The following is a 144179-nucleotide window of genomic DNA, read 5'->3' as shown; positions in this document are numbered from 1 at the left end:
CTCATGGCATGCTTAATTAGCTAGGAGTGGATAATGGTTTATCTTGTGTGCCAACATGCTTTTTAAAATGAATATGATGTAGTATGGTAGGATGGTATCCTCCTTTGAATGATTCAAGTGGCTTGACTTGGCACATGTTCATGCATGTACTTGAAACAAAAGAACATAGCCTCGACAATATTTATGTTCATGGTGATTTATATCCTACTCATGCTTGCGCTCAATGTTGGTTAACCTCTATGCATGTTTATGACCGTTGTCACTCTCTAGTTGGTCGCTCCTCAATTTCTTGCTAGCCTTCACTTGTACTAAGCGGGAATGCTGCTTGTGCATCCTTCCTTAAACCCAAAGTTGTTCCATATGAGTCCACCATACCTACCTATATGCGGTATTTACCTGCCGTTCCAAAGTAAATTTGCATGCGCCAAACTCTAAACCTTCAAATAATAATCTGTTTTGTATGCCTGAATTGCTCATGTGGCGACTTGGGGCTGTCAGTATATTCCATGCTAGGTGGCTTATTCTCACGATCAGTGTTTATTCACTTTTCATTCGCGAGAAAGTGGCGGGTAATTGGGATGCCAGTTCCATGCTCAAAATCAAATCAAAATATAATAATAATAACTTCCTAGGACTATTGTTGGTATGGACGGTACCCATGGATTCGACTAGCCGTGGAGTGTGATTGTTAGTAGAGGGGGAGTAAAACCTTTACCATTCTGTTTGGGAACCCCCTTAATGTATCTAGCATGGAAGATAGTGATATCTCTTGGTTTTTATGTTGACAACGAAAGCATACCACTCAAAATTATATTCATGTCTGTTTTAAAAGCTCCGAGCTTTGGAACCTCTGCAAATCCCTATACCAAGGAGGGATTGACAACCCCTCTTATGCGTTGGGTAGCAAGTATTTGTTATTTGTGTGTAGGTACTATTTACATAGTGTTGCTTGGTTCTCCTACTTGATTGATAACCTTGGTTTCATAACTTTGGGAAATACCAACAGAGATACAAGCAATTAGGAAGAATTTCTGGCGCCATTGTTGGGGAGACATCATGAACATCTATCAAGTACCCTATCACAAATCTCATCTCCTTGCAAGTTACATTATTTGCCATTTGCATCTCATTTTCATCTCCCCCACTTCTAAAACTTTTTTGGGGAAAAACACAAAAAAATATTTGCCTTCTTTTGGTTTTCCTTTTTCCCGTTCAATGTTTTGTTTGCTTGTGATCTTGCCTACTTTATCGTTATGGCTAGTTCTTCCTCTATTACGTGTACTGCCAAGAATGAAGTTCTCAATTTTAAGCAAAGGGGAGGAGAGAATTTAAAATATGCTTGGTATTAGGATTTGGAGTGCTCATAATAGATCTGCTTGTAAGCAATCCATTACAATTATTCTTCGCAATTTTTACATGGGCATCACTACTTGGTATAGATTTTTTTCTTGATACTATTTTTACGTGCCCTACCATGGATGCTTTTAATGCTATGGGAAATTTAGTGGGAACACCACCTATTATTATCAATGAAATGATTTTAACTCTTGAGCATGTTATGCAAAGGATTGATGCTATTGAAAAGTAAAAGCTCAATGAATAACATATTGAAAATTTGGGTAAAAGGATGCATAATCTTGCTAATAAAATTGGGTCAAAAGCGGCAGATGCTCTTAACCTATTAAAATAAAAAGTTCTCATAGTTGACAAAAGGGTAGAAGAGAGCCTTGCTCGGATTGATAAAGTGGAAGAAATTTTTAGTAACTAGATCTCAGCTTTTTCTTCCTTTAAAACTATTGAAAAAACTCCTACTAGTAAGAGTTGCAAGTTTACACATATTCCTAAGAACAAGGGTGCCACTTCTAGTAGCAACAATGAAGATCTTAAAGTGATTAATATTCACTCCAACTTTGTTGAAGTACTAAAAACCGCTACTTATAAGAGTGAATTCATAAATTTTATTCCTAGGAGCGTGATTATTGAAAATATGTGTCGGCATTCTGGGAACGGGGGTCCCCAGACTTGCCTACCTGCGGCCCGCAGCGTGGCTCCACCAGCGGCGCTGTACGGCCCATCTTCACCAGCAAACACTCAAGACCCTCGCGAGGGGCCAATCTTCACGACGCAAGTGACGTAAGACCTCCTCAGGGGCGGCCTCACTAGGATAGCTCGCGAGGGGCGGAGAGATCAAGCCAAGGGGCACCTCATGAGGTTTCTGTGATGCAAGCCATGACGACTGGAACCAGGCGGGCGCCAGCGCGTGCAATGTCCTCGTTTCCTCTTTGGTGCTAAAGGGGCAAGCGCAGGCGAGGAGTCCCGAGGCATCAGGCAAAGGTTTCCAGATCTTTGCAACAAGACCAAGACCAGCAGGGCGGCAGGACGGAGGTCACCATGGAGCCCAAGATGGCGTCACCAATAGAGCCTTTGGTAGATGAAGACTACTTTTGTCAGGATAGCTTGTACTAGTTGTCTCCCTTCGTATTTGGCTGTTGTGGGATCCCTTCCCACTCAATATTTGGGAAGAGGACCAGGCCCTCTATAAATAGGACCATCCACCACCGTAGGAGGTGAATCTGATCGGAGGGGCATCTGATTCGGATCTATACCGAATCCGGATCATCCCCCAACCACTCGAGTTCACCAAGCACAAGAACACCTCTCCTCGCGAGGCTATTCTTCCCTTGTACTGTTCATCCTCAGCACAAGAGGAAATCCACCACACCACACTGGAGTAGGGTATTACACCGCAACGGTGGCCCGAACCAGTATAAATCTTGTGTATCATGTTCTTTGGGTTCGTCGAGCTAGGCCGTGAGATCGTAGAGTGTGCGAGCTAGAGAGGGGGAGAGATCTTTGTGCGCACCCCAGTGTTTGAACCTCAAGGGTGTTGCCGAAACCCGAAATCCGACAATATGCATGCTAGATTTCTGAAGAATTATGGTTGTGTCATTCAGGAGTTGCGAACTATAGATGACAATACTTGAATCTATGCATTATGCCTAGCTAGGGGAATTAAACCGATAGCGCTTGTTGGGAGGAAACCCAATGAATAAAATATGTTTTCCTCTTTTTCTTTCTGTTTTTGTGTGCTCACACAATTATTCTACTTTTATGATTGTGTTTTTATGTTTTAGTTAGTGTTTGTGCCAAGTAAAGCCTTTAGGATCATGTTGGGTGATAGTTCATTTGATCTTGTTGGAAAATAGAAACTTTTGCGCCCAGTAGAAGATTTGTTAAAAATCACATAAGTGTGATATAATTATGAATTGTTTGCACAAGATTTATATACAAATTTCCTACGTTGCCCTATTTTTTCAGAATTTTCGGAGTTATAGAAGTAGGAACAAAGTCCAAATAACCACAGACTATTCTGTTTTGGACAGCTCCTGTTTTTGTTGAATTGTGTGCTTATTTTGATGAATCTATGGATTGTATCGGGGGGAATAAGCCATGGTAAAGTTAGAGTACAGTAGGTATAATGCAATAATAAAATATGAATGGGTTTGCAATAGTACTTAAAGTGGTGATTTGCTTTACATACTAACAGATCTAACGAAGGTTTTGTTGAGTTTTGTGTCATTGAAGTTTTCATGTTTTGGGTGAGATCATGATGGATGCAGGAATAAGGAGTGAAAAGAGCCTAAGATTGGGGATGCCCATGGCACTCCAAGGTAATATTCAAGGATAACCAAGCAACTAAGCTTGGGGATACCCTAGAAGGCATCCCCTCTTTCTTCTAACGACCATCAGTAATTTTACTTGCAGCTATATTTTTATTCGTCACATATGATGAGTTTTGCTTGTAGAGTCTTGTATTGTATGAATCTTTTCTTGTTTTGCATTTCAGTTTGTCACAATAATCCTTGCTGGACAGACCTATTTGAGAAAGACATAATGATGCTATGATTTGTTAGAATTGCTCTATGTGCTTCGCTTAATTTTTTTGAGCTATGGAATTGCTCTAGTGCTTCACGTATATCTTTTTTTAGCATGGTGGCACTTTAATTTTTGAAGAAATTCTCTCATGCTTCACTAATATTTTTTTGAGAGATGATTTTTTATTTATGCTCATCTTCTTCACTTAAATTTATTTGAGAGCTTGCTATAAGCAATGGTAATATATTAAACTAGTCCTAAAGTGATAGATATCCAGGACGGATATAATAAAAACTTTGATGAAGATCATTGGATATTATAAACTTGATTCCATGTAATAGTTTTGAGATACGGAGGTTCTCGGCCGAAGAAGAGGAGGTCCCATCATCACGAGATGCTCGTGAGGCCGGTGGTGTCGCGGTAGTGGTACGAGAGGCCACCTCCTGGTTACCCATTGCACTTGTACGCTCACGCCGAGGGTTCCGGAGGGAGGGGCAACGAGCGTAGCTGCCCGCGCCAGGGTCGTGGCCGCCATGCCGGGGAGGTGCACGCCGTCGCCCCAGGGGTCCATGTTGCAGACTCCTCGCACGAGTTTGTGTTGTGGGCTGTGATGCCTCCGAGCACTTGGATTCGCCTTCCGCGGTTCTTCATCGTCGAGATGCTGCCGAGGGGCCCTCTCGAGCATTGGCTGCAGCACGCCGACTGCGACTAGAGCGAAGGTTGAAGCCGTCGCCTCCGAGAGGATCTCCATGACTCGAGGCTAGCGCGAGGTCGCCCGAGTCTGCTGCGCGGAAGGCGCTCTCGCCATCCACTTCGAGTATGATGGCGCCTCCACGCTTTTCTTCAAGGTCTTCGACGAGGAAAGCCAGCGCTTGGAGTTCTTCCCTGAAGGGGGTCGCCAGGACGACGCAGAGGCTGGCGCCGTGCCTACCGCTGGCCTCGCCCGTAGCTCCTCCAGCGACAACGGTGACTCCTGGTGGTCCAGTGACTCTCCCGAGCTTGCCGAGTCTCCAGAGACGAGCGACGACAGCTACGTGCCCCCAAGCTCTCGTCGGGCCTAGAGCAAAGCCACCGCGTCTGGCCACCACCGTCGTTGATCTAGATGGGGTTGGCGCCGGCCTCCCGTGGCCCACTGTTTATGATGGTGTCGGCGATGCCCGGCCCGTGTAGATAGAGCTCCTAGGAATTCCCTTCCTTTTGTTCCCTGCGAGGAATCGAAACGGACCCGCGGGGGTGTGTAAAGCGTCTGTAAGGCCTTTTGTTGATATTATCCTTATTGTGAAAGTTTGTGAGCACATGTCCTGCTGAGGCTCGGTCTCCCCTTTCCAATCCCGTGGCAGCTTGGTGCTCTACGCTGACAGGTCCCGGTCCCCAGGCATGCTACAGCCGTCGCTGGTATGCCAGGTCACGTGCCATGGTCATGGCCAGGAGGTGAGCGGCTTGAGATCCAGTAAGAGCTCCTGAGGAGCGATGCTCTAGAGGTCCCCTCTAGCGCGCAAGCATCTACCTGAGGATGGAAAAGGGAGGCGACATTGCCGCAGTAGGGCAGCGAAAAGGCGAGGATCTTAGGCCGTAGCGCTGGGTCGGTCTGGGTACGAGACTTATCTTTGGCATTCCGAAGCCAGTTTCTCGCGTTGCGCTAGAGTTGGGTGTCGGCCGCTGCCAGGTAGTTAGGTTTGGCCCGAGCTGGCCTCCCCCTCTTCTCCATGCTCTTTACGTCCTCAGGCCGCGGCCCTCGAGAGAGCCCAGCCGCCGCTGGTATGCCAAGTCGCGATGTCGTGGTCAAGGCTAGGGGTGAGGGCTAGAGAGCCAATAATTGCTCCTGAGTCGCGATGCTCAGGAGCCCCCCTTTCAACGCGCAGGAGAATTGCACGAGAGAAGAGAGAGAGAGTCCGTGGTACCACCTACTGTAGTCCTTAGGAAGTTCTTGCAGGTTTCCACGAGGAGGGGCGCAAACCGCCGTGGTGATTGCTGGTCCGTCGCTGGCACGTAGGGGAGGACTCCCTACTGCGAAGAGCTCCCCAAGGTATGTATAGCCCCGCCCTGACACGTGGCTTGCACGGCAGGGCTATACGAGGTGTACCTAGGCTCTCATGAGCTAGCGCGGGACTCACGAGGCCCTACCTCAAGGCGGGTTGTGCCTGGTCTTGGTTCTTGATGGTTGCAGCGTTCCTGCGAGATGGTTAGACAACCTGCGCCGAGTGGTTTTCTTGAGGCTATTGCACGAGAAGGCCAAGCACCAATGACCCCAGGAGGTGACGTGAACGGGGTCGATCCGCCAGACAGAGCTCAGCCATTCGATTTATCGACGCTGTAGGGACGAGCCCGAGCACAGACGCCGTGCCTATCCTTCTTATGCGATGGATCCTGAAGAAAGACCATCGGCGCGCGGCTCCCTTCATGGGTGACAATCAAGCAGGTGATAACCATAGATAGATTGTGCGTGAAAAGCAACTAGCTCAGCTAAATGCGAGGATGATACATGCCACTGGGTTGGACCCGAGCGGCCTGGGGTCGATGCAGCCCGAGGGGCGCTCCCAGCAGAGTGAACAAAAGATGCAAGCAGATACATGCCGCAGGGACGGACCCATACAGCCTGGGGATGATGCAGCCCAGGGGGAGCTCCCAGCTAAATGAACTTGGAAAGATGTCACCTCGTTTGGTTGCCGAAGGAGTGTCGGGGAAGCTGAAGACACGTAGCGAAGAAGTTGCCCCTCACGATCCATCTCCACCAGGACCGCGTGGTGCATGGCCTCCTGACCTGCCAGGATGCTCCGCAAATTGCGCTGGAAGGCGGCGGCCACGCTCGGCAGGCCGAACGGCATGCGAACATAGCTGTGAGGCGGGCCCTCACACCGGCCAGCACGTGAAGGCCAGAAGCGATCCTGAGATGCGGCCCTGTTGAGCCATGGGATGTCGACGCATACGCGCAACTCTCCACCCTCGCCTGGGTGGGGAGCAATGCTAGGTGGGTGATGTCTACTACACAACCTTCTTCTTGTAGACATTGTTGGCCCTCCAAGTGCAGAGGTTTGTAGGACAGTAGCAAATTTCCCTCAGGTGGATGACCTAAGGTTTATCAATCCGTAGGAGGCGTAGGATGAAGATGGTCTCTCTCAAGCAACCCTGCAACCAAATAACAAGGATTCTCTTGTGTCCCCAACACACCCAATACAATAGTAAATTGTATAGGTGCACTAGTTCAGCGAAGAGATGGTGATACAAGTGCAATATGGATGGTAGATATATGTTTTTGTAATCGGAAAATATAAAAACAGCAAGGTAACTAATGATAAAAGTGAGCACAAACGGTATTGCAATGCGTTGAAACAAGGCATAGGGTTCATACTTTCACTAGTGCAAGTCCTCTCAACAATAATAACATAATTGGATCATATAACGATCCCCCAACATGCAACAAAGAGTCACTCCAAAGCCACTAATAGCGGAGAACAAACGAAGAGATTATGGTAGGGTACGAAAGCACCTCAAAGTTATTCTTTCCAATCAATCCGTTGGGCTATTCCTATAAGTGTCACAAACAGCCCTAGAGTTCGTACTAGAATAACAACTTAAGACACAAATAAACCAAAACCTTAATGTCACCTAGATACTCCAATGTCACCTCGAGTATCCGTGGGTATGATTATATGATATGAATCACACAATCTCAGATTCATCTATTCAAACCAACACAAAGTATTTCAAAGAGTGCCCCAAAGTTTCTACCAGAGAGTCAAGACGAATACGTGTGCCAACCCCTATGCATTGGTTCATGGGCGGAACCCGCAAGTTGATCACCAAAACATACATCAAGTGGATCAATAGAATACCCCATTGTCACCACGGGTATCCCACGCAAGACATACAGCAGGTGTTCTCAAATCCTTAAAGACTCAATCCGATAAGATAACTTCAAAGGGAAAACCCAATTTATTACAAGAGAGTAGAGGGGGAGAAACTTCGTAAAATCCAACTATAATAGCAAAGCTCGCGATACATCAAGATCGTATCACCTCAAGAACAAGAGAGAGAGAGAGAGAGAGATCAAACACATAGCTACTGGTACATACCCTCAACCCCGAGGGAGAACTACTCCCTCCTTGTCATGGAGAGCACCGGGATGATGAAGATGGCCACCGGAGAAGGATTCCCCCTCCGTCAGGGTGCCGGAACTGGTCTAGATTGGCTTTCGGTGGCTACAGAGTCTTTTGGCGGCGGAACTCCCAATCTATTGTGCTCCCCGAAGTTTTTACGGTATATGGGTATATATGGGAGGAAGAAGTACGTCGGTGGACCTCCGGGCTGTCCACGAGGCAGGGGGGCATGCCTAGGGGGGTGGGCGCGCCCCCCACCCACGTGGGCAGCCCGGGACTCTCCTGGTCCATCTCCGATACTCTGTGGGCTTCTTCTGGTCCAAAAATAAGTTTCGTGAAGTTTTAGGTCAATTGGACTCCATTTGATTTTCCTTTTCTGCAGTACTCTAAAACAAGGAAAAAACAGAAACTGGCACTGGGCTCTGGGTTAATAGGTTAGTCCCAATAATAATAAAAGTGTATAATAAAGCCCATAAACATCCAAAACAGATAATATAATAGCATGGAACAATAAAAAATTATAGATACGTTGGAGACGTATCAACATCCCCAAGCTTAATTCCTGCTCGTCCTCGAGTAGGTAAATGATAGAAACAGAATTTTTGATGTGGAATGCTACCTAACATATTTATCCATGTAATTCTATTTATTGTGGCAAGAATATTCAGATCCATAAGATTCAAGATAAAAGTTTAATATTGACATAAAAATAATAATATTTCAAGCATACTAACAAAGTAATCATGTCTTCTCAAAATAACATGGCCAAAGAAAGCTACCCTTACAAAATCATATAGTCTGGCTATGCTCCATCTTCACCACACAACGTATTTAAATCATGCACAACCCTGATGACAAGCCAAGCAATTGTTTCATACTTTTGATGTTCTGAAACTTTTTTCAATCTTCACGCAATATGTGAGCGTGAGCCATGGACATAGTACTATATGTGGAATATAATGGTGGTTGTGGAGAAGACAAAAAGGAGAAGATAGTCTCACATCAACTAGGCGTATCAACGGGCTATGGAGATGCCCATCAATAGATATCAATGTGATTGAGTAGGGATTGCCATGCAACGGATGCACTAGAGCTATAAGTATATGAAATCTCAACAAAAGAACTAAGTGGGTGTGCATCCAACTTGCTTGCTCACGAAGACCTAGGGCATTTTGAGGAAGCCCATCATTGGAATATACAAGCCAAGTTCTATAATGAAAAATTCCCACTAGTATATGAAAGTGACAACATAGGAGACTCTCTATCATGAAGATCATGGTGCTACTTTGAAGCACAAGTGTGGTAAAAGGATAGTAGCATTGTCCCTTCTCTCTCTTTCTCTCATTTTTTTATTTTTTTAATTTTTTTATTTGGGCCTTCTCCTTTTTTGGCCTCTTTTCTCTTCTTTTTTTATTTGGGCTTCTATGGCCTCTTTATTTATTTATTTATTTATTTTCGTCCGGAGTCTCATCCCGACTTGTGGGGGAATCATAGTCTCCATCATCCTTTCCTCACTGGGACAATGCTCTAATAATGATGATCATCACACTTTTATTTACTTACAACTTGATTCTTAGAACAAAATATGACTCTATATGAATGCCTCCGGTGGTGTACCGAGATGTGCAATGACTCATGAGTGACATGTATGAAAGAATTATGAATGGTGGCTTTGCCACAAATACGATGTCAACTACATGATCATGCAAAGCAGTATGACAATGATGGAGCGTGTCATAATAAGCGGAATGGTGGAAAGTTGCATGGCAATATATCTTGGAATGGCTATGGAAACGCCATAATAGGTAGGTATGGTGGCTGTTTTGAGGAAGATATATGGTGGGTTTATGGTACCGGCGAAAGTTGCGCGGTACTAGAGAGGCTAGCAATGGTGGAAGGGTGAGAGTGCATATAATCCATGGACTCAACATTAGTCATAAAGAACTCACATACTTATTGCAAAAATCTATTAGTTATCAAAACGAAGTACTACGCGCATGCTCCTAGGGGGATAGATTGGTAGGAAAAGACCATCGCTCGTCCCCGACCGCCACTCATAAGGAAGACAATCAATAAATAAATCATGCTCCGACTTCATCACATAACGGTTCACCATACGTGCATACCCTCAGCCCCGAGGGAGAACTACTCCCTCCTCGTCATGGAGAGCACCGGGATGATGAAGATGGCCACCGGAGAGGGATTCCCCCTCCGGCAGGGTGCTGGAACTGGTCTAGATTGGCTTTCGGTGGCTACAGAGTCTTTTGGCGGCGGAACTCCCGATCTATTGTGCTCCCCGAAGTTTTTACGGTATATGGGTATATATGGGAGGAAGAAGTATGTCGGTGAACCTCCGGGCTGTCCACGAGGCAGGCGGGCGCGCCCAGGGGGTGGGCGTGCCCCCCACCCTCGTGGGCAGCCCGGGACTCTCCTGGTCCATCTCCGATACTCTGTGGGCTTCTTTTGGTCCAAAAATAAGTTTCGTGAAGTTTTAGGTCAATTGGACTTCGTTTGATTTTCCTTTTCTGCAATACTCTAAAACAAGGAAAAAACAGAAACTGGCACTGGGCTCTGGGTTAATAGGTTAGTCCCAATAATAATAAAAGTGTATAATAAATCCCATAAACATCCAAAACAGATAATATAATAGCATGGAACAATCAAAAATTATAGATACAATGGAGACGTATCAACATCCCCAAGCTTAATTCCTGCTCGTCCTCGAGTAGGTAAATGATAGAAACAGAATTTTTGATGTGGAATGCTACCTAACATATTTATCCATGTAATTCTCTTTATTGTGGCAAGAATATTCAGATCCATAAGATTCAAGATAAAAGTTTAATATTGACATAAAAATAATAATATTTCAAGCATAGTAACAAAGTAATCATGTCTTCTCAAAATAACATGGCCAAAGAAAGCTACCCCTACAAAATCATATAGTCTGGCTATGCTCCATCTTCACCACACAACGTATTTAAATCATGCACAACCCCGATGACAAGCCAAGCAATTGTTTCATATTTTTGATGTTCTGAAACTTTTTCAATCTTCACACAATATGTGAGCGTGAGCCATGGACATAGTACTATATGTGGAATATAATGGTGGTTGTGGAGAAGACAAAAAGGAGAATATAGTCTCACATCAACTAGGTGTATCAACGGGCTATGGAGATGCCCATCAATAGATATCAATGTGATTGAGTAGGGATTGCCATGCAACGGATGCACCAGAGCTATAAGTATATGAAATCTCAACAAAAGAACTAAGTGGGTGCGCATCCAACTTGCTTGCTCACGAAGACCTAGGGCATTTTGAGGAAGCCCATCATTGGAATATACAAGCCAAGTTCTATTATGAAAAATTCCCACTAGTATATGAAAGTGACAACATAGGAGACTCTCTATCATGAAGATCATGGTGCTACTTTGAAGCACAAGTGTGGTAAAAGGATAGTAGCATTGTCCCTTCTCTCTTTTTCTCTCATTTTTTTATATTTTTTCATTTTTTTATTTGGGCCTTCTCCTTTTTTGGCCTCTTTTCTCTTCTTTTTTTATTTGGGCTTCTATGGCCTCTTTATTTATTTATTTATTTATTTTCGTCCGGAGTCTCATCCCGACTTGTGGGGGAATCATAGTCTCCATCATCCTTTCCTCACTGGGACAATGCTCTAATAATGATGATCATCACACTTTTATTTACTTACAACTTGATTCTTAGAGCAAGATATGACTCTATATGAATGCCTCCGGTGGTGTGCCGAGATGTGCAATGACTCATGAGTGACATGTATGAAAGAATTATGAATGGTGGCTTTGCCACAAATACGATGTCAACTACATGATCATGCAAAGCAGTATGACAATGATGGAGCGTGTCATAATAAGCGGAATGGTGGAAAGTTGCATGGCAATATATCTCGGAATGGCTATGGAAATGCCATAATAGGTAGGTATGGTGGCTGTTTTGAGGAAGATATATGGTGGGTTTATGGTGCCGGCGAAAGTTGCGCGGTACTAGAGAGGCTAGCAATGGTGGAAGGTTGAGAGTGCGTATAATCCATGGACTCAACATTAGTCATAAATAACTCACATACTTATTGCAAAAATCTATTAGTTATCGAAACGAAGTACTACACGCATGCTCCTAGGGGGATATATTGGTAGGAAAAGACCATCACTCGTCCCCGACCGCCACTCATAAGGAAGACAATCAATAAATAAATCATGCTCCGACTTCATCACATAACGGTTCACCATACGTGCATGCTACGGGAATCACAAACTTTAACACAAGTATCTCTCAAATTCACAACTACTCACTAGCATGACTCTAATATTACCATCTCCATATCTCAAAACAATCATCAAGTATCAAACTTCTCTTAGTATTCAATGCACTTTATATGAAAGTTTTTATTATATCCCTCTTGGATGCCCATCATATTAGGACTAGTTTCATAACCAAAGCAAACTACCATGATGTTCTAAAGACTCTCAAAATAATATAAGTGAAGCACGAGAGTTCATCTATTTCTTCAAAATAAAACCACCACCGTGCTCTAAAAAGATATAAGTGAAGCGCTAGAGCAAATGACAAACTACTCCGAAAGATATAAGTGAAGATCAATGATTAGTCAAATAATTATGCAACTATGTGAAGACTCTCTAACATTTAAGAATTTAAGATCTTGGTATTTTATTCAAACATCAAGAAAAAGAAAAGAAAATAAAATGACGCTCCAAGCAAAACACATATCATGTGGCGAATAAAAATATAGCTCCAAGTAAAGTTACCGATGAACGAAGACGAAAGAGGGGATGCCTTCCGGGGCATCCCCAAGATTAGGCTTTTTGTTGTCCTTGAATATTACCTTGGGGTGCCTTGGGAATCTCCAAGCTTAGTCTCTTGCCACTCCTTATTCCATAGTCCATCGAATCTTTACTCAAAACTTGAAAACTTCACAACACAAAACTTAACAGAAAACTCATAAGCTCTGTTAGCGAAAGAAAACAAAACACCACTTCAAGGTACTGTAATGAACTCATTCTTTATTTATATTGGTGTTAAACCTAATGTATTCCAACTTCTCTATGGTTTACAAACTCTTTTACTAGCCATAGATACATTAAAATAAGCAAACAACACACAAAAAACAGAATCTGTCAAAAACAGAACAGTCTGTAGTAATCTATAACTAACACAAACTTCTGGAACCCCAAAAATTCTAAAATAAATTGCTGGAAGTGAGGAATTTATCTATTAATCATCTGCAAAAATAATTAACTAAATATCACTCTCCAATAAAAAATGGCAGCAATTCTCGTGAGCGCTAAAGTTTCTGTTTTTTACAGCATGATCGCAAAGACTTTCCCCAAGTATTCCCAAAGGTTCTACTTGGCACAAACACTAATTAAAAGCATAAAATCACATCTAAAAAGAGGATAGATGAATTATTTATTACTAAACAGGAACAAAAAATAAAGTTGAGTTGCCTCCCAACAACCGCTATCGTTTAACACCCCTAGCTAGGCATGATGATTTCAAAAATTTAAGCACATAGAGAGGAAACTTGATATTATTGCAATTCCTATGATCATATATTCCTCCATCATAGTAATTTTTAGTAGCATCATTAATGAATTCAACAATATAACCATCACATAAAGCATTCTTTTCATGATCTACAAGCATAGACAATTTACTACTCACCACATAGGCAAATTTCTTCTCATTCATAATAGTGCGAGCAAACTCAACAAAATAACTATCATGTGAGGCATAATCCAATTGAAAATTAAAATCTTGATGACAAGTTTCATGGATATCATTATTCTTTGTAGCATACAAGTCATCACAATAATCATCATAGATAGAAACTTTGTTCTCATAATCAATTGGAACCTCTTCCGAAATAGCGGATTCATCACAAAATAAAGACATGACCTCTCCAAATCCACTTTCATCAATATAATCATCATAAATAGGAGGCATGATTTCATCGTAATAAATTTTCTCATCAAAACTTGGGGGACAAAAAATATCATCTTCATCAAACATAGCTTCCCCAAGCTCGTGGCTTTGCATATAATTAGCATCATAGATATTCAAGGAATTCATACTAACAACATTGCAATCATGATCATCATACAAAGATTTAGTGCCAAACATTCTAATTCATTCTTCTTCTAGCATTTTGGCACAATTATCGGAATGCTTATTTTCATGAAAGATGTTAAAAAGATGAAGCATATGAGGTACTCCCAATTCCATTTTTTTGTAGTTTTCTTTTATAAACTAAACTAGTGATAAAACAAGAAACAAAAAGATTCGATTGCAAGATCTAAAGATATACCTTCAAGCGCTAACCTCCCCGGCAATGGCGCCAGAAAAGAGCTTGATGTCTACTACACAATCTTATTCTTGTAGACGTTGTTGGGCCTCCAAGTGTAGAGGTTTGTAGGACAGTAGCAAATTTCCCTCAAGTGGATGACCTAAGGTTATCAATCCGTAGGAGGCGTAGGATGAAGATGGTCTCTCTCAAACAACCCTGCAACCAAATAACAAAGAGTCTCTTGTGTCCCCAACACAACCAATACAATGGTAAATTGTATAGGTGCACTAGTTCGGCGAAGATATGGTGATACAAGTGCAATATGGATGGTAGATATATGTTTTTGTAATATGAAAATATAAAAACAGCAAGGTAACTAATTATAAAAGTGAGCACAAACGGTATTGCAATGCGTTGAAACAAGGCCTAGGGTTCATTCTTTCACTAGTGCAAGTCCTCTCAACAATAGTAACATAATTGGATCATATAACTATCCCTCAATATGCAACAAAGAGTCACTCCAAAGCCACTAATAGCGGAGAACAAACGAAGAGATTATGGTAGGGTACGAAAGCACCTCAAAGTTATTCTTTCCAATCATTCCGTTGGGCTATTCCTATAAGTGTCACAAACAGCCCTAGAGTTCGTACTAGAATAACACCTTAAAACACAAATCAACCAAAACCCTAATGTCACCTAGATACTCCAATGTCACCTCAAGTATCCGTGGGTATGATTATACAATATGCATCACACAATCTCGGATTCATCTATTCAAACCAACACAAAGTAATTCAAAGAGTGCCCAAAAGTTTCTACCGGAGAGTCAAGATGAAAACGTGTGCCAACCCCTATGCATAGGTTCATGGGCGGAACCCGCAAGTTGATCACCAAAACATACATCAAGTGGATCAATAGATACCCCATTGTCACCACGGGTATCCCACGCAAGATATACATCAAGTGTTCTCAAATCCTTAAAGACTCAACCCGATAAGATAACTTCAAAGGGAAAACTCAATTCATTACAAGAGAGTAGAGGGGGAGAAACTTCATAAGATCCAACTATAATAGAAAAGCTCGCGACACATCAAGATCGTATCACCTCAAGAACACGAGAGAGAGAGAGATCAAACACATAGCTACTGGTACATACTCTCAGCCCCGAGGTAGAACTACTCCCTCCTCGTCATGGAGAGCACCGGGATGATGAAGATGGCCACCGGAGAGGGATTCCCCCTCCGGCAGGGTGCCGAAACGGGTCTAGATTGGCTTTCGGTGGCTTCGGAGGCTTCTGGCAGCGAAACTCCCGATCTATTGTGCTCCACGAAGTTTTATGGTATATGGGTATATATGGGAGGAAGAAGTACGTCGGTGGACCTCCAGGCTATCCACGAGGTAGGGGGGCGCGCCCAGGGGGGTGGGCGCGCCCCCCACCCTCGTGGGCAGCCCGGGACTCTCCTGGTCCATCTCCGATACCCCATAGGCTTCTTCTGGTCCAAAAATAAGTTCCGTGAAGTTTTAGGTCAATTGGACTCCATTTGATTTTCCTTTTCTACGATACTCTAAAACAAGGAAAAACAGAAACTGGCACTAGGCTCTGGGTTAATAGTTTAGTCCCAAAAATAATATAAAAGTGTATAATAACGCCCATAAACATCCAAAACAGGTAATATAATAGCATGGAACAATAAAAAATTATAGATACATTGAAGACGTATCTGTGGGCGGCGGTCGCCGCGTATTGCTCTTGCTTCCTGAAGCTCCTGAGATGCCTTGGTGGTGAACTCTTGAGCGCTGGGCGCTCCTCGCTCTGTGTCCTCCTGAGGGAAACATGTCGTGAAGCACGCCTTCACGTGGTGCCCGAGCGCCTCCCTCGTGACGTTGGCCAGGTCCGAGGCCCTCCAGAAAAGAGCCCTCCTGCCCGAGGAGGGCGCCGGGCGCGCCTTCCTATGCGAAGGAAGGAAGCGCCCCAGGTGCTAGCGCGGATCCTGAAGTGGCGCCGCTGGAGGTGGCACTCCCTTGAGGCCCGGTGCGGGGTAGCTGCTTCTTCTTGGGGTTGGCCTCAGGAGGGTATTGCACACCCGCGCTGTGAGGGTCTTCGATTGATGCATCTTGGAAGGCACGCTCGAGGGAGCACACCATGTCTCTTTCTTCACAGGGGACCATGATGATTCTGCTGCTTCCGGGCATCTTGAGGACATTGTAGCCATGGTGGGTGACTGCCATGAATTTGGCCAGTGCTGGGTACCCGAAGATAGCATTGTACGACAGACTGATGTGGGCGACATCGAAGTCGACTAGCTCGGTGTGGTAGTTGTCGCGCTGACCGATGGTGACAGGGAGGCGAACTTGCCCTATCGGGGGAGTGGAGCCGTCTGTCACTCCTGAGAAAGGCTTCGTGGGCTGGAGCCGATCGTATGGCACTTGTAGGCCGTTGAACGTTTCGACGGACAGGACACTGAGTCATGCGCCGCCATCGATGAGGGTCTTGTTGACTTGGACATTGCTGATGATGGGTGAACAAAGCATCAGGAGGACGCCGTCGGTTGCCGCGCATTTGAGCTGGTCCGCCGAGCTAAAGGTGATGGCGTACTTGGACCACCTGAGCGGGCGCGTACCCTCGAGCTTGGGGAGGGCTGCATTCACTTCGCGCGAGAACTACTTGAAGATGCGCTGGGAGGCTGGGGCCTGAGCACCACCCAAGATGCAGGCGATGGCGCGCGGCTCCTAGAAGCCCCCAGCCCCATCGTCCGGTTGATGCTCGTCGTTCCTTCTTGGCGGCGGCAGCGGAGGGAGACCAGGGTTGCCCTAAGGACGATCCTCACGAGGCTGGTCCCTCCAAGCAGCCAAACGAGGCTGGTCCTGCCAACGGTCCTTGCGAGGCTAGTCGCGCCACTCTTGGAGGCGCCCACGGTCATCCCAACGTCCTCCGCCTTGTCAAACCTCCTCAGCCGTAGCCCCCGTCGTTGCACTTGGGGCGTCGACCGAAGCGTCCATCTCGAATGGCCCTGAGCTCTTGACAATCATAGGTGTTGTGTGTGCGCACGTTGTGGATTGCGCATAACATACGGCTTCCCTTGGATGACTCGGGAAGATCTCACCCGCTCTTGGTGTTCGGTTCTGCTGCGAGCACGGCCACCCCCTTGCGCTTCACGTCCTTGACCTTGGCCTTTTAGGGAATCCTGGATTAGGGGGTATCCGGACAACCGAACTATATCCTTTGGCCGGACTGTTGGACTATGAAGATACAAGATTGAAGACTTCGTTCCGTGTCCGGATAGGACTCTACTTGGCGTGGAAGGCAAGCTAGGCAGTACGGATATGGATATCTCCTCCTTTGTAACCGACCTTGTTTAACCGTAGCCCCCTCCGGTGTCTATATAAACCGGAGGGTTTTAGTCCGTAGGACAACATACAATCATACCATAGGCTAGCTTCTAGGGTTTAGCCTCTCCGATCTCGTGGTAGATCAACTCTTGTAATACTCATATCATCAAGAATAAATCAAGCAGGACATAGGGTTTTACCTCCATCAAGAGGGCCCAAACCTGGGTAAAACATCGTGTCCCTTGCCTCCTGTAACCATCCACCTTAGACTCACAGTTCGGGACCCCCTACCCGAGATCCGCCGGTTTTGACACCGACATTGGTGCTTTCATTGAGAGTTCCTCCCTGTCGTCGCCAATAGGCTTGATGGCTCCTACAATCATCGATAGTGATGTAGTCCAGGGTGAGACTTTTCTCCCCAGACAGATCTTTGTGTTCGGCGGCTTCGCACTACGGGCCAACTCGCTCGGCCATCTGGAGCAGATCGAAAGTTATGCCCCTGGCCACCAGGTTAGGTTCGGAAGCTTAAACTACACGGCGATATCGGCGGACACTTGATCTTCGACGGATTTGAGCCCCTGCCTTGTGCGCCACGCGGTCATGATGGGTACGATTTAGCTCTACCATCAGACGATGTTTAGGAGATCGCACCGGTAGCCACTCTGAGCCTCAATTCGGAGCCAGTTGCGCCGTCCATGGACGGGTGGGTAGACCCCGTCATGGAGGCCATATCCTCAGAGGCGATCGAGCCGAATATCGACCTTACCCTTCACAAGAGCCGTGTTGCTAAACTGCCGGATCCTTCTCTGGCCACGGACTCCGAACCGCCTACGCCTGTTCCTATCGAATCCGATTGGGCGTCGATCATGGAGTTTACCTCCTCGGATATTTTTTAGCACTCGCTCTTTGGCGACATACTGAACTCATTAAGGTCTCTCTCCTTGTCAGGAGAGTCCTGGCCGAACTACGTCCGGCAGGATTGGGATGCGGATGACACAGAAATTCGCCGCCCACCCACCACCCACTTAGTAGCCACTGTCGATGCCTTAACTGACATGCTCGACTTCGACTCCGAAAACATCGACGGTATGGACGATTATGCGGGAGTCGAAGAGGAACCACTGCCCACAGGGCACTGGACAGCCACCTCATCATACGATATATACATGGTGGACAGACCCAAAGAAGGCAATGGCAACGAGACAACGGAGGATGACCCCTCCAAGAAGCAACCCAAGCGCCGGCGTTAGCGGCGCCGCTCTAAGTCCCGCCATGGCAAAAGTGGTGATACCAGCACAGGAGATAATACCACTCCGGACAGTGCCGAAGACGGCGACAATCCCCTCGAGCAAGATTTAGGGCAGGAGGATGGAGAGGCCAGCCCTCCTGAGAGAGCGGCAGATGGAGAGGCGGAGGATGATAATTGCATGCCTCCCTCTAAAGACGAGGCAAGCCTCGACGACGACGAATTCGTCGTGCCAGAGGATCCCGTCGAACAAGAGCGCTTCAAGCGCAGGCCCGTTGCCACGGCAAATAGCCTTAAGAAAAAGCAGCAGCGGCTTCAAGTTGATCAAGATTTGCTAGCTAATAGATGGACTGAAGTCCTGGCAGCCGAGGAATATAAACTCGAACGCCCCTCCAAGAGTTACCCAAAGTGCAGGTTGCTACCCCGACTAGAGGAGGAAGCACCGAAACCTACATCCTCGGTGTATGACGCGGCTGATCGGCCATCTCGTGGCTGCGACAGAGAGGCATTCTAGCCAAAAACCCAGCCCGCACCCCGATGCCATTCAAACAAAAAGGCATGGGGAAATACGCCAGACCTGCGAGATGTATTGGAGGACAAAGAAAAACACGCAAGATCGATCTACGGATCACGAGGGCGCGCCACTATGCGAGACGATAATCGTCACGCCGGATATAGTAAAAGTAAGTCCGGCCGGCTAAACACAGCGGGCAAGACTCATTTGAGCTACGTCGCGATATAGCCCAGTACAGAGGCGCCGCACACCCCCTATGCTTCACAGACGAAGTAATGGATCATCAAATCCTAGAGGGTTTCAAACCCGTAAATATTGAATCATACGACGGCACAACAAATCCTGCGGTATGGATCGAGGATTTCCTCCTACACATCCACATGGCCCGCGGTGATGACCTACACGCCATCAAATACCTCCCACTAAAACTCAAAGGACCAGCTCGGCATTGGCTCAATAGCTTGCCAGCAGAGTCCATTGGCTGTTGGGAAGATCTGGAAGCCACATTCCTCGACAACTTTTAGGGCACTTATGTGCAACCACTAGATGCCGATGACTTGAGCCACATAATTCAGCAGCCAGAGGAATCGGCCAGGCAATTCTGGACACGGTTCCTAAGAAAGAAAAATCAAATCGTCGACTGTCCGGATGCAGAGGCCCTAGCAGCTTTCAAGCACAACATCCGCGACGAGTGGCTAGCCCGGCACCTTAGTCAAGAAAAGCCGAAATCTATGGCAGCCCTCATGACACTCATGACCTGCTTTTGTGCAGGAGAAGACAGCTGGCTGGCTCGTAGTAATAACATATCAAAGAACCATGGTACTTCGGATACCAAGGACGGCAATGGTAGGTCATGTCGCAACAAACATAAGCGCCACAGTAACAGCGACAATACCGAGGATATGATAGTCAATGCCGGATTCAAAGGCTCTAAACCCGGTCAGCGGAAAAAGCCATTCAAAAGAAGCACTCTGGGCCCGTCCAGTTTGGACCGTATACTCGATCGCTTGTGTCAAATACACGGCACCCCCGACAAGCCAGCCAACCACACCAACAGGGATTGGTGGGTGTTGAAGCACGCCGGCAAGTTAAATGCCAGAAACAAAGATAAGGGGTCACGTAGCGATGACGAGGAGGAGCCCCGGCAGCCGAACACCGTAGGACAGAAGAGGTTCCCCCCACAAGTGCGGACGGTGAACATGATATACGCAACCCACATCCCCAAGAGGGAGCAGAAGCGTGCACTCAGGGACGTATATGCGTTTGAGCCAGTCGCCCCAAAGTTCAACCCATGGTCCTCCTGTCCGATCACCTTCGATCGCAGGGACCACCCCACTAGTATCCGTCATGGAGGATTCACCGCACTGGTCCTAGACCCAATCATTGACGGATTTCACCTCACTCGAGTCCTAATGGACGGCGGCAGCAGCCTGAACCTGCTTTTATCAGGACATAGTGTGCAAAATGGGTATAGACCCCTCAAGGATCAAACCCACAAAAGGACCTTTAAAGGTGTCATACCAGGTGTAGAGGCCCATTGCACAGGCTCAGTCACACTGGAAGTGTACTTCAGATCCCCGGATAACTTCCGAAGCGAAGAGTTAATCTTCGACATAGTCCCGTTCCGCAGTGGCTACCATGCACTGCTCGGGTGAACCGCATTCGCGAGATTCAATGCGGTACCACATTATGCATATCTCAACCTCAAGATGCCAGGACCTCGGGGGGTCATCACAGTCAATGGAAACATAGAGCGCTCTCTCAGCACGGAGGAGCACATTGCGGCCCTTGCAGCAGAAGCGCAAAGCAGCCTCTTAAGGCAATCCACTAGTTCGGCGATTAAGGACCCGTACACATTCAAGCGCGCCCGGAGTAATCGGCAATAGGACCGCCTGGCAACTTCCGAGCTCGCATAGCCATGCAGCCCCCACCCCAGTCCCAGCCAAACGGCGAAATCCGTGCCACGCGTACATAATTACACATTAAAAAACACCATGGGCACAGGCAGGGAGGGGGCACGACTACGACACGCTCCAAGATGTGGCTTAAACCGCACTAGGGTCTTCCCGCTTTGTTATTTTTCTCTTTCAGGACTTTAATCTCTGCAAACCCTGTCCGGCAGCATGATTGCCGAACACATGATGCAGCAACCAAGGAGGCAGAAAGCTACGTCACACCATAGAACTCCCAGGTGGATTACGATAATGAGTGAAATACTTGCTTTAATACTATTCCCCGGCTTGCCCTTGGAAGGGACATGTCAAATAGTCCTACTCTTTGCTTATCACACTACTTGTATCATTCTGCTTTAATGCACCTTTTTGAATAAACAATGCATAGCATTAAGACTATTATTGCCTTCTTCCTTTATATATATATATATGTTCATTCACGACATCTAGCACCCGTACACTCTCGTACGGCCAATACGCTAGGGGCTTAAGCATACCCCATAATACGGTGTGAGAAGTCCGAACACTTTCGACAGTGCGGCACCCCGAACTTATAGCATTATATGCATCAGCTCTGAATCATGTCTTGGGTTAATAGTTGGGTTTGCCCGGCTCCCATGTTTTGGTACCTTACGTTCTGCTATATCGGCTAAGGTAGCACTGGGAGAACTACTGCGACTGTGCCCCGGTTCTGCTGGGCTAAGCACCTCAGTAGAGAAAGCTAAAACTGACTGTCATGATAAGGCGAGAGACTGGTCGCTGTTCGAGAGGTTTCGAGTCCCTAAAGACTTATGCTTCTTAGAGTGAGGAGTCGGCCCTGTCCGGCTTAAGGCGTGTATTGCGCCCCAAATTCGGCCTTCCGAATACTAGGGGCTTTGCCAAAATTTAAAATTATAGAATTCTATGGCTAAGTGAGAGTGATAATGCATTATAGTCCGGTTGCCTTGTTCGTTGTGCTGAGCACCTCCCTTGAAGGACCCAAAAATTGGAACAAGAGTGCTCAGGTTTATCCCAAACACCCCAGCACTCGTGGCATGGGGGCAGAAGCCGACGACTAGCCATCTCTCAGATTTGATAAACAGCCGAACAGAAGGTAATAGTTTAAATTCAAACAAGCGTTGCATAGCGCATATGAACAAGTTTTCATAATACAGGATTACACGAGCAAGTTTACTCAAATATTACATCTTTCGTACACTCGTCCGCTACGAGACGGGCACCCTTCAGGACACCCTCATAGTACATCTCGGGGTGGCGATGCTCCTTGCCCGCCGGCGGCCCTTCCTTCACCAGCTTCACGGCGTCCATCTTGGCCCATTGCACCTTGACACGGGCGAAAGCACGACGTGCACCTTCGGTGCAGATGGACTGCTTAATGACTTCCATCCGTGGGCAGGCATCCACAAGCCGCCTCACCAGGCCGAAGTAGCTGTTGGGAAGGGCGTCGCCAGGCCACATACGAACTATAAAGCCCTTCATGGCCTGCTCGGCCGCCTTGTGCAGCTCGACCAGTTGCTTCAACTGGTCGCTCAGAGGCATAGGGTGTTCGGTCCCAGTATACTGAGACCAGAACAGCTTCTCCGTTGAGCTTCCCTCCTCGGCCTGGTAAAATTGTGTGGCATCCAACACGCTGCAGGGCAAATCTGGGAATGTTCCTAGAGAGCTCCGGATTCGGGTAAGTAACAAGTAATTTCCTTTCACATGCTTGCTTTGCATATAGAATGTCTTACCCGCTGCTATCTTCTTCATCGCATCAATCTCCTGGAGGGCCTTTTGGGCTTCTGCCTTGGCACCCTTTGCACTCTCAAGGGCCGCGGCAAGCTCGAACTCTCGCGTTTTCAAGTCAAGCTCCAACGCCTCGTGCTTCGTCACGATAGCGTGGAGCTCTTGCTGCACCTCGCCCACCCGTGCCTCTTGTTTTTCCCGCTCGGTCCGCTCCTGGGCTACCTTGTTTTCTGCCTCATATAGCGCTTGCTTCAGGGTTGCCACTTCGGTCGTGGCCCTTGGCAGATTAAAGATGATCCTGTCATTTTGCAATCGCATCCCTTTTATATATATACATATCTATAGGCTAGGTATTACTTACCTTTGTTCTCCTCGAGCTGCCTCTTGGCAAGGCCGAGCACTTTCTTGGACCCTCCGAGGTCCTGCTTCAGTACGGCGACCTCCGCAGTCAGTGCGGCAGAGGCCAGCAGTGAAGCCTGCATACACATATAGACATACTTATATTAGACTCCTGCAGATATTAGTCGATCCTCTATTCGGCTTTTCTTTTTGAACACCAAACAGAGCATCAGGGGCTACTATCTATGCGGTAATATTTTTCCTATATTTCAAATACTTACCTCAAAGCCTATTAGAAGGCTGGCACAGGCTTCAGTCAGTACGCTCTTGGCGGACTGAACCTTCTGGATCACCGCACTCATAATAGTGTGGTGCTCTTCGTCGATGGAAGCACTGCGAAGCGCTCCCAGCAGATTGTCCGGTGCCTCTGAATGGACAGAGGTCACCGGCACAGCCGTCTTGCCCCTTTTGGAAGGAGGCCGCCTGCCTGAGTCCGGAACCACTGGAGGTTCCAGCGCGGTGTTCGGCTGAGGGCCAAACTCGGAGCCCTCAGGAGCCTTGCTCCCTCTGCTCTCGGATTCTGGAAGGTCGCCTTGAGGCGCCTCGGGACTGTCTCCCCTCGACCTGGTGCCTCTTGAGACAATACCTCGGCATTGTCCGTAGGGCAAGGGGAGGTGGCGGTCGAAAGTGGATCGCTATCCATATCCGACGAGCCCAGGGAGCCGTCCGATGAGGATACGTCGATACAGGCTCGTGGCGGTCTGCATAATCATAATTCGGCGTTAGGAGGAGCAGTGCGACAAAGGTATGCTATGAGTTACTCTAGTATCCGAATACTTACGACTTCGCCAGGGGCTTCGCCCTGAGCAGCCACTCGTCTTCGCCTTCAGCAGCGGTGGTGGAGTAGTCCGGAAGGAGAGTCCTTCCCTTCTTGGACCCTTCGTCCCCCCCAGTTGGGGCGGCCTTCCTTTTCATGTCTCCCCCGACTGGAGGGGGAGCATCTTCATCTTCCTCCTCATCTTCGGGGGAGGAGTGCGTCGCAGAGTCATCGGATGATGAGTCCGATACCACCTGGCGCCGGGAACTCTTTAGGGTTCCCTTGGCCTTCTTGGTCTTCTCCAGCACCTTGTAAGGAGCCGGAGTCAGCATCTCCGTCAGGAGAGTGTCCGCAGTGTCTTCGGGCAAAGGGGCCGGACAGTTAATCTGCCCCGACGTCTCAGACCCCGCACATGGTTAAGCTAGGGGAAATAAATATCCTACCGGATGTACAGAACTCACTGGATGTGCTAGGCGCTTCGCTCTTAGCCTGCAGTCCTCGGTAAGAGAAGGAGGGACCTCGGCGCCCTTGAACATCACCCTCCAGACGTCCTTGTGCGTCGTGTCGAAGAGCTCGCTTAGAGTCTGGTGCCGGGCCGGGTCGAACTCCCATAAGTTAAAATCCCGTTGTTGACACGGGTGGATCCGGCGGATGAGCATGACCTGGACTATGTTGACAAGTTTGAGCTTCTTGCTTGCCATATTCCACATACATTTCTGGAGTCCGTCCAGTTCCATCGATGAACCCCAGGATAGGCCCTTCTCTTCCCAGGAGGTGAGCCGCGTGGGGATTCCGGATCGAAACTCAGGGGCCGCCACCCAGTTGGTGTCGCATGGGTCGGTGATGTAGAACCACACCGATTGCCACCCCTTTATGGTCTCCATGAAGGAGCCTTCAAGCCATATAACATTGGGCATCTTGCCCACCATGGCTCTGCCGCATTCTGCTTGTTGGCCTGCCACCACCTTCGGCTTGATATTGAAGGTCTTCAGCCATAGGCCGAAGTGGGGCCGGATGCGGAGGAAAGCCTCACACACGACGATGAACGCCGAAATGTTGAGGATGAAATTCGGGGCTAGATCATGAAAGTCCAGCCCGTAGTAGAACATAAGACCCCAGACGAATGGATGGAGGGGAAACCCCAGTCCGCGGAGGAAGTGTTGGAGGAAGACTACCCTCTCGTGAGGTTCCGGGGCGGGGACGATCTACCCCGCAGCGGGCAGCCGATGTGCGATATTCGCGGCTAAGTATCCGGCTCCGAGCAGCTTTTTGATATGGCCCTCCGTGACAGAGGAGGCCATCCACTTGCCGCCCGCTGTGGACTTGGGCGTTGGAGCTCGAGTGCGCATTAATGGATGAGCAAGGAGGAAGGAGGCGTGGGTGGAAAAGGTTGAACCTTGTCCCCTTATAAGGGCGGCCAAAACTATGCGCCCCGACTAGCCTGGTAAAATTCGCTTATCCCCCAAGCGCCGTAATTGATGGCGCGGTTGGGTTACCCACGCACGTATTGATGAGAATCTCGTAATAACGGGACACGATCTCTGCTTTGACAAGACGTGTCAAGAAACTGCCTCATGTTATGTGCGGGGATGGTTAAAGAAAAACGGTTCGAATAATCACCGGGCCATGGCATGATGTCATGTTGCCAAAACGTGTCAGCAGATTATATTTGTGGTATGTGGAAGTTATTTTGTAGGGTCGGACACTATCCTGTTATTCAAACTCTTCTGCGGTGTATCCGGAGGAGGAACCCGCCTTGCAATGTCGAAGACAACACTGCGCGCCAGAATCATCGCCATTGAAGCTGGTTCAGGGGCTGCTGAGGGAGTCCTGGATTAGGGGGTATCCGGACAGCCGGACTATATTCTTTGGCCGGACTGTTGGACTATGAAGATACAAGATTGAAGACTTCGTCCCGTGTCCGGATAGGACTCTACTTGGCATGGAAGGCAAGCTAGGCAGTACGGATATGGATATCTCCTCCTTTGTAACTGACCTTGTGTAACCCTAGCCCCCTCCGGTGTCTATATAAACCGGAGGGTTTTAGTCCGTAGGACAACATACAATCATACGATAGGCTAGCTTCTAGGGTTTAGCCTCTTCGATCTCGTGGTAGATCAACTCTTGTAATACTCATATCATCAAGAATAAATCAAGCAGGACGTTGGGTTTTACCTCCATCAAGAGGGCCCGAACCTGGGTAAAACATCATGTCCCCTGCCTACTGTTACCATCCACCTTAGACGCACAGTTCGGGACCCCCTACCCAAGATCCGCAGGTTTTGACACCGACAGCCTTCTTCTCCTCTGGATCCGCGGCGGGGAGGGAGAGACGCAACTCCTCGGCCCTCGCACAGTTGGTTGCTATGTTGAACAGTTCCAAGGTCGTGCACAACTCCTCATGGATGGCGAGATTGTCCTTCATCTTGATATCGCGGACGCCGTCGGAAAGCACCGAGATGATGGCCTCGCCCATCACCTTGGGGATCTTGATACGTGCACTGTTGAAGCGCTAGATGCACTTCTGCAAGGTGTCTCCTAGTGGTTGCTTGATGCGGCGCGGGTCACCCACGACCGGGGGCGATCGCGAGTGCCCTAGAAGTTGGCGATGAAGTGGCTGCGCATCTCATCCTAGGAGGAAATCAAACCTGGGGCCATGGGAAACCAGTTCCGATGACCTTTTCGTCGCCGTTGGCCGCTTCGATGCTCAGCTTGTAGAGCTACAGAAACTCCGCAGGGTCGGGGGTGCCGTCGTAGCGAGGAGGCAGATCCGTCTTGAACTTGGCCGGCCAGACGACGCTTCGCAGCTCAGGAGTGAAGGAACGACAGCCTGCCGTGGCCACCGGGGCCCGTCGTGGAGGCGGAGCTTGACCTGGGCGTCCCTGTGCTGCCACGGCAAGTGGTGCATGGCCCTGCCGCTGCAAGCGGTTCTGACGTGGTGGTGCTGGAAGCGTGGAGCATCTTCTTGCGGACGGGGGACCTCCTGGCAACTTCTTTCTTCGTGTGCAGGCACACGGCACGGAGGATCACGCCGTTGGGCCACGCATCTTGGAGCGAGGACGTCGTCTTGAAGTGGGGGATGCTGAGGCGCTCCCCGAGCCGCGCGCCTCGGCGCGAGGGCGCCATCTTGGTGCTGAGGGGGTGGAGGCGCTCCGTGACCCACATGGCCCGCAGTCAGGGGCGGGCGAGGCAGCGAGAGGGATAATGCTGGAGAGCCCCCTGCGGCGCTGACGAGCTCGGTGATACGGCGAGCGTGAGAGGATGAGACAGCCGGAGTCAGCGACGGGGTGGCGGTGCGACCATCTTGCCGCACAGAGGGGTGCAGTGAAGAGGCTTGCTGCTCGTTTGCTGCTGGGCCGGTGGCGGCGTTGGCACAGGTGAGAGAGAACGACGGGGGGGGGGGGGTCCGCCGACAGGGGAATTCTGAGCGACACGGGTGGCGAGAGCGGCCCGGCGCTCAGCGCGGGCCCGGCGAGCCTCGGCCATGAACTTGGCGAAGCGGTGAAGCGCGGATCGATGAAGGGGAAAGCTTTGGCGCACCCCTACCTGGCGCGCCAAATGTTGGATTTCGGGTTCCGGAGAAACCCTTGAGGTTCGAACACTGGGGTGCGCACGAAGATCTCTCACCCTCCCTAGCTCGCACGCTCTGCGATCTCACGACCTAGCTCGACAAACCCAAAGAACATGAGACACAAGATTTATACTGGTTCAGGCCACCATTGTGTTGTAATACCCTACTCCAGTGTGGTGTGGTGGATTGCCTCTTGGGCTAAGGATGAATAGCACAAGGGCAGAATAGCCTCGCGAGGAGAGGTGTTCTTGTGCTTGGTGTGCTTGTGTAGTTGAAGATCGGAATCCCCCTCCATGGTGGTGTCTAGTCCTATTTATAGAAGCCCTGGTCCTCTTCCAAAATATTGAGCGGGAAGGGATCCCACAATGGCCAAATTTGAAGGGAGACAACTAGTACAAGCTATCCTGACAAAAGTGGTCTTCGCCTGCCCAAGGCTCTGGTGTGATGTTGTCTTGGGCTTTAGGATGACCTCCGTCTTGTCGTCCTGCTGGTGTTGTTCTTATTGCACCGATATGGAAACCTTTGCCTGCTACCTTGGGACTCCTCGTCTGCGCTTGCCCCGTTTAGCACCAAAGAGGAAACGAGGACACTGCGCATTGGCGCCCGCCTGGTTCTAGTCGTCATGGCTTGCGTCACAGGAACCTCGTGAGGTGTCCCTTGCCTTGATCTCTCCGCCCCTCGCGAGCTAGTCTGGTGTGGCTGCCCCTGAGGAGGTCTTGCGTCGTCCGCTTCACGAGGCTTGGCCCCTCGCGAGGGTCTTGAATGCTTGCTGGTGAAGATGGGCCGTATGGGGCCGCTGGTGGAGCCACGCTGCGGGCCGTAGGCAGGCAAGTCTGGGGACCCCCGTTCCCAAAACGCCGACAGTCCTGTTGTATCCCTAGCTCTTACATCATACTCCCTCCATCCGGATTACATGTCATGGAAATGGATAAAACCGGATGTATCTAGAACTGAAATATGTCTAGACCCATCCATTTATTTCTGGTTGGAGGGAATACATGTCAATATGTCATGCCTTTCTATTCTTCATTACCTATTCCATCTTTGCTGTAGCACATTTTATAATTGAAGCACCATTCTTCTATATAAGGCATGCAAGGGGAAGACAACTATGTTAGAATCTGAAGGGTTACAAACTAGGTATTTGCAAAAGATCCAAATGCCAGGAGATAATAGACCAACTCCAGTTTTCATAGATACTGCTCCAGCACAGAGAAACCCAACTCCCACTAATAATAAGCAGATTCCAGTGGCCAAAGAACTAGTCCGGATCATGAAATATGTCAACTCCATTCTAAGAAGCGTGTGCATATCCTTGCATCATGAAATTTTATAGCATTCTGATCATATTTTCTACATGTTTCTTACCCATCTCTCTTTTAGAAAATAAGCTTAAAGGATAGAACACTTTCTGTACTGGGATCATATTCGAGGAAAGTATCTTGCGGGAATTCTCTGTGCTCCAATACTGATGTAAGTACCTATTGTATATCACTATATTTTTACATCAGCATGTACTTTGTTAATCGGTGTGAATCCAACATTTATCTGATATAAATTCAGTTGTAACAAAATGTTAAAGGCGACAATGTTGATTTTTGTAAGGAAAACTGCCTGGTAGTTTTGCATACTGAGCTGCATGAGTGTACTATCTCATATCATGCACATTACTGAATTGTAGTGCTGCTCTGGTTGCCCATTCATCATTGTGTCAATGTTGCTTTCGTATTACCTTACCTGGTTGATGATAGATGTGCCATATTATGTTAATTTGGTGTAGGCTGGTGTGGTCTAGTTTCCCAAACGTTCATTGTGTCAATGTTGCTTTCCTATTATCTGACCTGCCCAATGATGGCAATTCAAGTGTGTTAATTTGGTGCAGGCTCCTGAAGATAAGAAGACAATCTCTGAAAACAGCAAGGCAACCCCATTGTTTCTTTCCAATAAATCTAGGCCAGGTAATATGGAATAACTCATGATTGATCTGTTTGGTTCCCCTCCTAATTTATGTTATCATGCAGTGGTCGGGACACTCTCCACTATCAATAATACAAGCCTGCCAGAAACGCCATCTGAATCTTTTCAGTTTCCTCTGTCTCGAATGCAATGAAAAAAATGTATGTTTGTGAACCAATTAATGGCTGAAGCAATGATGGAAATGGTGGAGGAATCAGAGCTGCACATTTGTGCGCAACAACAACTGATCAATGTTTTCAGAGACAGTGTAGCAAAGCAGCAAGAACTTTCCCACATGCCTATGGGCGTCATCCGCGCTGAGGTTGCAGATTGTGACATTTTAGATCGTTAGGTTCTGTTCATTTATTTGCACTGGCATCAATATTTGATTGCCCAGTGGATGTAATTTCCTGTAATATATGATGGATGTGCAACGTTTTTCTTTATATGTGGTACCTTTGCTTGATCGGTTTTGTTCCTGTGCATAATTGCTCGTCGTAATGGGCTCAAATTATCTAATTGGGCCTAAAGACATGTAAGAACTTTAGTGGCCCATTAAGTTAATGGGCCGTTACCAGGCCGAAAGTTAATGGTCGGCCCTCTTACCTCCCGGGTCGTTAACAGGCTGACATCGAAGCGGGCAACAGGTGGGCCCATTTGATTTCACGGGCGGCTACTAAGGCCGGGCTACATATGGCCCAACTATACTGTGGGCCTTTAGCAGGGCGAAAGAGATAGCGGGCTCGTACTGGACCATGAATAGAATGGGCCGCTAAATGGCCCAACTGTGTTGTGGGTCTTTAGCAGGCCGAGAGAGAAACCGGGCTAGTATTGGACCATGAAGAGCATGGGCCGTTAAAAGGCCAAAACTCAGGTCCGACTACAAATGGCCCAAATCATTTATGGGCCGTCAACATGCTGAAAGACACACCGGGCCGGGAATTGGCCCAACACTTAAATGGGTCACTAAAAGGCCAAAACTAAGGTCCGACTACAAATGGCCCAACTCATTTATGGGTTGTCAACAGGCTGAAAGACACACCGGGCTGGAAATTGGCCCAACACTTAAATGGCTCGCTAAAAGGCCAAAAGATGTACATCCTGAAAATTGGCCCATCCCTTGAATGGGCCATTAACAGGCCGAAATCACATTGGGCCGATATTGAGCCTAAATATATAGCGGGCTGTTAACGGGCTCGAACTGACAATGGGCTGCAATGGTGTCAAATCTTTAGCAGGCCGTTGACGGCCGAATTGGCACATCTCGTATGGGCCATGGGCTAAAATGGATCTTACACAAGTATGCCTTATATGGGCCGGCCTACTAATTTTTACCGGGCCAGCCTTTTTCACCGGAATGGGCCACTGTTGGGCCGTCCACGTGTCGACCTATCATAGGCGCCTCCTGTCTAATGAATGGATGACATTTGTCCCAACGGTGAGCCAACACGTGTTTCCTCCGGCCAATGAAGATTTTACACGTGAAAAATCCTCATTGGTCCTAGCTGTTAGCGGGTTATCAGATCCAAAACCGGACCCGATAGCTTAACAACGTTCCATTACGGTGGATACCACGTATCGGTCACCCTTGACGAAAGCACTTCCATGACGCGTGATTTATCGTCATGGAAGTGGACACTTCCGTGATGATAATTTTGGTAATGTCATGGAACACTTCTACGACAGCACAGGTATGACTATCTTGATTTTGTCATAAAATCGTCATGGATGTACATGCATGAAAAAAAACGTGACCTACTGTGACAAACACGTATCATCACGGAAGTGTATTTTTTGTAGTGGTATTAGCTCGATATCGGCTCCACAGGCCATAATCGGATGCAAAGGTCCTTCATGGCCGGCTCCACCGTTCGGTGCAAATTCGTCAGCTGCTTCATTTGATTTCTTAGGAGGGGAGGGTGCTCGGGCTCTTGAAACTGCGCCCAGAATAACCTATGCTTGGCATCACCTCGTGAGACGCAAAGTGCTTGGCCGCATCCACCACACTCCTCAGAAGATCCGCAAATGCGCCCAAGGAACGCCACACTTGTGTGAGCAAAGCAAACTTGTGACCTCCAGACACTCTACAGTAAGTATGGCTTACCATCTGCAATTAGCTTCACTTGGCGGAGCTCTTCTTGGGCGCCTCGCCTTTTCGACCATGCCTCTGGATCTCTTGCTTTATCTTGGATAGCTTGGTGGCTTGACCCTTATTTTTCTGCTCAAGGTTCTCACATTTAGTGATGGCATCCTTGAGCTCCTTCTGCACTTCGGCCACTCTGGCCTCATGCTTGTCACTGACGGTCTTCACCGTCGACAGCTCAGCGGCCGCTCGATTGTCCTCCACTTCTGTTCAGCAGCCTCCTTCTTGGCCTTCTTTGGTTCGTCCTTGAGGTTCTTGACCTCTGCGGTGACAACTTCAGTCATAATCAAGAAATTCTTGCTTAGGGATAACCCCCGAATACCTTGAATGATAAGGAAATCCAAAATACTCTATCTCGACCAGACTAACCTTGCGCTTCGTCGAACCGCTTGTTGACACGGTCGAGCTCCTCATCGGAGCTCTCGAGCTTCCGATTCATTTCTCGAGCTCCGTAGCATTGGCAACCGCCGCCGAAGATGAGGCCTACAAAAAATGCTTATATCATTTAGATTCCCGATTCAATGATTTTTGATTCACCGCTAGGTTTTTTCAATCCTGACGAATTCTCGAGGGCTACGTCTAAACTTTGAGTATCACATGCATTCTCCGACTATTCGATCCCCGTTTGAGTTTTGTCAAACTCAACCAGGCCTCGAGGGCTGCTACATATACGAGGATTGCATAACCTTACTTAAAGAATTCGCTTTATGGAAAGAATATGTCGGTGCAACAAACCCTGGGTCTGTTGCCCAGACTATGCACGGGCACGGGAACAAGACCACAGCACCAAGATCAGATTGGAGCATGAGGGACCAGTCCTTTGTAGGATCCATGTACAAATTAGAAAGACCATGACTAGCCAGAGAAGCAAGACATTGCTAAGGGAAAGCCTCCCTTGCCGGGCAGGCGAGCCTGACAAGGACGGGGTTTCCCCCGGAAGAAGGCCTTCGGGTCTTCCCGGCAGGCCTACCGGGGCTTACGGAGGCAGAACCACCCCACCGCACCACCGCACCACCTCATCACGACCCAAGTCGTCAATCAGTGCGGTGTCAAGCTCCAAGATGACTAAGTGGCTATTATTCACCACATGGCAACCACTTTCTATAGAAAATGCCTCCAAGCCACACCCGTCATGTGAAGTGTCGAGCGAGCAGGTGCGAAGCTGGCACAATAGCCCGGCAGGGCCTGCCAGGCAAGCTACGATGTGACGTTGAGCGGTGAATTTAATGTGCTCTGTTAGCCTGCAGAGTTAGGTATGTGATACGTCCATTTGGCATCATGCTTTTATATCGATAATTATTGCATTATGGGTTGTTATTACACATTATGTCACAATACTTATGCCTATTCTCTCTTATTTTATAAGGTTTACATGAAGAGGGAGAATGCCAGCAGCTGGAATTCTGGGCTGGAAAAGGAGCAAATAGTAGAGACCTATTCTACACAACTACAAAAGTCCTGAAACTTCCCGGGAGCATGTTTTGGGATATATAAAAAATACTGGTGAAAGAATTTACCAGAGGAGGCCCACACCCTGGCCACGAGGGTGGGGGTGCGCCCTACCCCCCTAGGCGCGACCACCTGTCTCGTGGGCCCCCTATAAGATCTCCGGTACCCATCTTCTGCTATATGAAGTCTTTCGTCCGAGAAAATATCATAAGCAAGCTTATGGGATGAAACTCCGCTGCCACAAGGCGGAACCAATATAGGGCTCCGGCGGAGCTGTTCTGTCGGGAAAACATCCCTTTGGGAGGGGGAAATCATCACCATCAATCCTCTCATCGGGAGGGCGTCAATATCCATCAACATCTTCACCAGCACCATCTCATCTCCAACCCTAGTTCATCTCTTGTATCCAATCTTTGTCTCAAAACCTCAGATTGGTACATGTGGGTTGCTAGTAGTGTTGATTACTCCTTGTAGTTGATCCTAGTTGGTTTACTTGGTGGAAGATCATATGTTCAGATCCTTTATGCATATTAATACCCCTCTGATTATGAACATGAATATGATTTATGACTAGTTATGTTTGTTCCTGAGGACATGGGAGAAGTCTTGCTATAAGTAGTCATGTGAATTTGGTATTCGTTCGATATTTTGATGAGATGTATGTAACTTTCCTCTAGTGGTGTCATGTGAACGTCGGCTACATGACACTTCACCATTGTTTGGGCCTAGGGGAGGGTCTTGGGAAGTAATAAGTAGATGATGGGTTGCTAGAGTGACAGAAGCTTAAACCCTAGTTTACGAGTTGCTTCGTAAGGGCCTGACTTGGATCCATATGTTTCATGCTATGGTTAGGTTTACCTTAATACTTCTTTTATAGTTGCGGTTCATAAGGGCAGTACCCAAGCACCGGTTCACCCACATATCAAATTATCAAAGTACCGAACGCGAATCATATGAACGTGATGAAAACTAGCTTCACGATAATTCCCATGTGTCCTCGGGAGCGCTTTCCTTTATATAAGAGTTTGTTCAGGCTTGTCCTTTGTTACAAAAAGGATTGGGACATCTTGCTGCACCTTATTTACTTTTATTACTTGCTACCCGTTACAAATTACCTTGTCACAAAACTATCTATTGCCGATAATTTCAGTGCTTGCAGAGAATACCTTACTAAAAACTGCCTATCATTTCCATCTGCTCCTCGTTGGGTTCGACACTCTTACTTATCGAAAGGACTATGATAGATCCCCTATACTTGTGGGTCATCAGTATGATAGCACTATTTGCTATCTAATTAGTGCATAATGACTGACTTGGCACTTTGGTGACCCCTTTATCTATAAAAAGAGGCCCAATTCAACCGTAGAAAGGTGTTGCACCCACAATGCGGCTATATCTCCCACGTGCCAGGGCACGACTTAGAGGCATAGCCGAGGTTCGCAAGAGGGCTAATCTTCACACAATCCAATGTGATGAATAGAAAGGGATAAAGAGTTGGCTTACAATCGCCAGTTCACACAATACATCAATAATTAATTCAATATCCAAAGAACAATCAAAGGTTCGTCTACGGAACCAAAATAAAGGAAGACAACCCCAAATGCTAGATCCCCGATCGTCACAACTAGGCTCCACTAATGATCATTCGAAAAAGACTATTTGGAAGTATCCGTGAGTCACGAGGACTCAGCAATCTCACACCCGCGAGATCAAGACTATTTAAGCTTATGGGTAGGAAAGGGTAGTGAGGTGGAGCTGCAGGAAGCACTAAGCAATATGGTGGCTACCATGCACAAATGAGAGCGAGAAGAGAAGCAACGCAATGGTCGAGAAGCTAGAAGTGATCAAGAAGTGATCCTGAAAACTACTTACGTTCAAGCATAACATAAGACCGTGTTCTCTTCCCAGACTCCGCCGAAAAGAGACCATCACGGCTACACACGCGGTTGATTCATTTTAATAAAGTTAAGTGTCAAGTTCTCTACAACCAGATATTAACAAATTCCCATATGCCACATAACCGCGGGCACAGCTCTCCAAAGTTTATACCCTGCAGGGGTGTCCCAACTTAGCCCATCACAAGCTCTCATGGTCAACGAAGGATATTCCTTCTCCTAGGAAGACCCGATCAGTCTCGGAATCCCAGTTACAATACATTTCGACAATGGTAAAACAAGACCAGCGAAGCTACCTGATGTGCCGACAAATCCTAATAGGAGTTGCACATATCTCATTCTCAGGGCACACTGGATGGGCCATACGTCGGGTTGGCACAGACCCTGGTTTCCCAGGGGGCGCCGGACATCGCCCAGTTTGGACCAACACTCAGAGGAGCACTGGCCCGGGGGTTTAAAATAAAGATGACCCTTGAGTCTGCGGAACCCAAGGGAAAAAGGCTTAGGTGGCAAATGTTAAAACCAAGGTTGGGCCTTGCTGGAGGAGTTTTATTCGAGGCGAACTGTCAAGGGGTTCCCATAAAACCCAACCGCGCAAGGAATGCAAAATCAAGGAACATAACACCGGTATGACGGAAACTAGGGCGGCAAGAGTGGAACAAAACACCAGGCATAAGGCCGATCCTTCCACCCTTTCCCAATATATAGATGCATTAAAGTAAATAAGATACAATAATGATATCCCAACATATCCATGTTCCAACATGGAACAAACTTCAACTTCACCTGCAACTAGCAACGCTATAAGAGGGGCCGAGCAAAAGCAGTAACATAGCCAAACAATGGTTTGCTAGGAAATGTGGGTTAGAGGCCTGATATGGCAATATGGGAGGCATGATAAGCAAGTGGTAGGTAGCGCGACATAGCTGTAGAGCGAACAACTAGCAAGCAAAGATAGAAGTGATTTCGAGGGTATGGTCATCTTGCCTGCAAAGTTCTTAGTGTTGTCGAAAGCTTGATCCTCGAAAGCGTACTCAATAGGTTCCTCGGTCACGTACTCATCTCCCAGCTCTACGCAAAGAAAGAACACAAGCAATGGAACAACAATCAATCACTGTGCAATGCAAAAACAACATGATGCAATACATGGCATGATATGCAAGATATGATATGCAGTGCATATGTGTGCTCCGAAAGGGAAAGAAAGATCAAGGCATCAACTTGGCAACCCAAGTATGTCGCTGGAAAGATGAGATTGTTTCAGTTGAAATCGATATAAAGATCACCAGAAATGGATGCATGGTTTGCAAACGGCAAGCATCACAAGAATGACACAAAACTACAAATAACAACACGATGCTACATAGAATGCAACAAGAAACTAAGCTACTGCACTCCAACATAACAACAAAGAATATGTCAGTGATGTACGAGAGATACTTGACAAAACATGAACAGTCAGCTATGGCTAAAACACACTAGAACAGGTTCAAACAAGCATGGAAAAAGTGCAAAAGATATCAGCTTCACAGACTTAGTGAAAATACTAACATGTCAAAAACAACATCAGGAAGCACTGTTTAGAGCAAGCAAACAACATGCTACAGGAACCTATAATAGCAAACCAAGGCATAGCATGATTCCACTAAGAGCATAGACCGAAAGTCCCTTGCTGATCATGAGCCAAAAACGCATAGAAGATATGATGGCACCCATGTAAACATAGCAAGTTTTATTAACAGTTTCAGACTTAGCAGAAAAACATAGCATGTCATAAACAGATTCACGATAGCAACTTAGAGAGATCATGCCACTCACCACAAAGCATTTCATGACAATATAAGCATACCAATAACAAGATTACATGTTTATGAAGCTAACCATGGCAATATAAAGTTTATAGGATGCATGTATCACTAGCAACAACCATGGCAATATTGATTAACATGTTAGCATTCTGCCTGGAACATTTTATAGCAAAAGTAGAGCAAGCAAAAGACATGCTAGACAACTACATAATTGCAAACAGGGGCATGGATGGATAGAGTATAACCACGTATTCAAAACATCCTTACTGAAGTATCTCAAAATAAGCACGGATCTCACTGTAGCAGCAAGTTTACATGGCATCAAAATAACAGCAGAAAAAGACTTTGCAAAATCCTAAGTCCCTGAAAACAGCAACATTGTGAAGCCTAGTTTGCATGATTGTGATAGTCACCACATATATCAGAAAAATACAAGACAAGCACCTCTGTAAAGATGGCATGAAGTAGTTCAAAACACATGTAGACCTCAAGCTCATACGATGCACACATCAAATGCAAAAAAATAAAAAAACCTCATGATCTAATAAGTACCAGCAGTTAACATTTTATAGCACTCTTGCATCAATGAAAAAGGCATCATAATGGGCAGTATTACGCATGGAAATGCTACTGGCATGAAGAGCTCAACGAGACGAACAATTAGAAATATCATATGCAAGATTTGGAGCCATGGTCAGAACATGGCATAAAAATAACAAGGGAACCGGGGACTTGGTGGAAATCACCTCGCGGACTAGGATTGACCATGGCACGGATTCCGAGGCGGCAGCAGATCTGGCTGGATCCTCGCCGGAGAAGAGGGAGACGGTGGCTGGAGCATGGAGAGGGAGGTGCTCCGGCGAGGGGGGGCACCGGATCTCGCCGAAGGAGGCCGGTGGAGGGCGGCGGTGCACCGGGCGGCGAGGCGGCGCTGGTGCGCTCCGGCGATGGCGGGCGGAGCAGAGAAGCGGCGGAGGCAAGCAGCGTGCGTGGTAGGCGGCGGCGGACGCAGGCGCCAGGTGGCGGGGATGGATGGGCAGCGCTGGCGCGCATGGGAGGAGGCGCGGGCCTGGAGCGGCGGGGGAGCGGGCCGGCCGCGGGCTGTGCAGGCCGCGGCGGCGGCGGGTGGCGGCGTGCAATACGCCGAGGGGACGGCGGCGGACGTGTCCGGCAACGGGCGGACGTGTCCGGCGCACGGAGGAAGGGGACGACTAGGGTTTTGCCCGAATTTTCGGAGGAGGCCTTTGCGGTTATCCGGTTAACCGTTGGAGCATCAAATGGCCTCCACATGGAACATAATTTGACAGGCAGTCTACCGCTGGTGTTCCAAGACCACTTGACAAATCTCGGTCCATTATGAGATCATTTAACACCCGCTCACAAAAAGAGACAAGAGGGGTGCGACGGTCCATGTGGGAGTGTCGGATTGCGAAAGGGACATCGGGGAAAATGCTCGGATGCATGAGACGAACACGAATGCAAATGCGATGCACATGATGACTTGATATGAAATGCATGACATGAACAAAATGCAAAACGAAGACAAAAACCCAACCACGAAGGGAATCTCATAACTTAAAGCCGAAAATGGCAAGAGTTGGAGTTACAAATATGGCAAGTTACATCCGGGGTGTTACAACACTCCACCACTACGAGAGGATCTTGTCTGGAGATCTAGGACTGAAAGAACTCTGGATATTCAGAACGGAGGTGGTCCTCGCGCTCCCAGGTGGCTTCTCGGTCAGAATGGTGTGACCACTTCACTTTCAGGAATTTGATAGACTTGTTGCGAGTCTTGCGCTCGGTTTCTTCAAGAATAGCAACGGGACTCTCATGATAAGACATATCTTCTTGGAGATGAATCTCTTCGAAGTTGATGGTGTGCTCATGAGTCTTGAAGCACTTGTGAAGCTGTGACACGTGAAACACATCGTGCACATTTGCGAAGTTGGATGGAAGCTCAAGTTGATAGGCAAGGTCGCCTCTTTTTCCAATTATCTTGAAAGGACCCACGTATCTAGGGGCAAGCTTCCCTTTGATACCGAAGCGACGAGTGCCTTTCATTGGAGAGGCGCGGAGGTAGACTTGGTCTTCGATCTCGAAAGCCAAGTCACGGTGCTTGCTATCATAGTAAGTCCTCTGGCGCGATTGCGCGGCTTTGAGATTTTCACGGATGACTTTACAAATTTTTCAGCCTCTGCGATTAAGTCATTGCCAATAAGTTGGTGTTCACCAGTCTCTGACCAATTAAGAGCAGTACGGCACTTTCTGCCATAGAGAATCTCGAATGGGGCCTTTCCCGAACTCGCTTGGAAGGTGTTGTTGTAGGAGAACTCTACATATGGAAGACAATCTTCCCACTTCATACCGAAGGAAATGACACAAGCCCTGAGCATATCTTCAAGGATTTGATTGACTCGCTCAACTTGGCCACTAGTTTGAGGATGGAAAGTTGTGCTGAAGCGAATGTTGGTGCCCATGGCCTTCTGGAAGGAGTCCCAGAACTTGGAGGTGAAAATGCTTCCACGATATGAAGATATCAGTTGCGGAATGCCATGCAAGGAGACAATCCTGGAGGTGTATAGCTCTGCCAGCTGAGCTGCTGTGATAGATTCTTTGATTGGAAGGAAATGAGCCACCTTCGTAAGCTTGTCGATGACCACGAAGATAGCATCATTCCCACGCTTGGACTTGGGAAATCCAGTCACGAAGACCATTCCAATATGGTCAAACTTCTATTCTGGAATAGCAAGAGGTTGGAGGAGACCAGTTGGCCGTTGGTGTTCTGCTTCCACCCTTCTGCAGACATCACATTCATTCACGAATTGAGCAATTTCTCGCTTCATTTGAGTCCACCAATACAACTGCTTGAGGTCATGGTACATCTTCGTACTTCGAGGATGAATGGATAGAAGGTAATTGTGCGCCTCGTTCATAATGACTTTCCTTAGATCACCTTTAGGAACCACAATCCGGTCCTCAAAGAATAGAGTGTCTTTGTCATCAATGCGATAGCACTTATATTTGGGTTGGCTCTTGGCAATCCCATGTTTCACCTTCTTCACCATGGAATCCAGGAGTTGTGCCTCATGAATTTGATCTTACAAAGTAGGAGAGACTTGGAGGTTGGCAAGAAAGCCTTGAGGAACAACTTGGAGATTCAATTTGCGGAAAGCTTCACAAAGGTCCGGTTGGAACGGCTTGAGAATTAAGCTGTTGCAGTAAGCCTTCCTGCTCAAAGCATCTGCAATGACATTGGCCTTGCCTAGAGTACATTCAATACTCGCATTGTATTCTTGAATCATTTCGACCCAACGAGTCTGCCTGAGGTTGAGGTTGCGTTGAGTGAAGATGTACTTGAGGCTCTTATGACGTAACAGCCCCAAAATTGGGTTATCAATTTTTGTACTGTTATTCTCTCCTGGCACTCATTTTCAAATTTTTCTCCTGAGTTTGTTGGGTGACTCTGAGAAATTTTGTCATTTTCAACCTTTCAAAATCTTGCTCATGTCTTTTTCAGTGGGCAAGACCTCATTTGGACCATCCCAAACCTTTCAAACCCTAATTCCAAATTTTTGGAATTTGGATATGCCCTTTGTGCTTACAAAGGATCCATCATTTTCCTTGATCTGTTGATCCTCCCAATTGTTCCAAGAGATCCTCCTAACTTTCTGAACCTTGGATATGCAAAAATATTGCTAAGTCCAATGCAATATTTTTGAATTATGATTTATTCCTTTTCTTGCCTTTCCGAGGAATAAAATCCAAAGGCATAGCTAGCCATCTCCTAAATTGATGAGAATTGGTGGAGTTGATACTTATGCCTAATCCAAGCTCTGGCAAGTATATTGGCCATAATTAAATAAGGAAAATTGCCTTTTCCTATTTAATGCCAATATTGCATTTCTGCCATTTTCCAAAGGAACTATTATTTCTATAGGAGGGAAAATTCCCACATAAATTGTGGAGCTTGTCCTTGCTATATATTAACTAGTTCCATCCTACTCTCATGTTCCTCAGTTCAAAAATTTGGCACATGATCCAATGCAAGTTTCTGCCTTCTCTGAAATTTTTCAAAGGAAGTACTTTATTCCTAACTCCAATGGAGCTATAATTTGTCAGGGTGATTAACAATGACAAATCCCCTCTAGATACCAAAAATAAGCTCAATCCATCTATCCAATCTTCCTTGGCAATTTTTCAAGTTTCTGTTCAAATTTTCTTGTCTGTGAAGGAAGTACCCTCATGGATGATCAAAATGAGCTGAAACTTTTCCATCGGTCCCTAATGGTCATATTATCACACTTATCCAAGATTCATCTCATTCCATTGAACTATGTGAGCATAGGAGCAATTCTTTGTTTCTGTCCACATTTTCAGTTTCTGAAGCAAGTGTATCTTATCTTACTCCATTATGGCGGATAATTTTTCTAGGACTTCTCCTATCTATATGACCTATCTCCACAAGATTTGGGCTCATTTCATCTAGCCAATTGCCCTGAGGATTTTTCTGAAGTTTTTGGACAGAAATGATAGCTGTGAAGGAAGTACCATTTTGATGAGTCCATTTGGTATGGACTTTTTACAGAATCATGGTATGTTCAAATCATCAGGCTTTGCCAAGATTTAGCCTAATCCATCACTCCTAGTGAGTGCTTCATCATGACTCACTTTCTGGGTCAGTTTTGGTGGTTGTACAGCAACTATGGTAAATAGTTGTCCATTTTACCTCAAAACTCCCAGGACCGTAGTTCTTTCTACCCCAAGCCTCCCAAACATCAAGTTTACCATTTACCCTCTCTGGTTTACTCTCTAGAGTGTGGTAAAATTTGCAGCAGTAAACTTCGGGAGCCTAATTTAATCATCTCCATTTGTCTCTGCCCGATATTTAACCATGGTAATACTCCACGCTGGAAGGACTAAGAGGTAGACATGGACTTACAGCAGTAAAAACCCCAGAGCGCGCCATGCCAGTGGTGACCACGAGTCTAACCAGCCAAAACGGTGGTCTAGCCACTATTGTCTTCGGCATCGCTGCCCCGACCGTCTCTGGCCTCCCCATTAATGTCCAACAGCTCCCCCTCGTCTTCGTCTTCCCTCTGGACCGCTGCCCCCCGTTGTTTTCTTCTCTGGCGAGCCGTGCCAAGGACCGGAATAGTTTGCCCGTGTGTATCGTCATCTTCCTCCCCGGTGTCTTCTTCCTCCGTTCGTCCGCACGCCTTCCTCGTCTCCATGACTCTCTGGCACTCGTCTTGATCCTCCTCGTCGCCTTCCCGCCGTTCCCCGTGAGCTTTGGCCGCGCCTGCCGACGATGTGCCCTCGCTGGTGCGCGGACACGTCGCCTGCCGCGTGCCACCTCCTCCCCTCTTTGCCCTGGCTATATATAGCCCGCCCTCGAGCCTCTGGAGATCATTTGCAACCCTCCCCAACCTCTCGCAGCTCTCCCCCTCGCCTCGGAGCCTTTCTGGCCTCCTCCCCATCGCCATGGCCGCTGCCTCGGCCTGCTCAAATTCGAGCAATGGCGGGCGCACCTCTCCCTCTCTCCTCCACCAGAAGCCTCCCCGGAGCCCGTAGACCGCCCCCATCCCCCCCCCTTGCCGCCGGAGTGCCCTGTGGCCGCGCCCCTAGAGCCACTGTCGCCGCTGCGGAGCTCTCTGTCGCCCTGCTCGCCGTGGCCAGACCCCTCCCTGGTGCTCTCTTCGTTGCGGGATGGATGCGACACCTCCTCCCGAGCCCACCGGTGGTCCCAGCTCCATCGGGGACGGCCGGTCACTACAAAAAAAAGACACATTCGTGACATTTTGGGCTGAACGAATTTTTTTTCTGTCATACATATGACACTTCTATGACGATAATTGTGACAAAACCCAGTATCGTCATAGATGTGGTGGGATCCTACTTCTATGACAAAGAATCATGACAGAAAATGTGCTTTTCGTCCTGGGCGGGCTAGAGACGCAGCTGCATGACATTCTTTGGGCCGTCCATGACGGAAAAAACCGTGGTAGAAGCGGCGGGGAGGAAAATTTCGGGGAGTTCCCGGTTATGGTGGGAGGTCGGGGGCCGAGCAATGCGCGTTTCTCTCGTACACGTATGCGCGTGTGTGCGAGGCGGTGGCTCTAACTGAACCCGAGCGAGGCATTGGGCTCTAACTGAACCCGAGCGATTGCACTGCGGGCTACGCGTTACTGAACCCGAGCGATCGATCGATGGCTGTTAACTGAACCCTATTGAGCGATTCCTTCGCTACTGCTGCTAACTGAAGCCGATCGATGGGATGAACAGTGAACGTTGCGGGGGGGGGGGGGGGTGGATGAATAGTGAGCGGTGGCGTTGCCTCTGGATGAACAGGACCCCGTGGTGTGGTGGAGGGCTGGATAAACAGTAGACGGTGGAGGGGTGCCCGTGGAGGGGTGGATGAACAGGACCCCGTGGTGTGGAGGGCTGGATGAACTATAGACGGTGGAGGGGTGGTTGAACAGGACCCCGTGGTGTGGAGGGCTGGATGAACAGTATACGGTGGAGGGGTGCCCGTGGAGGGCTGGATGAACAGGAGTCCGTGGAGGCTGGATGAACAGGAGCCCGTGGAGGCTGGAGGAGGTCAACGGTGGAGATGAACAGTATCCCGTGGAGTCCCATTTTGCGCTACGGCACACCCCTCCCGATGAACAGGACCCCTGTTTCGACCGTAGCGCTCCAACACAAGTCTGTTTCATCCGTTTTGCGGTACGCCACACCCCTCCCGATCAACAGGACTCCTGTTTCGACCGTAGGAGGTCCGTTTCCTCCATTTTGCGGTACGCCAGACCCCTCCCAATGAACAGGATCCCGTTTCGAACATGGCCGGTCGAACACAAGGCCGTTTCCTCCGTTATGCGGTACGCCAGGCCTCGTTTCCATCGCTTGTTCCGTCCAAGCCCTCCCGATGAACACGACAAATTCCGTTGCCTCCCCATGAACACGATGCATTCCGTTGCCTCCCCATGAACACGACGCATTCCGTTGCCTCCCCATGAACACGATGACGACGCTGTTTCTCCGTTCCGACCCAGCCATGTACACGAGCCATGGCCGTATGTATGCGCGAGTAGGCGTTCGAGACCCCGCCCGTATGTACACATACGTGGCCGTATTTTCTTTCTTGCACCCTGCCCGTTGTACGTACGTGTAAATGCTACGTGCGCGCCTATACTACGTCACGTGCGCGCCTCTACTACGATACATGCGCGCCTCTACATCGACCAGTATGTACGTACACGTTCGTGACCAGAATGACAACGCTACGTACGCTTCGACCAGGTGGGTCCCAACTGTCAGGCACTTCCTTGCCTGCGAAGATGTAGCTGGTCGGTCCCAGCAGTTAGGGGGCGAATCGTTTTTTTGCCCGGATGCACTTCCTTGCGTGCGAAGATGTAGCTGGTGTGTCCCAGCAGTCAGGGGGAAACGTTTTTTCGCGAAATACAGTGGCCCGTCCGGTGGGTCCTAGCTGTCAGGTGGAGGAATCATTATTGTCCGCGTAATAAGGAGGCACTTCCTTGCTGCGGCCGTTGACCCAGCTGTCAGCCTCTCCACGTACAGTCCATGTCCGATGGAAGTTATTCCTTGACCACGTTGACCACGCCGCGCCAAGAGCACCAGGGCGGTGGACGACGGTGATGCCTAGGAAGGGGATGACACAGAGGCAGGGAAGACTCGGCAGTTGTTTCCCAAGCGGAGGGGAGTACGACTATATGAGTGTTTACTGGTTCGTCGGCCGTCGCTGGAGAATAACAACAGGTGTGGGTGAGTAGAGGGATGGCTAGGCCAGCGATGGGAGTACGGTCGGGCGGTGAGGCCTGCGCGGCAGCATAGCCGGCCGCGAGGAGGAGGGAGCAGGCAGTCCCACCAGCGCTTTTTTGAGCGGCTGGAGCAGGAAGAGCAAAGATTGAAGAAGCACGACGGCCGTTGGATGGACATCCAACAATCAGTGCTTGTGCGTCAACCTTTTTTTAGGAAAGCCTCAAATCTGTGGAAAACAGCATACAACCCATCTGCCATTATTTCTAATAATTTACAGCCCATTTACTAATTCCTAAGGTTTTTTGGAGCCCATATTATTTTTGTTAGCATTACAGCCCATATTGTGGCAACGGTTAAAAAATTATACGAAATTTTGCATATTTCGGTGCGGTCCGAACTGTTTTTAATCCCGAAATTTCGACACACATTCAAACTAATTTTAAAAATAAATGTATATCAATATAAAATCCAACAAATTCTCCATGCATAAAAATTAATGTAATTTAAAATCTTGAAATGAAAAAAAAGATATTTGAAACTAATTGCCGGTTTGATGTGTTTTAAAAATGTACAACCCATTTCTCATTACTGATGGGCCATTTTCTCGGCCAGCCGAATGAAAGCTCTCCTCGTCTTGAAAGATTTGCAGCCCAACAGGCCTGACAAAGCGACTTACTTGGCAAATCACAAAAATACTGCGCTGTGGCCGTGGACCCAGCTGTCGGCCTCTCCACGTACAGTACTCTTCGCGACATGTCAGCGGGGGGCATGTCAGCAGGGGGCACTTTATTTCGCGAAATACAGAGGCCCTCCCGGTGGGTTCCAGATGTCAGGTGGAGGAATCATTATTTTGCGCGTAATAAGGAGGCATTTCCTTGTGTGCAGCCAATGGTGGAGTAGCGCTTCATAGCGAAGCATGCTAAGCAGAGCTGCTAGCAGCAGGAGGCGGGAGGTGGTCCCGGTGGCGCTGGAGGAAGAAGATGAGAGATTGAAGATGGATGCCGGTCGTTGGATGTAAATCCAACGGCTAACATGGCAGAATCATTTGTTGACTAAATTGACAACGACTTGCATTGGCACGTATTCAACCCATTTTTCAGAATTTACATTCTTTTTTTTGCGCGGTAGAATTTACAGTCAATTTGATCTTTTTTTGAATTACAGCCATTAGCTGGGCTGGGTGAACAAATAATGTAGTGTCCATGCGGCCCGTTTATTTTATTTCCTAAAAAATTACAGGCCATTTGCACTTTCTCGAAATACACGATTTTGCTGGGCTGATTCTAATTATAATGTTGGGTTGGGCCAGCAATGTTATCAAAAAATAAAAAGGGGCTGAGCATTTTGTTATAAATATATTTAAATAATAAGTGATATTATTACATTCGTCCTTAAATCTTACCAAGGTTTTGTACACAATCACTAGGATTTTCGTGCCAAAACAATCCAGGATTTTATTTGTTAAGAAATTATTTTTATAAGTTAATAAAATGTGGGATATTGTTTTCTTACATATGTAAGTATCTGTTAAATATATGATGACAATAAAAATAATATATAATAACATATAAAATAATTTTTTTTAGAAAAACAGGGAGCATCTCCCCGGTTCCATTGCTGAGAACGAAACCACAACATATTCTGATATAGCAGTTCGAAAGCAAAGGTAGAAAAGCTACAAACTAGGGGGGTGGATGAACAAGTTCTCTAAATAACACAAATCACCCGAGCGGTGCCAAAGGCAGAGCGGATAGAGCACTCAAATGACACAAGGAGGGTCCAGCGAAGCCTTCATGGTCTTCAGCCGAGGGGCCGTGTCAGCCTGCGGCGACCAGTAAGCAAGCGGAGACACCGGGCTGGAAGGCGTAGCATGGTGGATGTCCCTCTTTTTCGGCGCCAGGTGCCCATCATCTTCATCAGAGATCTTGAGACGAGCCCACGGGTCCAGCCCCAGAGCAGGTCGTGCCTTGTTCAGCCACAAGTGATCGCCAACAGTTTCTGGAGGGATCTTGTTAGGGTTTCCACGAAGCTCATCAACTTGTCCTTGTCCGATGCAGAGGAGAGAATCGCCCAGTTCCTCACCATGTTCCTGATCAACCTCAAGACCTATGGAATGGAAATCCAGGAGGTGTTACTGAATATCATAGCATTTCTATATTTCCAGAGGCACCAAAGGACAGCTGAGCTAACAGTGTTTAAAACTGAGCACTTTTTGGTAGCAATCCAGAATCTGGCGACAGATTCGAAGGATGAGCCAATCTGACTAGAGAAATATTCCTCAATGTGGGACCAGAGATGTTTAGCAACTATACATTCAAAAAATAGGTGAGAACAAGACTCTTGTTCCAAGCAGTAAACACAATCAAGGGGTTTGATGATGTGTCTCTTCCTAAGGTTATCCCTAGTCATCAATTTCTTTTTGGAGAGAAGCTAGAGAAGTACATGAATTTTAGGGGAGAACCCCTCTAAAGTTGATAACATGATAAAGGGAGCTGGAGGAATACTTCCCCTTATTGTCCAGCTACCAAATCAGGGCATCCGGCTCGGCAGTAAAGCTAATGCTTTTGGCAATTTCCTCCAACTGGAACCATTGTTCCATGAGACTATCACTAAAGTTCCTTCTAAACGAGAGTTTTAGGCATTGACCGTCCCAAACTTCATTGACACTTTTGTTAAGCTCACCGCGGACAGAGTAAATAGGCCAAAATTGGACTGCTAGGGGGGATGTGCCAAACCAAGTACCTTCCCAGAACATGGTTCTGCTCCCATCCCCTATGTTCCATCTGTAGCCAAATTTCACAGCATGCATAATAGATTTTAATCCTTTCCAAAATCTAGAGGTCTTAGGGTTGGAGGAAGGGACAAAAATATTAGGTTTATTTCCTAGGTATTTATGGGCAATAAGAAGCTTCCAGGGTTTCAGGTCTTCCTCATAGAATCTTTTAATCCAAGACCCTAGAAGACAGATGTTAATTTCTTGGAGGTTAGGTATGCCTAGGCCTCCAAAATCTTTTTTCATAGAGACTAGGGCCCAATTAGCAAGGTGTAGCTTCCTTTTTCCCTCCAAATCATTCCACAAGCAATGAGACATCTGAGAATTGATGAGGTTCACTGGCCATTTAGGGAACTTGAAGAAGGAGAGGAGATACACTGGAATGCTAGCCAAACAATCTTGTATGAGGATCAATCTACCTCTGTAAGAGAGAAGTTTGCCCCTCCACCCAGCAATCCTTTTAATGATTTTATCCAGAAGGGGTTGGATATCCTCTATCCTCAGTTTATCATAGTGGAGAGGGATACCTAGGTACTTAATGGGGAAGTTACCTTTATTATAGACTAGAATAGAGAGGAAGTCAGCTAACTCCTGATCATCCATGTTGATAGGGATGAGTTCACTTTTAGAGTAGTTGATTCTCATGCCTGAGACTTGTTCAAACCAGGTTAGAACAGTTTTCAGATTGCTAGCATGTGTGGATTCATTGTCTAAGAAAAGGATGGTATCATCTGCATATTGAAGGCAGATGATGCCACCAGGGCAGACCTCGGGACAGAGCCCTGCAATCAGACTATGATCAGTAGCTTTGCTCAGCATTTTAGTAAGAACATCCAATACTAAATTAAACAAAAGCGGGGAGATGGGGTCACCTTGCCTAAGGCCTTTACCAGCAAGGAAAAACTCACTTTCATAGTTATTTAAGTTGACCGCAACAGACCCCCCATGAGTAAGTTGCTGGATCCAACTTCCTCTCTGGAGGCTTGGAAAATAGCTAAGAGATCATTTTTCACCAAGTCCCAAAAATGCTGGTAAAACAAGAAGGGAATCCCATTAGGACCAGGAGCCCCATCAGGATAAGAGCTAAAAATGGCTTCCTTCACCTCTGTCTTTGAAAAAGGGGCTTCTAGCAGCTCATTTTCAGCAGGAGAGACTTTTTTAGAAGCAGAGAAAAAATTATTTTGTACAGAGAACCCAGAAGGGTTTTCTTTCTTAGACAGGTCTTTGTAGAAGTCACTAGCCACTTTCAGCATCTCATCTACCTCAGTAACAGGGCCATTAGGGCCATCAAGGGAGTGAATGAGGGTTTTCCTCCTCCTCTGGTTAGCTACTGCATGGAAGTAAGCAGTATTTCTATCACCCTCCTTAATGTTCCTATCTCTAGACCTTTGTTTGGCTTTGATTTCTTCTTGAAGCCAAATTTTCTTGAGCTCTCCATGGACAAAGTTTAATCTATTAGTCTCAGCCTCAGAGAGGTCAGTGATTTCTGCCTTAATATCTAGAGAATCAAACTCAAGGAGGAGAAGCCTTTTGTATCTTCTAAGATTAGCTTCCTCACTGGAGTTCCGCCCTTTGGTAGTTCTTCTAAATCTCCTGCTTTTGATCTGCCAATTTTCTAGGGGGCAGCTGCTCCCAGTAGGCTCATTCCATATTTTCCTGACTAGCTCAGTAAAATCTTCTCTAGCAACCACCACTTTTCAAATTTAAAACTATTGCTCTTTGGAGTTTGGTTAAGACCAGAGTCCCAGAGCAAAGGAGTGTGATCACTACCACATCTGGGCAGAGCTCTACAACTAGAAAGGGGAAAGAAAACTATCTAATTCTGTGTCACAGAAAATTCTGTCAATGGTGGACATAATCCTGGAGTAGCACTTCCAAATTATCTAGCAGAACTGTGGGTTTTCCTTTTGACAGGGCAATTCTCAACTTTATGGGTAACCATTTTGCAGATAAAACAACTCTTGGGCTTGTCACATTTATCCAAATGATTCCCTGGTTCCCCACAGTTGTAGCAGATCAACTCAGAGTATGCCATAAGGCCCAAAGCAGGGGCAGGAGCAGTTTTCTGTATATCCTATCTCTTCTTTTGCTGATTCTTGCCTTGAGATTTCCCAGTAATCTGAGAGTCAGAACCACCAGCAGATTGATCTTGGGCAATTACAGGAGCTTGCCCAGATTGTGCCCCCATTTGGGGCGGAGGTGGGCCGTACCACTGCCCAACCGGCGCTCCCTCCCATTGTGATAGGGGAAATTCATCGGAGTTCCTGGTTCCTTCTCATCCTCCAGCCAGATGTTGTCTCTCAGGAAGCAGAAATACCACCAGACAGCGCAATTGAAGCAGATTGCAAGCCTACTTTCAATCTTCTGCAGGTTTGGGGGAGAGGTAAGGTAGGGGATCCACCTACTCCGGCTCCGGTGGCGTGCTGGTGGGCAGGAGTCCAGTCAAGCATTCCCATCTCGTAGCACGGCGCGGATCTCCTGAATTCACTCTCCTTTCGCCCATCGAACGAACGCAATCGGCGGCTTACTGGGGTGGGGCATCCTGTGCTTCTCTGAGAAATCTTCTTCGAAGTAGATCCGCAGGGCTAGATTCAGCAGCTCCCAATCCACATGATCCTTGCACATCCGAGCATACCTGCGCGAGTGAGAGAACGGATTCGGTGCCTCCTCGGCTTCCTCCCTCGCAGCTTCCTCCTCTGCTTCCCTCCATTCGCGCGTGCACTGGGACCAAGAGAGAGCGTCATCGCGGATCCGCATCGCCCGCTCCCTCCATCTCCTCCCTCGAGTCTCCCGCAGCACCGCCGGCGCGACAGATTCGAGCGGATGGAGCATCCGCGGGAAGGCTTTGTAGACATGTGGGAGATGCATCTTCTACATCTGCCTGTCTTCCAGCCATTCCCCCATGGATATGGCCGGCGACTCCATGGGGCGCGCGAGCGGACTTGCTGAGGGGGGCAGGCGCGCCCGGAGTTAGGAGGCGGGGGGTGGCGGCGAGATCTATTTGCCAATTAATCCCTCCTTTTCGGTTTATAGGGCTCAATTCAAAAATCTCACCAACCAAGGTAGGTGATGAATGGTGGAATACTTTTTGTAGTTTGCAAAAGCACCTAATTAATGCACTTGTTTTCCTCAAAAAATTATGTTTATCAATGCATAAATTGCAATGCATGCATGCGTAAAGTACATGCATTGGTCAATTTTCTCTTAATACTTGCATGCAATGATTTAATGCACCTTGGAATATGAACATGTGATGGAAAACAACCAAATTGAGCCTTATAAAATGGAAAAACTAAAATTTTGACATAAGCCCCATAAACCTAAAAGGAGGGAGTATGTGAACTAAACAGTCAACAGATAAAATAATTTAAATATATATAATATAGTTAGAAGGGAAACATAAGTTGGACCTGGCGTTCCTATTCTTATATAGAAAAATAGAACAGACCTTTGCGTTTTCTTCAAAAAATACATAAATTGGGCTGCCAAAAATAAAACCTCAGATGGGAGGTCCATAGGACGGTCGATACATGACGGCCCTAAGAAAATACAAACAGGCCTATGGACCTCCCATCCGAGGTCGTGGGTTGCGCATGTTAAAAATGAAAGCCTAGACGGGGCAGCCCAAAACCACTTCCAACACTTGCCAATACTTCGTCCCTCGTTTTCTCTATGTTTTGCACACTCGACATTGTGTGGGCTTTTTGACTGTGCATCATATGAAGATGTGCTATGCATGAATGTTGATCAGCATGATGTTAATTGGATGGTAGTTCCATTTTCGACCATGAATAAAATTTCCAACATGATGTTAACCATGTTTGAAAAGGCCGTGTTAATATAAATGCTCTTCCTCTGAAAGTTGCAGTTTCTTATGTGAAACCGAACTTGCAGTTTCTTATCTGAAACTGAAACTTAACGTTTCTTCTCTGAGAATCACATTGTCTGCACTTTTATACTCCTATGAAACTACATTTTTTAAGTGCTAAAAATAGATCTCTAGAATTCATAAAATACTTTATATGCTCAATACTGCAAATCTGAAATTCAAAAGACATTCATATCTGAAAGTACTCTCAAAATACACAACACAAAACACAATTCACAACCTGCAAATACTGACAACCCTAAGCTCCTCCTGACAATTCAGAACCTGCCCGACTATTGGGCTAGGGGGGGCAGCCCCCTCCTATTCCTCGGCGGCAGACAACCGCCCCGTGAGACGTTGTGAACGGCGAGGTAGACGATTGCGGGGAAGCGTTGTCAGGCCAACTGCTTTTCTCCTCTTGCAGTTGGGTTCGGTCGACGAAGACTCCACCGGCTCGCTCTGGCAGGACACCCTCACAAACGGCACCCTATAGATGCTCGATCCTTCAATCTCTGGTGGATGCTCCAACTGGGATCGATACTCCCACCACCGCTCCCTCACGATCGGATTCGGTTAATCTGTTTGCTCGATGGCCTAGAGGAGCAGCTCTATGTACTCCGGCGCGAAGTATCGCCGCCTTTTCGCTCTGTTGCAGATATTTGGCCATGGATGCCGCTATCGCCGCTAGTTGGTCCTTGTTGTCAAACCAAGACTGTATCTCCAACATCCTAGCTAGCTTCACAGGGTCGCCGTCTGTGATCCTCATGTATCGGTTGTACTCCTCCATCGATCTACTTCTCCACAGCACCTTCACTCGCCGGCGATGGTTTTTGAATGGAAGAGGAGAGGAGCAGCGCTGGTTTTGGATTAGAATGGGAGAGGAGCGATGCTGGTTTTGGACTGGAACAAGAGAGGAGGGGTGGTGGTTTTGAAATGGAAGAGGAGAGGAGCAGCGCTGCATTTAGATTGGAATAGGAGAGGAGCGGCGGTGGTTTAAGAGGAGAAGAGCGGAAGATCGGCGCTGGTCTTGGAAGTATTTTTTTGTTGTTTCGCGTATTTTGGGTCAAAGTTTGACCACGTACTGTATTTGACAAGCAAAATGTGAATGCATGTCACCAAAAATTGTATCGTTTGGTTTGTATCTGAATGTAATTTCAAATTATACTCCCTCCATTTTTGTATACAAGGCCACAAACTCATATTACAGGTACCAAGGTAAAAATCAATGCTATGTTTAAGTCAATATTGCAAGCTAGCTTGTCACCTTGATTGTCGTGTTAATTAATGTGGTTTTTCTCTCCCAAGCACAACAAGCCAACCCTCTTACTCCTCATTGGTTGATTAATGTTGGGAATGCAAGCTAACATTCTCACTCCCGCATGCACACAAGGGATATTAATGTCCTCGGGTGCTAGTACGAGGCAAACGCCATCAATTTTGCCTCGATTATTGTTAGTGGCCTTGTATAGTTGCAAATTGTAATTTTGATAGTGCCCTTGTATACAACGTATAACATATATTTTATGTGCGAAAATCATGGTCAATTATGACCCAGAATAAAAGGGAGACTAGTTAATGTGGGGTCACTTTCTTAATTGAAGGGTAAATTGATTTTGATTTTGATCCAATTAGAGCGTGCTGGCCCTCTCGTCCAATCCTAAATCGCTGCCGCACGCTCCTCTCCCTCTTCTCCATTGCAAAACCACCTCCTCTCCTCTCCATCATCTCCATTCCAAAACCACTGTCTCGCCTCTCCCTCTTCTCTATTGCAAGACCACCGTCCCTCCTCCGTTTTCTAGACGCTTTGCTCCATGGCGCGGGCGCAATCCATGGATACAAAATTAGTATACTGTATACTATTTAAAAGTCGAGGGCGGGGCTTTTCATGCGCGGTAGGCGGCGGGGCAGTTCCTCTTAGTCGGTTAGACAGAGACGCGAGAAGACGAGGGAGTAGGCTGCTGCAAACGTAGGGCTGTGTGATGTGACATCGAGTTACTGCTGGACAGGTGGGGCCCCATGATTTGACTTGCCATTATCATTTTAACTGCGATGCTATGACCGGCGCGAGTCTCCCAGATTCCTGACCACCTCCATACAGGTGCCTCTCCCAATGCTCCACCATGTAGTAGAGGCTGGCACTTGCATAAGTGCCCACTTCTCCACTTTTTCCTTGCCTCTCATTCCTCCACATATGCAAAAATGCCATGTAAAGCGCACTATTGTACTTACTTTTACTTGCTCCTACAGGTGCTTAAGCTTGCCACATAGGCATAAAGTCTGATGTGGCAAGTTAATCAAGAAACGGTGCTAAGCGCGTGTACCTAGGTTAAAAGACAATTTTGAGTCTATAGCTAATTAAATGAAGCAAACTTAGCAACACCATTTCATTGGAAGAGGTCACTCCTTGGCAAATGCAATAAATACATGCGCTTAGCACCGTTTCTTCCTTGAGTACGAAGAAAGAGATAGAGAGGAGTAAAAAATACACTTATAGCCAACCTTGTTGTAGTATGAGTGACTAAGTGATGACTATGTATGACATGCCAACATCAGATAGCCTAACACACCGTGTTAAATCTCCAAGGGCGCGACTGCACGAGCAACGTGACGGTCGTGGTAGGCGCGACCATGATACGGGCTGCTGGCAGCCCTTGGATCTGAGATCAAATGGTATCATGCTAAGTTGCTGAAAATTTGCAGAATAACCCTCCAGGATAGGATATTCACCCATAGGTCTAGAATTACGCCATGCAACCATTCGATCTCAGATCCAAGGGCTCTCGGAAGCCCGTATCATGGGAGAATGGAAAGCCACTACCCTGCCGTTCGCACGCTGGCAGTTCGTTCCTACTCGTCCCCACACGTCCTTCAATACTATGGCGGTTCGCTCCTAGTCGTCCCGTCCATTCACATTACGGCAGTTCCACTAATCCTAACCCTCCTCCCAAATCCATGGCGTCCCAAATCTCCACGATCGTCGGTGAGTACTAGGTTAGAACCATCATCGGCGATGAGTTCGACGTCATCTACACCCGTTCTTCCGCGACGGTGAAAGGATGCCTTTCTCGCTTCAGACGCATGTTCGAAAACTCAGATGATGAGTGGGTCACTGGGCTAGATGTTGAGTACACCACAGTCCTGGAAGGAGAAAAGGATCTAAAGGACGAAGAGAGGAAGAAGCCCGCCGTGATCCAGGTTTGCGTACATAACGTTTGCTTGGTCTACCACATATGCCATGCCGACGTTGAGTGCCAGGATTTTAAGAACTTCCTCAAGAGCAACCTACTCAAATTCGTTACTGTAGACGTTGGTAACGACAAAGAAGTCCTCCGTCGGATAGGCCTCGTTGTAGGCAACACCTTCGACCTCCAGAAGATTCGGCTGGTGTCCTCTCGTCAGCCTTCAATGCTGACCATGGCAGGAGCCATGGTTCATCCTTCGTACGGTAAATTGGAGAAACCTCATTACATGTTTCATCGTCATGCATGGCAGCGGGATGTACTAGATATAGACCACATCCACTACGCTGCAATGGATGCCTACCTTTGCTTCAATATCTACAAGGGTTGGATGAAGAGCAACAGCCAAGTGTGCGGTTCAAGCAAAGAAGTATCGGCCAAGAGGAAGAGGGACAAGGACGAAGTCGAGGACGTGGACGAGGACTCCGAGTAAGGTGGCAGTGTCGTTGCTCATGGTGGTTCTAATGAGTGTCTACCGGAATAGTTGCAAAGTTTAATTTCAGGTGTGCTTAATTTAATTTGAGGGGTGTGTTGTGCTGAGCCCCCAGCAGAACTATGTTATGTTTCTTCTCATTGCTTTAACTCTTCAGTACGTACATACTAGTATTTCTTACATTTCATCTTTTAGTTGGTATAGTACTACCACTCGTTTCTTCACATTATATACGTACAATATATATGGCTAACATCATATAGCCAGCAGTTTAGTTGTCAAAGAATTTCAGGGTGCTTAGTTTTGTCAAAGAATTCCAGGATGCTTAGAGGGTGCTTGGATCCAAGGGACTTATTTTAGTTTGACTAAAAATAGTCTCTTTAAGAGGCTAAAGTTCCAAGCACCCCTGACTAAAGAGGGGCTAAAACTAGTCTTGAGACTAAAATATTTTAGTCAGGGGTACCCCAACTAAAATGTGGATTAGTCCTCTCTCTACTCATTTAACTCCTCTCCTTTAACACAGGCGAGTTCTGGATTGGAGGGTTTGGAGGATAATAAATGCCCATTAACTTGATTTTAGCCTTTTTAGTATTTGGATCCAAGCATGGGACTGAAACGTATCCAAGCACCCTCTTAGTTTTATTTGAGGGGTGGGTTGTGCTGGACACCATTATTGTGACTAGCCTTTTTAATAGTACTATATGCATAATTTGGCGACGAGCGCTCTCTATATGTACCACCTTTTTTTTAATTTCAAGTTTTGCTCCATGGCGCAATCCATCGATACTACTGTTGTACAAAAGTATACATTTTTTAAAAGGCTAGAGGGCGGGGTAGTCTAGCTTGGTCGGTTTCATGAGAGGCGAGGGCCTTTGTGATTTGACGGCTCATTACTGCTGGAAGGCGGGGCCTTGTGATTTGACTGCTCGTATAAATGCGCCGACGACCTGATCAAGGAGGACCAAAGAACCGTGCGGTATACTCAAGTTTTCCACTGGAGTAGTACTGCGATGGAGGAGCACGAAACACGGCAGCCCAGTGCCATATGGCGATAAAAAATGATCTAATTTGCTAGTCATCTCATTGTTAGCATTGTTCTATTCATTCCCTCACAAAAAACATTGTTCTATTCATGCCTCGCAGAGAACGTGACATGTGCGGCGAAACACCCGAAGCAAAAGATGAAACACAGGAGCAAAAGAAGAAGGAAGATTATCACCCCAAATGATCTAATTCGCTGCGGAGTCGTAACTGCTTCTTCATTGCCTCCACGACCTCCATCTGCTTGCGCGTCTCCTCCGCCATCTTCATCATTGTGTCCATGACGCGGCATTTCTCGACGCGAGCCTTCATCATCTGTTCCACGGCCATATTACGTACCTTGACAGCAACCGGGTGCTCGATGCGGAGCTTCACCAACCCTTCCTTCTGTTCCATGGCGAGGGCCTGCAGCATCTTCATCGAGGAACTACTATTCTCATGCAGCTTCTTCTAGCCTGCGTTCTTCTCCTTCAACAGGTCGATCTCGTGGCAGAGCTTCGCATTGTCCTCCCGAAGTCTCAGGATTTTGCCGGTCGCCTTCTTCTCCGAGGCAATGCTCTTCTTCAGCAGCATCACCAAGCCAGTGGTCAACTCCCCCTGCTGATTGAGCTCAGCGGGCATGTAATTGAGGCTCTCCTTCAGCAACTCCATCAAGCCTTGGATGAACTCCTTCTGCTTATTGAGCTGATCGGGCATGCCGTCGAGGGATAACGACTCTAGCTCCGTCGGCTCGGCATGTTCGCCTCCGCGGCTAGGGCGCTCCTAGGAGCCATCGCCTGCCCGTGAGAGATCTTTCGAGGTCTCTGCGTGGCGGCGAGCCCTCTCTTTTTTCTCCGCAGCCTTGGTTGCCGCTCCCTTGTTACGAGTAGTTGTCGACCTAGAGCTCTGCTCACCGGCCATGGCAACAACAGACGAAGAAAAAGCACTTATGAGGAGGAAAGGTAGAGTGATTTTCGGTTAGGTAGTTCCCCTTTTTATAACCTAAGTACTAGCACTAGTACTAATACTTGCATAGTGGGAACACGTTCAAGTTTGGTACGTACTACTAGTAGGTGTGAGCAGGCTTTCGAATGTGATGGGAACAAGGTAAAGATTAATTGATGGTTTTGGTTTCGAGGCCCGAAACGGCTCCCGATGAGTTTAGCGGAACATAAATTTCTAGTACTACACTGCTCAAATGCGTAAATATTATGTTAGTGTCAAAAATTGGCACAAAATACGAAGGAGACCAATGGAAGTACTACTAGCAACCCACGATTTAACTACTCGCATGCGCGCAGTGGAGTAATAATGTCTTTCTTCCGCCCTCACGTCCACTCAATTTGCATGCGCTGTATTAATTGACCATCAATGAAGTGAACGACTTTACACGTGTCAAATTATCACATGGGGTGGATCTTGGTACAAAATTGCATCCGCCTGTGTACCCGCGTGTGCGTGCGAGGAATGAGTGCGTGCATGCACATCTTCGCTTCGTGCATGTATCGCCAGTATGGCTCAGGGAGGACGAGCACATTCTTCTGGAACTAGCTGCACGTCACCGTGATCAATCCACGCAAGGAGGTCGCGACAATGCCTACACATTTTCCACGTGGCTTCATGAACTGTAAGAGAGACACTGTGTAGCGTGCCATTGGTATTCTAATTTACGTGTTCTGCACATACTCGAAGTACTAGTAAGGTACACGTGCATTGCACGCATCAGATTTTGCAACCAAATTATGAATAAATACCACACTATAGCATGTAAGCTCTGAGTCATATATGCCTGATGTAGCCCTTCGTTCAATTCTTATAGTTCATCTCATTCAATATCAATTAGTTTTTATAAAAAAGCTAAGAACGCGGGAATAGGAAAAACATGGGATTATAGTGGAATGTCGTCTTGAATCCTACAGGATTGCACGAGTGTTTGATTGTGCATAGAAAAAACACGGAATTCTTAATGATTTACAATCCTACGAATCAAACAACCATGATAGGAAAAATTCCTAATGATTAGAATCCTCTAAAATTCCATTGAGAATCCTTTGAATCAAAGAAGCCCTTAATCTATCTTATGATTCATGGAAATGTGCATTGTAAAGCATAAAGTAAAAAACAAATAATGGCAATTCAACTAGAAAAAAGTTTGGGCAGTTATGATACGTCAGATTCTAGAACAAAAGAGAAGCACTGTTGTTTTGAGGTTTGTGCATTATGCTTAAGTTCAACCATGGGGTCCGCTAGATTGTACATGTGGCAAAATCCGGTGGGGGGCTAGAAGATGGTGCGAGGGGCCGAGTGGAGGGAGACTATGAAGGAATGCACAAGTGCGAGATCGATATTTAGAGAGAGGGGCGAACACGTGCGCTGATGAGCGCAGTGGCGGAGCCATGAAAAATAAATGAGCTAGGGGGCCAAGCATTGCTAATCCTCTACAAGGAGGGTCAATTCATGAACTTAAACCATTTTTAGCAGCAATTGTCTAATGATCACATTCACATTAGCCTTGATATATAGTGATGTTAGGGGGGAGGGGGGCAGGGCCCTTACTGCCCCCTATCTTTGCCATTGTGCACGCGTTTGAGAGATGAAGCGGAAGGCATGGATGATGAGAGGGGGAAGTTGGATACATAATTAATGTGGGTGTATTAGCTATATATGTTAATCCTATATAGAGAGGTATAGATTGATCGATGTGGACGTGAGAAAGAGGGTGAGACCTCACTGGATATATCGATTGATCGGTTTGTGTGGACAACTATAAAAGACCTAGCTATGTACACACATACATAGAGGAACATCCATCGTTGCGCATGCACGCGTGAGAGATAAAGAATGCCCGATATGGAGGAGAGGGGGATGTGTGTTGATGTGTGCCTTCATGGGAGACCGACCTGAAGAAAAAGATTGCATGCGTGCGATGGATAATGCCGACTGGTAGTGTGTGTGCATGCATGCACGAGAGAAAGTTAGTGGTACAATTATAAAGAACAGACTACTGTGTGGGTGTAAAAGAATAGCTGAATAGGTGAGGTCACAATCAATGTAAAGTTGAATTCAAATATTTGAATAAGAGATCTTGATGTTTGAAACCCATGCATGCATGAACATAACGGAGATCTGCGTGGTGTGGTTTGGAAACGAGCATGTTGTAATGTATACACATTGAACAAGGTCAGACTGATTTGAATTTGAGATACCCATGGCAGACATCATTTGGCCACGTCGCATCCGTGCATGGACACACTATTCTAATTGGAGATGATGGGCGGCTTTTGCATCACATATTTATATCTATACCCCTATATATATATATTATATTTTATATTTTTTTATATTGTGTGCGGGTAACTTTAACTTTGAAAGATGGTCGTTGGATGAGGCGAATCCGATGGTCCAAAGATGGCAAATTTGAGCACTACTGGCTGTTGGATATCATCTAGATTCCACCAGATTTCGCCACACGTATAATCTAGAAGACTCCATGGTTGAACTTAAGCATAATGCACAAACATCAAAACACAAGCACTTCTTATTTGTTCTAGAATCTTCCGTATCAGAATTTCCCAAATGTTTCTCTACATGATTTGCCATTATTTGTTTTTACTTTATGTCTTACGACGCACAATTCCATGAATCTTAAAATAGATTAGCTTTCTTATAAAAACTAGATGATTTTGAATGAAATGAACTATAAGAATTAAACGAACATCTACATCATACATATATGACTCAAAGCTTGCATGCTATAGTGTGGTATTTATTCATAATTTGGTTGCCAAATCTCATGCGTGCAATGCATGTGTACCTTACTCTAGTCTAAATGGTGTTTGTGTGTGTGTTGTCCGTGTTGAGGTGCAAATTGTCTTTTTTGGGGTACACGTTAAGCTTGTTCTTCTAAAATTTCAAGCCGCGCCTTGTTATGCCGAAAATTCAAGCTAGCGTCTTTGTCTATCATGCTGTGAAACTCCCGCCTCTTTAACCCCCGCCTTGTTAGCCCGAAATATTTAAGATATATCTTTGTCTCATTGTGATCCGACAACTCCCTCCATCTCAACCCGTGCCTCGCTATTCCGAAATTACAACGCGCGCGAAAACTCCCACCTCCTGTGAAATCCCGACATGCGAAATGCCCGTGGTACCCCTGAACCAAAAGAACCGCCTCAAATTGGTGGGGGTACTTTTGTAACTTACCCCACATTTCGGACAAGCGCGTCTCTAAGCCATGGTTCCCCACTACCATCCCATCCGCCCACCCATTCGTACACCGAGGCCGCGAAAACCCGCAACGAAACCCCACACCCTGCTCCGTCCGCCACCCAGCCGGAGCCTCTTCCCCGACGACGTCGTCCACAGCAACACCTCGACGTCCCTCATCCACCGTACCGGATGAGGATCCGTCATCGATATCATCGTCCTGTCGGTTCAGCCACCCCGTCCTCCACCTCCAAGGAGTTGCCCCGACGTTCCCCTCGTCTTTCGTGCCACCTCCATTCCCACACCACCGTCTTCACCTGCACCACCGGAAGAGCATCATCATCACCGTTTCCTTGGATGAAGCTGCGGCCTAATCGGCGCCACCAAAGAGGTTGTACACTAATCGCCGCATTTTCTTCTTGATTCAATCTCACGGTGCTGCCGGCGCTTGGTCCCGAGCCGACACAGCGCGGCTCCATCCACGGCAGCATCGCCAGCCACTTCCCCCATGGCGTCGCTCTCTCGGCGGCGACGTCCACATCAGTAGGACCTGCTGCTGCTTCTCTGCTCTTGCTCTCGGTCCCCTTCCTGGTCTGCTCTTGCTATTGCTCTTGCTCGCGTCGCTGCTCTCGCTCTTGCTCTTGCTTGCGATGCTGCTCCGATGTAGCTACACTTCACTCCGATGCCGCCGGGGTGAAGGAAGAACCAGCCGCGGTGGGGAGGGGGATCGCCGGAGAGGTACCCCACTATCTATCTTAGGGTTCAGGATGGGGGCGGTGGTCGCCGGCGGTGTCGGGGCGTTGGCGGGGTGGTGGCGTGGGGATCGCCGGAGAAAAAGCTCGATACAGGGGGGGCTAGAGGGACGGCCGGGGCGGCGGCGGACCGGCGATGGGGAGTGTTTTCGGGGCGGGCGGGGCGGCGCACCGCCGGCTGCTGGCGGCGGGGGGCTGCTGTTTGGCCGGCTCAGGGGGGTGGAGGTTGAAGATGAACCGCAGGCCCTTGATTTCGTATCCAACGGCTGCAAAATCGACTGACCAGAGATGAAAAAGTCATTCAACCGATGTGTAGCCTCACCTTGCTAGTGCGTTCAGCTTCAACAGCAAAATTTAGTTTCGACAGCAAAATTCAGTTTCGACAGTTAAGTTGAGTTTCGACAGTTAAGTTCAGTTTCGACAGTTAAATTCAGTTTCGATAGTTAAATTCAGTTTCGACAGTTAAGTTCAGAGTTGAGCGGCTGATGTATTTTACATCTAGCACTTTGTGGTTATGTATTTTACGTCATATTTTGGAGATGCTATTAGAATTCCACTCAGTTTAACGTTGTTCGTTGTCTCTCTTGTCCTGCTTCAGCCTCGGTGTCGTACAACTCACCGGAGTTGCTCCAACAACGAAACCCTCCATCACAGTGGAGGAGTACCTCGGGCTCCATCTCCAGATGCCTAAGATCTTCTTCCCCTCCTCCGACAGCCAAGTCAGCCAGAGCATCCTCACCGGCCAACCCAATCACGCTGAGATCGACATGGATTCACCAAAGAGGTTGTACACTTTTTGCATCTCTTTTTTACTCTACATGTTATATATATTGTCCACTAGGCACTCGTAGTAATGGGAAATACGATTATTTTATCCTACTATATGACAAGCAGTGAGGTACCAGGCAACTTAGCTATCCGTGATGGACTCTCTTGAACGCCATCGTTATTTATCTCTACGCGTTTGAGCTGTGCTTTGTCGATGGGCCTGGGAGTTGAGCTAGTGTGGTAGTGGCCTAGGTCCAAAGTAATAGAAGTAGCACAAAAAAAAAATTTAGTGTAGGATTTTCCTTGCTCAAGCCTGCCTACTAGAATCACCAGTGCTTGAAAGGAAAAGTGAATGAAAAACATCGGAATTGGAAAGTTTCCTATGGTACTACTTTTCATGAATTTGTTGCAAAGGAATGGAGCAAAGGAAAACTGTAGTATTTGTTCCTTTACTGTCTCCTTGAAAGAAAAACCGTAGGAATTCTAATTTCCACTTCTCCTCCTTTTCATATTCCTATTCATCAAGCACAAGACTAAGAGATAGTAGCATAATAGCATTACAAACGTACATTTTCTTGTGGTTTGACTTAATCTCACCATGCTTTTTTGCATCCTGTGATCTTCCAATTGTTGTGAATCAAACACCCAAATTGGCAGAAATCCTGTGTTTTTAAATTCTATGTTTTGCACGTGCATTCCTATCCTATTCCTGTCTATTTCCTATCTCTGCATTGTTAGAATCCTCAAACTCAAACAAGCCCTTACTCAATTACTTCTGTTACAGATATGTGTCAAAGAAAACATTGTGTGGTTTGTCCCGCTCCTGTGGCGTTGTGTTCCACCCCAGCTCAGCTGCTCCAACGACGGAAGGGTACACCATAGCAGGGATCCGCTCTCCAGACTATCTTTTGCCGCCTCAGATCTTCTTCCCCGCCGCCGGCAGCCATGGCAACTGCATTACCATCATCAACTGAGCAGATGACCTTGAGGACTACACGGGTCCGCAAGAGAGGTTGCACTCTTCCGTGTCTGCTTACGTTATGCATCGCTTAATATGATGACATGCTACACTATCGTCGTGTTCACCTATTAGACTCCGAGTCAGGTCCAAACTAATGCTGAAACTTGAGTTTTTAAATTGTGGTGGGGTACATATTGGGGCAGCAATCAGTACTATATGTCTACTATCTGGTTAATCTCTTGTGTCTACTATGAGTTTCATGTTGGGTGCAAACAAACATTAAAGTAGCCATTATCTTTCTTTTTTAACTAAAGCTATTATCTGCCTGCTATCATTGGTTTTGGGTCTATCCACAGTTTGCTACCATCATTTCGGATTTGTGCATGCACTCCTTACACACTCTCACTATGTTTCATTCCTATGCATGCCAGTTATTGTACACAATGGAACTGATCATGTAGAGCAAAAGAGATGAGCCTTGCGTGGCAATAAAATTTCATGCAGATGTCGTTCCATGGTGGGCGCAAAGGCAGCCCCCCTTCACCCATTTCGGATCGTAATCAAGAGGAAGATAACTGTTATGAGTGGGATTCAGAAGGAGAAGACCACTCCTATTTACCCCATGAGGTCTTCGCTCTAACTTGGCATGCTGATGTTGGTAATATCATGCATATGGTGCCTTGCATTGCTTACTGTATACATTAAGATGTCATCTGCTTAGTTTAGACATGCTTTGTGTCAATGCCATCTGTTTAGTTTCTTTATCGAATATGTGAATCATGCAATGCCATCTTGTCTAGCCAGGCATCATATATGTGAATTTTGCAATGCCACCCTAGTTAGCCAGTCATCTTATATGTGAATTATATCATGCCATCATTTTTTTATTATGTGTTCAATTTGTCAACAATTTTAGTACATTCAATTGCTCTTCCTGTGCATCAGCCATTTGGCACGGTCATGGAAAAATCTAGAGTGGAAACAAGGTCTTCAGAGCAGACAATGATATCTGACAAAGCGCATGTCTTGCTGGTTACCGATAGCTCCTCAGAGGAGGATTCAGAGACAGATGACCAGTCATATCCCCCCCCCCCCCGAGGTGCATACCCTAACTTGGCAGGGTTATATTGCTCATATCGTGCGTATGGTATCTTGCATTGCTATGTCATTTGCTTAGTTTAGACATGCTTTGTGTGAATGCCACCTGTTTAGTGTCTAATTACCATATATGTGAATTATGCAATGCCATCTTGTTGCAAGACATTATATATGTGAATTATGCAATGTTATGTTGTTGCAAGACATTATGTATGTGAATTATGCAATGCCATGCTGTTTAGGCAAGCGTCATATATGTGAATTATATCATGCCGTCCTTTTTTGTATTTCTCATTGCTTTTGTCGACAATGTTTGTATATTCAACTACTATTCCTGTGCATCAGCAATTTGAATTGGTGATGGAGAAATCTGGAGTGAAAACAAGGTCTTCAGAGCAGACAATGCTACCTGCTGAAGCACATATCTTGCTGGTTACAGATAGCTCTTCAAAGGAGGATTCAGAGGCAGATGACCAGTCCTGTTATCCCCCTGAGGTGTATGCTCAAACTTGGTAGGGTTATATTACTCATATAATGCATATGTTGTATTGCAATGCTTAGTTTTTACATCATATACACAATATTGAATGTCATCTCCTTAGTTGACACATCATATATGTGATTGCCCTCTGCTCACTTCCTTGGTATATAAATCATATATTTGAATTATGTCATGCCATGATGTTTACATAGACAACATGTATCTGAATTATGGCATGCCAACCCATTTTCTGAAGACATAATATAGTTATATCATCTCATCCTGTTTACATAGTCATCATATTTAAATTATGTCATTCTATCTGTGAATTATATCATGCCATCATGTTTCCATCGACGGCATGTTTGTGATTTATGGCATGCCAACCACTTTAATAGACACATTGTATAGTTATATCATGTCATCCTGTTTACATAGTCATCATATTTTGAAGTATGTCATTCTATCCTGTTTAGTTAGCCATCATACATGTGAAATTGTGTCATGCTATCCTGTTTAATTAGCCATCATATATGTGAAATTATGTCCTGCTATTCTGTTTGCTGAGACAACATAAATGTGAATTATTTCATGCCCTGTTTTCTTCCCTACTATCCATTGCACCTGTCTATCTTACAATGTCTGTACATTCAATTAATTTTCTTGTTTATCAGCCATTTCAATTGGAGGGAGTGATGGAAGTATCTGTGGGAGTAAAAACACGGTCTTCAGAAAAGATCGTGCTACCTGTCGATGCAGATAGAGCCACAGTTGTATTTGCCCAAGAACCAGCCCCACCACACATAACCCACACTCATGCAGATTGTACCCCTACCCAGTTGGATAGAGAACCAGCTACACCCCTTCTAACCCCAACCCCAGTAGATAGACACCCAGTTCCCGTTGACACAGCACCGTCTACACCACAGAGCACCCAAACACGAGTAGTTAGTAAGGCAACTGCAGTGCCCATATCACGAGGACCACCACTCCGAACCCGAAGTCAACGCCTAAAGCAGAAGAAGAATTGTTCTCAGGTCAGGTTCCGTAGCTATGATTCATACTACTTTGCTCTTGCATCATTGTATTTACTGATACCAACTAATTTCAAATTTGAAGGATGCAATTGAAACTCCAATGGCGCAACAGGTATGTTTTAAACCTGTTTCTTCAACGTGTTTGGCTGTTTGCTGTTGTAACTTGCTCTATGTTGATTTCAGTTTCAATTGAATAAACAGTTATGTTCTCATGCCATGCACATTACAAGTGTTGTTATTGCTGTGTAGTTTCCCACACTTATATTCTATCTATGCTGCTTTGTCTTAAATAGATATGTTTCGAACTATATCTATCTTGATTTGGCAACATAAACTAGAATGATATAGACCATACAATGACCATACTACATAGATATATGTTTGTTTCATGCTGTTATCCTGTCCACCTTACTACTGAACTGGTTTACCCAAATGAGTTTCATATACTACATTGTAAACCCAAGATGTGTTTGTTTGTTTCTCTTTTAGAACGCGGATAAAATATTGGAGAAGAGTACCCTGTTATGCAATGGTAAAGGAAGTAATGCAGATAAGGTTGAAGATAGTAAGACATCCCTGTTGGTCTCCAAGAAAGTTGATAAAAACTATATTGAAGACACTGAGACAACCCCAATGTCCTGTCTTGATGTACTGTTTGAGTTACTGGCTACCACTGCTGGCCCCAGCTCTTCGAACTCATTGCCTGAATCAGTTCGGCTTCTTGAGTCTCAACTTCAAGTTGAAAGACATCGATCAGATGTTATGCGACAGGAAGCCGAAGTACTGAGGAAGTCCCTGCAGAATTCAGATGCATACTTTTTGATGCAACAGCAAGCGCTGGAGGACTTAAGCACCAAACAAGAGAAAGTTAATAAGCTTGCTAAGCATCTTGCCAGCATTATGGGTACCCAGGATATTGTTTCTTGAGCTCTTCTGAAGTGGTTTCAGTTCTGGACTTGTTTTGCTGTGGTGTTTATATGATGGTGCGTTCCCTATATTTGCACTGGTGGCGAACTTTGATGCCCAGTGGATGTAATATGTGTAGTAGCCGTGATAGCCTAGTGTAAGTTGCTTGCTTATTTATTTCCTTGTCTTCTTGTTTATTTGTTTGCTTGTAGTCAGTGCAGTTCTTTTTCTGCGGTTTGCTAGTCGCTGCAATAACCTATTTTTTAAAACTAGGCCACAATAACCATGGGCTAATATTTACTGTAGTGACATAGGGCCTCCTATGGGCCGTAGAAACAGTGGGCCTTCTACGGGCCGTATAAACAGTGGGCCTTCTACGGGCCATAGAAACAATGGGTGTTCTACGGGCCGTAGAAACAATGGGCCTTCTACGGGCCATATCATCAATGGGCCTTCTACAGGCCGTATCATCAATGGGCCTTATATGGGCCGTATGATAGATTGGCCAAACATGGGCCAAACAGACCGCATTCTGGCCGTAAACGGGCTAGAGTTGGAATCGTCCGTTCATGGGCCAACCATAACGGGCCATCGTTAATAGGCCGTATTTGATGATGCTATGAAAACGGCCCAACGTATTAAAGGACCACAAACCGGCCGACTGTAACCACGGGCTGAATTTGGCCCACAAGCAGAAAATGACAGTAACGGGCCGTAAGTAAATGAATGCTGGAAATGAGCCCAAGTATAAATGGGCTCTGAGAAGGCCAAAAGATAACATGGGCTGGAGACGGCCCAACGGAATAACTGGCCGTTAATGGGTATAAAGTGATAAACTGTTCATTACGGCCAGTTTCACCACGGGCCGTTAATGGGTGTAAAGTGATACACTGTTCATTACGGGCCAGTTTCACCACGGGCTGTTAATAGGCCAATTGTTACATAGGGCCTCATATGGGCCGAAAGATGTCATGGGCCATACATGGGCCAGAAGTGAAAACGGGCTGGAATCATATTGGATGGCCCAGATGACGCTACTGGGCCTAATTTGGATAGGGCGTAACGGGCCTTGGGTTAGCGGGCTGTAAATGGGCTATATGCGAACAGGTCGTTAACAGGCTTTCCATGGGCCGGCCCGCCACCTTTTGACCAAGTCAAACTGGCCAGCCTTTTCACAGGAATGGGCCTTTGTTGGGCCGTGCCACGTGTCAATGTATCATAGGCGCCTTTTGTCCAATGACTGGATGACATCTGTCCCGACGATGAGCCGACATGTGTTTCCTCCAGCCAATGATGATTTTACACGTGGAAAATTCCCATTGGTCGGGGCTGTTAACGGGTTATCGGATCCAAAACCCGACCCGATAGCTTAACGGCATTCCGTTACGGTGGATGCCATGTGTCGGTCACCCTTGACGAAAGCACTTCTGTGACGCGCGATTTATCATCATGGAAGTGGACACTTCCGTGATGATAATTTTGGTAATGTCATGGAACACTTCTACGACAGCACAGGTATGACTATCTTGATTCTGTCATAAATTTGTCATGGATGTACATGCATGACAAAAAACGCGACCAACTATGACAAACACGTATCATCACGGAAGTGTATTTTTTTGTAGTCGGAGTTGGCCGAGAAAATCGCTGGAGCTCGCCTCTGTTCCGCCGCGGGCGCCCAAGCTAAGGCTGTTGTGACCTCTCCCCGATGCCCGTAGCACCTTGCTTGGGTGCGGTGCTCCCTTCCTCATCTGCCGGTGGCCGGAGCTCGGCCGGAGACGGCCTGAGTCGCCGGAGCATGCCGATGCTCACGCGGCCCTGGGATCCTCTACTCTTCGCGTCGGGAGCGGGAAGAAGAGAAGGAAGGAGGAGAGAGAAGCCCCGTGGGACCCACACATCATCAACCCAGAGGCCGGCCCCGCCCTTGCCACGTTGGATAAGTGGAGGCGTAATCCGATGGATTACGTCTTTGCTTAAGGAAAGCGTATTCTGCCTCTTCTTCGGCCGGGAATACGTTTCCCTTTCTGGAAACGTATTTTCAGAAAAGACACGTTCTGTTTAAACTACCAGGGACCTGTTCGTAGAAGTATTTTTACAGACTAGTCCCTGAACTTTAAACGTCCGTATCTTTTTACCCGTAACTCCGAATCAGGTGATTCCAACGCTCAGTTTCTCTGTTTGTTGAGCTCCTTCCGTTGGTTTCCTTTTCATTATGTTTTCACAACGTGAAAATGACCATTTTGCCATTGCCTGTAAACAGCCCACTCCGAGAGAGAAATGTTTCCGGCAAATCTTTCCGTGATCGTTTCCCATTTCTTCCTGGAGTATTTGTCGAACCGAGGCAACCAACCTCTTATCATGAGCCGCGAACTTGCATGTTGACTTTGCTTGCACCTTGTGCGTGTGTAGTTGTAGTTGTTTCATACCGTTTTCATCTGCAGTTATTCCGTTATGCTGTCTTGCATGCTTGTGTTTTCATGTTATCTTTTTCCATGCTAATTAGAATTTTATTATTAATAATGCCATGTTACTACTCTACTTTACTTACATGTCATCATTATAAAATGATATGAGGATTGTAATACACCGTTGATATGCTATTGTCATGTTTTTTATGCTTTGGTTGTGCACTTGAGAAGTTCAATATTTTTTTCATGCATTTGTATGCGGCATGTTGCACTCATGTTAAATATGTTCATGATGATGGAGAAGGAAAAAATCACTTAATAATAACAAACCTCCTCCGTCATCGATGGGATCGAGTCATAGTGCCGCCAAATCAAACTTTTTCAGTGCAGCCACATTTGCCTTTATGGGAAAGCCTTAATGCGAGCTATTGTCGTGCCTGTCGCCAGTGCCTCCCCCTAGGGAAGCTTATGGGCGTGCTTACCCTGATCAGGTAAGCGGACATAACCTTGTGTGCTCATTTTTGAGATTTTTGGTACCAGTCCCCGAGTGGGAGTGTCCCGAGTGGGAGTTGACCACGACGGTGGTCGGGGTGTCTTTAGTAGACATGGGGCCACCCAGGACCAGCCCGTTCGGGATTGGGTCGAAGTGGCCGGGAGAGTGTCATGGCAGTAGGTCGGTTTCGTCAGAATGCCGTTGGTCCACCCGAATGGGATGACGAGGCCATGGGTTCCGTGGTGTGGGTACAGTGTGCTACCTCTGCAGAGTGTATAAAGTCTATCGATAGCAACAGTTCGTAGTGGGTCCCACTATCAGGTCTTGGTCGAAATGGAGGATAAACTGAAATAATTAAGTGGGTAAATAAATATGTGATAACAAAAATATGGTGACTTGGACTATGAGATAGTCGTGAGAAGTCACGACGATGTTTTGGTGGTGATCACCGTAAGAATCACGAGTTATTTTGGTGGTGATCGCCGTAAGGATCACGAGTTATTTTGGTGGTGATCTCCGTAAGGATCACAAGTTACTCTAGTCAGGACCACGATGGTGGTTCGGTTGTGATCACCGGAAAGATCACTGTTCGGTTGTGAGGCAACCTGTTGATAAGAGAGTCCGAGGGACTCGATGTACAAGTTTGGTTACATTGCATGTGTAATATATCATTATTTGCATTTAAAGAACCATGATAGAACAGAAGATGATTGCATAAAGTTAATGTGCTATGGCTGCATTGGATATTATTGGTAGTTTATTTTCAGCATAATTTCACGATGCTATGCCATGCTTTGATTGATATGTTAATTTATGCCATGATTGAGCTGATATGATATGTTTTACCTTTGCCATGTTAGAAGCATGATCTGATATGCCATGTTATTGCCATGTTAGCAGATGCTATGATTTCGTTCATGTTTAGTTGATCTTTATCATGCCATGCTTAGTAATTAATATGAGATAGGTTGTTGCATGCGCTCGGTTCTTGCTTTGTCTTCTGCTTGTTTGGATGCTATGTATTTGGTTGTCTTGCAAGTACATTCAATGTACTGACCTGGCATGTCATGCCAGTTTTGTAGGTCATACCCGTATTGTTCGCTTGATCTATCGTGCTAGGCCGTAACCTTGCCAGTCCTGTGAGTTGTGGAGCCCAGCTAGAGTTGTTATGCTGCCAAACCAAGACTTCCTCCGCCATTCAATTAGACTTCCGCTGTCATTTATTAGCCTTGGGGCTATGCCAGATAATTGTATTCATCAATGATGTAATCTCATATACATGTATTTGATGCATATTCTTGTACCTGGAATGCTGTATTATGGACCTGTCATGCGTCAGGTGTTATCCTAGGATGACGTACGAAGGCCCCCTGCTCCATGCGGATTGGGGTGCCACATATGATCTGTGAAGATGTCCATTTTCCTTCCCAACAAGAGATGTCTCTGCTACGTCTTGAGCTTGTGTTGGTTTTCCCCGAAGAGGAAGGGATGATGCAGCAGAGTAGCGTAAGTATTTCCCTCAGTTTTGAGAACCAAGGTATCAATCCAGTAGGATCCCACGCTCAAGTCCCTCGTACCTGCACAAATCGATAGCTACTCGCAACCAACGCGATTAGGGGTTGTCAAGCCCTTCACGGTCACTTACGAGAGTGAGATCTGATAGATATAATATTTTTGGTATTTTTGGTATAAAGATGCAAAGTAAAAAGTAAAAGCAAAGTAAAAGCAAAGCAAGATTAAAGTAATGGAGATTGATATGATGAGAATAGACCCGGGGGCCATAGGTTTCACTAGTGGCTTCTCTCAAGAGCATAAGTATTCTACGGTGGGTGAACAAATTACTGTTGAGCAATTGACATAATTGAGCATAGTTATGAGAATATCTAGGCATGATCATGTATATAGGCATCACGTCCGTGACAAGTAGATCGAAACGATTCTGCATCTACTACTATTACTCCACTCATCGACCGCTATCCAGCATGCATCTAGAGTATTAAGTTAAAAACAGAGTAACGCCTTGAGCAAGATGACATGATGTAGAGAGATAAATTCATGCAATATGAAATAAACCCCATCTTGTTATCCTCGATGGCAACGATACAATACGTGCCTTGCTGCCCCTTCTGTCACTGGGTAAGGACACCGCAATATCGAACCCAAAGCTAAGCACTTCTCCCATGGCAAGAACTACCAATCTAGTTGGCCAAACCAAACGGATAATTCGAAGAGACTTGCAAAGATAACCAATCATACATAAAAGAATTCAGAGAAGATTCAAATATTATTCATAGATAGAGTTGATCATAAACCCACAATTCATCGGTCTCAACAAACACACCGCAAAAAGAAGATTACATCGAATAGATCTCCACAAGAGAGGCGGAGAACTTTGTATTAAGATTCAAAGAGAGAGAAGAAGCCATCTAGCTACTAACTTTGGACCCAAAGGTCTGAGGTAAACTGGCGGAGCTCCGGAACAGGCCCCAAGATGGGATATCGTGGATACAGAAAGTTGCGGCGGTGGAATTAGGTTTTTTGGCTCCTTTTCTGATTTTTTGGGGGTACGTGTGTATATATAGGAGGAAGAAGTACGCCGGAGGAGCAACGAGGGGCCCACGAGGCAGGGGGCGCGCCCTAGGGGGGCGCCCCCCACCCTCGTGACCGCCTCTTTTGTTCCTTGGAGCACGGTCCAAGTCTCCTGGATCACGTTCGGTGAGAAAATCACGTTCCCGAAGATTTTATTCCGTTTGGACTCCGTTTGATATTCCGTTTATCCGAAACACTGAAATAGGCAAAAAAATAGCAATTCTGGGCTGGGCCTCCGGTTAATAGGTTAGTCCCAAAAATAATATAAAAGTGGAAAATAAAGCCCAATATAGTCCAAAATAGTAGATAATATAGCATGGAGCAATCAAAAATTATAGATACGTTGGAGACGTATCAGGCATCCCCAAGCTTAATTCCTGCTCGTCCTCGAGTAGGTAAATGATAAAAAGAGAATTTTTGATGCGGAGTGCTACTTGGCATAATTTCAATGTAAATCTTCTTAATTGTGGTATGAATATTCAGATTAGAAAGATTCAAGACAAAATTTTATATTGACATAAAAAATAATAATACTGCAAGCATATTAATAAAGCAATTTTGTCTTCTCAAAATAACATGGCCAAAGAAAGTTATCCCTACAAAATCATATAGCCTGGCTATGCTCCATCTTCACCACACAAAGTATTTAAATCTTGCACAACCCCGATGACAAGCCAAGCAATTGTTTCATACTCTAACTTTTTCAAAACTTTTTCAATCTTCATGCAATACATGAGCGTGGGCCATGGATATAGCACTATAGGTGGAATAGAATGGTGGTTGTGGAGAAGACAAAAAGGAGAAGATGGTCTCACATCAAGTAGCCGTATCAACGGGCTATGGAGATGCCCATCAATAGATATCAATGTGAGTGAGTAGGGATTGCCATGCAACGGATGCACTAGAGCTATAAGTATATGAAAGCTCAAAAAGAAACTAAGTGGGTGTGCATCCAACTTGCTTGCTCATGAAGACCTAGGGCAATTTTTGAGGAAGCCCATCATTGTAATATACAAGCCAAGTTCTATAATGAAAAATTCCCACTATTATATGAAAGTGATAACATGAGAGACTCTCTACTATGAAGATCGTGGTGCTACTTTGAAGCACAAGTGTGGTAAAAGGATAGTAACATTGTCCCTTCTCTCTTTTTCTCTCATTTTATTTTTTATTTGGGCCTTTCCCCTTTTTTTATGGCCTCTTTTTATTTGGGCTTCTTTGGCCTCTTTTTTTTATTTATTTTTCGTCCGGAGTCTCATCCCGACTTATGGGGGAATCATAGTCTCCATCATTCTTTCCTCACTGGGACAATGCTCTAATAAAAATGATCATCACACTTTTATTTTTCTTATAACTCAACAATTACAACTCGATACTTAGAACAAAATATGACTCTATGTGAATGCATCTGGCGGTGTACCGAGATATGCAATATGACAATGATGGAGTGTGTCATGAATGGAACAGTGGAAAGTTGCATGGTAATATATCTCAGAATGGCTATGGAAATGCCATAATAGGTAGGTATGGTGGCTGTTTTGAGGAAGGTATATGGTAGGTGTATGATACCGGCGAAAGGTGCGCGGTATTAAAGAGGCTAGCAAAGGTGGAAGGGTGAGAGTGCGTATAATCCATGGACTCAACATTAGTCATAAAGAACTCATATACTTATTGCAAAAATCTAGAAGTTATCAAAGCAAAGTATTACGCGCATGCTCCTAGGGGGATAGATTGGTAGGAAAAGACCATCGCTCGTCCCCGACCGCCACTCATAAGGAAGACAATCAATAAATAAATCATGCTCCGACTTCATCACATAACGGTTCACCATACGTGCATGCTACGGGAATCACAAACTTTAACACAAGTATTCTTTAAATTCATAACTACTCAACTAGCATGACTTTAATATTATCACCTCCATATCTCAAAACAATTATCATGCTTCAATCTTTTCTTAGTATTCAACACACACAAAAGAAAGTTTCACAAATCTTGAATACCAAGCATATTATTATTAAGCAAATTACCATGCTATTAAGGGACTCTCAAAATAATTTAAGTGAAGCATGAGAGATCGATAGTTTCTTTAAAACAAATCCACCACCGTGCTCTAAAAGATCTAAGTGAAGCACATAGAGAAAAATTATAACACTCAAAAGATATAAGTGAAGCACATAGAGAAAAACTACTTAGCTCAAAAGATATAAGTGAAGCACATAGAGCAAAACTACTTAGCTCAAAAGATATAAGTGAAGCACATAGAGTATTCTATCAAATTTTAATTCATGTATGGCTCTCTCAAAAGGTGTGTACATCAAGGATGATTGTGGCATACTAAGACACAAAGACACAAATAATACAAGACGCTCCAAGCAAAACACATATCATGTTGGTGAATAAAAATATAGTTCCAAGTAAATTACCGATGGAAGTGGACGAAAGAGGGGATGCCTCCTGGGGCATCCCCAAGCTTTGACTTCTTGGTGTCCTTGGATTATCTTGGGGGTGCCATGGGCATCCCCAAGCTTAGGCTCTTGCCACTCCTTGTTCCATGATCCATCAAAAGAATTCACCCAAAACTTCAAAACTTCACAACACAAAACTCAAAATAGAAAACTCGTGAGCTGCGTTAGCGAAAGAAAACAAAAGACCACTTCAAGGTACTGTAATGAACTCATTCTTTATTTATATTGGTATTAAGACTACTGTATTTCAACTTCTATATGGATTATAAACTATTTTACTAGCCATAGATTCATCAAAATAAGCAAACAACACACGAAAAACAGAATCTGTCAAAAACAGAACAGTCTGTAGTAATCTGTAGCTAGCGCAAGATCTGGAACCCAAAAAATTCTAAAATAAATTGCTGGACGTGAAGAATTTACCTATTAATCATCTGAGAAAATAATTAACTAAATAGCACTCTTAAAATAAAAATTACAGCAGTACTCGTGAGCGCTAAAGTTTCTGTTTTTTACAGCAAGTTCAACAAGACTTTCCCCAAGTCTTCCCAACGGTTCTACTTGGCGACACTAATTAAACAAAAAAACACAGCCAAAACAGAGGCTAAATAATTTATTTATTACTAAACAGGAGCAAAAAGCAAGGAATAAAAATAAAATTGGGTTGCCTCCCAACAAGCGCTATCGTTTAACGCCCCTAGCTAGGCATAAAAGCGAGGATAGATCTAGGTATTTGCCAAATTTGGTAGGCAATTCTTCAATTAGGCATCTACCATCTTTAGGAATTTCTTTCTTTTTAATTAATGATCAAACTTTTAGGAACAAGATCTAAAAATTCATTTGTAATAAATGGTTCCTTAATGATAGCAAAAAGATCGGGATGAACACTTATAGATTTAAGATCTGCAGTTTCCTTACTAGATGATTCACCCTTATTTTTAGGAACATACATAAGCTTGGAAATTTTAGTAGGAGGACTAGGAGTATTCTTTAGGGAAGAAAAAGCAGTTCCCAAATTTGTAATGATACCCTCAAGTTTATCAATTCTCGTAGAATCTAAGTTCATTCTCTCATTAACTATGGGTTCTTTTTCCTTAATATTTTTCAAAGTCATTCCTACCTTAGATCCATATTGAGTAATTTGATTGTGGATCTTTTTATCTAGATTTTCAATTGATTCAACAGTAGCAACTTTGTTTTCGATAATTTCAAGTCTTTGCATAACATGCTCCAAAGTTAACGTGGTTCCATTAACCAAAAGAGGTGGTGAGCCAAATAAATTTAGCATAGCATTATAAGAATCAAAAGTATGGCTACCCAAGAAATTCCCTCTGGTGATGGTATCGAGGATATATCTACACCAAGGATTAACACCTACATAAAAATTTCGGAGAAGAACTAAGGTAGATTGCTTCTTGGTAGATCTATTTTGAGCATTGCAAATTCTATACCAAGCATCTTTTAGATTTTCTCCCTCCCTTTGTTTAAAATTTAGAACTTCACTCTCGGGAGACAACAGAGAAGATATGAGACTAGTCATGACGACAAGCAAACAAGAGCGAACGGAAAAAAGAGGCAAATAGAGAGGGAGGATAGGGAGAGCGAGGGCAAATAAAACGGCAAGGGTGAATTGGGGGAGAGGAAAACGAGAGGCAAATGGCAAATAATGTAATGCGAGAGATAGGGATTGTGATGGGTACTTGGTATGTTGACTTTTTGCGTAGATTCCCTGGCAACGGCGCCAGAAATCCTTCTTTCTACGTCTTGAGCTTGCGTTGGTTTTCCCTGAAGAGGAAGGGATGATGTAGCAGAGTAGCATAAGTATTTCCCTCAGTTTTTCAGAACCAAGGTATCAATCCAGTAGGAGCCCACACTCAAGTCCCTCGTACCTGCACAAAGCGATAGCTACTCGCAACCAACGCGCTTAGGGGTTGTCAAGCCCTTCACGGTCACTTACGAGAGTGAGATCTGATAGATATAATATTTTTGGTATAAAGATGCAAAGTAAAAAGTAAAAGCAAAGTAAGAAAGCAAAGCAAGATTAAAGTAATGGAGATTGATATGATGAGAATAGACCCGGGGGCCATAGGTTTCACTAGTGGCTTCTCTCAAGAGCATAAGTATTCTACGATGGGTGAACAAATTACTGTTGAGCAATTGATAGAATTGAGCATAGTTATGAGAATATCTAGGCATGATCATTTATATAGGCATCACGTCCGTGACAAGTAGATAGAAACGATTCTGCATCTACTACTATTACTCCACTCATCGACCGCTATCCAGCATGCATCTAGAGTATTAAGTTAAAAACAGAGTAACGCCTTAAGCAAGATGACATGATGTAGAGAGATAAATTCATGCAATATGAAATAAACCCCGTCTTGTTATCCTCGACGGCAACGATACAATATGTGCCTTGCTGCCCCTTCTGTCACTGGGTAAGGACACCGCAAGATCGAACCCAAAGCTAAGCACTTCTCCCATGGCAAGAACTACCAATCTAGTTGGGCAAACCAAACGGATAATTCGAAGAGACTTGCAAAGATAACCAAACATACATAAAAGAATTCAGAGAAGATTCAAATATTATTCATAGATAGACTTGATCATAAACCCACAATTCATCGATCTCAACAAACACGCCGCAAAAAGAAGATTACATCGAATAGATCTCCACAAGAGAGGGGGAGAACTTTGTATTGAGATTCAAAGAGAGAGAAGAAGCCATCTAGCTACTAACTATAGACCCGAAGGTCTGAGGTAAACTACTCACACTTCATCGGAGAGGCTATGATGATTTAGAAGCCCTCCGTGATGACGGCCCTCTTCCGGCGGAGCTTCAGAACAGGCCCCAAGATGGGATCTCGTGGATACAGAAAGTTGCGGCGGCGGAATTAGGTTTTTTTTGCTCCTTTTCTGATCGTTTGGCGGTACGTGTGTATATATAGGAGGAAGAAGTACGCCGAAGGAGCAACGAGGGGCCCACGAGGCAGGGGGGCCCGCCCTAGGGGGGCGCCCCCCACCCTCGTGACTGCCTCTTTTGTTCCTTGGAGCACGGTCCAAGTCTCCTGGATCACGTTCAGTGAGAAAATCACGTTCCCGAAGATTTTATTCCATTTGGACTCCGTTTGATATTCCGTTTATCCAAAACACCGAAATAGGCAAAAAACAGTAATTCTGGGTTGGGCCTCCGGTTAATAGGTTAGTCCCAAAAATAATATAAAAGTGGAAAATAAAGCCCAATATAGTCCAAAATAGTAGATAATATAGCATGGAGCAATAAAAAATTATAGATACGTTGGAGACTTATCAGTCTCCACATTAATAATGCATGGACAACTGCCGCCAACTCAAGATCGTGAGTGGGGTAGTTCCTTTCGTTGGGTTTCAACTGACAAGAGGTATAAGCCACAACTTTCTTCTCTTGCATTAACACAGCACCGAGACCTTGTAAGGAGGCATCACAGAAAACTTCAAATGGCTTGGATTCGTTAGGAGGAGTCAAGACAGGAGCTGTGAATAGCTTGTCTTTGAGGGTGTTGAAATCAACATCACATTCAGGCGTCCAGACATACTTGGCATGCTTCTGGAGGAGGTTGGAAAGAGGCTTTGCAAACTTAGAGAAATTCTCAACGAATCTTCGATAATAGCTTGCAAGCCCAAGAAAACTGCGGAGCTGCTTGACATTTTGAGGAGGTTCCCAATTCACAATTGCGGACACCTTCTCGGGATTAACAGCGATGCCCTTGGCGGAGATGATATGACCAAGGTTGAAAGTGCATTATATCGACTAGAGGGGGGGGTGAATAGGCGATTTTTATGAAAGTCTTCAAAACATGGAAGTTATGAAGACAAACGATAGAAATTAACCTATTACCCTGCAGCGGAAGGTAGACTACACTAGGCAAGCCATAGTCAAGTATTCAATAGAGTGAAAGCACAATGACTAATAGCAGCAATGTAGTAAGGATCAGGTAGGAAGATATTGTGAAGCCACACAGAACATGCAGTCACTCAGTGAAGACAAAAGATAGTGCGAGCATACAATGACTTCACAAGGAGTAACAATAAGTAAAGGGAAGGGAAGATGAAACCAGTGACTCGCTGAAGACAATGATTTGTTGGACCAGTTCCAGTTGTTGTGACAACTGTACGTCTGGTTAGGGCGGCTAGGTATTTAAACCTTAGGACACACAGTCCCGGACACCCAGTCCTGAACACGCAGCTCAGGACACCCAGTCCTCACCGTATTCCCCTTGAGCTAAGGTCACACAGACCTCGCCCAATCACTCTGGTAAGTCTTCAAGGTAGACTCCCAAACCTTCACAGACTTCGTTCACCGGCAATCCACAATGTCTCTTGGATGCTCAGAACGCGACGCCTAACCGGCTGGAGGATGCACAGTCCTCAAGTGTAATAAGTCTTCAGATCACACAGACAAGAAGACTTAAGTGATGCCTAATTCTCTTTGGCTCTGGGTGGTTAGGGCTTTATCCTCGCAAGGAATTCTCTCTCAAAGGCTTCGAGGTGGGTTGCTCTTAAACGACAAAAGCCGTACTCTGAATCAGAGCAGCCAACCGTTTATGGTTGTAGGGGGTGGGCTATTTATAGCCACTTGGCAACCCGACCTGATTTGTCCGAAATGACCCTGGGTCACTAAGGAACTGACACGTGTTCCAACGGTCAAATTTCAAACTCACACGGCAACTTTACTTGGGCTTCAAGCAAAGCTGACTTGCCCGACTCTGGACAAGATTCGCTCTCAAAGTCTTCACTCGAAGACATAGGTTTTTTTAAGCATCACTTCAGTCATTCTGACTGGTTCTCTTGGACCCCACTTAACAGTACGGTGGTTCCTATGACCCAACACAGAAGAAAGAGAACTACAAAAGATCTAACTCTTCGAGCTCCATAGGCTTCATGTGGTGTCTTCTCTTGTCATAGTCTTCAATGTGAATATCTTCATATACCACCTTTGACTTCAATGTCTTCATACATTTTTAGGGGTCATCTCTCGTAGGAAAACCGAATCAATGAGGGACTTCTACCTGTGTTATCCTGCAATTCTTACAAACACATTAGTCCCTCAACTAGGTTTGTCGTCAATACTCCAAAACCAACTAGGGGTGGCACTAGATGCACTTACAATCTCCCCCTTTTTAGTGATTGATGACAAACTAGTTGAAGTTTTCAACGGGGAATATAATCTGTGAAATTGTAAAGGATAAGGAATTGTCTTCATAAGTTGCAAGGGCTCCCCCTGAAGATGTGCATATAAGTAATTTGCTTTTGGAATGCAAAGGCACATGGCAGGTTGTACTTGTGGAGATCCACTTGAACTTATGATGACAATCCACTATGCATGTGAAAGTATATGAAGATAATGACATGCATAATGGAAAATGGAAGTCTGCAGAATGATCTAAGTGCAGAATTTATCATCGCAACACAAGGTGGCAGATAAGTAGCAGACGACCATCGAGTTTAAGTGTTACAACTCAAAGAACCAAATGTAGCAAAACGAGAGTTGTAAGAACGAAGCAAAATATAAAGCACCCGCCCATATGGACCCGCTTGAAGACTATCAACCTCATATGCTTTGCCCCCTTTTGGTAGTAAGGACGAAAAAGGTTTGAAGACATAGAGCATCTACTCATTCCCATGAGGAATAGGTGAAGCAGCAGGGTCGTTGGTGGTGTTTGGAGGTGCTGAAGAGCTTGGAGCAGAGTCGAAGCGTGCTGAAGGAGGTGGCGGTGAAGTAGCATCGTCTTCATCCTCGATCACTCTGGCATTCACAGTTGCAGCAGAGGAAGAGAACTCAGAGTCTTCAAGGGATGGAATTCGTCGCAGCACTGCCCTTCGAGGAGGTGTGGAGTCAAACTTGAATAGCTCAGTGAAGCCATCCTCTTGATGATCATCTTTAGAACACATCAGCGTTAGCCCTTTCCATGTGCGGCGAGAGGTTTCATGGGCAACAAAATCATTCTTGGTGGCAAGATTGCAAGCCAGTCATGATGCCTATCCTGTTTCTGATGAAGAGCCACAAGAAGCTCTCGATCGTTGAGAACACGAGTGCGCTTCTTGGGTCGTGGAGCAGTTGTACTGTTAGTGGCTTCAGTGAGAGTAGGATGCGGTGCACGTGTAGTGCCAGCCAAAGGATACACACGAGTTACGGCTTCAACTCCTTCAATGTTCTGAGAAAAACTTTGATGCTCTGCATTCTGAAGACTTAGGGGTTCCTTGGCAGGCTCAGGATAGATGGCTTCAATCGACATATCCACATCAGGCAGAAAAATCCGATGATTGCGAGCAGATGGATGATATGAGATAGTGGAGTGAAGTTTGATCAGCCGCATGACCCATGGGGCGTGGAACTTCAAGCCAAACAGATCAGAGCCTGATGTAGCAAGTTGGCGAATGAAGAAGTCCTGTGCATTGAAGCATTTTACATGAAGAATATAGAAGACCAAAGTCTTCATTGCACCTTCAAGCTTGGCATGTGGAGAATGTCCTTTGGTTGGCCAGAGAGTTCGCCTTATGATGTGATAAATGGTTCTTGGCAGATACTCAAGGTCTTCAACGAAGAACTCTGTGGGATAAGCAGCATCTTGGGGCAATGGCTTCATCATACTGAGCATCTGACTCATATTAGGTTCAGTCTTCTGAGAGATTCTCTCAATAGCTTCACTGTGAAGCTGACAGCCATGCTCGTAGAGATCGCCAGGAGTGGGAAAACCAGTGAGCTCAATGATGTCAAAGGCTTTGGCTTCGTGATGAATGTTTCCTTTCATCCACTCCAGGACCCAAGTCTTCGGATCTTTGTTATACCCGCGGATGTGAAGTGTGGCATAGAATTGGAGGCAGCAACTCTTCATTCCAGTGCTCTTGGTTAGTGACGAACGGCAGCAATCCAACTTCTTTGAACCAATCCAGAGCTTCTTCTGGACAGGGCAGACCAGCTATAGCTTCAATGTCAAGACGCTTGTGGGGGAAGATGCGACCTTGATTGTATAGAATGCAGGAGTAATAGCTTCGCTGCGGATAGCTCCAGAACCGATCAGATGATATCCTTTCCCTTGAGTAGGGGTTCCTGGAGCTATTAAAGAATGTGCTGTCTGCTCTGAAGCCATTGATATTGAAGGAGCCAGGTGCTGATGCAGGACCTGGGAACCTTGGCAATCTTGGGATTGGCTTCTTTACCTGAGCCCAGTGCTCAACATGATAGTCGAACTGGGGACCGGCAGCAGACTCAGGAACAGAAGTGGCGGGATCAGTGGCTTCGCTGACTTCTGGTGCTTTTGTTGGTGAGGGCTCCACATTAGCTTCAGCCATGACAGCGTCAGTGGCTTCAGTGGTGTTGGTGGTGGCAGCCGGATTGTCTTCAGCAGAGACTTGAGGCCTTGGACCTTTGCGAAGCCTGCGCAACGTGGGTGATGCCTGTGGAGTTGTCGTTGGCTGGGCCTCAAAGTCTTCTTCCTCTTGTGGGCGATCAGCCCATGAAGCATCCTGTGCAATTGGCGTTAGTGGACGACCAATGCTGATGAGTTCGCTGTGCGTGAGCACAGGCGATGATACCTGTTGGTGCTCTAGCTGAGGAAGGGCTGCATCATCTTCAACATGGTCATGGTGACCAATGTCTTCAGCAGCGATGGGATCAGCTGCTGGAAAGTCTTCAGCTTCATGAGCCTCTCTGAAATCAGGCTCATGGACAGTCAGTTGACGTTCTTGTGGATTGGCGTCGGGGTGAACCATGGAAATGGGTTCAACAATCAAGGGCTCTGTGGGAGCAACCCGATCTTTCTTGGTCTTCCTTTTCTTCTTGGAGGGGGCAATAGGAGAGGCTTCAGGATGTTTCCTCTTTCTGGCTTCAGCCTCAGCAGTCCTCGTCTTCTTCAGTTCTGAAGCGGTTGACCTGGACTTTGGCTTCGAGCCAGTCATGCTAGTTGGGAAGACAAGGAGGTCTGCTTCCTGCCTTGGTGTGTCGGGTTCAGCCGTAGCGGGCTTCTTCTTCTTCTTTGCGGCCATCCTGGGGTCGATGCCAGGACGCCCAAGGGCCCTGCGCTTCTCAGCCTCATTGTAGGCTTGCACACATCTGTCAGCCAGAACCTTCATGCGCTCATGCGAACCCTGAGCTTCTGCATGTTTCTTGAGAAAGGCTTCCTTGAGCTCGTGCAGCATAATCTTGAAATTCTTCACCTCTTGCATGCTGAGCTTGGCCATATGCTTCTTGAACTGATATTTCTCAAAGTCAATCTTCTGCTTCAGTTCAACAATGCGCTGGGCGATAGCTAGCTCTGAAGCAATAGCATCATGGAAGGCGACACTGAGGCCAATGGGTAGTTCCAGATCTTCGAAGCTGATGTTTGGCGTGTCAAACCACTCGTCAATGAAGTTGTGGATGATGGTTACATCAAAAAGAGGTATATCATTGAAGATTTCTGCTTCTTCTTTGCTCTTGATGAGTTGCTCAAGAGCATCATCTGCAAGATCTTCATCACTTGACAGATCAATGGCACCATTGCGCAGAATGGCAGCAGCTGTTAGCTCCTGGCCGGTGTGTGGCACAGGCATCTTGACCTTCTGGGGCTTGGAGATGCGTGATAAATCTTCGGACTGCACACTGTCTTCAGGAGGTGCAGTTGCTAGTGGCTTCACCCGTGAGATTTTTTGGTGAAGGGGCAGGCTTTGAAGCTTTAGGCTTCTTCAACTTCTTTGGCTTCGGCGCTGCAGGGGCTTCATCTGATTCAGCGTCAGCTGCAGGCTCATTCACTGTAGTCCCTTGAACCAAGATATGGGTGATGAGGCCTTCAAGGTTGTAGAAAGGACCGACGACATTGGGTTCTGCATCTCGTGTGCCATCAGCCCTTGGAGCTGAGGGACCAGGGTTGAAGTCTAGTCCCAATGTCTTCTTGTTTTTCTTCGCTGAGTTCTGGGCAAATTGGAAGTTGTGCTTGAACAGAATGTCATCACTACACCATAGTAGTGACGATGGGTGTGCATCAACAGGCTGTGGCCCACGGACCATGCAGGGATAGAAGCCTTGTTCAATGGCTTCATCTCTAGACCTGGGTTGAAGATTCTTGTATAGGATGTCTCCCCACGGTCTCTTGATGGCATTTTTCTCAGCATATTCCTGGGTTACAAATCGGTATTTGAACCATTGTTCTGCCCAATATCTTTGAATCCATTGGATTCGGGTCTTGCGCTGATTGTAATCCTCTTCAGGATCTGTCTTGTACAGTTCTGAGAGGTCATCTGGCAGATCTCTAGATGTTTCTCCATGATGCTTTCTGCCACCCTTCCTTGCTGATTTCTCTGAAGCCATGAACTTTAAACTGAAAGGCTTCAACATGTTCAAAGGCTTCAAAGATTTTCGCTTGCTGGACAAACAGGAACTTGCTTCGGGAGAATTTATATGATGCTGTAAGAATTCTGCAAATGAATGCAGACTATGAGAACCAAGGGATTCTCCCACGGACATGTACCTGTGACAGCATTAAGGTGCGAGGGAAGGGGAAGAGGTCATATGCATTCTCAGAAGATTTTGAATATAAAACAGTTTAGAAGACATTGACCTCATCATGCGAAGACATTCACTCATAGATAAGGAGTTGGTTCCAGATTTGTACGAATCCAGAGATCAGTACAAGTGAGGAATCTAACTACTTTGTGAGGCATAAGTGAATATACTAGGCATGTTATGAGATGCAATATGAGAGAGATCTAACTTGTGTGAATAGAAACTGCTTGTGGTAGAAAGTGACAAAGCCATAGGAATAACGGTGCCGTAAAAAGGAAGTTTTATTTACCACACTAAGAACTGCTAGACGGAGTGGAAGATGAGGCCGAGCAGTTCGATCTTCCGTGCCCTAACTTGGCGACGGAGGACACCTACGGTGACGGCGGAGAGGACGATGTCTGCGGTCAGCATGAAGACGGCATCGGAGAGGTTGCGGCAGTGAAGCGCTGCGTCGCCGGCGTCGTCGAGGGCTAGCGGTGGCGCTAGGGTTCGTGCGAGAGTGGAAGAAGAGATAATGACCACCGTGAAGTGTGTATTTATAGGTACAGGGGCGGCACTGCGTTATTACACAGGTGCCCCTGGCGATTCGTATCTGAGGAACACGTGGCCATCGTGCAGAATTTTGGGGGTTTGTTCCACGTCCCACGCACGCCTGGATTGTCGGGTGGTCGTTCCTACTTCTCCAGGTTTCATGTGGAGGAATGAGCATTGAAGGTGTACTTATGGTTTGTCTTTGTATCTTCTGCTGACAAGGACGCAGAGAAGACATTCGACAGTTTCAATAGAATGCATATGATTTGGAGAGATAGAGTTTGAGATAGATAGCATAGAGAGGTTAGGGTCCGATCACATTCACTTAGTTCAAAAGATTCAACAAGAAGACATAGATATAAGTGAATGTTGTAGAGGACAGAACACTAGTATATATATATAATCAACATAGTGAAGATAATCATGAAGACATGTTGAGATTGAAGCCAAACCAAATGTGAAGACATAGCAAGGTAACGCCATGAGTGAAACACTTCAAAATAGAACATTTGGTGGTGGCGTTACCCACCATATAGGAAGTATTAGACCCAGACACGGCGCACAATTATCGTGGCGCTCCAAAGTCAAATTCCACATTAATGTATTCACACTTAGAATGTATGTCTTCATTGATTGAAGATATACTTTACTTCATGTGTTGCACATCTAAGTCATCAATATGCATAAGGGTTAGGATGTGTGCCTGATCACAGGACATTTGAGGATTCCAGGATATTTAACTCACACCGTAACTTGCAAAATCTCTTCTCATCCAAGGGCTTGGTGAAGATATCTGCCAATTGCTCTTCAGTGTTGACGTGTATGATATCAATATCTTCCTTCACAACATGATCTCTGAGAAAGTGATGACGAATTTCAATGTGCTTTGTCTTCGATTGCTGAACTGGGTTGTTGGCAATCTTGATGGCGCTTTCGTTGTCGCAGTAGAGTGGCACTTGCTTCAGATGAATGCCATAGTCTTTGAGTGTTTGCTTCATCCACAAAAGCTGAGCGCAGCAAGATCCAGCAGCAATGTATTCAGATTCAGCAGTGGAGAGAGATACACAGTTCTGCTTCTTTGAAGACCAACATACAAGTGATCGTCCCAGAAAGTGACATGTGCCTGATGTAGACTTGCGATCAACTTTGTCACCAGCATAATCAGCATCCGAGAATCCAACCAGATCAAACTCTGAGCCCTTTGGATACCATAATCCTAGAGTTGGGGTGTGAGACAAATATCGAAGAATTCGCTTCACAGCTAAGTGATGCGACTCCTTTGGTGCCGCTTGAAATCGAGCACACATGCAAACACTAAGCATAATATCTGGCCTAGATGCACATAGATAAAGTAAAGAACCAATCATGGAGCGGTATACCTTTTGATCGAACTCTTTACCATTGTTGTCAGGACCCAGATGATGCTTGGCTGGCATTGGTGTCGTGAAGCCTTTGCAGTCTTGCATACCGAACTTCTTCAGGCAATCTTTGAGATACTTCTCTTGAGATATGAAGATGCCGTTGCGTTGCTGTCATATTTGAAGACCGAGAAAGAACTTCAGCTCTCCCATCATAGACATTTGATATTGCTCTTGCATCATATATCCAAACTCTTCACTGTACTTCTGATTGGTGCAGCCGAAGATAATGTCATCCACATATATTTGGCACACAAACAGTTCACCATCATATGTCTTCATGAAGAGAGTGGGGTCGAGAGAACCAGGTATGAAGCCTTTGCTCTTCAAGAAGTATTTGAGTATGTCATACCAGGCCCGAGGGGCTTGTTTGAGGCCATACAGTGCCTTGTTGAGCTTGTATACCATGTCAGGATGTTTTGGATCTTCAAAGCCAGGAGGTTGTGCAACATACACTTCTTCTTCAATCTTGCCATTGAGGAAGGCGCTCTTCACATCCATTTGATAAAGAAGTCTGTTGTGATGATTTGCATAGGCCAGCAGTATGCGTATGGCTTCAAGTCTAGCCACAGGAGCAAATGTTTCATCGAAGTCAATGCCTTCCACTCGAGTATATCCTTGAGCAATGAGACGAGCTTTGTTTTTGACAACTTGACCATGCTCATCTTGCTTGTTGCGGTATATCCATTTGGTGCCTATTATGTTGTGCTTCCGAGGATCGGGACGCTTGACCAGTTCCCATACATTATTCAGCTCAAACTATTGAAGCTCGTCTTGCATAGCTTGAATCCATTCAGGTTCCATGAAGGCTTCTTCAACTTTCTTGGGTTCTGTTATTAAGACGAATGCGAAGTGCCCACAGAAATTTGCTAGCTGAGTTTCCCTTGAACGAGTGAGTGGACCAGGTGCATTGATGCTATCAATTAGTCTTTCAATCTGCACTTCATTGGCAATGCGAGGATGTACAAGGCGAAGATTTTGCTCTTGCTGATCATTGTCGTTGTTAGAAGGAATGTCTTCAGGCTGAGCATTGTCTTCATGTTGATCAGGTGCTGAGATGATAAGTTCTTCTTCAGGATGAGCTTCAGAAGGTATAATTTCTCCAGTTCCCATTAGCTTGATTGATTCACTGGATGGAACTTCATCTAGACCATTTGGCAGTTGCTCTCTTTATGAACCGTTAGTCTCATCAAATCTTTATGAACCGCACATCCACTGTTTCAACCACTTTGTAATGAAAGAGATTGAAGACTCTATAGGAGTGCGAATCCTTTCCATATCCAAGCATAAAACCCTCATGTGCTTTTGGTGCAAACTTTGAGGTGTGATGTGGGTCCTTGATCCAGCACCTGGCGCCAAATACTCTGAAGTAACTGACATTTGGCTTCTTTCCAGTAAGGAGCTCATAAGATGTCTTGTTTAGAAGCTTGTGAAGATAAACACGATTGACTGTATGGCATGCAGTATCAATGGCTTCAAGCCAGAATTTTCTTGGAGTCTTGTATTCATCTAGCATTGTTCTGGCCATCTCAATGAGTGTTTTGTTCTTGCGTTCGACGACCCCATTCTGCTGTGGCGTGTACGAGGCTGAGAATTCATGTGTGATGCCCAAGGTATCAAGATATGTATCAAGGCCAGTGTTCTTGAATTCAGTGCCATTGTCACCTCTGATATGCTTTATCTTGGCGCCATAGTTGTTCATTGCTCGATTGGCGAAGCGTCTGAAGACATCCTGCACTTCAGTCTTGTAAAGGATTATGTGCACCCAAGTATATCTAGAATAATCATCAACAATGACAAAGCCATAGAGACAAGAAGTAGTAGTAAGATTTGAGTAATGAGTGGGACCGAAAAGATCCATGTGAAGCAGTTTGAAGGGTCGAGTAGTGGTCATGATTGTCTTCGAGGGATGTTTGGCCCTCGTCATCTTTCCTGCCTCACAGGCACCGCATAAGTGATCTTTCTTGAACTTGGCGCCCTCGATGCCTATGACATGCTTCTTCTTTGCCAGGGTGTGGAGGTTCCTCATGGCAGCATGCCCAAGCCTCCGATGCTAGATCCAGCATTCCGAAGCTTTTGCTAGAAGACATACGGCAAGCTGTGGTCCTGCTGAGAAATCTACCACGTACAAATCATCTTTTCGATACCCTTCAAATACTAGAGACTTGTCAGATTCCGTTAGAACAAGGCAACGATATTTTCCAAATATTACGATCATGTTTAAATCGCAAAGCATTGAGACAGACATTAAGTTGAAGCCAAGGGATTCAACAAGCATGACTTTATCCATGTGTTGATCCCTTGAGATTGCAGCTCTACCTAGACCCAATACCTTACTTTTACCAGTGTCAGCAAATGTGATGTGGCTCTTGTCGGATGGACGTAAGGTTGAGTCCATAAGAAGGCTTCTTTTGCCAGTCATGTGATTTGTACACCCACTATCAATAATCCATTCTGAAGACGCTGGTGTCGTACCCTACAGTGCGGTTAGGGGGATAGGCTTCACGAAGAGCATTGTGAAGCAAAAACATTTGACGAACCAGTGGGTTATGAAAGCTTAGATCCAGGTTAGGACTAATAGGGAGAGTAGCAAGCGATTCAGGAACGAAGTACATGGTAAGACCATTCGGGCATTTGATCTTGCACCCTACAAGATGTTTAAGGTCCCCAGCAATAGCGTCAGACGATTTTGGTTTTCTGCTGGAGACCTTTCCCTGCAAAAGAGAGTTAAGCTTTCTTAGCCACCTACATCTTCAAGGGTGGCTTAGAAGTAATAAGTATAAGTGCAGCATCTGAGAACTTTGGCTTTGGAGCCCTAGCAAACAGTCTTGCAGGCGGACAATAATACTCATAAGAATAAGCAGAATAGTTCTTGGTCTTATGAACATGGCGGTTTGATGACCCGCTCTCATATTCATATGCCTGAGTATGGTTTCCCTGCAAAACATTTGCGTTAGTGCGACTCAGGTGAGTCCTCTATCTGTATGAAGCCTTTGGACCGTATGAAGCCTTTGGTCTGAGGTTTGTCTTCTTCACGTGAGGTGTCATGATGACATTCACAGGAAGATTCTCCAGACACCTTTTCGGAACCCAGATCTTCTTCATAGGCGGTCCATTCCTGCAGTTAGTACCAATGTACCTGGCAAACACTTCACCATTCTGATTCTTAAATAGTAAATAGTTTGCATCAAGGGATTCATCAATGATAATGGGGTTAGCACAAGTGAAGCCAGATAGATTGGATGGATCTGCTGAAGGTTCCTTTGCAGCAACCCACGTGGTTTTGGGGTACTGCTCAGGTTTCCAGTAAGAGCCATCAGCATTCATTTTCCTTACGAACCCAACACCCTCTTTCCTCGGGTTTCGGTTTAGAATCTTCTTTTTGAGGACATCACATAGTGCCTGATGCCCTTTAAGACTTTTGTACATCCCTGTTTCAAGCAATGTCTTCAACCTAGCATTCTCATCAGCAATAGCAGTGGTATCCTCAGCAGAGGGGTTAGTTACCACATCAACAGTTGAAGATATTGCAACAGTAGTAGCAGTAGAACATTCAGCAACAGAAGTAGCATTATCACGCTCAATGCATTTAAGACATGGTGGTTCAAATCCTTCCTAAGCGGAACTGATCTGTTTGGCGCGAAGTGACTCGTTTTCCTTTTGAAGATCTTCATGAGCCGCTCTCAATTTCTCAAGATCTTGCTTCCTTTGAAGATAATCATAGGAAAGCTTTTCATTAGTTGTTGAGAGAGTTTCATGACGACTTTCAAGTTCCTCATACTTAACGTGAAGATTTTTTATGTCTTCAATTAAGGATTCAGATCGAGTCATTTCAGCACCTAACAGATCATTGCTTCTGTCTAACAGTTTTTGAATATGTTCCATAGCTCTCTGTTGTTCAGTTGCAATTTTAGCAAGTGTTTTGTAGCTGGGTTTTGAACCAAAATCAGAGTCATCGTCACTAGATGTTTGATAGTGAGTAGTGCGTGTGTTTACCTTGGCACCGCGTGCCATGAAGCAGTATGTAGAAGCGGAGTAGTCCTTGTCATTTGCATCGGTGTCGGTGATGAAGTCATTGTCTTCAGTGTTGAAGATGGACTTGGCAACGTATGCTGTAGCCAGACTTGCGACGCCTGAATCAGACTCCTCCTCAGACTCCACCTCCGCCTCCTCAGAAGTGGACTCCTCCTCTGAATCCATTTCCTTGCCAACAAACGGACGTGCCTTGCTAGATGAGCTCTTCTTGTGTGATGAAGACTTTGAGGAAGACTTGGAAGAAGACTTTGAGTATTTCTTCTTCTTCTTGTCGTCAGAGTCATATTCCTTGCTCTTCTTATTCTTTTTGTTCTCATTGTCCCACTGTGGACACTCAGAGATGAAGTGGCCAGGTTTCTTGCACTTGTGACATGTTTTCTTCTTTTAGTCGTGAGCAGAAGCTTCATCATTCCTTGAGCTTGATCGGGAAGACTTTCTGAAACCTTTCTTCTTGGTGAATTTTTGGAACTTCTTCACAAGCATAGCAAGTTCCCTTCCAATGTCTTCAGGATCATCCGAACTGCTGTCAGATTCTTCTTCAGATGAGGAGACAACTTTTGCCTTCAAGGCACGAGTTCGCCCATAGTTTGGACCGTAGATATCTCTTTTCTTAGAATTCTGAAACTCATGTGTATTGAGCCTCTCAAGTATGTCAGACGGATCGAGTGTCTTGAAATCAGGACGTTCTTGAATCATCAGGGCTAGGGTGTCAAACGAACTATCAAGTGATCTTAGTAGTGTCTTGACGACTTCATGTTTGGTGATCTCAGTAGCGCCGAGGGCTTGAAGCTCATTTGTGATGTCAGTGAGTCGGTCAAATGTGAGCTGGACATTCTCATTGTCATTTCGCTTGAAGTAGTTGAAGAGGTTGCGAAGGACACTGATTCTCTGATCTTTCTGGGTTGAGACGCCTTCATTGACCTTGGATACCCAGTCCCAGACCAGCTTAGATGTTTCCAAAGAACTCACATGGCCATACTGTCCTTTGGTCAGATGACCACAGATGATATTCTTGGCAGTAGAGTCCAGTTGAACGAACTTCTTGACATCAGCAGCAGTGACACCTTCTCCAGCCTTGGGAACGCCGTTCTTGACGACATACTATAGGTCGACGTCAATGGCTTCAAGATGCATGCGCATCTTATTCTTCCAGTAGGGATATTCAGTTCCATCGAAGATGGGGCACGCAACGGAGACTAATTATCCCTGAAGTGGACATAGCTAAAACTCCAGGTGGTTAAACCGAATCACACAGAACAAGGGAGCACCTTGCTCTGATACCAATTGAAAGTGCGTTATATCGATTAGAGGAGGGTGAATAGGCGATTTTTATGAAAGTCTTCAAAACGTGGAAGTTATGAAGACAAATGATAGAAATAAACCTATTACCCTGCAGCGGAAGGTAGACTACACTAGGCAAGACATAGTCAAGTATTCAATAGAGTGAAAGCACAATGACTAATAGAAGCAATGTAGTAAGGATCAGGTAGGAAGATATTGTGAAGCCACACAGAACATGCAATCACTCAGTGAAGACAAAAGATAGTGCGAACATGCAATGACTTCACAAGGAGTAACAGTAAGTAAAGGGAAGGGAAGATGAAACCAGTGACTCGATGAAGACAATGATTTGTTGGACCAGTTCCAGTTGCTGTGACAACTGTACGTCTGGTTAGGGCGGCTAGGTATTTAAACCTTAGGACACACAATCCCGGACACCCAGTCCTGAACACGCAGCTCAGGACACCCAGTCCTCACCGTATTCCCCTTGAGCTAAGGTCACACAGACCTCGCCCAATCACTCTGGTAAGTCTTCAAGGTAGACTCCCAAACCTTCACAAACTTCGTTCACCGGCAATCCACAATGTCTTTTGGATGCTCAGAACGCGACGCCTAACCGGCTGGAGGATGCACAGTCCTCAAGTGTAATAAGTCTTCAGATCACACAGACGAGAAGACTTAAGTGATGCCTAATTCTCTTTGGCTCTGGGTGGTTAGGGCTTTATCCTCGCAAGGAGTTCTCTCTCAAAGGCTTCGAGGTGGGTTGCTCTCAAACGACAAAAGCCGTACTCTGAATCTGAGCAGCCAACCGTTTATGGTTGTAGGGGGTGGGCTATTTATAGCCACTTGGCAACCCGACCTGATTTGTCCGAAATGACCCTAGGTCACTAAGGAACTGACACGTGTTCCAACGGTCAGATTTCAAACTCACACGGCAACTTTACTTGGGCTTCAAGCAAAGCTGACTTGCCCGACTCTGGACAAGATTCGCTCTCAAAGTCTTCACTCGAAGACATAGGTTTTGTTTAAGCATCACTTCAGTCATTCTGACTGGTTCTCTTAGACCCCACTTAACAGTACGGTGGTTCCTATGACTCAACACAGAAGAAAGAGAACTACGAAAGATCTAACTCTTCGAGCTCCATAGGCTTCATGTGGTGTCTTCTCTTGTCATAGTCTTCAATGTGAATATCTTCATATACCACCTTTGACTTCAATGTCTTCATACATTTTTAGGGGTCATCTCTCGTAGGAAAACCGAATCAATGAGGGACTTCTACATGTGTTATCCTGCAATTCTCACAAACACATTAGTCCCTCAACTAGGTTTGTCGTCAATACTCCAAAACCAACTAGGGGTGGCACTAGATGCACTTACAAAGGTAAAGAACTTCGTCAAGCTAGAACTCACAGTTGGAAAACTTCACATAGAATTGATGCTCTCTGGGTTTGTCAAGCACCAATCTCAAATGCTTGGCATGATCCTCCTTATTCTTGGAAAAGACCAAGATATCATCGAGATACGCCAGGACGAAATCATTTGTGTAAGGGTTGAAGATGAAGTCCATCATGCGAGAGAACGTTGGAGGAGCATTGACAAGGCCGAAAGACATGACAGTATATTCATAAGAACCATAGCTTGTTCTGAATGCCGTCTTCGGGATATCTTGTTCAGGAATGTGAATCTCATGATAAACCATACGGAGGTCAAGTTTGGACAATACTTTGGCACCTTTAAGTTGCTCGAATAGCTCATTGATGTTGGGAAGTGGATACTTGTTCTTTAGTGTCTTCTTGTTCAATGGACGATAGTCGACGCAGAGTCGTTCCATTCCATCCTTCTTCTTGAAAAAAACAACACCACAACCCCATGGAGATGAACACGGTCTGATCAGACCCATACACTCTTGTTCATCAAGTTGTTTCTTCAACTTCTTCAACTCCTCTGGTCCAAGATTGTAAGGACGCTTGCAAACAAGTTCCGTGCCAGGCTCCAGATCAATAACAAATTCAACTGGCCGGTGAGGAGGCATTCCCGGAAGCTCTTCTAGAAAGACGTCTTGGTATTCACAAACGATTGGAATCTGAGAGATGGCATTCAACTCGCCCTTCTCATTGAGAGAAAACAGTCGAATGGTTTCGTCACAAGCGGCATAGATGATCACATCCTCAGAAGAGTGTGTCAATTGAAGCTGCCTGGCAGCAGAATCAAGCTGAGCCTTGTGCTTAGAAAGCCAGTCCATCCCGTGAATTAGATCAATATCCGAGTCACAAAGAACAATTGGAGAAGACAGAAATTTATAGTTTCCCATCTTGATAGAGACATCCGGAACCATGGAGCTTGCGTTCATGAATTTACCCAGAGAGACAACTAACAACTGTCTAGGCAAATCTTGGAAAATCAACTCATGCTTCGATGCAAAAGGTCTTGAAGTGAAACAATGCGATTCACCAGTATCAAACAATACTTTTGCAGGAAACTCATTAACAGGAAGGTTACCCATGATCACTTCTGAAGAATCCTCTGCCTGAGCTGCGTTCACCATGTTCACCTTTGCAGACTTGGAATTATGCTTGACCACTGCATTGCTGGAAGATCTCACAGGAGGAGGAGGCAGAAGGCGCCTTTGCTTGAAGCACTTGTTTGCATAGTGCCCTTTCTGCTGACACATGTTGCAAGTAAACTCTGAGAGTGGACGATGATAAGGAGCACTTGACCTTGGAGTATGAGACTAAGCTTTGTTCTGATAGCCTGGGTTGGGTGGGTGGGAAGATCCATTACCACCTTTACTCTTCTACTGGTAGGGCTGACGAAACGGAGGAGGAGGCAACCAGAACTTCTGTTGCTTAACTGCCACTTGTGATGAAGAAGAAGATTGAACTGCATCCCTGACTCTCTTCTTAGATGCCTCACACTTGATCTGAGCAGCTTCTTGCTTTAATTCCATGTTATAGAATTCATCGAACTTGGTCGGCTCAAGAAGCGTGAGAGCTAACTACAGATCCTCATTGAGGCCACCTCTGAGTTGATAGATCATACTCTTTTCATCAGGAACGTCTTGTTTAGCGAAGCGAGCAAGTTTCTGAAACTGGATATTGTATTGATACACGGACATGCTACCTTGCTTGAGATTGCGGAACTCCTCACGCTTGCTCTCGGCAACACTTGGTGGGATGTGATGAGCTTTGAAGTTTTGGCGGAAATTATCCCAGGTAATCATACGACCTCCTCTGGAATCTCTATATTTTTGAAACCACTCACAAGCTTGGTCCTTGAGTTGCAACGAAGCAAACTTGACAAAGTCCTCAGGTCTGACATTGCTACATTCAAAATGCTTGCAGATGTGTGGCCTCGGCACATTTGCTGAAAGACTTCGGCTGGTTTGCGAGGAACAAGTTGAGGGTAGCAAACTAAGGTTGATTGTTGCCCCAGCCTTTATTTCCTTGGTTGACATGCCCTTTGAGGAAGTCCTGGATTAGGGGGTGTTCGGGTAGCCGGACTATACCTTCAGCCGGACTCCTGGACTATGAAGATACAAGATTGAAGACTTCGTCCCGTGTCCGGATGGGACTTTCCTTGGCGTGGAAGGCAAGCTTGGCGATGCAGATATTCAAGATCTCCTACCATTGTAACCGACTCTGTGTAACCCTAACCCTATCCGGTGTCTATATAAACCGGAGGGTTGTAGTCCGTAGGCAATCAACTCCATATACAACAATCATACCATAGGCTAGCTTTTAGGGTTTAGCCTCCTTGATCTCGTGGTAGATCTACTCTTGTACTACCCATATCATCAATATTAATCAAGCAAGAGTAGGGTATTACCTCCATCGAGAGGGCCCAAACCTGGGTAAAACATCGTGTTCCCTGCCTCCTGCCACAGTTCAGGACCCACTACCCGAGATCCGCCGGTTTTGACACCGACATTGGTGCTTTCATTGAGAGTTCCTCTATGTCGTCGCCTTTAGGCCCGATGGCTCCTTTGATCATCAACAACGATGCAGTCCAGGGTGAGACTTTGCTCCCCGGATAGATCTTCGTCTTCGGCGGCTTCGCTCTACGGGCCAATTCGCTCGGCCACCTGGAGTAGATCGAAAGCTATGCCCCAGGCCATCAGGTCAGGTTTGGAAGCCTAAACTACACATCTGACATCCATGGGGACTTGATCTTCGATGGATTCGAGCCACAGCCAAGCGCGCCGCACTGTCTCAATGGGCATGATATAGCTCTGCCGCCGAACAGCGCCTTGGAGGCCGCATACGCATCGGTTTCGACCATTGATTCGGAGCTTACTGCGCCGATCGAGGATCAGCGGTTGGACGCTGCCTCAGGGGCTGCGATCTCAGAAGCGATCGAGCCGAACGCTAGCCCCGCACTCTGCACGACCCATGACTCTGAGGATCCGGACTCCTCCCTGGACTCCGAACCCCCCGCGCCCCTGCCAATCGAATCCGATTGGGCGCCGATAATGGAGTTCACCGCCGCAGACATCTTTCAGCGTTCGCCTTTTGGCGACATCCTGAATTCTCTCAAGTCTCTCTCTTTATCAGGAGAGCCTTGGTCGGACTACGGTCAGCGAGGGTGGGATACGGGCGATGAGGAAATTCAAAGCCCACCCACCACCCACTTTGTAGCCACTGTCGACGACCTAACCGACATGCTTGACTTCAGCTTCGAAGACATCGACGGCATGGATGATGATGTAGGAGACGAACAGGAACCAGCACCTGTAGGGCGCTGGAAGGCCACCTCGTCATATGACATATATATGGTGGATACTCCAAAAGATGGAGATGGCGATGGAACAGTGGGGGATGAAGCCCCCAAGAAACAGCCAAAGCGCCGGCGTCAGCGGCGCCGCTCTAAATCCCGCCAAAGCAAAAACGGTGATTCCGGCACGGGAGATAATACTACCTCGGATAGCGCCGAAGAACACCCACCTGAGCAAGATTCGGTACAGGAAGATGGAGAAGCCAGCCCCCATGAGAGAGCGGCAGACCGAGAGGTCGAGGATGATAACTATACGCCTCCCTCCGAAGACGAGGCAAGCCTCGATGATGACGAATTCGTCATACCATCAGACCCCGCCGAACAAGAGCGTTTTAAACGCAGGCTTTTAGCCACGGCAAGCAGCCTCAAGAAAAAGCAGCAACAGCTTAGAGCTGCCCAAGATTTGCTAGCTGACAAATGGACTGAAGTCCTTGCGGCCGAAGAGTATGAACTCGAACGCCCCTTCAAGAGTTACCCGAAGCGCAGGCCGCTACCCCGATTAGAGGAGGAAGCACCTACATCACCAGCGCATGACATGGCAGACCGTCCATCTCGCGGCCGCGACAGAGAGGCCTCTCGGCCCTCCACCCAAGCCATGCCCCGACGCCGCTCAACTAAGGCATGGGAAAATGCGCCTGACCTGCAAGACATACTGGAGGATAAGGCAAGACAAACAAGATCGATCTACGGATCGCGCAGGCGCCCTACGGCATGTGACAATGATCTTCACTCCGATACAACAAATCCGGCCAGGCCGAACACAACAGACATAGATCTTCCGAGCTGCGTCGTGATATAGCCTAGTACAGAGGCACCGCACACCCGCTATGCTTCACGACTGAAGTAATGGATCATAAAATCCCAGAGGGTTTCAAACCCGTAAACATCGAATCATACGATGGCACAACAGACCTGGCGGTATGGATCGAGGATTATCTCCTTCACATCCACATGGCACGCAGCGATGATCTACACGGCATCAAATACCTCCCGCTTTAACTTAAAGGACCGGCCCGGCATTGGCTTAAGAGCTTGCCAGCAGACTCAATCGGTTCTTGGGAGCTCCTGGAAGCCGCATTCCTCGACAACTTCCAGGGCACTTACGTGCGACCGCCGGATGCCGACAACTTAAGCCACATAATTCAGCAGCCAGGGGAATCGGCCAGACAATTCTGGACACGGTTCCTAACAAAGAAAAACCAGATAGTCGACTGTCCGGATGCAGAGGCCCTAGCAACCTTCAAGCATAACATCCGCGACGAGTGGCTTGCCCGGCACCTGGGACAGGAAAAGCCAAAATCCATGGCAGCCCTCACGACACTCATGACCTACTTTTGCGTGGGAGAAGACAGCTGGCTAGCTCGCAGTAAAAACTTATAAAAGAACCCTGGTAATTCGGATACCAAGGACAAAAGTGGCAGGACACGTCGGAATAAGCAAAAACGCCGCGTTAACAGCGACAGCAATGAAGACACGGCAGTCAATGCCGGATTCAAAGGCTATAAATCCGGTCAGCGGAAAAATCCATTCAAAAAGAGTACTCAGGGCCCGTTCAGTTTGGACCGAATACTCGATCGCTTGTGCCAGATACATGGCACCCCCGAAAAGCCAGCCAATCACACTAACAGGGATTGTTGGGTGTTCAAGCAGGCAGGAAAGTTAAGGTCGAAAACAGAGACAAGGGGCTGCACAGCGACGACGAGGAGCCCAAGCCGCCGAACAACAATGGACAGAACGTCTTTCCCCCACAAGTGCGGACGGTGAATATGATATACGCAACCCACATTCCCAAGCGGGAGCGGAAGCGTGCGCTACGGGACGTATACGCGATAGAGCCAGTCGCCCCAAAGTTCAACCCATGGTCCTCCTGCCCGATCACTTTTGATCGAAGGGACCATCCCACTAGCATACGTTATGGCAGCTTCGCCGCATTGGTTCTCGACCCAATCATCGACGGATTTCATCTCACAAGAGTCCTCATGGACGGCGGCAGTAGCCTGAACCTGCTTTATCAGGATACAGTGCGGAAAATGGGCATAGATCCCTCAAGGATTAAGCCCACAAGAATGACCTTTAAAGGCATTATACCAGGTGTAGAAGCCAACTGTACAGGCTCAGTAACACTTGACGTGGTCTTCGGATCCCCGGACAATTTCCGAAGCGAAGAGTTAATCTTCGATATAGTCCCGTTTCGCAGTGGCTATCACGCCCTGCTCGGACGAACTGCATTCACAAAGTTCAATGCGGTGCCGCACTACGCATATCTCAAGCTCAAGATGCCAGGCCCTCGAGGAATAATTACGGTCAACGGAAACACCGAACGCTCCCTCCGTACGGAGGAGCATACGGCGGCTCTTGCAGCGGAGGTACAAAGTAGCCTTCTCAGGAAATTCTCCAGTCCGGCCATTAAAAAGCCAGACACTGCCAAGCGCGCCCGGAGTAACCCACATCAGGTCCGCCTGGCACACTCTGAGCAAGCGTAGCAATGCGGCCCCAACCCCAGCTTTCGCGACATAGCGAAACCAGTACCTCGCGTACATAACTACGCCCTGGAAATACCATCGGCACATGGGAAGGGGCACAATAACGACACGCCCAAAATACGGCTTAAAACGTACTAGGGGCTGCCGGATTCTTTCTTTAAATTTTTTTCTTACTTTCAGGACTCCATACTTCGGATGACCTGTTCGGCAATTCGACTGCCGCACAAATGATACAAGATCCAGGGAGGCAGACAAGACATGCCGCATTATGGAACTCCCAGGTGGTCTCTGTTACGAGCGGTATACCTGTTTTAAATACAATTCCGCGGCCTGCCCCTGGTCAGGACATACTGAATAGTCCAATATCTTTTGCTTACCACACTATTTGTATCGTTCGGCTTTGATAAATAGCCTCTCTATAAACAATGCATAGCTTTTGTCTATTTTCTGCATTACTCTCTTTTATATATGTTCATTAATGACATGATTGCACCCGTACACTGTGGTACGGCAAGTACGCCAGGGGCTTCAGTACCCTTTAATATGGTGTGAGATGTCCGTACACTTTCACAAGTGCGGCACCCCGAACTTATAGCACTATATGCATCGGCTCCGAATCATGATTTGGGTCAATAGTTGGGTTTGCCCGGCTCCTATGTTTTGGTGCCTTACGTTCCGCTATATCGGCTAAGGTAGCACTAGGAGAACCACTTCGATTGTGCCCCAGTTGAGCTGGGTTAAGCACCTTAGTGGAGAAAGCTAAAACTGACTGTCATGATGAGGCGAGAGACCGGTCGCTGTTCGAGAGGTTTTTCGAGTCCCTAAAGACTTATGCCGCTACGAGCGAGGAGCCGGATTTATCCGGCCAAGGCATGGATAGCGCCCCGAACTCGGTCTTCCCAACTAGGGGCTTCGCCGAAATTTAAAATTATAAAGTTCTATGGCTAAGTGAGAGTGTTCAAGCATTATAGTCCGATTGCCTGGTTCGTTGTGCTGAGCGCCTCCCTCGAAGGACCCAACTATGGGAAAAAGAGCGCTCAGGTTTATCCCGAACACCCTAGCACTAGTGGCATGGGGGCAGAAGCCGACGACTGGCCATCTCTCAATTTTTTGATAAATGGCCGGACAGAAAATAATATTTTAAATTCAACAAGCATTGCTTAAGCGCCTATGAACAAGTTTTCAGCGCACAGGATAGAAACGAGCGAGTTTATTGAAAAATTACATCCTTGGTACATTCATCCGCCACAAGGCGGGCACCCGCAAGAACATCCTTGTAATAGTTCTCGGGCTTGCGATGCTCCTTCCCCGGCGGCGGCCCGTCCTTCACAAGCTTCTCACCGTCCAGCTTACCCCAGTGCATCTTTGCACGGGCAAGGGCCCGACCGGCACCTTCGATGCAGATGGAGCGCTTGATGACCTCGAGCCTTGGACAGGCCTCCACCAGCCACCGCACCAGCCCGAAGTAGCTCCCAGGTAGGGCCTCTCCGGGCCACAGCCGAACTACGAAGCCCTTCATGGCCTGTTCGGCCGCCTTGTGGAGCTCGACCAGCTGTTTCAGCTGGTCGCTCAAGGGCACAGGGTGTCCGGCCTCAGCATACTAAGACCAGAACACCTTCTCCGTCGAGCTGCCCTCTTCAGCTCGGTAGAATGCGGCGGCGGCGGATACGCTGCGGGGAAGATCTGCGAATGCCCCTGGAGAACTCCGGATTCGGGTAAGTAACAAGTAGTTTACTTTTATATTTCTGCTTTGCATAAAGAATGCCTTACACGCTGCTGTCTTCTTCATCTCCTCCAACTCTTGGAGGGCCTTTTGGGCTTCGGCCTTGGCAGACTTGGCAGTCTTAAGGGCCGCCGCGAGCTCGGACGCTTGGGTCTTTGACTCAAGCTCCAAACACTCATGCTTTTTCATGAGAGCCTGAAGCTCTTGCTGCACCTCGCCGACCTGAGCCCCAAGTTTCTCTCGCTTGATGCGCTCCGCGGCCATTTTCTTTTCGGCCTAGGACAGCGCCCGCTTGAGGGTCGCCACCTCAGTCGTGGCCCCTATAATAAGCAGTGCAATCCTGTTATTTTTTGCAATCAAGCCTCTCTATAGGCACTTTTTCTGTAAGGTATTTCCTACCTTCTTTTTCCTCGAGCTGCTGCTTGGCAAGGCCGAGCTCTTGCTCGGTCCGCTTGAGGTCCTGTTTCAGGACACCCACCTCCACAGTCAGTGCGGCGGCGGATAGCAGCGAAGCCTGCATACGCATATTGACTCTTTTTGTCAGAGTCCTGCGAAATTTAATAGATCCTCTATTCAGCTTTTCTTTACGAATGCCAAACAGAGCATCAGGGGCTACTGTCTATGCGGTTATATTTTTACATATTTTTACTTACCTCAAAGCCTGTTAGGAGGCTAGCGCAAGCTTCACTCAGTCCGCTCTTGGCGGACTGAACCTTCTGGATCACCGTTCTCATAATAGTACGGTGCTCCTCGTCGATGGAGGCGCCGTCAAGCACCTCGAGAAGATTGTCCGGCACCTCCGGTTGGACGGAGGCCGCCGACTCAGAAGGCTTTCTCCTCTTGTAAGGAGTTCGCCTACCGTGGTCCGGAACTGTTGAAGATCTCGGCGTGGTGTCCGGCACAAAGCCGGACTTCGAGCCCTGGGGGGTCTTGTCCCCTTTACTCCTGGGGTCCGGGAGGTCGCCTTGCGGCTCCTCCAGGACCACCTCCTCCTACCCCAGAGCTCGTTGCGACGCCACTTCGGCGTCGTCCGTAGTGCGGGGGGAGACAGCGGGCGGAACTGAGTTCACGTCCGATGAATCCAGGGAGCCGCTCGACGACTCGTTGAGTTCGGCCCGGGGCGGGCTGCATAATTACGTTCGACATTAGGGAAAGCTGTGCAACAAAGGAACATCATGAGTTATTCTGATATCCGAACTTACGATTTCGCCGGACGCTTGGCCCTGTTTGGCCGCTCCTCTTTGCCCTCTTCGGCGTTGAGGGCGTAGTCCGGCGGAGGGGTCTTCCTTTTCCTAGACCCCTCAGCCTCCCCCGTTGGGGCGGCCTTCCTCTTCTCTCCTCCCTCCGCTGGGGGGAGAGTTTTCTTCTTCCTCCTCCTCGTTTTCGCGGGAGGAGGGCGTCTCGGACTCGTCAGATGACGAGTCTGACACCACCACATTACGGGCACTCTTTCGAGTCCGCGTGGCCTTCTTCTTCTTGGCCTTCTTCTCCGGCACCACATAAGGCGCCGGAACCAGCAGCTTCACTAGGAGAGCAGGGGCTGGGTCTTCGGGCAAGGGAGCCGGACAGTTAATCGATCCGGACTTCGCCCGCCAAGCCTGTTAAAGGTAAGGGAGTTTAGATCCCGCATAGAGTCAAACTATGAAAAAACTTAACATCCTGTAAAAGGTGAAAATAGCTTACCTCGCTAGCGTGACGCTGCGAACTGTATCCGCGGTCCTTGGAAGCGGATGTCGGAGGCTCGACGCCTTTGGTTAGCACCTTCTAGACGTCTTCATATGTCGTGTTGAAGAGCCTGTTAAGGGTTTGGTGCTACGTCGGGTCGAATTCCCACAGATTAAAGTCCCGTTGTTGACACGAGAGGATCCGGTGGACGAGCATAACCTGGACTACATTGATGAGCTTGATCGGCTTGCTCACCAGGGACTGGATGCATGTCTGCAGTCCGGTCACCTATTTTCCATCGCCCCACGACAGGCCCGTCTCTTTCCAGGACATAAGCCGCGTGGGGGTCCGGATCGGAACTCGGGGGTTGCGATCCATTTCGGATCACGCGGCTCGGTGATGTAAAACCACCACGATTGCCACCCCTTCAGGGTCTCCACGAAGGAGCCCTCGAGCCATAGGACGTTGGCCATCTTGCCCGCCATGGTGCCTCCGCAGTCCGCCTGGCTGCCGCGCACCACCTTGGGCTTGACGTTGAAGGTCTTGAGCCAGAGGCCGAAATGGGGGCGGATGCGGAGGAAAGCCTCGCACACGACGATAAACGCCGAGATGTTGAGGACGAAGTTTGGGGCCAGATCATGGAAATCCAGGCCATAGTAAAACATGAGCCCCTGGACAAATGGGTGGAGTGGAAAACCTAGTCCGCGGAGGAAGTGGGGAAGGAATACTACCCTCTCATGGGGCCTTGGGGTGGGGAGAAGCTGCCCCTCCTCGGGAAGTCGGTGCGTGATTTCTTTGGACAAGTATCCGGCCTTCCTTAGCTTTTTGACATGGCCCTCTATGACGGAGGAGACCATCCACTTGCCTCCCGCTCCGGACATTGCTGGAGAAGGTTGAGGTGGGAAGTGCGGGCTTTGGTGCTGGAGCTCGAGTGTGCAGGAGATGGATAGGCAAAGGAGGAAGAAGGCGTAGGTAAAAAGGTGTATCCTTATCCCCTTATATGGGCGGATGCGGTTGTGCATCCCCACCAGCCTAGTAAAACTCGCTTGCCTCCCAAGCGCCATGATAAATGGCGTGGTTGGGTTACCCATGTCCGTATTGATGAGAATCCCGTAAAGGGGGTACACGATCTCTGCTTTGACAAGACGTGCCAAGGAAACCGCCTCGCAAAACATGCTGAGGTGGAAAAGTAAAAACGATTCAAGTAAAGGACTTGGCTATAGTGTGATGACGCACTGCGGAATACGTCAGCAGATTTAATTTGCGTTAATATTATTCTCTCTATGGCAATATGTGGAAGCTTATTTTGTAGAGCCGGACACTACTCTTGGTGTTTACAATCTTCTATGAAGGACTTGGAGGAGGAACCCGCCTTGCAATGCCGAAGACAATTTGCGCGCCGGACTCGTCGTCATTGAAGCCTGGTTCAGGGGCTACTGAGGGAGTCCTGGATTAGGGGGTGTTCGGGTAGCCGGACTATACCTTCAGCCGGACTCCTGGACTATGAAGATACAAGATTTAAGACTTCGTCCCGTGTCCGGATGGGACTTTCCTTGGCGTGGAAGGCAAGCTTGGCGATGCGGATATTCAAGATCTCCTACCATTGTAACTGACTCTGTGTAACCCTAACCCTATCCGGTGTCTATATAAACCGGAGGGTTGTAGTCCGTAGGCAATCAACTCCATATACAACAATCATACCATAGGCTAGCTTCTAGGGTTTAGCCTCCTTGATCTCGTGGTAGATCTACTCTTGTACTACCCATATCATCAATATTAATCAAGCAGGAGTAGGGTATTACCTCCATCGAGAGGGCCCGAACCTGGGTAAAACATCGTGTTCCTTGCCTCCTGTTACCATCCGGCCTAGACGCACAGTTCGGGACCCACTACCCGAGATCCGCCGGTTTTGACACCGACACCCTTGGTTGCGCTCTTGGAAGAGTTACAAAAGCATCTAAGTGTTGGCGTTGGTGGCTGCCATGATAGCTTGCCATGCCTCCGGAGGTGGAGGTGGTGGCAGAGGGTTCGACTGATCTCCATATTTGCGGTCCTGATTCTGGCGCGTTGGAGGAGCCATCCCGAAGAGGGTGACATCTGTTAGAATCTTGATAGACAGAGATTCAAGCTAAATCAATGGATCGAAATTGCAACATAAAGTCCTCACAATAAACATTCGAACAAGGATGAACGAATGAATTCCAAAGTAAATCATCACACGTCCATTAGGTTGAGAAGCCACTTAGATAAAGACAGATGAATAAAGCAACAAGGTACAGATATGAACAAGTAAGTGGTAAGGATTACCCAATCACAAACCAAATATCTGCGGGAAGAAATACTAGAGCTACTTGAATTCCCACATATAAAACTTCCGAAACTTTCTGGTTATGCAATCAGGTGTTGGGGATACAGGGGAAGCATAATATCTCACCCAAAACTAACAATTCCTACATCCAGTTGTATCCATCCTTCAACACATAACCAAGAAACCTTTGGAAATCATATACCTCAACCTTTGAAAAGCATCCATTATACGAGTTATGGCAATACTCCCGAACTCCCGGCCCAGTACTAGGTGGCATCGAGGTTATCTCACCAACAACTTCATAATAGAGATTTTTGATGTTGGGGAACTCAGGTATTCCAGAACTGCAACAATAAAATTGTGACGACAACACCTCGGAGCTCAACTCCCCGGGACACTGCCACAACCCCTAAATGTCAGGAGGCACCAAGAACAATGTTCTCGTCACAAGACTATCGGAATAATTCCAAGATATCCGCGTGATGCTAAAAAAAATCTTGAAATTTGAGGAGAGGAGAGTCAAAACTTCAACGTTAGGAGGCCTCACCAGAGCGACAAAGGGACTGAGGAGTAAAAAGAATTCTACTCTCCGATATATATATAATCCTAAGACTCAAAACATTTTGTTCTAGACTCAACAACGTCAGCGATTCGATCAAGCAGGGGGCTCCTAAGTCGGGGATGGCTCTGATTACCAACTTGTTACACCCACAATGCGGCTATATCTCCCACGTGTCGGGGCACGACTTAGAGGCATAGCCGCATGGTAGGTTTGTCGCAAGAGGGGTAATCTTCACACAAATCCCATGTACTGAATAGAAAGGGATAAAGAGTTGGCTTACAATCGCCACTTCACACAATACATCAATAATTCATACATCATCCAAAGTACAATCAATGGTCCGTCTACGGAACCAAAATAAAGGAAGACAACCCCAAATGCTAGATCCCCGATCGTCCCAACTGGGCTCCACTACTAATCATCCGGAAAAGAAACATAGTAACGGCCTGAATCCTCGTCGAACTCCCACTTGAGTTCGGTATAGTCACCTGCACTGGTATCCTTGGCCCCTGCAATTGTTTGTAAGTATCCGTGAGTCACGAGGACTCAGCAATCTCACACCCGCGAGATCAAGACTATTTAATCTTATGGGTAGGAAAGGGTAGTGAGGTGGAGCTGCAGCAAGCACTAAGCAATATGGTGGCTACCATGCGCAAATGAGAGCGAGAAGAGAAGCAACGCAATGGTCGAGAAGCTAGAAGTGATCCTGAAAACTACTTACGTTCAAGCATAACACAAGACCATGTTCTCTTCCCGGACTCCGCCGAAAAGAGACCATCACGACTACCCACGCGGTTGATTCATTTTCATAAAGTTAAGTGTCAAGTTCTCTACAACCGGATATTAACAAATTCCCATTTGCCACATAACCGCGGGCACGGATCTCGAAAGTTTATACCCTGCAGGGGTGTCCCAACTTAGACCATCACAAGCTCTCACGGTCAAAAAAGGATATTCCTTCTACCGGGAAGACCCGATCAGTGTCAAAATCCTGGTTACAAGACATTTCGACAATGGTAAAACAAGACCAGCAAAGCCGCCCGATGTGCCGACAAATCCCTATAGGAGTCGCACGTATCACGTTTTTAGGGCACAACGGATGGTGTTGGGGATATTACTATTAGTCATGACCCGCCCAGGAGGGGCCGGGTCAGCCCCGATGGCGGGTTACGAAAGAAGCCTAGTAAACATTCAAGACGATAGTTTATTAATCCTTATAGAAGGCCCAAGGGCCTGGAGGCGGCTTAAGGCCCGAATTTATAAACCGCCATATGTAAGGAAAGACTTGTAAAGAAGGCATGTAAAGGTAGTCACCGAGCCGGACACGATTATGAGCCGGCCGGGACTCTGTAGGCCACCAGGCGTCAACCCATGTATATAAGGGGACGACCCGGTGGCGGCTTAGGGCAAGAAACAACAAGTCGATAACCAAGCCGGCGAGTTGAGCCTCTTGGTGATCGCAACCCCAGCAATACCAATCCCAACTAGACGTAGGCTTTTACCTTCATCGTAAGGGGCCAAACTAGTATAAAACCCTCTCGTGTCCTTTGTCCCGATTAACCCCTTTAAGCTTCCTAGTGGGATGGCCCTACGACTAAGTCCTTCCTCTAGGACATCTACCTTGACAATTCCGCGATAGTTGGCGCCCACCGTGGGGCCAACGCACGGTGGATTTGAGTTCTTGAAGGGCTACTTCGAAGGGCTCAAGCGATATGCTGTGGGCCGGATGACCAAGAGTCGTCGCGGCAAGCTCTACATCGACGACGAAGGCTGGGGCCCTGAGGCCGGCTCAATTGAGTACGGATACCAGGTCCCCTTCGGTGGAATTCATGTCTTCATAGGATGGATCGGCGAGTCAGGTCCTGAGCCGAACGTCCACACCAACCTCATCGAAATGGCTCAGCGCGCAAGGACCGCCCGTGTTCAACCTGCCGTGAAGCATGCCTTCATAGGCTGCGTCCACAGCGGTGAATACTCTGAAGGATCGGAGGAGGGCGGTGAGACGGCCATCTATTCTGACACTGCTTCATCAACGGGCGAGACGAACTCTTTGTACCAGCTGCAGGACGGCTTCCTCGGGGGCTGTTCCGATGGCAGCAGTATTTCGGACCCTCTTGAGCCGCCGAATTGGGCTGGAGTCTTCATGGCAGGGTCACAACCCGGGCAGAACTCTACAGCAGCGGCTGCGACAGCTACCTGGGCGGCTACGGCCGGGTCAGGAGACCCCGCGCGCCCCCGGCTTAGATCTTGATGGACCTCATGGATAAAATGACGACTCTGCTGACTGCCGTGGTAGAGCCGGCGGATAAAGCCCAGCATGACGCAGAGTTGGCATGCGTACGTGAAGAGATGGTGCAAGCTAAGGAAAATCTAGCCGCAGAGGAAGTCAGGATGGCAGCAGAGCGGGCGGCTTTGGACGTTCATGCTCAATAGCTTCAAGGGGAGACCTTCCGGTGGATCTGAACGCGTTGAACGAGGTCATGAGGAGGAGGCATCAGCAAACCCAATCACGTCTGCCTCTGACGCTCGATGCTAGGAATCTTTTGCCCACACCCGGAGCCAGGGGAAGTAACCTGCCGGAGGCACCCCGGATTACAACACCCGGCGCACCGGTCCAGCTGTGCGCCATGGATCCACCTCATATAATTACCGCTCCGCCTCATTACGTCCCAACGCCACCGGGTCACTTCTCCAACCCTTTGGAAAACCTCATCGCAGCACCGGTTCGTCTGGTGGCTCTTCCGATGGAACGTGACTCACCGGCGGCAATTGAAACACGGAGGGTAAGAGAACTTCTTCAAACAGCTCTGGCGCAGCAGGATGCGTACTCCTACAGTCGAGACATGATCCGTTCAACTCCTCGCCCAAGCCGGAGCCCGAGTTAGAGTAGGCATATGGAATCCGCAGATATGTCAAGCAATGCTCAACGCCACAACCGGCCATACAGGCATGAGCCGGTGCGGGCTGGATCCCTTAACTTGGCGGATCAGGACAGGATTCGTCAAGTGGCGGAACGAGCAGTTCAAATGGTAGCAGATAAGGCGGCTCATCAAATTTTTATGGCTTATCCAGCAACCTCGGTCGAGGCAGGAATGGCCACAAGAACCGGAGGCGTTCCTTGCTTGGTGCCGGCCATACATAATGAGTGTTTGCCAAAGGACTTTAAGGGGCCTCGTAAGGTGCCTAATTACATAGCTGACTTACAGCCCGGGGCTTGGATTGAGAGTTATGAGATGGCTATGGAGTTATTGGAGGTCAGCGATGGAGCAATGCCCAAGTATTTCACTATGATGTTAGATGGAATAGCTCGTACTTGGTTGAAGGGATTGCCACCCAATTCTATCGGCTCATGGGCGGAGTTGAAGGCCCGATTCATCCAGAACTTTAAAGACACGTGTAAGCAGCCTATGTCGATTGTGGACCTGACCAATTGCAAGCAACAGGATGGTGAATCCACAACCCATTGGGTGCATCGGGTCAAGGAGATAATACATTCATCTGATAAGATGGATGCCGGCTCAGCAGTCTTGATGTTGGAGAAAAATTGCCGTTTTGAACCTCTGAAGAAGAAGCTGGGGCGGCTCAAGCATGACTGTAATGACATGGGAACGTTGATGGCGGCTCTCGTCAAGTATGCTGATTCTGATACTACCAAGGACCCGGTGTCTGACAAAGAAAAGGCAACGAAGGGAAAGAAGAACGGCAACGGCAAGGGTCACCAGCATAACCCGACAAATCAAGGAGGTAATAAACGTAAGGATGATGAGTTTGTTGCTAACACCAATACACAGGGTGGAAATCAACGACGCAAGGGCAGACAGCCCCCTCGGTCGGGTGGGTCAGGTCCAACCCTTGAGCAATTATTGAATGAGCCTTGTCCAAAACATGGCACCCAGGAGAAGCCAGCCACCCACCTGTGGAAAGATTGTACAATCATGAAAGCATTTAAAAATTCAAACGCGTTTGATGGAGGTCACGGCCCAGGTGGCGGCCCAGGTGGAGGCGGTTTCGAAGGCCCGGGCGCCGGCTTAGGTGGAGGAGGATTCCACGACCAGGGCCATCCTGGTAACCAAGGACGGTATAATCCGCAACCCGACCAAGGGAATCAGCAGTAGCAGTCCGGATATCAGAGTAATCTGAAGCAGCTGAATAGTGGGCAATATAATGTATTCACCACTACCTTATGTAAGAGAGACCAAAAACTTCACAAGAGGGTCGTCAATGTCGTTGAGCCGGCGGTTCCACGTTACTTACGTTGGTTAGAGAAGCCTATTGTGTGGAGCAGAGAGGATCACCCACCCCGGGTCGATAATCCGGGTCACTTGGCTTTGGTGGTGGCACCTCAGGTTGGTGGATAAAAATTCACTAACGTACTCATGGATGGAGGCAGCAGCATCAACATCCTCTACTATGAGACGTTCTGCCGGATGGGATTGTCTGATAAGAGTCTTAAACAATCCAACACTATTTTTCACGGTGTGGTTCCTGGCAAGTCGGCATACCAAGTGGGTAAGAATGAACTAGAAGTAGCCTTTGGGGATGAGTATGACTCCAGAGCAGAAAAATTAACCTTTGAGGTGGTTAAGAACAAAAGCATGTATGATGCTTTGTTTGGACGGCCGGCTTATGCGAAATTCATGGCTCGGCCATGTCATGTGTATTTGCAGCTTAAGATGTCTATGAGGGCACCATTACAATACACGGGAGCCGGAAAATAGCTTTGGAGTGTGAAGAAGGTGATGCTGCCTATGCTGAATCTGTCTGTGCAACGGAGGAGTTAAATTTTTACAAAGATCATGTTGACCCGGCAGACATGACGTCATTAAAGAAACCAATAACAGAGCATGAGCCGGTGTTGAAAGTTCAAATCAGCTGATGACACCAAGATGGTTGAGTTTGTGCCTGGCGACTCATCCAAGCAGTTCATCATCAATGCTAACTTGGATCCAAAATAGGAAAGCGCGCTCATCGAGTTCATCCGTGAGAACCGGGACATCTTCGTGGAAACCTTCAGACATGCCGGGTGTCCTGAGGGAACTCGCTGAGCACACTCTCAATATTGATCCAAAGTTTAAACATGTCAGACAATTTCTCCGACGGTTCAATGAAGAAAGGTGCAAGGCCATTGGAGAAGAGGTGGCCTGGCTTTTGGTAGCTGGGTTCATTGTAGAAGTCTTTCACCCAGAGTGGTTAGCCAACCCGGTGCTTGTACTAAAAAAGAATGGCACCTGGCGTATGTGCGTGGATTACACCGATCTGAACAAGGCTTGTCCGACTGATCCTTTTGCCCTCCCCCGTATCGATCAGATCATTGATGCTACGGCGGGTTGCGCACGTTTGAGTTGCTTGGATGCTTATTCCGGTTATCATCAGATCAAGATGGCAGTCAAGGATTAGGAGAAGACGGCTTTTATCACTCCTTTTGGAGCTTTCTGCTATGTGTCTATGCCTTTTGGGATTAAGAGTGCCCAGGCGATTTACCAACAGTGTGTGCAGAATTGTCTTCACGATCAAATTCGGCGTAATGTTCATGCTTATGTGGATGATATAGTGGTAAAGTCCAGGAAAGAGGAAACCTTGGTCACAGATCTGAAAGAGACTTTCGATAATCTCCGGGTCTACAAAATGATGCTTAACCCAGCCTACTGTGTTTTTGGAGTCCCGGCCGGCAAGCTCTTGTGTATTTTGCTGTCTAACCGAGGTATTGAGGCTAACCTGGAGAAAATCAAGGCAATTACATACCTGGCCAAACCAACATGCATCAATGATGTTCAACGACTGGCGGGCCGTGTTGCTGCCTTGAGCTGGTTCATAAGCCAGTTAGGGGAGAAGGCAATGCCTCTGTATCAGATGATGAAGAAAACAGATGATTTTGTTTGGAGCGATGCTGCAAACTCTGCTTTTGAAGATCTAAAGACACAGCTTGCTGAGCCGCCCGTCCTGGCTGCTCCAGTTGAGAAAGAGCCGCTGCTGTTATATGTGGCCGGCAACTCACGAGCTGTTAGTGTGGCTATTGTGGTGGAGCGCAAGGAGGCTGGCAAGGAGCATCCGGTTCAACGGCCGGTTTACTACGTCAGTGAGGTGCTAATTGAATCCAAGCAATGATATCCACATTGGGAGAAGCTCGTATATGGGCTGTTCATGGCAAGCCGGAAGCCTAAACATTATTTTCAGGGACATACAATCACCATGGTTAGCTCTGCTCCTTTGGGAGACATCAATTCAAACAGAGAAGCCACTGGGCGAGTCGCCAAGTGGGCAATTGAGATTGGGTCTCATGGGTTGAAGTATGTGCCATGTATTGTGATCAAATCTCAAGCACTGGTTGACTTCATTGATGACTGGATACAGATGCAGATGCCAGTACAGAAACCATACAGTTGGAAGGCTCGGGGGCTGGATTTGTGTTAACCTCTCCGCGAGGTGACAAATTTTGTTATGTGTTACGGTTGATGTTTCCTTGCACTAACAACGCAAGAGAATATGAAGCCTTTCTCCATGGTCTTTGAGTGGCAAAACAGATGAGTTTGAGCCGGGTCAGATGTCTTGGCGACTCAGATCTAGTGGCTCAACAGGTATCAGGCAAGTGGGATTCCAAGGACCCTCTCATGGCGGCTTATCGCCGGGAGGTTGATGCTGTTGCATGGCATTTTAAAGGTAATCAAGTGGAGCACATTGACCGTCGAAAGAATGAAGAGGCTGATGCTTTAAGCCGGTTGGGGTCTCAGCGTAAGCCGGTACCACCTAACACCTTTTTGGATGTTTTGCATAACCCATCTGTCAAGTTGCCCACAGAAGAAGATTTAGCTGTTCCTGACCCGGAGGCGCAGTTGGTGGCGGCTCTTCATGTCATCCCAGATTGGATAGTGCCATTCTTGGCTTACATGACCCGGGGAGAGTTGTCAGCGGATGAGACCCTAGCTCGACAGATAACCCGGTGGTCTAAGGCAATGACTATTTCGGATGGAGAATTATACCATCGCAGTGTCTCCGGAGCGTTTCAGTGGTGTGTTTCCCCTGAAGAAGGTCAAGAAATACTTCATGAGATCCATGAAGGCGATTGTGGTCACCACACCAGGTCAAAATCTCTGGTGGCCAAGGCTTTTCGTCACGGTTTTTACTGGTTGATGGCTCATGCTGATGCAGAGGATCTGGTCAGCAGATGTGATGGATGTCAAAAGTTTGCACGACGAGCACATGTGCCGGCTCAAGAGGTCCGGGTGATTCCAATCACTTGGCCGTTTGCGGTCTGGGGGCTTGACATGGTGGGACCTTTCAAAACTTCTAAGGATAAAAAGACACATCTCTTGGTGGCAGTTGATAAATTCACTAAGTGGGTTGAGGCGGAGCCAGTGAGTAAGTGTGACGCAGCCATGGCGGTTCAACTCATGTAAAAGGTGATCTTCCGTTTTGGTTTTCCACGCGGCATTATCACTGACAATGGCACTAATCTGTCCCAAGGGGCTATGGAGGAGTTTTGTCAACGTGAGCACATCCGGCTTGATGTTTCTTCTGTAGCTCATCCTCAATCCAATGGTCAAGCTGAGAGAGCCAATCAGGAAATTTTGAAAGGCCTCAAACCCCGTCTTATGGTTCCCTTACAACGAACGCCGTGTTGTTAGGTAGAGGAATTACCCTCGGTGTCGTGGAGTATCAACACCACACCTAACAGGTCTACAGGTTACACACCTTTCTTCATGGTTTATGGAGCAGAAGCAGTGTTGCCTAGTGACATCCGTCATGACTCGCCCCGTGTGGCAGCTTATGTTGAAGCTAATAATGAACAAGCCAGACAGGATGCACTTGACTTGTTGGATGAAGAAAGAGACTTAGCAGCGGCTCGGTCAGCAATTTATCAACAGGACCTGCGCCGTTATCACAGTCGCCGGGTCAAATCCAGGACTTTTCAAGAAGGCGACCTGGTGCTCCGGCTCATCCAGGATTTGTCAAACGCGCACAAGCTATCCCCACCTTGGGAAGGACCCTTTGTGGTCAGCAAGAACTTAAACAATGGGTCGTATTACCTCATTGATGTTCGAGAACACAAAGATTCACGTAAGTCGGAGGAGGAGACCCGCCGACCATGGAACATTGCTCAACTTTGGCCATACTACACCTGAGCTACCGGCTCTCATCATGTACATACTTTAACATTGTATATACCATGATAAGTAATAAAGTAAGACCATCGGTGTCTTTTCTTTTCAAAGATTATGCATCTTTGTTATTTCTTATTCTTAAATGACTATTAAGGAGCTGGTCATATTTGAATCAAGTCTAACCTTTTTTTGTCCGGCTTATGATCGTATTCGAATCTACCTACAATTATCATGGTCACTTAGGGGCTTCCTATTCAAACATAGGTCATATTCGAACCAAAGAGAACATAGCTGTCGTAACACTCTTGATCGGCTCAAGGCCAAACTCACTAGGGGGCTTCTTGATCGTATCCGAATCATATCTTAACCCCTTTTGGGTCCAACTTGGATCGTATTCGAATCAGGGTCATTAAAAACCTCTCAAGGTCATTTGGGGGCTTCCTGTTCAAACATAGGTCTTATTCGAACCAAAGAGAACATAGCTGTTGGTACCCTCTTGATCGGCGTAACGCCACAGCCACTGGGGGCTATATGGTCATATTCGAACCATAGCTTAACCCCTTTGGTCCGGTTTACTGATCGTATTCGAATCAGAAGCCACCAACCTTTAAATATAAGGTTAAATCATACTTGTTAACTTTTATTTGCCTTTGAGTTTCTTGTTGCAATTAATTAGCATGATCTTCTTTGCTGGTTTGTCTTTTTGACAACATGGCTACCAAGGTATGATAATCATTGAAGTATTCAAAGGTGTTGATTTCTCAGAAAGATTGAGTTATCGGCTTCATTACCCAGGTTACTCAAGCCGGTGGTCTAAGGATCAAAGGTACAAGTGTGGCTATTATTTGTATATAATTGTCTGCTGCATTAACTAAAGAGTTAGTTTCAGCCCTTGCCCTTTATTCATATCTGCTTTCTGTTTTCTATTATGATAAACATATTGGATATAAGCCGGGTGTTTTAACCCGTTCGGTTCTAAGCTGCCAAGCTAGTCTTTTCTTGTTTCACCAGGGAACGGATTTAAAGTGTTGTAGAAACAATCATCAAACATAGTGCATATATTGCCATCAGGAAACACGGAGTCACATACAGTGTTTTATGCATGATGGCATTAGCAAGGCATTCAGTGTTTTCACAGCTAACCTATTACACGACTTTTTATAAGCCAATGAAGATGGTTATTATTCCTCCCTCGCCGGGTCACCGCCCTCTATTGGCTGGAAGTTGGGTTTTGACCAGTCAAAACCATTCACGGCGACAAATTCTGCTTCATCATCGATGAGGCCTGCCGGGTCAACTTCCGGGGCAAATGTATTTTCTCTTACAGGCGGGATCAAGTCCGTCACCTTGTACGAGGGAGTCGCCATCTTCTTATTTTCAGCATCAAAACCCGGCTGATATTTGTAAATATTGGTATCATCTCCAAGGGTAGTTGCCTGAGGCCGGACTCCGCGCACGCAAGCCATGAAGTCATCCTGCTCAAAGGGAGATCCGTCTTCCTTCACGGTGGGATAGCCTCTAGCCACGTCCGCCAGGTCTAGGTCTGGCACCCAAGCCTTGGAGCAGCTCAGGGCAGTCAAAGCCCTGGCTCGCGCATAGGAGCGCTTCACTTCTTGAAATCTGGCAGGGAGGATTGACAGTTTCTTCAGGACGTCGCTGAGCCGGTTGGGTCCTTGATTGGCAGGAGAGATGGTGGCAAGTGTCCGCTGTGCGCAAATATACAGTTGTTCTACCAAAGTATAAACTGCCTTCAGTTTAATCAAAGGATCTTGGCTCATATTCTTGCTTCGTGGGCCTGCACATATTTTATACACAAAGTCAGCTGGCGGCTTATACTCTGGATCAGCAAAAAGCACACAGAATTAAAGTCAAACGGCTTACCAAAGATGGCAGCCACCATTTGAGACACCCGGGCCTTTAAACCGTTCTGCTCTGTTGATATCTCTTCAAGGGCTGTTTCGGCCTTCTCAGCGCGTTGGGTCAGAAGCGTTTTTTCCTCTTCCCAGGTTTTCTTCTTGGCAGCGAAGCTGGTCTTTAAATTTTCCATCTCAGAGAGACTTATTTGCAGTTTGGAGTTAGCACATTTGATTTCTGCCTCCTGACTCGCTAGCCGGGTCTTTGCATCATTCAATTGCGAGTTCAATTCAGATAAGGCATTCTGCAAAACATTCAAATGGGTCAAGATTTTGCTTCAAGTTCAAAAATCAAGATTCAATTCTCAAGTACTTTACAAAAAACCACTTGACATTTGGGGGCTAATGTATGCCAAATCAAATTTTTATGACTCCAAAGACATACTTTAAGTCCCAGGTACCTTACAAAGTAACAACACTTGGCACTTGGGGGCTAATGTATGTAGTTCAACAAGTTTCTCAAGGTTAAGCCGGAATATTAAGTTCTTTGAATACGGTACAAAACAATTTAAGGTACCGGCTTATTTATGATCAAAAAGAACTGGCCCTTGGGGACTACATGTGAAGTTTTGTTCTATTTTATTGAACTCAAGAAAATCAAAGGTGAAAGTCTTGGCCTATATGCTAAAGTCTACAGATCATTCCGGTTGTTTCATAATCTGAAGACTTGGGGGCTGAAGGAATATAGATAAGCCGGAAGAACATAGCTCATATTTCAGCTGCAACTGTTTGACCATTTCGATCTCAGAGTCGCGACTGGAGTGCACGTGGCTGAGATAGCCAGATAAAATATCGTTGGCGTTTAAATGGTCGTAATTGGCAACGTCAAAGCGCACTTTTTGCCTCTCCAATGCCTCTTGTTTCGTAGCACACCGAGCTAGCATGGTTGGATTCCCCGGCTCAATAAAACGACTCCCGGTGATCTGAACGTCTTGGGCAAACGGTGATGGAAGGGTTTATAGTGGTCTCAGCAAACGACAGCTTAGGAGGATTTTCTTCTGCTTCAACAGGTGGGTCTTCTGGAGCGTCGGTTAATGGAGAAGATGGCCTGGCCGGGTCAGATGCAAGCACCGGCGGGTGTTCTGCCGGTTTAGCTGCCTTTGCCTTCTTGGATTTAGCTTGGCCACTAAGAGAAATGTTGCAGGATTGTCAGTATAAAGATATAATTTGAACAAACCAAAAAAGGAGGATTTTTTACCCAGGGGCAGTCTTGAAGGCCAGAAATTGCATCTGCGATGAGTCGCCAAAAGAGCGAGACACCTCCTGAAAAGATAAAACAAAGTTAAAAGTAAGGCAGGGGAAATGATCCATTAAACAGAGTTAAAGACACAAAGAAGTGAACCTCATTAGGGCGCTTCTGAGGAGTTTGTTGAAGAATGATAGCCGGCTCATCTTCAGTCTGAGTCTGACAGCGGCTTTCATGTTGCTTCTTTTTCAAATGAAAGGTGGGATCCAAGTGAGCTAAAGGGTTAGAAAACCTTACTTTACGGATCACTCGTTGAATTTTTTGTCTTGGCAAGGGTTCTGAGTCGGAGGAAATGATAGTTACCTCTGCTTCCACGGCCTGACTGGCCCAGTGTCATCCTGGTAATGATCAGTGTCAATAAGATTGTTAAAAAATTGGCCAAGGGAATCAAGGGCTACCTCTGAATCAGATGTATCATCAAGCTTCATCAAATCTTCAGCAGTGCTCTTTTTCTTCTTTTTCGACCTCCGGGTTGTTTTCTTGGCGTTTATGGCGGCGGCATTTGCTTTCTTGGCAGCCTCGTGGTCATACTTAACTTTCCAGAAGTCAGAGTTGGCCTGCAAACAGGTAAAAACAAGATAAAGAGTCAGGCAAGTATTAAAACAATACGGCTAGGAAAATACAAAGGAGAGAAATAACAATATCCTTACTTGTGGCCCCGAGTTAAGCTGGCAGAAGGGCTTAACCTGACGACACTGCAATTTTCGTATTTCCCATTCACCAGAAGAGTTGACATTGAGACAATATCTTCTTTTGTCAATTGAACGGGGCTGTGACGAAGAGAGTCATCCGGGCGTCCACCATATTCATACATCAGCTTTGACTGGCAGCTCAAAGGGACGACCCGCCATGAGATCAACTCCAGTTAACCCGTTCCCCAACAGAGCATTGATCCTTTTGATGGATGGTATCAGCCTCTTGCGTTCAGCGATAGTAAGCTTATCAGGAAGCGCGAACTTGGAGTCAAGACGATCGGGGCAATAACCCGGCAGTGGCTTCTCGTTTGCTGGTCAAGTGTCCTGGCAGTAGAACCAAGTCTGGTTCCAGTCCTTTGGGTGACTTGGTAAGACAATGAGGGGGAAGACGGCACCCTGCAGGCGCTGAATTGATATGCCTCCAAGCTCTAAGCTAAGGACGTTGGTGCACTTGTTCTGCCGGTTCAGATAAAAGTATTCTCTAAACAACTCCACGTCGGCTCTTGTTGAAGATATACTTCACAGATTGCTTGGAAGTTACAGATGTTAGATATGGAATTAGGCCCGGTATCTTGAGGATGGATCTTGAAAAAGTAGAGGACCTCTCTGAAGAACTTTGAGCTGGGCGGTGAGAAGTCGCGGTTCATATGGTCAGTGAAAACGATCACTTCGCCGTCTCTTGGGTTGGGCCATTCTTCTTCCGAGTCAGGGGCACAGTAAGACATGACAGTTTTCGCTGGCAGAAATCCTATGGTGAAGAACTCTTTCAAACGTTCCTCAGTTACGGTTGAGGGAACCCAGTTACAGATGGTTGGTGCTTTGGACGGCATGATGGGCAAAGAAGAACTGAAAAGAAAAGCAATATGCCTGTTCAGTTTAATGGTGAGATTGACAGTTAAGTGATGAAGATGCAAACAAGTAATGGCGGCTTAGTTAAGGGCTAATGACATATAAGGAAAATTAAGCTGGCATGATAAGCCGCCATGACTGCAGATATTTGAAGAAGGCAATTTCAGCTAAGTTTTGAGACAAACGAGTTTCTTAAATTGTTTGGTATTATTCCAGATCAAATGGCTATTCAAAATGAAAAAAAAATCTAGACCTAAAAAAGTTCAGCGCAGAATAGTATGTAAGTTATAATGTAGCCTTTGAAACAGAGAAAGGGATCTGTGGATCAAGAAAAGGCACAAGAACACTACCGCACGAGCATATATATATATTTGGATCAAGAAGAGGCCTGTAGTGGAAAAACTAGGAGGGACTACGATGAACTTGGAAGAACACGAAAGAATCTGGAAACCCTAAGTACAGATCTGAGAAGTGAAAAGAAGAGAACTTACAGTCACAGGTCTTCTGCAGAGATCGCCGTTGTTCTCTGGATCGGTTCAGGTTGATGCGGCGGCCAACGTTGACGGAGACGGAGGTGAAGCATGGCGGTGGTGAAGCTCGAGCAGCAGGGGGTGCGCGAGAGGAAGAAGATGGAGCAAGAGAAGAGAATGAGACGGCCGAGGCATGCCTATTTATACGGAAATATGTGAACAGACGGGCGTGAAAATCAAGGAGAGCCGAATAATGGTTATCTAGCTACACAGACGCCTCGATTCTCAGGAAGCATTAAAGATTAAAGATCCGTTGGGACATGATGTCATGAAAGTTCTTTGCATTTTCAAGAGATGACGTCACGGCGGGTTACGAAAAGTTTAACGAAGATAACAAGATGTATTTTGTATAAGTATTGAATATTGACAAAGAATGAAATTCAAAGTCAACCTGGGGCCTAATGTTGGGGATATTACTATCAGTCATGAACCGCCCAGGAGGGGCCGGGTCAGCCGCGATGGCGGGTTACGAAAGAAGCCCAGCAAACATTCAAGATGATAGTTTATTAAACCTTATAGAAGGCCCAAGGGCCTGTAGGTGGCTTATGGCCCGATATTGTAAACCGCCGTATGTGACAAAAACTTGTAAAGAAAGGCATGTAAAGGAAGTCACCGAGCCGGACACGATTATGAGTCGGCCGGGACTCTGTAGGCCACCAGGCGTCAACCCATGTATATAAGGGGACGACCCGGTGGCGGCTTAGGGCAATAAACAACAAGTAGATAACCAAGCCGGTGAGTTGAGCCTCTTGGTAATCGAAACCCCAGCAATACCAATCCCAACTAGACGTAGGCTTTTACCTTCATCGTAAGGGGCCAAACTAGTATAAAACCCTCTCATGTCCTTTGTCCCGATTAACCCCTTTAAGCTTCCTAGTGTGATGGCCCTACGACTAAGTCCTTGCTCTAGGACATCTGCTGTGACAATTCCACGACAGATGGGCCAGCGTCGGGTTGGCATAGACCCTGGTTGCCCAGGCGGCGCTAGACATCGCCCAGTTTGGACCAACACTCAGAGGAGCACTGACCCGGGGGTTTAAAATAAAGATGACCCTTAAGTGTGTGCCGTGACAATTCCACGACAGATGGGCCAGCGTCGGGTTGGCATAGACCCTGGTTGCCCAGGGGGCGCCGGACATCGCCCAGTTTGGACCAACACTCAGAGGAGCACTGGCCCGGGGGTTTAAAATAAAGATGACCCTTAAGTGTGTGTATGCCAAGGGAAAAAGGCTTAGGTGGAAAATGTTAAAACCAAGATTGGGCCTTGCTGGAGGAGTTTTATATAAGGCAAACTATCAAGGGGTTCCCATAACACCCAACCGCGTAAGGAACGCAAAATCAAGGAACATAACACCGGTATGACGGAAACTAGGGCGGCAAGAGTGGAACAAAACACCAGGCATAAGGCCAAGCCTTCCACCCTTTACCAAGTATATAGATGCATTAAAGTAAATAAGATGTAATAATGATATCCCAACATATCCATGTTCCAACATGGAACAAACTTCAACTTCACCTGCAACAAGCAACGCTATAAGAGGGGCTGAGCAAAAGCGGCAACATACCCAAACAACGGTTTGCTAGGAAAGGTGGGTTAGAGGCTTGACATGGCAATATGGAGGCATGATAAGCAAGTGGTATATAGCACGACATAGCGATAGAGCGAAGAACTAGCAAGCAAAGATAGAAGTGATTTCGAGGGTATGGTCATCTTGCCTGCAAAGTTCTTAGAGTTGTCGAAAGCTTGATCCTCGAAAGCTTACTCAACAGGTTCCTCGGTCACGTACTCATCTCCCGGCTCTACCCAAAGAAAGAACACAAGCAATGGAACAACAATCAATCATGGTGCAATGCACAAACAACATGATGCAATACATGGCATGATATGCAAGATATGATATGGAATGCATATGCGTGCTCCGGAAGGGAAAGAAAGATCAAGGAATCAACTTGGCAACCCAAGTACGCCACTGGAAAGATGAGATGATTTTGGTTCAAATCAATATAAAGATCACCAGAAACTGATGCACGGTTTGCAAATGGCAAGCATCACAAGAATGACGCAAAACTGCAATTAACAGCACGATGCTACTTAGAATGCAACAAGAAACTAAGCTACTGCACTCCAACATAACAAAAAGGAATATGTCGGTGATGTACAAGAGATACTTGACAAAACATGAACACTGAGCTACGGCTAAAACACACTAGAACAGGTTCAAACAAGCATGGCAAACGTGCAAAAGATATCAACTTCACAGACTTAGTGAAAATACTAACATGTCAAAAACAACATCAGGAAGCACTGTTTAGAGCAAGCAAACAAAATGCTACAGGAACCTATAATAGCAAACCAATGCATAGCATGATTCCACTAAGAGCATAGCTCAAAAGTCCCTTGCTGACCATGAGCCAAAAACGCACAGAAGATATGATGGCACCCATGTAAACATAGCAAGTTTTATTAACAGTTTCAGACTTAGCAGAAAAACAGAGCATGTCATAAACAGATTCACGATAGCAACTTAGCGAGCTCATGCCACTCACCACAAAGCATTGCATGACAATATAAGAATACCAATAACAAGATGACATGTTCATGAAGCTAACCATCGCAAGAGCAAGTTTATAGGATAAATGGATCACTAGCAACAACCATGGCAATATTGATTAACATGTTAACATTCTGCCAAGAACATTCTGTAGCAAAAGTAGAGCAATCAAAACACATGCTAGGCTACTCCATAATTGCAAACAAGGGCATGGATGGATAGAGCATAACCATGTGTTCAAAACAACCTTACTGAAGTATCTCAAGATAAGCATGGATCTCACTATAAAATCGGAAGTCCCTGAAAACAGCAACATTGTGAAGCCTAGTTTGCATGCTTGTGCTAGTCACCACATAGATCACAAAAATACAAGACAAGAACCTCTGTAAATATGGCATGAATTAGTTCAAACCACATGTAGGCCTCAAGCTCACACGATGCACACATCAAATGTAACAAAAATAACCAAATCTCATGATCTGATAAGTACCACCAGGTAACATTTCATAGCACTCTTGCATCAATGAAAAAGGCATCATAATGGGCAAAATCATGCATGGAAATGCTACTGGCATGAAGATCTCAGTTAGACGAACAATTTGATATATCATATGCAAGATTCGGAGCCACGGTCACCGAGATATGATGCAAAGAACATGGCATACAAATAACAAGGGAACCGGGGACTTGGTGGAAATCACCTCGTGGACTAGGATTGACCGCGACACGGATTCCAAGGCGGTAGCAGATCTGGCCGGATCCTCACCGGAGAAGAGGGAGATGGTGGCTGGAGCTTGGAGAGGGAGGTGCTCCCGCGAGGGGGCCACCGGATCTCGCCGGAGGAGGCCGGTGGAGGGCGGTGAAGGGGGCGGGGCACCGGGCGGTGAGGCGGCGCTGGTGCGCTTCGGCGACGGCGGGCGGAGCAGACAAGCGGTGGAGGGGGCGGCGACAAACGTGGGCGCCACGCGGCGGGGACGGCTGGGCGGCGCTGGCGCGCACGGGAGGAGGCACGGGCCCGGAGCAGCAGCGGCGACGGGTAGCGGCGTGCCACGTGGCGGCGTGCGATACACCGAGGGGACGGCGGCGGACGTGTCCTTTGTCCCGATTAACCCCTTTAAGCTTCCTAGTGTGATGGCCCTACGACTAAGTCCTTGCTCTAGGACATCTGCCGTGACAATTCCACGACAGATGGGCCAGCATCGGGTTGGCATAGACCCTGGTTGCCCAGGGGGCGCCGGACATCCCCCAGTTTGGACCAACACTCAGAGGAGCACTGGCCCGGGGGTTTAAAATAAAGATGACCCTTAAGTGTGTGCCGTGACAATTCCACGACAGATGGGCCAGCGTCGGGTTGGCATAGACCCGGGTTGCCCAGGGGGCGCCGGACATCGCCCAGTTTGGACCAACACTCAGAGGAGCACTGGCCCGGGGGTTTAAAATAAAGATGACCCTTAAGTGTGTGTAAGCCAAGGGAAAAAGGCTTAGGTGGAAAATGTTAAAACCAAGATTGGGCCTTGCTGGAGGAGTTTTATATAAGGCAAACTATCAAGGGGTTCCCATAACACCCAACCGCGTAAGGAACGCAAAATCAAGGAACATAACACCGGTATGACGGAAACTAGGGCGGCAAGAGTGGAACAAAACACCAGGCATAAGGCCAAGCCTTCCACCCTTTACCAAGTATATAGATGCATTAAAGTAAATAAGACATAATAATGATATCCCAACATATCCATGTTCCAACATGGAACAAACTTCAACTTCACCTGCAACTAGCAACGCTATAAGAGGGGCTGAGCAAAAGCGGTAACATAGCCAAACAACGGTTTGCTAGGAAAGGTGGGTTAGAGGCTTGACAGGGCAATATGGAGGCATGATAAGCAAGTGTTAGGTAGCACGACATAGCGATAGAGCGAAGAACTAGCAAGCAAAGATAGAAGTGATTTCGAGGGTATGGTCATCTTGCCTGCAAAGTTCTTAGAGTTGTCGAAAGCTTGATCCTCGAAAGCTTACTCAACAGGTTCCTCGGTCACGTACTCGTCTCCCGGCTCTACCCAAAGCAAGAACACAAGCAATGGAACAACAATCAATAATGGTGCAATGCACAAACAACATGATGCAATACATGGCATGATATGCAAGATATGATATGGAATGCATATGCGTGCTCCGGAAGGGAAAGAAAGATCAAGGAATCAACTTGGCAACCCAAGTATGCCACTGGAAAGATGAGATGATTTCGGTTGAAATCAATATAAAGATCACCGGAAACTGATGCACGGTTTGCAAATGGCAAGCATCACAAGAATGACGCAAAACTGCAATTAACAGCACGATGCTACTTAGAATGCAACAAGAAACTAAGCTACTGCACTCCAACATAACAAAAAAGAATATGTCAGTGATGTACAAGAGATACTTGACAAAACATGAACACTGAGCTACGGCTAAAACACACTAGAACAGGTTCAAACAAGCATGGCAAACGTGCAAAAGATATCAGCTTCACAGACTTAGTGAAAATACTAACATGTCAAAAACAACATCAGGAAGCACTGATTAGAGCAAGCAAACAAAATGCTACAGGAACCTATAATAGCAAACCAAGGCATAGCATGATTCCACTAAGAGCATAACTCAAAAGTCCCTTGATGACCATGAGCCAAAAACGCAAAGAAGATATGATGGCACCCATGTAAACATAGCAAGTTTTATTAACAGTTTCAGACTTAGCAGAAAAATAGAGCATGTCATAAACAGATTCACGATAGCAACTTAGCGAGCTCATGCCACTCACCACAAAGCATTGCATGACAATATAAGAATACCAATAACAAGATGACATGTTCATGAAGCTAACCATCGCAAGAGCAAGTTTATCGGATAAATGGATCACCAGCAACAACCATGGCAATATTGATTAACATGTTAACATTCTGCCAGGAACATTTTGTAGCAAAAGTAGAGCGATCAAAATACATGCTAGGCTACTCCATAATTGCAAACAGGGGCATGGATGGATAGAGCATAACCATGTGTTCAAAAAAACCTTACTGAAGTATCTCAAGATAAGCATGGATCTCACTATAAAATCGTAAGTCCCTGAAAACAGCAACATTGTGAAGCCTAGTTTGCATGCTTGTGCTAGTCACCACATAGATCACAAAAATACAAGACAAGAACCTATGTAAATATGGCATGAATTAGTTCAAACCACATGTAGGCCTCAAGCTCATACGATGCACACATCAAATGCAACAAAAATAACAAAATCTCATGATCTGATAAGTACCACTAGGTAACATTTCATAGCACTCTTGCATCAATGAAAAAGGCATCATAATGGGAAGATTCATGCATGGAAATACTACTGGCATGAAGATCTCAATGAGACGAACAATTTGATATATCATATGCAAGATTCGGAGCCACGGTCACCGAGATATGATGCAAAGAACATGGCATACAAATAACAAGGGAACCGGGGACTTGGTGGAAATCACCTCGTGGACTAGGATTGACCGTGACACGGATTCCAAGGCGGTAGCAGATCTAGCCAGATCCTCACCGGAGAAGAGGGAGACGGTGGCTGGAGCTTGGAGAGGGACGTGCTCCCGCGAGGGGGCCACCGGATCTCGCCGGAGGAGGCCGGTGGAGGGCGGTGAAGGGGGCGGGGTACCGGGCGGTGAGGCGGCGCTGGTGCGCTTCGGCGACGGCGGGCGGAGCAGACAAGCGGTGGAGGCGGGCGGCGACAGATGCGGGCGCCATGCGGCGGGGACGGCTGGGCGGCGCTGGCGCGCGCGGGAGGAGGCACGGGACCGGAGCAGCGGCGGCGACGGGTAGCGGCGTGCCACATGGCGGCTTGCGATACACCGAGGGGATGGCGGCGGACATGTCCTTTGTCCCGATTAACCCCTTTAAGCTTCCTAGTGTGATGGCCCTACGACTAAGTCCTTGCTCTAGGACATCTGCCGTGACAATTCCACGACAGATAGGCCAGCGTCGGGTTGGCATAGACCCTATTTGCCCAGGGGGCGCCGGACATCGCCCAGTTTGGACCAACACTCAGAGGAGCACTGGCCCGGGGGTTTGAAATAAAGATGACCCTTAAGTGTGTGCCGTGACAATTCCACGACAGATGGGCCAGCGTCGGGTTGGCATAGACCCTGGTTGCCCAGGGGACGCCGGACAACGCCCCGTTTGGACCAACACTCAGAGGAGCACTGGCCCGGGGGTTTAAAATAAAGATGACCCTTAAGTGTGTGTAAGCCAAGGGAAAAAGGCTTAGGTGGCAAATGTTAAAACCAAGGTTGGGCCTTGCTGGAGGAGTTTTATATAAGGCAAACTATCAAGGGGTTCCCATAACACCCAACCGCGTAAGGAACGCAAAATCAAGGAATATAACACCGGTATGACGGAAACTAGGGCGGCAAGAGTGGAACAAAACACCAGGCATAAGGCCAAGCCTTCCACCCTTTACCAAGTATATAGATGCATTAAAGTAAATAAGATATAATAATGATATCCCAACATATCCATGTTCCAACATGGAACAAACTTCAACTTCACCTGCAACAAGCAACGCTATAAGAGGGGCTGAGCAAAAGCGGCAACATACCCAAACAACGGTTTGCTAGGAAAGGTGGGTTAGAGGCTTGACATGGCAATATGGAGGCATGATAAGCAAGTGGTAGATAGCACGACATAGCGATAGAGCGAAGAACTAGCAGGCAAAGATAGAAGTGATTTCGAGGGTATGGTCATCTTGCCTGCAAAGTTCTTAGAGTTGTCGAAAGCTTGATCCTCGAAAGCTTACTCAACAGGTTCCTCGGTCACGTACTCATCTCCCGGCTCTACCCAAAGAAAGAACACAAGCAATGGAACAACAATCAATCATGGTGCAATGCACAAACAACATGATGCAATACATGGCATGATATGCAAGATATGATATGGAATGCATATGCGTGCTCCGGAAGGGAAAGAAAGATCAAGGAATCAACTTGGCAACCCAAGTACGCCACTGGAAAGATGAGATGATTTTGGTTCAAATCAATATAAATATCACCGGAAACTGATGCACGGTTTGCAAATGGCAAGCATCACAAGAATGACGCAAAACTGCAATTAACAGCACGATGCTACTTAGAATGCAACAAGAAACTCAGCTACTGCACTCCAAGATAACAAAAAAGAATATGTCAGTGATGTACAAGAGATACTTGACAAAACATGAACACTGAGCTACAGCTAAAACACACTAGAACAGGTTCAAACAAGCATGGCAAACGTGCAAAAGATATCAGGTTCACAGACTTAGTGAAAATACTAACATGTCAAAAACAACATCAGGAAGCACTGTTTAGAGTAAGCAAACAAAATGCTACAGGAACCTATAATAGCAAACCAAGGAATAGCATGATTCCACTAAGAGCATAGCTCAAAAGTCCCTTGCTGACCATGAGCCAAAAACGCACAGAAGATATGATGGCACCCATGTAAACATAGCAAGTTTTATTAACAGTTTCAGACTTAGCAGAAAAACAGAGCATGTCATAAACAGATTCACGATAGCAACTTAGCGAGCTCATGCCACTCACCACAAAGCATTGCATGACAATATAAGAATACCAATAACAAGATGACATGTTCATGAAGCTAACCATCGCAAGAGCAAGTTTATAGGATAAATGGATCACTAGCAACAACCATGGCAATATTGATTAACATGTTAACATTCTGCCAGGAACATTTTGTAGCAAAAGTAGAGCAATCAAAATACATGCTAGGCTTCCATAATTGCAAACAGGGGCATGGATGGATAGAGCATAACCATGTGTTCAAAACAACCTTACTGAAGTATCTCAAGATAAGCATGGATCTCACTGCAAAATCGTAAGTCCCTGAAAACAACAACATTGTGAAGCCTAGTTTGCATGCTTGTGCTAGTCACCACATAGATCACAAAAATACAAGACAAGAACCTCTGTAAATATGGCATGAATTAGTTCAAACCACATGTAGGCCTCAAGCTCATACGATGCACACATCAAATGCAACAAAAATAACAAAATCTCATGATCTGATAAGTACCACCAGGTAACATTTCATAGCACTCTTGCATCAATGAAAAAGGCATCATAATGGGCAGAATCATGCATGGAAATGCTACTGGCATGAAGATCACAATGAGACGAACAATTTGATATATCATATGCAAGATTCGGAGCCACGGTCACCGAGATATGATGCAAAGAACATGGCACACAAATAACAAGGGAACCGGGGACTTGGTGGAAATCACCTCGCGGACTAGGATTGACCGCGACACGGATTCCAAGGCGGTAGCAGATCTGGCCGGATCCTCACCGGGGAAGAGGGAGACGGTGGCTGGAGCTTGGAGAGGGAGGTGCTCCCGCAAGGGGGGCACCGGATCTCGCCGGAGGAGGCCGGTGGAGGGCGGTGAAGGGGGCGGGGCACCGGGCGGTGAGGTGGCACTGGTGCGCTTCGGCGACGACGGGCGGAGCAGACAAGCGGTGGAGGCAGGCGGCGACAGACGCGGGTGCCACGCGGCGGGGACGGCTGGGCAGCGCTGGCGCGCGTGGGAGGAGGCACGAGCCCGGAGCAGCGGCGGCGACGGGTAGCGGCGTGCCATGTGGCGGCATGCGATACACCGAGGGGACGGCGGCAGACGTGTCCTTTGTCCCGATTAACCCCTTTAAGCTTCCTAGTGTGATGGCCCTACGACTAAGTCCTTGCTCTAGGACATCTGTCGTGACAATTCCACGACAGATGGGCCAGCGTCGGGTTGGCATAGACCCTGGTTGCCCAGGGGGCGCCGGACATCGCCCAGTTTGGACCAACACTCAGAGGAGCACTGGCCCAGGGGTTTAAAAAAAGATGACCCTTAAGTGTGTGCCGTGACAATTCCACGACAGATGGGCCAGCGTCGGGTTGGCATAGACCCTGGTTGCCCAGGGGGCGCCGGACATCGCCCAGTTTGGACCAACACTCAGAGGAGCACTGGCCTGGGGGTTTAAAATAAAGATGACCCTTAAGTGTGTGTAAGCCAAGGGAAAAAGGCTTAGGTGGCAAATGTTAAAACCAAGGTTGGGCCTTGCTGGAGGAGTTTTATATAGGGCAAACTATCAAGGGGTTCCCATAACACCCGACCACGTAAGGAAAGCAAAATCAAGGAACATAACACCGGTATGACGGAAACTAGGGCAGCAAGAGTGGAACAAAACACCAGGCATAAGGCCAAGCCTTCCACCCTTTACCAAGTATATAGATGCATTAAAGTAAATAAGATATAATAATGATATCCCAACATATCCATGTTCCAACATGGAACAAACTTCAACTTCACCTGCAACTAGCAACGCTATAAGAGGGGCTGAGCAAAAGCGGTAACATAGCCAAACAACGGTTTGCTAGGAAAGGTGGGTTAGAGGCTTGACATGGCAATATGGCGGCATGATAAGCAAGAGGTAGGTAGGATGACATAGCGATAGAGCGAAGAACTAGCAAGCAAAGATAGAAGTGATTTCGAGGGTATGGTCATCTTGCCTACAATGTTCTCAGAGTTGTCGAAAGCTTGATCCTCGAAAGCTTACTCAACAGGTTCCTCGGTCACGTACTCGTCTCCCGGCTCTACCCAAAGCAAGAACACAAGCAATGGAACAACAATCAATCATGGTGCAATGCACAAACAACATGATGCAATACATGGCATGATATGCAAGATATGATATGGAATGCATATGCGTGCTCCGGAAGGGAAAGAAAGATCAAGGAATCAACTTGGCAACCCAAGTATGCCACTGGAAAGATGAGATGATTTCGGTTGAAATCAATATAAAGATCACCGGAAACTGATGCACGGTTTGCAAATGGCAAGCATCACAAGAATGACGCAAAACTGCAATTAACAGCACGATGCTACTTAGAATGCAACAAGAAACTAAGCTACTGCACTCCAACATAACAAAAAAGAATATGTCGGTGATGTACAAGAGATACTTGACAAAACATGAACACTGAGCTACGGCTAAAACACACTAGAACAGGTTCAAACAAGCATGGAAAACGTGCAAAAGATATCAGGTTCACAGACTTAGTGAAAATACTAACATGTCAAAAACAACATCAGGAAGCACTGTTTAGAGCAAGCAAACAAAATGCTACAGGAACCTATAATAGCAAACCAAGGCATAGCATGATTCCACTAAGAGCATAGTTCAAAAGTCCCTTGCTGACCATGAGCCAAAAACGCACAGAAGATATGATGGCACCCATGTAAACATAGCAAGTTTTATTAACAGTTTCAGACTTAGCAGAAAAACAGAGCATGTCATAAACAGATTCACGATAGCAACTTAGCGAGCTCATGCCACTCACCACAAAGCATTGCATGACAATATAAGAATACCAATAACAAGATGACATGTTCATGAAGCTAACCATCGCAAGAGCAAGTTTATAGGATAAATGGATCACTAGCAACAACCATGGCAATATTGATTAACATGTTAACATTCTGCCAGGAACATTTTGTAGCAAAAGTAGAGCAATCAAAATACATGCTAGGCTACTCCATAATTGCAAACAGGGGCATGGATGGATAGAGTATAACCATGTGTTCAAAACAACCTTACTGAAGTATCTCAAGATAAGCATGGATCTCACTATAAAATCGTAAGTCCCTGAAAACAGCAACATTGTGAAGCCTAGTTTGCATGCTTGTGCTAGTCAACACATAGATCAAAAAAATACAAGACAAGAACCTTTGTAAATATGGCATGAATTAGTTCAAACCACATGTAGGCCTCAAGCTCATACGATGCACACATCAAATGCAACAAAAATAACAAAATCTCATGATCTGATAAGTACCACCAGGTAACATTTCATAGCACTCTTGCATCAATGAAAAATGCATCCTAATGGGCAGAATCATGCATGGAAATGCTACTGGCTTGAAGTTCTCAATGAGACGAACAATTTGATATATCATATGCAAGATTCGGAGCCACGGTCACCGAGATATGATGCAAAGAACATGGCATACAAATAACAAGGGAACCGGGGACTTGGTGGAAATCACCTCGTGGACTAGGATTGACCGCGACACGGATTCCAAGGCGGTAGCAGATCTGGCCAGATCCTCACCGGAGAAGAGGGAGACGGTGGCTGGAGCTTGGAGAGGGAGGTGCTCCCACGAGGGGGCCACCGGATCTCGCCAGAGGAGGCCGGTGGAGGGCGGTGAAGGGGACGGGGCACCGGGCGGTGAGGCGGCGCTGGTGCGCTTCGGCGACGGCAGGCGGAGCAGACAAGCGGTGGAGGCGGGCGGCGACAGACGCGGGCGCCACGCGGCGGGGACGGCTGGGCAACGCTGGCGCGCGCGGGAGGAGGCACGGGCCCGGAGCAGCGGCGGCGACGGGTAGCGGCGTGCCACGTGGCGGCGTGCGATACACCGAGGGGACGGCGGCGGACGTGTCCTGCGCCGGGCGGACGTGTCCGGCGCGTGGAGGAAGGGGAAGACTAGGGTTTCGCCTGAATTTTCGGAGGAGGAGGCCTTTGCGGTTACCCGGTTAACCGTTGGAGCATCAAACGGACACCAAATGGAACAAAATTTGACAGGTGGTCTACCGGTGGTGTACCAAGGGCACTTGACAAATCTTGGTCCATTCCGAGAAAGTTTAACACCAGCTCATGAAAAGAGACAAGAGGGGTGCGCCGGTGCACGTGGGAGTGTCGGATTGCGAAACGGACAACGGGGAAAATGCTCGGATGCATGAGACAAACACGAATGCAAATGCGATGCACATGATGAGATGATATGAAATGCATGACATGAACAAAATGCAAAACTAAGACAAAAACCCAACCACGAAGGGAATCTCATAACTTAAAGCCGAAAATGGCAAGAGTCGGAGTTACAAATATGGCAAGTTACATCCGGGGTGTTACAAAAGGGTTGGCTAATCCACACCCACACACACTCACACACATAGCCACTTTTTCCTCGAGCTAACTCTGCCGGGCAAGCGTGTTGTGCTCATCGCCATAAATCCACCAAAGCAGAAGTAGAGTTTTACGCCCTACGGGGGCCCGAACCTGGGTAAAACTACCCATGTCATCTCTGCCGTGCTACTCCATGCTCTATTTTTTGTGCAACGTGCCATCCCCCCATCGAACCAGCAAGGGACCCTTGGGTCCCATAGGTGGCTGTGGTTTCCCGCGACATCCTTGGTGTGCCAGGTAGGGGAATCACTTGCGCGAACCTGAAGGCGTGAGCAGCGCGTCATCTTCATCGCCATTTTCATCGTCAACGGCTCCATCGACTATGGCACCCAAGAATAAGCCCGGTGCCGCAGCTCACCCATCCACATCGAAGTCTCCGCTGCCCGCGGCTACCGACGCTGCGGAGAATGCGGGAGCACACGAGAATGTGGGCACTACGGGGGATGTGGTCGTCGCGGGCGGCGTTGTCACCACCTCCCCCTCGACCAATGCAGGAGCAGGAGGCACTGGAGGAGAGCAGCATCAGCAACACCCCGGTGGTCATGCTCCACGAGGAACGAACAGAGGAGTTATACCGTCTATACCTCTTCCCCTCGCTGAAGGGCACAACCACAGTGGTGGCGCTCGGTCTGGGGCGAATCGCCGCCCTCCGGCCGCCCCAACCACGGGTGCGACCACAGCGCACGTGCCTCCCGCGGTGCCGGTTGACCCAGCCACTGTGCCCAATAGAGCCACTGGCCCTCAAGTGCCTTCACCGTGCCACCATGCCATCCAGGTGGCCGGCTCGCCACAGCGAGGGCATGACACCGTCACCATCACCACAGTTAGGAGCCGAGGGACGGTATGGTCTACATCATCGTCGCGGATGACAAGCACCGCTATGGAGGCCATGGCGCGGGCCCAACTGCTGTTGAGGTTCCCGCCGGTAGCCGATTAGATGGATGAATGGAGAGCCACCATTGAGATTCTGATTGGCTTCACCGAGGCTAGGGGCTCACAGCGAGCTAGCCCGATGTGGCCTCCCCAAGCAACAACAATGTCTCACGTTGCTGGCTGTATGGAGGGGTCCACCCCCACTGTGCAGTCCCCACCACGACGACCAGCGCGGGCGCTGCAGAATCAAGAACCCGACGATGTATCGATGGCCTCTTCCGACCCTCGAGCACGTCCAGGCCAATGCAGAGCTCTAGAGGATAGGCGGAGGGGAGGCGCATGTGTCCTCCCTGAGTGACGCCGCGGTCACCACCTGATACGTCTCCAACGTATCTATAATTTTTGATTGTTCCATGCTATTATATTATCTGTTTTGGATGTTAATGGGCTTTATTTTACAATTCTATATTATTTTTGGGACTACCTATTAACCCAAGGCCCAGTGCAAATTGTTGTTTTTTTGCCTATTTCAGTGTTTCGCAGAAAAGGAATATCAAACGGAGTCCAAATGGAATGAAGCCTTCAGGAGCGTGATTTTTGGAACGAACATGATCCAAAGGACTTGGAGTGGACGTCAAGAAACGGACGAGGAGTCCACGAGGCAGGGGGGCGCGCCCTCCCCCCTCGTAGCTCAACCGACCAACTTCTTCCACCTATATATGTTCACATACCCCGAAAACATCCAGGGGCACCACGAAACCCTATTTCCACCACCGCAACTTTCTGTACCCAAGAGATCCCATCTTGGGGCCTTTTCCGGAGCTCCGCCGGAGGGGGCATTGATCACGGAGGGCCTCTACATCAACTCCATGGCCCCTCCAACGATGTGTGAGTAGTTTACTTCATACCTTCGGGTCCATAGTTATTGGCTAGATGGCTTCTTCTCTCTCATTGGATCTCAATACAAAGTTCGCATCTATCTTCTTGGAGATCTATTTGATGTAACTCTTTTTGCGGTGTGTTTGTCGAGATCCGATAAATTGTGGGTTTATGATCAAGTCTATCTATGAACAATATTTGATTCTTCCCTGAAATCTTTTATGCATGATTGGTTATCTTTGCAAGTCTCTTCGAATTATTAGTTTGGTTTGGCATACTAGATTGATCTTTCTTGGAATGTGATAAGTGCTTAGCTTTGGGTTCAATCTTGCGGTGCTTGATCCTAGTGACAGAAAGGGAAACGACATGTATTCTATTGTTGCCATCGAGGAAAAGAAGATGGGGCTTATATAATATTGCTTGAGTTTATCCCTCTACATCATGTCATCTTACCTAAGGCGTTACTCTGTTCTTATGAACTTAATACTCTAGATGCATGCTGGATAGCGATCGATGTGTGGAGTAATAGTACTAGATGCAGGCAGGAGTCGGTCTACTTGTCACGGACATGATGCCTATATACCGACAGTCATTCGTTCACCCACCGTAATACTTATGCTATCTTGAGAGAAGCCACTAGTGAAACCTATGGCCCTGGGTCTATTTTCCATCATATAAGTTTCCAATCTATTTTACTTTGCAATCTTTTCTTTCAATCTATATCATAAAAATACCAAAAATATTTATCTTATCATTATTATCTCTATCAGATCTCACTCTCGTAAGTGACCGTGAAGGGATTGACAACCCCTTTATCGCGTTGGTTGTGAGGTTCTTATTTCTTTGTGTAGGTACGAGGGACTTGTGTGTGGCCTCCTACTGGATTGATACCTTGGTTCTCAAAAACTAAGGGAAATACTTACGCTACTTTGATGCATCACCCTTTCCTCACCAACGCAGGGCTCAAGAGGTAGCAAGAAGGATTTCTGGCGCCGTTGCCGGGGAGTCTACGCACAAGTCAAGACATACCAAGTACCTGTCACAAACTCTTATCCCTCGCATTACATTATTTGTCATTTGCCTCTCGTTTTCCTCTCCCCCACTTCACCCTTGCCGTTTTATTTGCCCTTTTTCCGTTTGCCTTCTTCCTGTATGTATCTTTCTTTGTGTTTCTATGTGCCTTCTATTTGCTTGCATCTTTGCGTGCTAAAAATCTATTGATATGGATCCACTTAAAGTGTTCTACTTGGATCATCTTTGATCCTTATGCACTCGTGCTGAAACCCCAACTAGCCTAGTTGATGGGAAATCTTTAGATAAGCATGCTCATTTTGTGCGTCGCCGTTTGTCTGAAAAAGGGAGACTCTTATGGGATCAAATAAACAGATTGTTGTGTTATGCTTGGAATCTGTGTGAAATTTGTGATTTTACTTGTTTCTCTAAGAACCCTAAAAAACACCTTCCCTACCTATGTGAGTTTAATGAAATAGAAATCTTATCTTCTTATGCTAAGGGTGTTCATAGTTACTACGATATCGAACAAATTGAAGAATTTGTTGCTTTTAAGGGTGCTTACAAAGTTCCTTCTTTGATTGAAAAGTATGATATTACTCTCTACGAATCTGAAAATTTGGACATACTTAAATATTGCTATGAAAACCATGCTCATAATGTCTATGTCAAAGAATTAATTGAAAGAATGACCGTTGCTTCGGAAGAAAATAATGATATGCATGAATCTATAAATAATTATGATTCTGATTATTTGATTGAAATATCCCTTGATGAACATGATGCTTGCTCTTCTTGTGGCCATGATGCCAATATTTATGAATAAGAAATATCCCTTGATGAACATGATGCTTGCTATTCTTGTAGTTCCTGATGTTAAACATGAGATCGTTGCTATTGCACCCATACTTGATAGTTCCTTCAATGAAAAGCATGATTGCAATGATGTTATTATAAATTCTCTTAATGTCAATTGTGTTAATGATATGCAAAACCTCAATCTTGGGGATGCTAGTTTTGCTATGACTACCATTTGTTGCAATGATCATGATTGGGATGATTCTTCTTTTGATCTTGAAAATTTATTTAAGCCCCATGATGAATATGAGATTGATAATAGTGTTTGCAATATTATTGAAAGTGGGTTTGGAAGAGTGTCAACTTTAGATCCCACATATTTGTAGCATGTTCAATCTTATGAAATTTTTGATAAAAGTGGGTTTGGAGAGGTCATGACTTTAGTTAATGTTAATCCCACTATTTTGTAGAAGTGTCAACTCTGAATGCATGTGGATCGTGTTGAAAATATTTTATGTGATAGCTATTTTGTTGAATTTTCTTATGATCCCACATGTAATTATTATGAGAGAGGAAAATATGATTGTAGAAATTTTCATGTTACTAAATTACCTCTCGTTATGTTGAGATTGCTATTGTTTCTTTCCGCTTCCTTGCATATGCTAGTTTTTGCTTGCCTTGATAATCTGTTTGCCTATAAGATGCCTATGCATAGGATGTATGTTACACTTAGATGTGTTTTTCACGTGTTTTATGATGCTCTCTTTGTGCTTCAAATCTAGTCTTTCATGTGAGCATCGTTGAAATCTTATGCCTAGCTAGGGGTGTTACGATAGCGCTTGTTGGGAGGCAACCCAATTTTATTTTTTTTCTTGTTAGTAATAAATAATTCATCTAGCCTCTGTTTACATGTGGTTTTATGCTTATAATTAGTGTGTGTGTGCCAAGTAGAACCTTTGGGAAGACTAGGGGAAAGTCTTTGCGATCTTGCTGTAAAAAACAGAAACTTTAGTGCTCACGAGATTTGCTGCAATTTTTTACTGGAGAGTTCTATTTAGTTAATTCTTTTTTAAAATGATTATTAGATAAATTACTCACGTCCAGAAATTTATTTTAGAATTTTTGGGGTTCCATAAGTATTCGAAACCTACAGATTACTACAGACTGTTCTGTTTTTGACAGATTCTGCTTTTCGTGTGTTGTTTGATTATTTTGATGAATCTATGGCTAGTAATAGAGCTTATGAAGCATAGAAAAGTTGGAATACAGTAGGTTTAACACCAATATAAATAAAGAATGAGTTCATTACAGTACCTTTAAGTGGTGGTTTGTTTTCTTTTAATAACGGAGCTCACGAGATTTTCTTTTAAGTTTTGTGTTGCGAAGTTTTCAAGTTTTGGGTAAAGATTTGATGGATTATGGAACAAGGACTGGCAAGATCCTAAGATTTTGGATGCCCAAGGCAACCCAAGGTAAAATTCAAGGACAACCAAAAGCCTAAGCTTGGGTATGCCCCGGAAGGCATCCCCTCTTTAGTCTTCGTCCATCGACAACTTTACTTGGAGCTATATTTTTATTCGCCACATGATATGTGTTTTGATTGGAGCATCTTGTATGATTTGAGTCTTTGCTTTTTAGATTACCAAAATCATCCTTGTTGTACACACCTTTTGGGAGAGACACACATGAATTGGAATTTATTAGAATACTCTATGTGCTTCACTTGTATCATTTGAGTTGGATAATTTTTGCTCTACTACTTCGCTTATATCTTTTAGAGCACGGCGGTGGTTTTATTTTATAGAAATAATTAATCTCTCATGCTTCACTTATATCATTTTGAGTGTCCTTTATAACAACATGGTAATTCACTTTGGTGATAAATTTTATATGCTAAGAGAAGTTGGATGCTTGATAGTTGTTTTGAGATATAGAGGTGGTAATATTAGAGGTGTGCTAGTTGAGTAATTGTGAAATTAATGAATACTTGTGTTGAAGTTGGCAAGCCCCGTAGCATGCACATATGGTAAACGTTGTGTGACAAATTTGAATCATGGGGTGTTCTTTGATTTGCTTTCCTTATGAGTGATAGTTGGGGACGAGCGATGGTCTTTTCCTACCAATCTATCCCCCCTGGAGCATGCGTGTAGTGCTTGGTTTTGACGACTTGCAGATTTTTGCAATAAGTATGTGAGTTCTTTATGACTAATGTTGAGTCCATGGATTATATGAACTCTCACCCTTCCATCATTGCTAGCCTCTTCGGTACCATGCATTGCCCTTTCTCACCTTGAGAGTTGGTGCAAACTTCGCCGGTGCATCCAAACCCAGTGATATGCTACGCTCTATCACACATAAGCCTACTTATATCTTCCTCAAAATAGCCACCATACCTACCTATTATGGCATTTCCATAGCCATTCCAATATATATTGCCATGCAACTTTCCAATGTTCCATTTATTATGACACGCATTATCATTGTCATATTGCTTTCCATGATCATGTAGTTGACATCATATTTGTGGCAAAGCCACCATGCTTAATTTTTCATGCATGCCACTCTTGATTCATTGCAATCCCAGTAAACCGCTGGAGGCATTTACATAGAGTCATATTTTGTTCTAAGTATCGAGTTGTAATTCTTGAGTTGTAAGTAAATAAAAGTGTGATGATAATCATTAGAGCATTGTCCCATGTAAGGAAAGGATGATGGAGACTATGATTCCCCCACAAGTCGGGATGAGACTCCGGACAAAAAAAAGAGAAAAGAAGGCCCAAATAAAAAATGAGAGAAAAAGAGAGAAGGGACAATGTTATTATCCTTTTTCCACACTTGTGCCTCAAAGTAGCACCATGATCTTCATGATAGATAGTCTCTTATATTGTCACTTTCATATACTAGTGGGAATTTTTCATTACATAACTTGGCTTATATATTCCAATGATGGGCTTCCACAAATGTCCTAGGTCTTCATGAGCAAGCAAGTTGGATGCACACCCACTTAGTTTCTTTAATGAGCTTTCATATATTTATAGCTCTAGTGCATCTATTGCATGGCAATCCCTACTCCTTGCATTGACATCAATCGGTGTGCCTCTCCATAGCCCATTGATTAGCCGCGTCAATGTGAGCCTTTCTCCCTTTTTGTCTTCTCACACAACCTCAATCATCATATTCTATTCCATCCATAGTGCTATGTCCATGGCTCGTGCTCATATATTGCGTAAAAGTTGAAAGTGTTTGAAAAGGCTAAGTATGAAACAATTGCTTGGCTTGTCATCAGGGTTGTACATGATGGGAGCATTTTGTGTGACGAAAATGAAGCATCTCCAAACTATATGACTTTCTAGGGATAAGTTTTCTTTGGCTATGGTATTTCGATAAGACATAATTGCTTGATTAGCATACTTAGAGTATTACTATTTTTATGTCAACAATAAACTTTTATATTGAATCTTTCGGATCTGTACATTCATGCCACAATAGAGAAAAATACATTGAAGAACATGCTAGAAAGCATTCCACATCAAAAATTCTGTTTTTATCATTTACCTAGTCGAGGACGAGCAGGAATTAAGCTTGGGGATGCTTGATACGTCTCCAACGTATCTATAATTTTTTATTGTTCCATGCTATTATATTATCTGTTTTGGATGTTAATGGGCTTTATTTTACAACTTTATATTATTTTTTGGACTAACCTATTAACCCAAGGCCCAGTGCAAATTGCTGTTTTTTGCCTATTTCAGTGTTTCACAGAAAAGGAATATCAAACGGAGTCCAAACGGAATGAAACCTTCGGGAGCGTGATTTTTGGAACAGACGTGATCCAGAGGACTTGGAGTGGACATCAAGAAACGGACAAGGTGTCCACCAAGCAGGGGGCGTGCCTTCCCCACTGGGCGCGCCCTCCCCCTCGTGGGCCCCTCTTGGCTCAACCGACCTACTTCTTCCTCCTATATATGTTCACATACCCCGAAAACATCCAGGAGCACCACGAAACCCTATTTCCAACACCGCAACCTTCTGTACCCAAGAGATCCCATCTTGGGGCCTTTTCCGGAGCTCCGCCGGAGGGGCCATAGATCACGGAGGGCCTCTACATCAACTCCATGGCCCCTCCTATGATGTGTGAGTAGTTTACTTCAGACTTTCGGGTCCATAGTTATTAGCTAGATGTCTTCTTGTCTCTCTTTGGATCTCAATACAAAGTTCTCTTCCATCTTCTTGGAGATCTATTCGATGTAACTCTTTTTGTGGTGTGTTTGTCGAGATCCGGTGAATTATTGGTTTATGATCAAGTCTATCTATGAACAATATTTTGAATTATCAGTTTGGTTTGGCCTACTAGATTGATCTTTCTTGCAATGGGAGAAGTGCTTAGCTTTGGGTTCAATGTTGCGGTGCTCGATCCCAGTGATAGAAAGGGAAACGACACGTATTGTATTGTTGCCGACGAGGATAAAAAGATGGTGTTTATATCATATTCCTTGAGTTTATACCTCCACATCATGTCATCTTACCTAAGGCATTACTTTGTTCTTATGAACTTAATACTCTAGATGCATGCTGGATAGCGGTCAATGTGTGGAGTAATAGTAGTAGATGCAGGCAGGAGTTGGACTACTTGTCACGGATGTGATGCCTATATACATGATCATGCCTAGATATTCTCATAATTATTCGCTTTTCTATCAATTGCTCGACAATAATTTGTTCTCCCACCATAATACTTATGCTTTTCCATCATATAAGTTTCTAATCTATTTTACTTTGCAATCTTTACTTTCAATCTATATCATAAAAATACCAAAAATATTTATCTTATCATTATTATCCCTATCAGATCTCACTCTCGTAAGTGACCATGAATGGATTGACAACCCCTTTATCATGTTGGCTGCGAGGTTCTTATTTGTTTTTATAGGTACGAGGGACTTGCGTGTGGCCTCCTACTGGATTGATACCTTGGTTCTCAAAAACCAAGGGAAATACTTACGCTACTTTTCTGCATCACCCTTTCCTCTTCAAGGGAAAACCAACGCAGTGCTCAAGAGGTAGCACCACCATCGGGCCAATGGGGGCGATGGTCCTGACATCGCGAGCCTGCCTTTCGAGGTTGGGTGCCCTGTGTTTACACGTAAGCTGTGCAAGTCCGTTGGCCATCTGCTCGCATGTTCAAGCCAGCGATACCCAAAAAGTATGGTGAGAGGCTTAACCTGACAGAGTTCTTGAGCATCTACACCATCGCTGTTCAAGCTCCCGGAGGAAGAGATGAGAAGGTGTTTGCCAACTACTTCCCTTTGGCTATCAAGTACAACATGAGGTCTTGGCTGATGCACCTGCTGGAGAACTCCATTTCGTCGTGGGCTGACCTGTGCCATGAGTTCATTGGCGCCTTCACAGGCGGCCATCAAGAACCAGGGCGGCCCAGCGACTTGCAGCTTCTCCAACAGAAAGAAGGAGATACTCTCCGCAAGTAGTTGCAGAGATTTAGTAGAGTCCACAGAAATATCCCGTTTATCCACCCAACAACTGTGATAGCTGCCTTCTAGTCCAATATGTGCAACCGCATGATTCGTTCCAAGATGAATGTTCGGTTGCCCAATACTGTGAAGGAGCTTTACATCTTGGTGGACAAATGCGCTCGGGTGGAGGAGGGAAGGAAACTCCCCGGAGAGGAGGATTGCATCGACATCGACTCAGAGGATGATGATGAATCCACCAGTCAGAAGAAGAAGAGCAAGAAGCACAACAAGAGGTGCAAGGATAAGCCAGTGATGACCGTCGAAGGATCAGGGACGATTAGTACCGACAAGAAGGCTAAGGCCGAAGCCCACGACAAGGAGGTTGCCACGTGCACTGACTGCCCAGAGGCCGTGGCTGCCGAGAAGGCTGGGAAAGGCGATGGGCCATATTGCAAGATTCATAGGACCAAAGGCCATGATCTCCAAGAGTGTCATTAGGTAGAGCAGCTCATCAAGAAGCAGAGGGCTGAATAAGAGAAGCATGACAAGGAAAAAGGTCTGAATGGCACTAGCGGGAAGGGCCGGGGCGGTGAAGTAAATCGCCCCGGCAAGGCATTTCGGAACCAAGGAAAGCTCGCCAGGGGCCGTGAGAAGGAAGTTTGCAATGATGAGAGTGATGGAGGGAATGAAGAGGAAACCAGCGAGCACGAATTGCAGAAGGCCACTGACGCCCTGTGCATTGACGGGGGTGCATTTTTGCACTCCTCTCACCACCAACTTAAATGGTGGGCGCGTGAGGTCAATGTCGTGGAGCCGGCAGCAGAGTCTCGGAAGACGCTCAAATGGTCACACACACCCATCATTTTTTACGGAGAGGACCATCCAGACCGCACCACAGCGGTAGGGTGTCTGCCGTTGTTGGTCTCTCCAACAATTCACATCCTCAAGGTCAAAAAGATGTTGGTTGACAGTGGGGCCAGGTTGAACCTAATTTCCCCAAAGGTTATCAGCAAGCTTTAGATAATAGAGGAAGAACTGAAGGTCATGGGCACGTTTCAAGGAATCAATCCTGGTAGGAGTCGTCCTAAGGGAAAGATCACGTTGTGAGTGACATTTGGGGGAGAATTGAACTACCGGACTGAGAAGGTTGTGTTCGATGTGGTTGACCTCCCCCTGCCTTACAATGGGATCCTTGGACGCCCAGCTTTGGCTAAGTTCATGGTGGAATCCCACTATGCCTACAACACCTTGAAGATGCCGTGGCCGGTAGGAGTCATTTCCATCCCGTTAGATGAGAAAGACGCAATCATTTGCATGGATAAGATGTATCGGGACGCAGTCGTGGCAGAGGCCACGGCAGCAGTAGTTCCCACCAAGGATAACAAAGGAAAGAAGAAGGATATCAAGGACACCAGCAAGGAATATGGGAAGCGTACCTCTTTGGGGTGCGCTACCCCTGTTGATGACTTGCCGGAGAGTTCCAACAGCAAGAGATCCAAGGTTGTTGCACCACATGTGAAAAAGGTCCCGATAGGGCTGGCTAGTGTTGATGGTATCTTCACTATCAGCGCCACCCTTGATGACAAATAGAAACGTGCGCTCGTTGCCTTCCGCGGGCGAATATCGATGTGTTTTCCTAGCAACCATCTGATATCCCCGGTGTTCCTAGGGAGGTAATGGAGCACCACCTTGTTGTCTGCCCACATGCCCGACCTGTCAAGTAGAAGGTTCGGAAGTAGGCCTTGGAGAGGCAGCAATTCATTACCGAAGAGATTAAGAAGCTTGAGGAAGCTGGTCTAGTCAGAGGAGTACTACATCCAACGTGGTTAGCAAATCCAATGGTCGTACGCAAAGCTAATGGAAAATGGAGGATTTGCATAGATTTCACAGATCTCAACAAGGCTTGCCCGAAGGACCCATTTCCCTTGCTGCGCATCAACCAGATTATGGACTCCACTTCAGGTTGTGATTTGCTCTCATTTCTAGATGCATACCCTGGGTATCATTAGATCCTCATGTCCAAGGAAGACGAAGAGAAAACCTCATTCATCACCCCATGTGGTACGTACTGCTTTGTGTGCATGTATTTTGGGTTAAAGAGTGCTAGGTCCACTTTTGCAAGGGTAGTCCAGATTGATTTTGAGCCGTAGTTGCACAGAAACATTGAGGCTTATATGGATGATATCGTGGTCAAGACGAAGGACAGATCAACCCTCATCCAGGATTTGGAAGAGACATTTGGTAATCTATGCAAGATCAACTTGAAGCTAAATCCGGAGAAGTGTGTGTTTTGCGTCCCCTCTAGCAAGCTATTGGGTTCTTCGTGTCTCATCGTGGGATCGAAGCCAACCCCGACAAGATCGAGGCTATTGAGTAGATCCAAGCACCCAAGACAGTCAAAGATGCGAGGCGTCTGACAGGGTGCAGTGCCACACTTAGCAGATTCATCTCCAAGTCTGCCGAGCGCTATGCCGTTCTTCAAAATTTTGAAGAAGGCATGACCCCTAAAATGGACCCCAGAAGCAGATGCGACGTTACAAGATTTTAAGACCTACTTGTCCTCTGTGCCCACTTTGGTTGCCCCTAAACCACAAGATCCGTTGCTGCTCTACTTGGTGGCAACTAATCAAGTGGTTAGTGCAGCCCTAGTGGCACAGTGGGAAGTAGAGGAAACGGAGAGTGAGCGAAGCCCGGCAGGACCGGGTGAGGATCAGGACAAGGAAGAGCACGACAGCAGGGGCAACCCCAAGGATGCAGTAAGGAAGAAAGTGGTGCAATGCCAAGTGTACTTCGTCAGTTCCCTATTACAGGGGGCTAGATCGAGGTACTCTGGTGTGCAAAAGTTGATTTTTGCCCTCGTCATGGCCTCAAGGAAACTGTGCCACTGCTTCCAAGCCCATGAGATCATGGTTGTCACTCGCTTTCTATTGCAAAGGATGCTCTGAAACCCTAAGGCTACCAACAGAATAGTGGAGTGGGCTTCGGTGTTACCTAGCTTTGGCCGAAAATTGGAGAGCACATCAACAATTCAGAGCAGGGCATTGGCAGAGTTTATTGCAAAATGGACGTCAACCCCTGATGGAGAAGTGCTGGAAATAGTTTCCCCCGACAAGGAAGCGCCCCAAGAATGGATTATGTATTTCGATGGTGCTCTGTCCCTGCAAGGTGCAGGGGCTGGCATGCTTCTCATTGCTCCCATAGGGGAGCACTTGAAGTACGTCATACAAATGCATTTTCCCTAGGAGGAGACAACCAACAATACAACAGACTATGAAGGGATCCTTGCCGGGCTCAGGATTGCCATAGGATTGGTAATCAAGAAGCTGATTATTCAAGGAGATTCACAACTTGTGGCGAGACAAGTCAACAAGGATTACCAAAGTCCATTGATGGAGGCATATATTGAGGAAGTGAGGATATTGGAGGAGCGCTTTGACGGATTGCAAACATAGCATGTACCCCGTACGAAAACATCATAGATGATCATTTATCAAAATGTGCTATGCAAAAGCTTCATGTGGAACCAGGGACTTTTTTTCTCCATCTTACTCAGCCCTCCGTATCCCCGGTAGCAATGGCCCGAAAGAGGAGGAAGATGGACTCCGGTAAGCCTCTCCCGATAAAGCCTCCTGGGGCTCTTGGTAGGGACCCTGCCAGAAACAACTCCCCGCCGGTTACCGGGTTGCGCCCTCCTCTCGCTCCAATGGTCCTTGCGGTCGAGGAACGCGCTCCCGTAGATGAGGAGGTGCCACTAGTCCTTGTTGCCGAGCCCCAGGCTCTAACTTGGGCAAGGCACATAATCCATTTTCTCCAAAGTGGAGAACTTCCCGATGAGCAAGATGAAGCTGAAAGAGTAGCCCGGAGGGCCAGTATGTATCAATTTGTCGATGAAACTCTATACAGAAGGAGGCCCAACGGTGTGAAATTGAAGTGTATCTGCCGAGAAGAAGGAAAGGAACTGCTGGCGGAAATACACAAAGGCATGTGCGGCTCCCACATTGGATCAAGGGCATTAGTTGGGAAAGCATTCCGACGAGGATTCTATTGGCCCACAACCCTCCAAGATGCGGTCGAGCTAGTCACCAAGTGTGAAGCCTGCTAGTTCCATTCCAAAAACATCCACCTGCCTGCACAAGCTCTTCAGACAATCCCTTTGTCATGGCCGTTTTCGGTCTGGGGGCTCGATATCCTCGGCCCTTTCCCCCGAGCTGCCGGGGGCTTTGAATTCTTGTTTGTTGGCATTGACAAGTTTACAAAGTGGCCGGAATTAGATGTTGTGAGAAAGGTGACTGCTCAATCAGCTATCAAGTTCTTGAAAGGAGTGGTGTGCCGCTTCGGGGGCTCCTGCCCGGATCATCACCAACAACGGCACCCAGTTCACGAGCCATGCCTTCATGCAATATATTCATGCCCTCGGAAGCAAGATCTCATTTGCCTCTATTGCACATTCCAAAAGCAATGGACAAGCTGAGAGGGTGAACGCTGAAATGCTACGAGGACTCAAGACGAGAACATTTGATACGCTGCAGAAGCACGGCAGGCGGTGGATCGATGAGGTGCCGGTAGTTCTCTGGTCCCTCGGAACGACACCAGATCGAGCTAC

The sequence above is a fragment of the Triticum urartu genome, chromosome 7A, assembly GCF_056163025.1.
Source record: "Triticum urartu cultivar PI428250 chromosome 7A, HENAU_Tu73, whole genome shotgun sequence".
Taxonomy (NCBI): domain Eukaryota; kingdom Viridiplantae; phylum Streptophyta; class Magnoliopsida; order Poales; family Poaceae; genus Triticum; species Triticum urartu.
The sequence above is the reverse complement of the archived record's forward strand: the minus strand, read 5'-3'. Positions refer to the sequence as shown.